This window comes from Delphinus delphis, chromosome 3, assembly GCF_949987515.2.
Source record: "Delphinus delphis chromosome 3, mDelDel1.2, whole genome shotgun sequence".
NCBI lineage: Eukaryota > Metazoa > Chordata > Mammalia > Artiodactyla > Delphinidae > Delphinus > Delphinus delphis.
In genome coordinates, this window is record NC_082685.1 from 6,441,425 (window position 1) to 6,576,620 (window position 135,196).

At 53.5% G+C, this 135,196-nt stretch overlaps 11 protein-coding genes and 1 non-coding gene across 22 annotated transcripts; 4 read left to right on the forward strand and 8 right to left on the reverse strand.

Moving 5' to 3' along the window:
• Positions 1-15,628: 15,628 nt before the first annotated feature.
• Positions 15,629-21,179, forward strand: CLPP (caseinolytic mitochondrial matrix peptidase proteolytic subunit). The gene is made up of 6 exons (XM_060006553.1): positions 15,629-15,896; positions 15,986-16,057; positions 16,617-16,713; positions 18,028-18,215; positions 19,126-19,231; positions 20,832-21,179. Exons 1-6 carry the CDS (start codon positions 15,711-15,713, stop codon positions 21,005-21,007), a joined length of 825 nt encoding a protein of 274 aa, XP_059862536.1. The 5' UTR covers positions 15,629-15,710; the 3' UTR covers positions 21,008-21,179.
• A 5,352-nt stretch (positions 21,180-26,531) lies between these two features.
• ALKBH7 (alkB homolog 7) lies at positions 26,532-28,446 on the forward strand. Its single transcript, XM_060006554.1, has 4 exons — positions 26,532-26,789; positions 27,645-27,818; positions 27,906-28,030; positions 28,209-28,446. Exons 1-4 carry the CDS (start codon positions 26,586-26,588, stop codon positions 28,369-28,371), a joined length of 666 nt encoding a protein of 221 aa, XP_059862537.1. The 5' UTR covers positions 26,532-26,585; the 3' UTR covers positions 28,372-28,446.
• On the reverse strand, positions 28,438-31,418 carry PSPN (persephin). Of its 2 annotated transcripts, XM_060006556.1 has the most exons (3): positions 31,283-31,418; positions 29,082-29,250; positions 28,438-28,997 (listed from the first exon to the last, which is right to left on the reverse strand). In XM_060006556.1, exons 1-3 carry the CDS (start codon positions 31,373-31,375, stop codon positions 28,690-28,692), a joined length of 570 nt encoding a protein of 189 aa, XP_059862539.1. In that variant the 5' UTR covers positions 31,376-31,418; the 3' UTR covers positions 28,438-28,689. The 2 variants fall into 2 exon arrangements, with proteins under 2 accessions (XP_059862539.1, XP_059862538.1); XM_060006555.1 differs by having other exon boundaries at positions 28,438-29,250.
• Positions 31,419-31,848: 430 nt separating this feature from the next.
• On the reverse strand, positions 31,849-42,218 carry GTF2F1 (general transcription factor IIF subunit 1). Of its 3 annotated transcripts, XM_060007558.1 has the most exons (13): positions 42,156-42,218; positions 41,749-41,908; positions 41,616-41,662; positions 41,000-41,072; positions 39,408-39,601; positions 38,416-38,586; positions 33,871-34,055; positions 33,154-33,307; positions 32,883-33,064; positions 32,708-32,781; positions 32,497-32,635; positions 32,195-32,312; positions 31,849-32,087 (listed from the first exon to the last, which is right to left on the reverse strand). In XM_060007558.1, exons 2-13 carry the CDS (start codon positions 41,758-41,760, stop codon positions 31,883-31,885), a joined length of 1,554 nt encoding a protein of 517 aa, XP_059863541.1. In that variant the 5' UTR covers positions 41,761-41,908; positions 42,156-42,218; the 3' UTR covers positions 31,849-31,882. The 3 variants fall into 3 exon arrangements, with proteins under 3 accessions (XP_059863541.1, XP_059863543.1, XP_059863542.1); XM_060007560.1 differs by lacking the exon at positions 42,156-42,218 and having other exon boundaries at positions 32,497-32,632; positions 41,749-42,090; XM_060007559.1 differs by lacking the exon at positions 42,156-42,218 and having other exon boundaries at positions 32,883-33,061; positions 41,749-42,088.
• A 5-nt stretch (positions 42,219-42,223) lies between these two features.
• LOC132421652 (adenylate kinase isoenzyme 1-like) lies at positions 42,224-58,428 on the forward strand. The gene is made up of 4 exons (XM_060006454.1): positions 42,224-42,244; positions 44,045-44,291; positions 45,182-45,297; positions 58,231-58,428. Exons 1-4 carry the CDS (start codon positions 42,224-42,226, stop codon positions 58,426-58,428), a joined length of 582 nt encoding a protein of 193 aa, XP_059862437.1.
• Positions 58,429-60,453: 2,025 nt separating this feature from the next.
• Positions 60,454-72,715, reverse strand: KHSRP (KH-type splicing regulatory protein). 2 transcript variants are annotated; one of them, XM_060007562.1, is made up of 20 exons: positions 71,705-72,715; positions 69,888-69,984; positions 69,216-69,254; positions 68,822-68,861; positions 67,838-67,887; positions 67,477-67,548; positions 66,630-66,687; positions 66,147-66,321; positions 65,868-65,966; positions 65,435-65,533; positions 65,205-65,307; positions 64,386-64,486; positions 64,146-64,290; positions 63,908-64,068; positions 63,717-63,826; positions 63,200-63,288; positions 62,915-63,115; positions 62,731-62,808; positions 62,489-62,649; positions 60,454-61,302 (listed from the first exon to the last, which is right to left on the reverse strand). In XM_060007562.1, exons 1-20 carry the CDS (start codon positions 71,960-71,962, stop codon positions 61,294-61,296), a joined length of 2,145 nt encoding a protein of 714 aa, XP_059863545.1. In that variant the 5' UTR covers positions 71,963-72,715; the 3' UTR covers positions 60,454-61,293. The 2 variants fall into 2 exon arrangements, with proteins under 2 accessions (XP_059863545.1, XP_059863544.1); XM_060007561.1 differs by having other exon boundaries at positions 60,454-62,649.
• Positions 72,716-73,681: 966 nt separating this feature from the next.
• SLC25A41 (solute carrier family 25 member 41) lies at positions 73,682-80,561 on the reverse strand. Its single transcript, XM_060006557.1, is given in 10 exon segments — positions 73,682-74,281; positions 74,283-74,374; positions 75,406-75,553; positions 75,777-75,938; positions 79,067-79,174; positions 79,368-79,457; positions 79,459-79,539; positions 79,989-80,161; positions 80,376-80,477; positions 80,480-80,561. Coding segments are annotated over 10 exon segments (1,119 nt in total). The 3' UTR covers positions 73,682-74,200.
• Positions 80,562-85,270: 4,709 nt separating this feature from the next.
• On the reverse strand, positions 85,271-98,706 carry SLC25A23 (solute carrier family 25 member 23). 5 transcript variants are annotated; one of them, XM_060007566.1, is made up of 11 exons: positions 98,378-98,689; positions 97,173-97,299; positions 96,507-96,594; positions 96,120-96,231; positions 94,588-94,746; positions 94,350-94,502; positions 94,039-94,146; positions 92,747-92,914; positions 88,220-88,370; positions 87,038-87,218; positions 85,271-86,661 (listed from the first exon to the last, which is right to left on the reverse strand). In XM_060007566.1, the coding sequence occupies exons 1-11, from the start codon at positions 98,531-98,533 to the stop codon at positions 86,643-86,645; spliced, it is 1,422 nt and encodes a 473-aa protein (XP_059863549.1). In that variant the 5' UTR covers positions 98,534-98,689; the 3' UTR covers positions 85,271-86,642. The 5 variants fall into 5 exon arrangements, with proteins under 5 accessions (XP_059863549.1, XP_059863546.1, XP_059863547.1 ...); XM_060007563.1 differs by having other exon boundaries at positions 85,271-86,716; XM_060007564.1 differs by lacking the exons at positions 85,271-86,661; positions 87,038-87,218; positions 88,220-88,370 and adding an exon at positions 89,916-92,510 and having other exon boundaries at positions 97,173-97,227; positions 98,378-98,700.
• A 656-nt stretch (positions 98,707-99,362) lies between these two features.
• Positions 99,363-103,735, forward strand: CRB3 (crumbs cell polarity complex component 3). The gene is made up of 8 exons (XM_060007572.1): positions 99,363-99,670; positions 100,004-100,214; positions 100,428-100,535; positions 100,646-101,088; positions 101,315-101,507; positions 102,229-102,302; positions 102,931-103,074; positions 103,418-103,735. The coding sequence occupies exons 5-8, from the start codon at positions 101,426-101,428 to the stop codon at positions 103,487-103,489; spliced, it is 372 nt and encodes a 123-aa protein (XP_059863555.1). The 5' UTR covers positions 99,363-99,670; positions 100,004-100,214; positions 100,428-100,535; positions 100,646-101,088; positions 101,315-101,425; the 3' UTR covers positions 103,490-103,735.
• A 247-nt stretch (positions 103,736-103,982) lies between these two features.
• DENND1C (DENN domain containing 1C) lies at positions 103,983-112,623 on the reverse strand. 3 transcript variants are annotated; one of them, XM_060007569.1, is made up of 23 exons: positions 112,521-112,623; positions 111,537-111,601; positions 111,408-111,451; positions 111,217-111,266; positions 110,732-110,851; positions 110,582-110,651; positions 110,331-110,411; positions 110,174-110,239; positions 110,032-110,085; positions 109,809-109,919; positions 108,953-109,053; positions 108,803-108,848; positions 108,577-108,678; positions 108,363-108,488; positions 107,374-107,478; positions 106,523-106,613; positions 106,385-106,425; positions 106,105-106,176; positions 105,445-105,489; positions 105,268-105,375; positions 105,021-105,088; positions 104,699-104,882; positions 103,983-104,597 (listed from the first exon to the last, which is right to left on the reverse strand). In XM_060007569.1, the coding sequence occupies exons 1-23, from the start codon at positions 112,535-112,537 to the stop codon at positions 103,983-103,985; spliced, it is 2,382 nt and encodes a 793-aa protein (XP_059863552.1). In that variant the 5' UTR covers positions 112,538-112,623. The 3 variants fall into 3 exon arrangements, with proteins under 3 accessions (XP_059863552.1, XP_059863553.1, XP_059863554.1); XM_060007570.1 differs by lacking the exons at positions 111,217-111,266; positions 112,521-112,623 and having other exon boundaries at positions 111,537-111,578; XM_060007571.1 differs by lacking the exons at positions 103,983-104,597; positions 106,385-106,425 and having other exon boundaries at positions 104,747-104,882.
• A 1,668-nt stretch (positions 112,624-114,291) lies between these two features.
• Positions 114,292-114,364, reverse strand: TRNAS-UGA (transfer RNA serine (anticodon UGA)). Its single transcript has one exon. It is a non-coding gene; the product is annotated as a tRNA-Ser (tRNA).
• Positions 114,365-120,493: 6,129 nt separating this feature from the next.
• TUBB4A (tubulin beta 4A class IVa) lies at positions 120,494-125,504 on the reverse strand. Its single transcript, XM_060007573.2, has 4 exons — positions 125,322-125,504; positions 124,679-124,787; positions 124,460-124,570; positions 120,494-122,148 (listed from the first exon to the last, which is right to left on the reverse strand). The coding sequence occupies exons 1-4, from the start codon at positions 125,376-125,378 to the stop codon at positions 121,091-121,093; spliced, it is 1,335 nt and encodes a 444-aa protein (XP_059863556.1). The 5' UTR covers positions 125,379-125,504; the 3' UTR covers positions 120,494-121,090.
• Between the last annotated feature and the right edge of the window lie 9,692 nt (positions 125,505-135,196).

The window sequence follows — 135,196 nt, forward strand, 5'->3', positions numbered from 1 at the left end:
CAAGGGAGGCTGGGAAATGTAGTCTCTGGCAAGGCAGCTGCTCCCCAGGAACAACCTTGCCCCGTGGAAAGGGAGCTTGACTCTTTGTGACAGGTCCAGTAAAGCTGAAAATGAACGGATCCTGCGATTGGGAACTCCCTTTCCAGATTTACGTCCCCCTGAGAAACTCTGACACGTGGATCCAGATTTCATGTACAAGATTATTCAGAGCAGCCCTGCTAGCCATAGCAAAACCTTGGAATATTCCTGAACTGTAGACTAGATGAATAAATGGTGGGGTAGTCATTCAATGCATGACACATAAAATAATGAACAGCAGAGACATACATTAATGAGAATGACTCCCAACAAGATCGTGCTGGGCCAAAACAAAAACAAAAGAAAGAAATTAAACCATGTCATAAAACAGTATATCTGTTTATAGAATGATTAAAAGAAAATAAGGCTACACTCAACAAATAGTATTTAGGGCAGGGCTGCTACCCAGCAGGCACACCTCTGTATGAATGTACCAGTTGATAAAATATGGCAAAACTGGTTGGTAGGTAGCTGCTGCTCCCAGCCTCCCTCACTCCAGCACGTTCCTGAGCACCCTGGCTTTGCCCCTGTGACCCTACGGACTTCTTCACGACCCAGCAGCTAAAGGGTTAAGACCTGGCCAATATTTTTAATATTGCCTTAGGTTTAGGGGGACATGCATATGTGATAAAATGCTTTTTAAAAAAAAAAAAAGCAAAGGAATGGTGAACACCAAATCCAGAGAAGTGGTCACCTCAGAGGGGGGAAGGGGGGGTTGCACCTTGTAAGAGTCACACTGGGTTTTCACTGGGGTCAGTGTGTGTTGTGAACTGTTTCTGCTTCACCCACACCCTGAAGTGGCCTCAAAGTTTCAAAAACTCCATCACAATAGCCTTCTAACGTGGATTAACTCCATTAGTCATTTGGAAACGGGTTGCCAGAAAAAATGCAGGATGCCCAATTAAATTTGAATTTCAGATAAACAGTGAATAATATTTAGTATGAGTGTGTCCTCTATATTGCGTGGGATGGACTTACACTAAAACATGATTTCTTGTGTATCTGAAATTCACATCGAAATGGGCATTCTGCATTTTTCTTTGCTCAATCTGACAACTGACTTGCAAGTATCTCCTTAAGCAAACCTCTGTCCTGTTCCTACCTGGAGTGAGAAAGTTCTGTGACATGTATCTTTCAGTGCCTTCTCTTCCGAAATCCATTAACCCCCAATGGTTATTCTGAGATTAACCTTTTTTGCACACCTTCTGTTATTCATCTGCAGGGGAATGGTGACAAAACTGAGGAGACATATTGCCAGCTGGGATTTCTCCCAGATTTTAAGGTTCAAAAGATTCAGACTTGTAAATCTAGCCCCAAAGGCCAACGTTTCTCTTCAACATCAAAGCTGAGATCACTGTGGTCCGCAGGGGGAGACTCTGCCTGTCCCTTCCCAGCCCCCTCTCAAAGGCTGGGTTATGGGTTAAACTGTGCCCCTCCCCCCAGAATGTAAGTTGGTTCAGCCACTATGGAGAACAGTATGGAGGTTCCTCAGAAAACTAAAAATAGAGCTACCATATGATCCAGCCATCCCACTCCTGGGCATATATCCAGACAAAACTCTAATTCAAAAAGATCCATGCACCCCAGTGTTCACGGCAGCACTATTTACAACAGCCAAGATGTGGACGCAACCTAAGTGTCCACAGAGAAGTGGATAGAGAAGTGGATAGAGGAGTGGATAGAGAAGATGTGAAATATATATCTATATATCTATATATAGATATATATCTCACAGAAATTATCACATGTCTATAAGATAATGGCAATAATGGAGAAGAGAGGGGATGTCTGCTGTTATGAGAGAAAGCAGAGACTTGTTAGAGCGATGGCCTCGAGTGGAGTGGAATCCAGGGTGTAGGTGGAAAGTTGACCTTGGCTGGAAGCACAGACAGCTCCGTCACAACAACAAAGAAGGCAACGCTGACAGCCCAGATGAAGGGACATGGGTAGGTGTTCTGAGATGCTGTGGAAGTTCTCTTCTGTGGCTTGGTTTTTGCAGAAGGTAGGAGGTGAGGTCCAGAGCTGAGAGTCAGGAGGAAGGGGGAGGCTTGAGGGGAGACGGAAGGTAGGACATCAACCTATGACAGAGTTGGCGAGTGAAGGGACTGGGGGATGTGGTAGGAGTGCTGAGCAGCGGGCTAGAGGTCTAGAGTCTCAAGGGAGACCAGTCGGCACGGCTGTGTGCGAGACTGCCCAGGTACAGGTGAGGAGGGGATGGAGTGTTGGTTTTAATTAAGTCCAGCCAGGTCAATGGGATGAAGGAAGAGATAGAGGAGGGAGTTGAGGGTATATGTCAAGGAGGGATTGTAATAACAGACCATGGCTCTAAACTGGGTGAGGGCACAGGGGAAGGGGGCAATGATCCATGGATGACAGCTTCTAGCAGAGCTAAAGGATTGTTTGAACAGGAACACCAAAAGGAGTGAGATGGAAAGAAAAGAAGTGTGGGTCAATGAGTGGAGTGTTTGAGAATACGGAAAGGGATGCAATTCCTGTACACGTCAAGGTCTAAAATAAGACCATGAGAGCTGGAGGCTGAGGTAGAGGGGAGGACGAGGTCATTGGGAGAGAAGAGTTAAAGGATTTGAAAGTCACACACCTGGAAGGCTCATCAAGTTCCATGGTTCTCCATGAAGGGCGAGTCTGCCCTCCGGGGGACACTTGGTCACATCTAGAGACATTTTGGTTGCCACACTTAGGGGTGGTGGGTTCTCTACTGGCGTTGGGTGGGTAGGGGTCAGGGGCGTTGTTGAACATCCCACAATGCACAGGGCAGACCCCACAAGCAAGAATGACGTGGATGTCAACACTGTTAATCTCCAAAGGTCAACAGTGCCAATGTTGGGAAACCCTGGCCCACGTGGATCCTGAAATCACTAAGAATTATGCCCAGGGGAGTTTTCAAGAAAAGAACCAGGAGGGAAAATAGTAAAGGAGGGGGTGACCTGAGGGTTGACGGACAAAGCAGCAAGGACAGGTAGTAGAGAGAATTGTTTGACGGCCTGAGATTCGAAGCTGCAGAGTTTGAGGGGAGAGTTAGGAGCAATGATGGGGCAAAGACACCCACTTCATCACAAGAGGCACAAAAGTGCAAAGAGCTGGAGAAAACACAGCCACAACTTAAGAGCTTCCAGTCCTTGGGAAAGAGCCAGGCATCTGTTATGGCGAGAAGGTAAAGACAGTGATCTCTGAAGATGTTGAGAATACAGGGAATTTTGCTTATGAAGGACCATGACTTCTGGCACAACGGAAGCATCTCAAGATTTGAGGAGGCCCATTTAAGAAATGAAAAGGCACGCCATTAACTGGAAGAAGGTATTTGGAATACATATATCTGACGGAGGGCTTATTGCCAGAACACATAAAGAACACTTATAACTCAATAAGAAGAAGACAAGGGAATTCCCTGGGGGTCCAGTGGTTAGGACTCCACACTTCCACTGCAGGGGGCACGGGTTTGATCCCTGATCAGGGAACTACGATCCCACAAGCCACCTGGCGCGGCCAAAAAAAAAAAAAAAAAGACAAACAAAATGGCAAAGGGTTTGGAACAGACACTTTGCAAAAGAAGACACAGAGATGGCCACAAGGCACATGAAAAGATGCTCAAAAGCATTAGTCATTGGGGAAAGGAACAGGAAAACCACGATGAGATATCACTACACCACCTGCTGGAAGAACTAAGATTTTAAAACAGTAACTCGTCCATACAAAACGATATTGAGGACGTGGAGCAACTGGAACACTCAGACGTTGCTGCTAGGCATGGAAAAGGGTGCAGCTGCTTTGGAAAATGATGTGGCAGTTTCTTCCCAAGTTAAATACACTTTCCATATGATCTAGCCATTCCACATTTGGTATTTACCCAAGAGAAGCAAAAATGTATGCTCATACAAAATCTTTTTTTTTTTTTTTTTTTTTTGGTAAAGTTCAGTTCTCTTTTCTTTTTCTTTTTTGGCCACGCCATGGCTTGTGGGATCTTAGTTCCCTGACCAGGGATTGAACCTGGGCCCTTGGCAGTGAGAGTGCAGAGTCCTAACCACTGGACTGCCAGGGAATTCCCTCTTTTCTTTTTTTCCCCCACACAGTCTTATACACTAATGTTCAGAACAGAACATTGTTTCCCCCACACAGTCTTATACACTAATGTTCAGAACAGGCTATTATTTGTAATAGCCCCAAACTGTAAACAACCCAGGTGTCCAGAACAGATCAACTCTGGTACATCCATATAATGGAATATTATTCAGCCACGAAGGGGAATGAATGAATCAATGAATATACACAAAGGCGCGAGTTAATCTCAAAAACATCATGCTGAATGAAAGAAGCCAGTCACAAAAGACTACATACTATATGGTTCCATTTATATGAAATTCTAGTAAAGAGAAATCTAATCTAGAGGGACAGAAAATTGCATCAATGGTTGTTTGGGGATGAGGATGGGATGGGGGTAGACTGCAAAGGGACCCAGGGGATTCTTTTGGGGGTGATGGAAATATTCTCTGTATTGATTGGGGTAATGGTGACGCCATGGATTTGTCAAAACCCATCAAACTGTACACTTAAAATGGATACATTTTATTAAATGGATATTATACTTCAATAGAGTTGACTTCAAACCAACTTGGACAGGGAAGGGAGAACGTAAAAAATAGGGATGTACAGAGTTCTGGTCTTTGGGTGATGGAGTCGTGGCCTCATTGAGAAACTGGCAGAAATGGGTCAGGGGTCCGATGTGCTCAGCTGATGGTTCTACGGGCATTTTGAGGCAGTCAGCTGTGAATATCTAGGCCAGCTTACCAGGAGCATATGGAGAAGTGGGGCCCCTCTCCCCCCACTTAAAAACAGTGTTTTGCTTTCACTGTACTTTCTTGTTCAATTTCTGGTATGTCATTCCATTTTTCCATGTACGGCAGTCATTTAAATTTTCTATTTTAAAATAAATGTATTTAAATGTTTTAAATGAGGGGATTTAGAATAAAATTATTCATGATTGTGTAGCTGGCGCACATTTGAATGACTTAAGTTTAGAAACCCTCATGGTTTCCCACCATTTTTTTATTGTGTTCCTGTCACGAATACCGAATTTTAAAGGCCTGGTCTACCAGATGGACTGCATTTTTGAGCCTGTGTGTGTGTGTGTGTGTGTGTGTGTGCGCATGCGTGTGTGTGTGTGTGTATAGGGGGTAAAGGAACAGAGAGAGACTTTTATGATGTACCTAATCACCTGACCAGAAGAGGATTCTCCCCATTTGTCGGGTGAGGAGAATGCAGTTATGAAACGTTCAGATCCTCACCCAAGGCCCCAGGAAATAAGTAGTGGGGTAGAGATTGAACCCAGGACTCTCTCCCCTTACTCCACCACCCCTTAACTATTTGTTATTAATTAATTAATTTTATTTTTGGCTGCGTTGGGTCTTCATTGCTGCGCGCAGGCTTTCTCTAGTTGCGGCGAGCGGGGGTTACTCTTCGTTGCGGTGCGTGGACTTCTCATTGCGGTGGCTTCTCTTGCTGCGGAGCACGGGCTCTAGGCACGCGGGCTCAGTAGTTGTGGCTTGCGGGCTCTAGAGTGCAGGCTCAGTAGTTGTGGTGCAAGGGCTTAGTTGCTCCCCGGCATGTGGGATCTTCCCAGACCAGGACTCGAACCCGAGTCCCCTCCATTGGCAGGAGGATTCTTAACCACTGCGCCACCAGGGAAGTCCTTCACCTCGATTTTTAAAAAAGCACAACATGCTCATGATATGACCCACAAATGAATAAAAAGAAGAAAATAAAAATTACCTGAACCCCTGCACTCACAGACTCTTAGCATCTAGTCTAGGGGTGTGTGGTCCCACCCACATACATTTGCAACAATGAGATTGTGGTGTCAGCATTGTCTTATTACCTGCTTGTTTTCCCCCTCACAAATTACATCAAGGGAATCAAATGGTGCTATCTTGGGATGTCCAGGATGTATTGACTGAGAAGGGACATGGAGGAACTTTCTAGATCTTGGACGGGGTGATGGTTACTCGGGTATACACCCATCTAAAAAAAAATTCACTGGGCTGTACAGTTAAGATGTTTGCACTTTACTGAGTGTATGTTTCACTCCAATAATTTTAAAAAATACATCATGGGACTCTTTCCATGTCAATAAAAATGAACGCACGACATCATTTTCATTGCCGACACCCCATTTAAATGCCCCTCCCCCTCACAATAGCTTCCCAAAGCAGCTGATGCTTCTAAAACTGATGGCTGGGAATTCCCTGGCGGTCCAGTGGTTAGGACTCTTTGCTCTCACTGCCGAGGGCCCAGGTTCGATCCCTGGTCGGGGAACTAAGATCCCGAAAGCCAGCCAAAAAAACAAAACAACAAAACAAAACAAAAAATGGAGCTGGGGCTTCCCTGGTGGCGCAGTGGTTGAGAGTCCGCCTGCCAATGCAGGGGACACGGGTTCGTGCCCCGGTCCGGGAAGATCCCACATGCCGCGGAGCGGCTGGGCCTGTGAGCCATGGCCGCTGAGCCTGCGCATCCGGAGCCTGTGCTCCACAACGGGAGAGGCCACAACAGTGAGAGGCCCGCGTACTGCAAAAAAAAAAAAAAAAAAAAAAAGGAGCTGATGGCTGATCTCAACAGCTTGTGCACCTGCCAGTCTCGTTCTTCTGCTTGATCCATTCTCTTCCTTGGACCTGTGACTGCCCCCACCCCCAGTCCTGGTTCCCTCTTCTCACTCCAACCTGGTCCTGGGGCAGGGTGGAGGAGAGGAGATCTCACCTTCTCCCACGCTCCCTGAATGCCAGAATTACAGAACCATCGGCTTCCTGGAAATCTCCACTTGGATATCCACAGGCTGCCCTAACTCACCAGATCCTAACCCAGTGGTTCTCAACCGGGGATACTGGGCAATGCCTAGAGACCTTTATGGTCGACATGATTGGGGGGATGCTACCGACACCTAGTGGAAGGAGGCCAGGCGCATGGGATTTCCAGCCCCGACAGCAAAGAACTAATCAACCCCAAATGTCAGTAGTGCCAAGGTTGACAGACCCTGCCCTAAACTAACTCATCATCTTCCCCCAAACCTACATCCCCATCTCAGTAAAATGCACCTCCATGCATCCAGTGGCCCCAGCCAGAAAGATCTGAAGCTTCCCTCCCCTCCTCCACCATATTCAATCCACTCCTGAATTAATTACGTAATAGTAGCTGCTACAACGAACAAATCCCAAAATGTTTAATGACTCCGATATGATGGAAGTTTGTTGCTCGGTCATCTAAAATACAAAATGTATGTTCCTGATTGGCAGGTGGCTCCCTCCCCAGGCTCCTTCTGCAGTTCTGCCATCTTTATCAGGCCACTGCATTCAGCTGCAAGAGCTGGTGGAAGGGGAAGAGAGGGGAGAAGTCATAGCTGCTTCTAAAGCTCCTTGGCTTGGAAGGGTCATACATCATCTCCTTGCAGGGTCCACGGGTGAACTCATCACATGACTCTCCAGATGCAAGGAATGCTGAGAAATGCAGTCCCAGGATGGAAAGGTGTGGCAACCACCCTTTGAGATGATCTCCAATGATGCCCACCTCTTGGTATTCACCCCTGGCATAGTCCCCGGCCTCACACTGAATTGTGGCTAGCCTGTGTAACCACTAGAATACTGTGGAAGTAACAATGTCTGACTCCCAAAGCTAGGTTGTTAAGATATTACAGCTTCCACTGTGCTCTTTTGGATCGATTGCTCTAGGGGGAAGCTGGCCACCATGTTGTGAGGACACTCAATTAACCAAGAGGTCTACATGGGGAAGAACTGAAGCCTCCTGACAGTAGCTAGCCATCCAACCTGTCTGGCATCCAACTTGCTAGCCATGTGAGTGAGCCATCTTGGAAGTAAATCCTTCAACTAGTTGACACTTTATTTATTTATTTAGTTTTGGTCGTGCCTCGAGGCATGCAGGATCTTAGTTCCCTGACCAGGGATTGAACCTGGACCACCACGGTGATAGTGCCAAGTCTTAACCACTGGACTGCCAGGGAATTCCCAAGTTGAGCCTTTAGCTATGACTACAGCCCTGGCTGATAGTTCGACCCCAACTTTAGGAAAGCTCCCAAGTCAGAACACCTAGCTAAGCTGCCTGTAGGTTCCTGACTGACAGAAATTATGAGATAATGTTTATTTTTAATGATAATGTTTAATGTAGTGTTATTATTTTAAGTCACTAAATTATGGGGTAATATGTTACACAGCAATAGGTAACTGCTAGAGGAGAAATATGACTTTTGGAGAATAATTGATCCCACAATCTGCAAGCCCTGTCTGTTCTCCCTAAACGTTTCACAAATCCATCCCCCTTCCCCTATAGATTGTACCTCCACCATATTTCTCTTTTGAATGGCTACACCTGCCCTGTCACTGATCTCCCTTTGTAGAAGATGTCTGTCATGTCTTTTTATTTTTTGTGGTTTTTTTTTTTCTTTTTTGGCTTTCCAACATCCAATTATTTCTTTTGGGAGGGGGGACTTCATTCCTTGTAGCAGTGTCCATCATGGTGGCTGTGACCTCCTAGCCAACTTGCCCCTAATGCTCAGCCTCTGGAAACTTCTGCCTATTTTTTTCCAAGGTGGAGATTCCAGACTGACACAGATGCTGGGAAACCTCTGGTGTCTACAAGATTCCCCCGTTTTTTTTTTGGTCAGACACTTTGCACATATGATATCTTTTAATAAAAAAAAACCAACCCAAGCAGAGAAGGTAAGAGAAAGGGGGGCTCAAAAGTGAGGGGTGCAAGCTAGAGAAGTACATGAACACCCACAGAGGCCTTTGTAGCAACTAGGTCATAATAATAACAACAGCTCGCCCTTAACAATTTAAAAGGGTTTTCACCTATAATTCTCACAGCACCTCTGGGAAGGGCATGATTATCCCAGTTTTGCTGTGAGAACCCTCCAAATACAGGTCCATTTCCACAGAGTCAGCCATGCTTCTCTGGTCCTGCTTTAAATATCTCCTATTTTCCCACCTCTTTAAATTTACACGGCTCCAAGTGTTACTGCCTTGATATCTGTGTAGTTTAAGACAGAAAAAAAGATGCCTCTGCTTCAGAGCATTAACTTGCACTGTTTCAGTAGATAGGTCTTTGGTAGGATTGAAAGGGCCCTTGGAAGGATTTCCCCCTTTCCCTTGTAATCGACATTAGATTATGATGTCGTAATGGGAGGAGGAGGTGACTGCAGTTGTCCAGGTAGGAGATGATGGTGGCTTGGATCAGGGAAGCAGCATGGACTGGTGAGGGGGCTGGGTTCTGGGTAAACTTGGGACGTTGAACCAACTGGATTAGCCAACAGATCTGGGGAGAGAAATCAAGGATGACTCTGGGTTTTTTAGTATGAGTGTAAGGCTGAAGGAACAATGCACAGGGGCAAGGAATAAGATTAGTAACCCATCTCAAACATTTTGAGGGGCCTGATTAGACCTCCCTGGTAGATGCAGGGAGGAAGGTCTGGGAGAGAGAGAGTTATCTGGGCAGGAGAGAGAAACACAGGACGCATCTGGTACGCAGGTATTTAGAGCCAGGAGACTAGATGAGATTACAGAGCAGATCGGATGGAGATAAAGAAGATCAAGCCCAGGGGCTCTCTTCAAAAGACAAATCTGATAAGGGAAAAGAATCTGAAAAAGAATATATATATATATATATATATATATATATATATATATATACACACACACACACACACACACACAGACACACATATACACATAGAAAATATGTATAACTGAATCACTGTGCTGTACACCTGAAACTAACACAACATTGTAAATCAACTATACTTCAACTTTTTTAAATATATTAAAAAAAAAAGACAAATCTAGGAGTTCCCTGGCGGTCCAGTGGTTACGATTCAGTGCTTTCACTGTCGGAGCCCGGGTTCGATCCCTGGTCGAGGAACTAAGATCCCACAAGCCGTGCAACATGGCCAAAGAAATAAGACAAATCTGATGATCGGTAAGATTAAAAACAAATCACCACAAGAAGATACCCACGAACAAAGGACTGATTCAATAAATTAAAGGTCTTCTTCATACAGATGGCTAACAAACACATGAAAGGATGCTCAACATCACTAATCATTAGAGAAATGTCAATCAGAACTGCAGTGAGGTATCTCACACCGATCAGAATGGCCATCATCAAAAAATCTACAAACAATAAATGCTGGAGAGGGTGTGGAGAAAAGGGAACCGTCATGCACTGTTGGTGGGAATGTAAACTGATACAGCCTCTATGGAGAACAGTATGGAGGTTCCTTAAAAAACTAAAAATAGAACTATCATATAACCCAGCAATCCCACTACTGGGCATATATCCAGAGAAAACCATAATTCAAAAAGACACACGCCCCCCAATGTTCATAGCAGCACTATTTACAATAGCCAGGACATGGAAGCAACCTAAATGTCCATCAGCAGAGGAATGGATAAAGAAGTTGTGGTACATATATACAATGGAATATTACTCAGCCATAAAAAGGAACGAAATTGGGTCATTTGTAGAGACATGGATGGACCTAGAGACTGCCATACAGAGTGAAGGCAGACAGAGAAAAACAAATACCGTATATTAACGCATATATGTGGAATCTAGAAAAATGGTATAGATGACCTTATTTGCAAAGCAGAAATAGAGACACAGACATAGAGAACAAACGTATGGATACCAAGGGTGGAAGGGGGAGGGTGGGAGGAATTGGGAGATTGGAATTGACACATATACACTGTTGATACTATGTAAAAAATAGATAACTAATGAGAACATACTGTATAGTACAGGGATCTCTACTTATGCTCTATGGTGACCTAACTGGGAAGGAAATCCAAAAAAGAGGGGATATATATATATATATGTATAGCTGATTCATTTTACTGTGCAGTAGAAACTAACACAACATTGTAAAGCAACTATACTCCAATAAAAATTAATTTTTAAAAATAAATTAATTAATTGAGGGTCTTCTATAGAATGGAATGCTATGCAACCCAAAAAAAGTGGAGGGGTGAGGGGCAGCCTTCTTTCAAGATTGGCTGGCATGCATCCTTGCCTGTTCTTTCCTCCCTTGCTCCATCCAGCTTCTTGGAATGGGAATTCAGTGCTAGCTGAAGCTGTACTTTGGACCTTGAAGACAGGAGGGGCCCAGCCCAGGGATGGCTGAGGTGTGAGCTGGAAGGAGGAGGTGTCTGGAGACTTCGTGGTCCACAATCCCCCTACCCACCCTGCATGCCAACCTCCAGACTGTCAGGGAGACTGAATGGTTGTCTGGGTACAGAATGGTTGTAAGCGTGTGGTTGTCTAGCCTCACGATCATGCGGCTGGCTGGAAGCTGTGGTTCCCTACTGTTGCTCAGCATCAAGAGACAGTATCGGGAGAACTCCCTGGTGGTCCAGTGGTTAGCTCCCGGCGCTTTCACTGTGGTGGCCCAGGTTCAATCCCTGGTCGGGGAACTAAGATCCCACAAGCCGTGTGGGGCTCGGCCAAAAAAAAAAAAAGAGAGAAAGAGAGAGAGAGAGAGAGAGAGAGATATAGTATCGGACCTACCTCTAGCCTGGGAAAAGATCAAAATTCAAAATTCGAAATGCTGAATGCATGTCAGTTTCGTACCACTGTAAAGTCAAAAGCTTGTAAGTTGAACTACTGTAAATCAGGGACCAACTGTATTCAACAAATTACTTGAGATATTCAACACTTTATTATGAAATAGTCTGTGTTAGATGGTTTTGCCCAACTACAGGCTACTACAGGTGCTCTGAGCACATTTAAGGTAAGCTGGGCTAAGCTACGATGTTTGTAATGCATTTAGCAGGGGGGTGGGCTGCGTGGCATGTGGGATCTTAGTTCCCCGACCAGGGATTGAACCCAGGCCCCGGCAGTGAAAGCGCCGAGTCCTAACCACTGGACCGCCAGGGAGTTCCCCATAATGCACTTTCGACTTACCATGTTTTCAACCTACAATGGGTTTATCAGATGTAACACCATCATTAGCCAAGGAAGATCTGTTCTACCATAAACAGCCCTGTGGCTAAATCTTACCTTTGATCCTTTCCTAAAAATGAGTCATTAGAAGTAGATTATGAGAATTTGAAATTTGGGGTCAACTTTGTTTCCAGAGAAGCTGTAGCAATGTCTCGGTGAGCCTTTGAATGGGAGAATCCATTTACCCACAGCCTCTTCAGCCCTCAGGGCTTCTGTTTCTTTTTTAAATTTTCAATTCCTATCAATTCAACAGGCCTGTTTTGCGTTCACCCCAGAAAAGGTAGCAGTGATCGGAGTTTCTCTCTGATCACGGAGTGATAACCAAATCCGGATTGGTTGATTTGCAGCCAAGAGTCAGAATCGATCCTTCCTCTCCCCCACCCCATTCATTCATTCACTGGGAATATTCAGAGCAAACAAAGTTTGGAGAAATCAGGCACTCATTAAATATTTGGGTGCCTACAACATGCCAGGTACTGTTCAAAGTTGCTTTTTTTTCATTTCAGGTCACCACCTACTTTAATTAATTAATTAATTATTTGGTTGTGCCGGGTCTTAGTTGTGGCAGGCGGGCTCCTTAGTTGTGGCATGTGAACTCTTAGTTGCGGCATGCATGTGGGACCTAGTTCCCTGACCAGGGATCAAACCCGGGCCCCCTGCATTGGGAGCGTGGAGTCTTATCCACTGTGCCACCAGGGAAGTCCCCACCCACTTTAATTTAAATCAGTGATTTTCAACTGGAAGCAATTTTGCCCCGGGGGTGGGGGGGAGGGCAGCGACTTGGCAATGTCGGAGACAGGTTTTGGTTGTTATGATGGGGACGGTGTTACTGGCATCTAATGGGTGGAGGCCAGGGATGCTGCTCCACATCTTACAGTGCCCAGGACGGCCCCACTCCAACAAAGAACCATGCAACCCAGAATGTCAATAGTCCCGAGGCAGAGAAACCCCAGTTTAAAAGAAATGGAATAGCAGAGGATAAAATAGAATATATCAGAAGGCGTTGCCCAAAGTACGGATAAGTATCATTTCATAAGGCTTCTCCAAGGAGGTGGCGTTTGAGTGGAGACTTTTGGGAACTAACAAGATTCAGGCAGAGGACACGAGCAGAGTTCAGGTGGCTGGACGGCAGAAAGCTGGCCAGCGTGGTCCCTGGAGCCAAGCGGGAAAGGGAGGGTGGAAGGAAAGGAGGGCAGAGGTCAGCAGGGGTGATGGGGAACCAAGGGGAGGGTTTTAGGTAAGGGAGGGATATGGTTTAATTAGCTTCTGGGGAGTTCTCTGGTGCTCTAGTGGTTAGGACTCCACGCTTTCACTGCTGAGGGCCTGGGTTCAATCCCTGGTCAGGGAACTGAGCTCCTACAAGCTGTGCGGCGAGGATCACTCAGGCTGCTGAATGAAACGACAGCAAGGCCGGGGCAGGGGTGAAGTTGCGACACTTACGAAGGCCTTATTGAGGGTAGTTACGAGGACGGTGGTGGCAGATACGAAATGTATAATAGTTGAACTGTGCCTAGATAGAGCAGGTGAAACCACAGCAGTGAGGGCGGGGGTGTGGAGCAGTGTCAGTGCAGGGTGACTGTTGGGGCTGCAGCAACTGACGGCACAGCCCTTCTCCCCGGAGGCACGGCGGGAGCTCAGGCCTCAGGGGAACTGGCTGGGCAGGGCCCCCACCTCACTCACAGCAGAAACTGCGACGGCCCATGCTGCCCACCCACCTCTTCAGTCACTGCTGAGGAAACACCACTCCCAGCACCAGGGGTGCCTCCAAGGCCTCCTCCAAACTCTTCCACTTCCATATCCTTCCCTCTATCCTGCCCCTGATTCCATAAGGCGGGGAGTGTCTTTGTCCTGCTCTATCCCCCCATGAGGGTGGGATCCCCTGTGGGCACGGAGGGCACAAAACTACCCTTATCTAGGGCACCCAGCATCAAGTTTGGAGTCCAGCAATCAGGAATGGTCTGCCTGTGAACTCCTACATATGCATCAAAACCCACCTCAAATGGACTCTCATTTGGGAGGACTTCTTGGATGCCCATGGTTGCTGATCTAACACAGTAATACACATCAGTAGCTAATACAAATCGAACACTTGCTACATTCCAGGTCCCATTCTGAGGACCTTACGCTCAACGACCCTAGGATGTAGGTTATTATCATTATGTCCACTTCATAGAGAGGAAACTAAGGCTCAGGGACACACAACTAGTAAGTAGTGGAGCCAAGATTTAAACTCAGGGGATGTCAATATGCTGCCTCAGCAGCAGGTATCCTTAAATCCTTCCTTGTGAGATTGGTTTGACCATCACCATCTTCCAAATGAGAAACTTCAGGCTCAGAGGGGTTAAGCAATGCGCCTAAGATCACACAGCAAGTCAGTGGTTGAGCCAGGCTTGCCAGGTGGGGCAGCTGCCTCCAAAGCCCTAAACTTTTTTTTTTTAAGTTTTGAAATATTTAATTTACCCCCAAAAGTTACCTTAAATGGAATAACTTTTTATTTTTTTAATTTATTTTTTATTGAAGTATAGTTGAATTCAAAGCCCTCAGCTCTTAACCTTCCTCCTTTATCACTGCTTCATCTCTGGGTTCAAAGTGTAGTTTATGAGCACCTACTGTGTGCCAGGCAAGGTTCTAGGCTCTGGGGACAAAATAAGGGACAACTCTGAGGTGACATTTGAACTGAAAGATGAAAAAGAATCCACCTTGAGAAGATGTGGAGGCAAAGAGAGGTCCCAACCGTAACCAGGAGCCTTCTTTCTCCCCCACACCTTTGTCCATTGTCTTCTCTCTTGCCAGGAATGCCTTTCCCTACCTAACAAACTCCTATACATCCTTCAAAGCCCAGCTCCAATGCCTGCTCCTCCTAGGAAGCCTTCCCAGACTGACCTTCCAGGCCAATTTCGCAACTCCCTCCCTTGGGCTTCTGCATCCTGGGGTCCCTCCCTCTGTCCCACGCGTAACCAGAGACTGATGGGAAGGTCTCAGGAGGAGTCGGTCCCACCAGGCTAGAAGATCATTGCTGAGGCCCAGGCCCAGTGAGAGCACAGAGTTGATATTTTTGTTGTCGATGTTTGCATTGGGTCTTTGTTGCAGCGTGCAGGCTTTCTCTAGTTGCGGCGAGCAGGGGCTACTCTTCGTTGCGGTGCACGGGCTTCTCACTGCAGTGGCTTCTCTTATTGTGGTGCACGGTCTCAGTAGTTGTGGCTCACGGGCTCTAGAGCGCTGGCTCAGTAGGTGTGGCGCACTGGATTAGTTGCTCCGCGGCATGCGGGATCTTCTCGGACCAGGGCTCGAACCCGTGTGCCCTGCACTGTCAGGCGGATTCTTAACCACTGCGCCACCAGGGAAGCCCCGGAATTGATTTTTGAAATAAGCAAGGAAGAGCAGAAAACTATGACGATTCTTTGGGAAAGAGACACAAACTGCGGCTTTAAAGTAGTTCCCGACTCCGCTCCAGCGTCCCGTCTCTGGCCACACCCTTTCAGGTTCCGCCCCGCCCTCGCCCCACCCCTAAACGTGCCCCCACGCTTCCCGGAAGTGGGCGGCCTCCTGAGCAAGCGCCGTGGGCGCAGAGCACGCCGAGAGTTGTAGTTCCGGCATCTTACAGAGGAACGTGCGCTGCGATGTGGCCCCAAATATTGGTGGGGGGGGTCCGGGTTGCAGCAGGTCTGTGCCCCGCGCTGGGGTCTCGCCTCGCCGCCCGCTTTCCCCCGCAGCGGACACCCGAGAACAGCCTGGCCCTGCAGCGGAGCCTACACGCGACGGCGGCCCGGGCGCTCCCGCTCGTTCCCATCGTGGTGGAGCAGACGGTACAGTGGCCAGGCGCGGACACGGCCCGGGGGTGAGAGGGCTGGGGCACGGAGGGTCCCTGACCCTCACCCCCATCTTTCTCCTCCAGGGTCGCGGCGAGCGCGCCTATGACATCTACTCTCGGCTGCTGCGGGAGCGCATCGTGTGCGTCATGGGCCCGGTGAGTGCCCCGTGCGCGGATCCTCCCCTGCGCCTGCCCAGACCCCCTGCTCCCCTCCCCCTCACACGTCCTTGATATCCGGACTTACCCCCCTTGACGTTCCTCCCTAGGCTCCGCTCTTGTCCCAATCTGACACCCACACCCACCCCCCTTCCAGGGCACATAAACCCTCTGATCCTCCTTCCAGGCCCTTAGTACCCTTTCTACACCTTCCTTAAATCCTCTGCATCTCCCTTCCTAATCTCTGACTCGCTCCCTCACCAATGACCCTCCTCCCCAATCCTGGGCTCCAGTCACTCTCCCCAGCCTCCTTACCCCTTCCCTTCCTGGGCCCAGTGTGTACTGACCCCACCCTTCCTGTAAGCCGAACCACCTGGGTCTGGATCCCCCAGCCCCACCCCGCACCACATCACCTCCTGGGTTCTGAAGTCTTCCTGATCCATCTTCCTTGGGCTCTGACCCCCATTCTGGTGCCCTGACTCATCCTCAGCCGACCCATAACTGCCTCCCTTATGCCTTCACCCCTATCTGGGGACACCCCTCCCCGCCCCACTTGCAGATCGACGACAGTGTCGCCAGTCTGGTCATCGCGCAGCTGCTGTTCCTGCAATCGGAGAGCAACAAGAAGCCCATCCACATGTATATCAACAGCCCCGGTGAGCAGGAACTTCCCCCGGTGCCAGGGTCCTCCGGGGGACTGAGACCCCAATCAGGGATGTCCTCTCTCTGGAGCAAGAAAGGGTGCAGAGCTTCCTTCAGAATCCCCCCAAAATGCCTTGAAACCTCCAAAAGCTGCCTCTTCCCTTGCTTTTAAACAGGCACCTGAACCTGCCTGTTTGATCTCACAGGTAACGTGTTTTGTTTGTTTTGTTTTGTTTTTAATAAATTTATTTATTTATTTTTGGCTGCGTTCGGTCTTCGTTGTTGCGCGCGGACGTTCTCTAGCTGCGGCGAGCAGGGGCTACTCTTCGTTGCGGTGCGCGGGCTTCTCATTACGGTAGCTCCTCTCTGTTGTGGAGCACGGGCTCTAGGCGTGTGGGCTTCACTAGTTGTGGCACGCAGGCTCAGTAGTTGTGGCTCGCGGGCTCTAGAGCGCAGGCTCAATAGTTGTGGCCCATGGGCTTAGTTGCTTCGTGGCATGTGGGATCTTCCCAGACCAGGGCTCGAACCCGTGTCCCCTGCATTGGCAGGCGGGTTCTTAACCACTGCGCCACCAGGGAAGTCCACAAATAACGTTTTTACCGACCTGACTTGGTTGTCGAGATTTTTAAATTGGTAGATTCCATCCTGCCCCCACAAGAAAAGGGAGAATAGCCAAACTTTTTGTTTTGTTTTGTTTGGCCGTGCCCTGCAACTTGCGGGATCTTAGCTCCTGACCAGGGATCAAACCCAGGCCCATGGCAGTGAAAGTGCTGAATCCTAACCACCGGACCGCCAGGGAGTTCCCTGAATAGCCAATCCTGATTGATCGTTTACTGTGCCAGGCACTTTTCTAAGCACTTTATAGGCATTTAATTCATTTTATCTTCACACAGCCTGACGTGATCGATACTATTTAGTTATTTGCAATCTAGAAGGAGGCACTGTAGCTCCAAAAGTCTGAGTAACTTGCCCCAGGTCACACATGAGAAACTGCCCAGCAAGGGGGGTCAAACCCAGGCAGGCTGGCTCCAGAGCCTTCACTCTTAGCCACTACGCTCCCAATTTCTAGTTTCTCTTGAAAATTTGGCAGATCTGGCCCCCGCCCTGGGCCCACATGCACGTGTGGCAACTGTCAGCTCACTCTGGAGCAAGTCCTCATTTTTTGCTCCCACCTGGCCTGTGTCACCTGCTTCTGTCACCTTCCTATCCCTGGTAGTACTTGTGTTTGGGACCCCGGCTTTAAAGGGCTTCACCAGCCCTCCCCAGGGCCAGAGGCTGCCCTAGGGAAAGGAGGGCACAGCCCCTCACTTGCCCCCCTCCACCCACAGGTGGCGTGGTGACCTCGGGCCTGGCCATCTACGACACGATGCAGTACATCCTGAACCCCATCTGCACGTGGTGCGTGGGCCAGGCGGCCAGCATGGGCTCCCTGCTTCTGGCCGCTGGCACCCCGGGCATGCGCCACTCACTCCCCAACTCCCGCATCATGATCCATCAGCCCTCCGGGGGCGCCCGGGTGAGTGCCGGGCCCCGTGAGCTGCTTTGGGGATGGGGGTGGGGGGTCTAGACAGAAGGACCAGCCGGACAGACGGAAGTCACGTGGGGGTGTGAATGTTTTAAAATGTAGGTTTTGGGGACTTCCCTGGCGGTCCAGTGGTTAGGACTCCACGCTTTCACTGCCGAGGGCGCGGGTTCAATCCCTGGTCGGGGAACTAAGATGCCGCAAGCCACGTGGCTTGGCCAACAACGAAAAAAGAAGTAGGTTTTATTAATGTGCAGGTATAGTGAGGCCAAGAGGTCAGGAGAGGGCTGCCATTGAAAAGACAGTTTGTTACTCACAGATCCCAAGAGGAGGGAGTGTGCCAGGCCACGGGGGCCACGCAGAGAGAGAGGCATCAGGGTTGGTCGGGAGGAGAGTGCAGGCAAGAGCCTTCATTGTGGTTTGTGCGGGCAGGAATGAGCGAGGCTTAAGACTGGCTAGCCTAAGTAGTTGCAGTGGGCTCTGGGGTGTAGGGACTGTCCCTAGTTGTCTGGTACCCTGGGGCGATGGGGCAGGGGGATGGTGACCCAGGGTGTGAGAATAGAGGAGGTGTTGGGGATGTGAGCTTGGATTGGCTGCTTTGCATGTGAAAAGTGTACTCTGGACAGCGGTTGAAAATCTTTAGGAATTAGCTGCCCTGGGAGGAGCTGTTCCTCCTGGTCAGGGAGGCCCCAGCTGCAGAAAATAAGAATATAGAGTTAATACTGGAAGCCTTCCTGGAGGCGGTGAGGTTGAAGCAGGCTGTGGAGGGACTCACAAAGCCCTGTCCCACCTGCTTGAAAACTGGCAGCCGACACCCAGGGCAGGCTCCCGAGTCCCATCTCCAGTCTCCCCGTGAGTGGCACATGCTGATCCCAACCTTCTCCCTCTTGGGACGACCCCCCAGGGCCAAGCCACAGACATCGCCATCCAGGCGGAGGAAATCATTAAACTCAAGAAGCAGCTCTATAGCATCTACGCCAAGCACACCAAACAGAGCCTGCACGTGATCGGTGAGCACCCTCCTGCCCCACACAGGCCCCCCGCTGCTCCCTTCTATTGTAACCAACACATATGTACGGGTCAGGCCTCTGGACCTCTGTGCTGCTGACACCAGGGCTGGATCATTCTGTGATGGAGGCCTTCCTGGGCACTGTAGGAGGTGTGGCACATCCCCGGGCACTGCCCACTAGATGCCAGCAGCACCTCCAGTTGTGACGGCCAAAACCGTCTCCAGACATCGCCCAGCATCCCCTGGGGATCAGAACCCACCCCCGTTGAGAACCCCTGTTCTGAGCACCCTGTTCTGAGAACCCCTGTTCTGAGACTCATTTACAGGAGCCTCCCCAAAACTTCATTGAACTAGGTCCAGGGGGATTCCCGGGCTTTCCAGTGGTTGGGACTCCGTGCTTTCATGGCCGAGGGCTCGGCTTCAATCCCTGGTCGGGGAAACTAAGATTCCGCAAGCCATGCGGCGCGGCCAAAACAAAAAAAAAGAAATAGGTGCAAAGGTCTCCCACAAAGAATATTCCAAATGGTCAAGAAACAGAAGTCAGGAAGCTCATCACTTCTAGTGATGATGTTTAATAATGACATCATCAAGAAAGGCAAATCAAGGCCACGATGAGATACCATTTCAATCCACTGGAACGGCTCAAATAGAAAATACTGACACCCCCAAGTGCTGAGGGGAGCGTGGAGCCACTGGAACGTTTATCCACTGCAGGCGGCAGTGAAAACCATACAGCCACTTCCGAAAGCTGTCAGGCACTGAGGCTGAACACGCAGAAAGATGCGTGGTGGTTCTGCTCGGCGTATAACCGAGGGAATTGAGTGCTTCTGTCCAAAGATGTAGTCAGGAATGCAGCCCCATTCCTATGGTCCCAAACGGGAAAATACCGAAACGCCTGACAGCAGGGGAATGAGTGGTCAGTGGTGGTGCTTAGTCACGAGGTGGGATGCTGTACCGCCACGAGGACCGGTCCACAGCCTGGATGAATCTCAGAAACACAGTGCTGAGTGGAAAAAGGAGTAAATGCTCAGTGGTTATGTGTTTCTTTATTTACTTTTTAAATTAATTAATTAATTTTTTTGGCTGTGCCACGCAGCATGCGGGGATCTTAGTTCCCCAACCAGGGATTGAACCTGCACCCCCTGCAGTAGAAGCGCAGAGTCTTAACCACTGGACCACCAGGGAAGTCCCTGTGGTTATGTGTTTAAGGGGCAAAAACTGGCATAACGGATCCATGCCATTAGGCCACTGTTAGGGTAGTGGGTGGGGACAGTTAGTGACTAGACATGGCCCCGACGGGGTTTCGGGGGGCTCTGATCTAGGTGCCAGCCACGTGGGTGGGTTCAGTCTGAAAATCACCACACTGTCCACTTCCATGATCCACACCTTTTCCTGGACGTGCATTTACACATCAATAAGTTAACACACACACACACACACACACACACAACTGAAACAGGTATTTTATCGATGGGGAAACTGAGGCACAGAGACAGGGAGGCCAAGATCACACAGGAAGGACTTGGGTGGATCGGGGACCCAAACGTGGCCCCAGGTCTCCACTCTTAACCACCCTCATCCCACTTCTGCTTCCCCCGCAGAGTCAGCCATGGAGAGGGACCGCTACATGAGCCCCATGGAGGCCCAGGAGTTTGGCATCTTGGACAAGGTTCTGGTCCACCCTCCCCAGGACGGTGAGGACGAGCCTGAGCTGGTGCAGAAGGAGCCGGTGGCGGCGGCGGCAGCAGTGGCAGAACCTGCCCCAGCGAAAGCCTGAGAGCTGCCCCTCACCCTCGCCCTCCGGAGGAAAGTGGAGGCGCCAGGCCTGCCCAGCCCTCGACACTGAGCCTAGAGGGGACCCTTGAGGAACTCTGGATTTGGGGGTGCCCGTCTGGGTGGGTATCCCAGCTGAGACACTGTGATTTTAAATTAAATCTTTGTAGACTTTGCTCCCGGCTGTGGTGGCTTCCCTCCATCCTCCACCACGGCACACGTGTGCCTACACCCTGACCTTCAGCTTCCTAACTTCAGCAAAGCTACTGAGCCTACATTCCAGGCACTGCTCCAGAGGCCGCAACTTACTGGGAAGAAAACACAGAAATCCCTGTCTGGAAGAAACTTACATTCTTGTGGGAGTAGACAGTTTTTTAAAAAGTCAGGGCAAGAGATATGCAACGTGTGTGTGTGTGTGTGTGTGTGTGTGTGTGCGCGCGTGTGTGACAGTTTTAGATGGGGTGGCCTGCAAAGGCCTTGCTGAGAGGCTGACATTTGAGCAAAGACCTGAAGGAGGTCTTTGCAGAGGGTGGGGGGAGCAAGCTTGCTATCTTGGGAGACAGCAGTCTAGGCAGAGGGCATGGCAAGTGCAAAGGCCCTGTGGCAGGACTGTGGCTGGCACATGGGCGGAAGCACGAGGAGGCTGGGGTGGCTGGAGAGAGTGAGGGGGAGAGAGGAGAAGATGAGAGCAGGAAGGGGAGGAATACAGGTCGTAAAAGGCCTGGTAGGTCTGAGCAAGGAGGGAGATGCCCCATAGAGGGTTTCAAGAAGAAGAACAAAAAGGAACCACAGAGTGGTGGGTGGCGAGCGGCAAGCACAGAAACCAGGAGACCAGTGAGGAAACTTGTAATCACCCAGAGGAAGGCTGACGGCTCCGGACACGTGGTGAGAGAGGTCAGATTCTAGCCAGCTTTTAAAGGCAGGGCTGGGACTTCCCCTGTGGCGCAGCGGTTTCGAATCCTTATGCCAATGCAGGGGACACAGGTTCCATCCCTGGTCTGGGAAGATCCCACATGCCGAGGAGCAACTAAGTCCGTGCGCCACAACTACTGAGCCCACGTGCCTAGAGCCTGTGCTCTGTAACAAGAGAAGCCACCGCAATGCGAAGCCCACACACTGCAACGAAGACCCAACGCAGTCAAAAATAATAATAATAATAAATTTTTCAAATAAATAAAAACTAAAGGCAAGGGGCTTCCCTGGTGGCGCAGTGGTTGAGAGTCCGCCTGCCGATGCAGGGGACACGGGTTCGTGCCCTGGTCCGGGAGGATCCCACGTGCCGCGGAGCAGCTGGGCCCGTGAGCCATGGCCGCTGAGCCTGCGCGTCCGGAGCCTGTGCTCCGCAACGGGAGAGGCCACAGCAGTGAGAGGCCTGTGTACCGCCAAAAACAAAACAAAACAAAAACTACAGGCGTGGCTGTCAGCTGCAATGTGAAATTTGAGAGAGAAAGTCATCTCCCAAAACTCCAAGGCGTTGGCCCAAAGCAGCTAGAAAGATGGAAGGAAAGATAAGACGTTCCTGGGAAAGTTCAGGAGGAGCAGGATTGGGGGCCACGATCAGGAGCCGGTTTTGGACGTTTGATGTCCAAGTGCCCCAGACATCCCAGGGGATGGGTAAGTCTGGGGTCAGGGTTGGAAATAAAAATGTAGGAGACTTCAGCATGTCTATGACTTAGTGGTCAGGCTGAGAACTGGCTATGGCGTTTGGACCTCGGAAATCACGAGTGGCCTTAGATAAATAAGAACACTTTCGGTGCTTTGGGGGGCAAAAACCAGATTGGAGTGGAGCCAGAGAGAAGGGGCTGGAAAATATTGGAGCTAAACAAGTCTTTTAAGGAATTTTGCTGTCAAGGAGAACAGAGAACTTGGGGCTGTCGCTGGAGGGTGTGTTGAGGTCAATTTCTTTTTTTTTTTTTAATTCAGGGGGCTTTTAAAAAAATTTATTTGTTTTATTTATTTATTTTTGGTTGCATTGGGTCTTCGTTGCTACGCATGGGCTACTCTTCGTTGTGGTACGCGGGCTTCTCACTGCGGTGGCTTCTCTTGTTGCGGAGCACGGGCTCTAGGCGTGCGGGAGTTGTGGCACACGGGCTCAGTAGTTGTGGCTCACGGGCTCTAGGCACACAGGCTCAGTAGTTGTGGCTCACGGGTTTAGTTGCTCTGTGACATGTGGGATCTTCCTGGACCAGGGCTCGAACCCGTGTCCCCTGCATTGGCAGGCAGATTCTTAACCACTGCACCACCAGGGAAGCCCCAGAGGACTTTTTAATTTGGCTTCATTCATCGGATACATTTAGCTGAACTTTTCATTGTGCACACCTTATAATGTATACAAAAGTTGAGAAATTAGGATAATGAGGTCTCACGTACCCATCACACCAACTCAAGAATTACCCATTCACGGCCAATTGTGATTCGTCCCTCCCCCCCACCCCCCATGGCACTGTATTACTTTGAAGAAAATCCCAGCTTTTCATTTCATCTGTAAATATTTCGGTATGTATTTCTAAAAGGATAAGGAATCTTTATGTCTCAAAAAACTAAAAATAGAACTACCACATGACCCAGCAATTCCACTCCTGGGTATATATCCCCAAAAAACAAAAACTCCAATTAGAAAAGGTACATGCACCCCAATGTTCATAGCGTTATTTACAATAGCCAAGATATGGAAGCAACCAGAGTGTCCATCAACAGAGGAATGGATAAAGAAGATGTGGTGTATATATACACGGTGGAATACTACTCAGCCATGAAAAAGAACGAGGTTTTTGCCATTTGCAGCACCGTGGATGGACTTGGAGGGTATTAAGCTAAGTGAATTAAGTCAGACAGAAAGACAAATTCTGTATGGTATCACTAATATGTGGAATCTAAAGAAGTACAACAAACTAGTCAATTGTGAAAGACAACTTTTCCAAGGACATTGGGGGTGGTAACGCGAGTGATGGGGAGCGATGCGGAGCAGCAGATGAAGCTTCGCTTGCTTGCCTGCCACTCACCTCCTGCTGTGCAGCCCGGTTCCAAAAAGGCCAGTCCGCGGCCCAGGGGTTGGGGACCCCTGATACAGAGAACAAACTAGTGGTTACCAGTGGGAAGAGGGAAGGGGAGAGGGGCAATATAGGCGTAGGGGATTTAAAAAAGGGTTATTATGGGATTATATGAAATCGTGTGTGTAAAACTTTTGAAAATTATAAAGCACTACGGAATTTAAAGAATCTTTCATTCAAAAAAGAAAGTTAATGAAAAATAAATACGGGGGGACTTCCCTGGTGGTACAGTGGTTAAGAATCCACCTGCCAATGCAGGGGACACGGGTTCAAGCCCTGGTCCGGGAAGATCCCACATGCCGCGGAGCAAGGAAGCCCGTGCGCTACACCTACTGAGCCTGCACTCTAGAGCCTGTGAGCCACAACTACTGAAGCCTGCGCCCCTAGAGCCTGTGCTCTGCAACAAGAGAAGCCACCGCAGTGAGAAGCCTGCGCACCACACAAAGAGTAGCCCGTTTGCCACAGCTAGAGAAAGCCCACGCACAGCAACGAAGACCCAACGCAGCCAAAAACAAATTTAAAAAATAAAAAAAATAAAAATAAATAGAGGGGGCTTCCCTGGTGGCTCAGTGGTTAAGAATCCGTCTGCCAATGCAGGGGACACGGGTTCGAGCCCTGGTCCGGGAAGATCCCACATGCCACGGAGCAACTAAGCCCGTGCGCCACAACTACTGAGCCTGCGCTCTAGAGCCCGCGAGCCACAACTACGGAGCCCGTGTGCCACAACTACTGAAGCCCATGTGCCTAGAGCCCATGCTCCGCAACAAGAGAAGCCACTGCAATGAGAAGCCAGCGCACCGCAACCAAGAGTAAGCCCTGCTCGCTGAAATTAGAGAAAGCCCGCGTGCAGCAACGAAGACCCAACGCAGCCAATAAATAAATAAATAAATATGGGGACTTCCCTGGTGGCTCAGTGGTTAAGAATCTGCCTGCCAATGCCGGGGACATGGGTTTTCGAGCCCTGGTCCGGGAAGATCCCACATGCCGTGAAGCAACTCAGCCTGTGCTCCACAACTACTGAGCCTGCGCTCTAGAGCCCATGAGCCACAACTACTGAGCCCACATGCCACAAGTACTGAAGCCCAAGTGCCTAGAGCCCGTGCTCCGCAACAAGAGAAGCCACCACAATGAGAAGCCTGTGCACCGCAATGAAGGGTAGCTCCCGCTCGCCAAAACTGGAGAAAGCCGGCCCCCAAAACGAAGACCCAACGCAGCTAAAACTAAATAAATAAATAAGTAAATAGGGACTTCCCTGGTGGTCCCGTGGTTAAGAATCCATGCTTCCACTGCAGGGGGTACAGGTTCAACCCCTGGTCAGGGAACCAAGATCCTACATGCCAAGCAGTGTCGCAAAAAAAAAAAAAAAAAAACCTGTAAAAATTTAAAAAATAAATAAATAGACAAAAGGATAAGGAATCTTTAAAAAGACAACCACAATATCATTTTCAAACTTTAAAAAAATAACAACACTTACCATGGTCGAATATTCAACCCATGTCAAAATTTCCCTGGCTGTCGCTACTTCTTTTTTTTAGTTTGTTCCAATCAGGATCCCAATAAGGTGCAGGCATTGCCGCTGGTTGATAAATCTTTAAGTGTCTTATTACTGCAGGTTTCCCCTTAATCTCTCAATCTCTCCCTCTTTTTCTTCTCTTTCCTTGAAATTCACCGGTTGGAGAAACATCGTTGTTTGTCTTGTGGACTTTCCCTCTGTCTGAATTTTGATGATGTGATTCTGTCCTTGGTATTTCCGGTAACCTGGTGTATGAATCTAGACAAATCTGATCGGATTCACGTTCCGCTTTTTGGCAAATGACCTCTCAGTTGAGGGTGCCTCCTAGCAGGAGGCACATTAAATCCAGTTGTCCCTCTTTCATGACGTTAGGAGGGAATGAGAGTCCTTGTCTAGAACCACCAATATTCCAATAAGGCCTGCAAAATGGTGACATGACAATTCTACCATTAAAGGAAGAGGATCTTTTGTTTATGTCCTGTTTTTAAGCTGGGAGCCAGCCTGTTTGTATGGGGGTGGGAATGACCCAGTAAAGAGAGGGGGAACGGGAGGCGCCTCGCTTTGACCTTTGACTGAATCCCCTAACTCCACAAACCTGGCCCCAGCCCATAATCACAGCCTTGACGTCACTCCCTTGACCCCTAGATCTCAGCCTAGCTGTACTCTGCCCTTAACCTCTAGCCTTGGCCCAATCCTTCTATGACCCCTGACCTCTGACCCCCGGCCCTATCAAGCCTTCGCCCACCGCCGCCCCGCCCTCTGGAAGACGGACTTTAGGCACAGCCATTAGTCTGAGTCACTGCGGTCGATGGCGCCCAATACCGCGGGAGAGGAGGCGGATTATGGGGAGAGCCAATAGCTCGAGAGGGCGAGCCGAGTAACAACCAGTAGCCTTGAGCGAGAGGCGGGACTCTGAGAAACGCCAATCGCTGGAAGGACTCGGCGTAACCACAGCCAATGGCTCTGGGGCGGGGGCGTGCTCCTGACCCCGGCAGCTTCCACGACCCGGCTCCGGGGCTATGGCCGGGAGTGGGCGGCTAGCGCTGCGGAGCGTGGCCGGGCAGGGCTGGGTGCGGGGCTCGGGGCCGGCCGTGCTAAGCCGCCTACGGGACGCGGCCGTGGTACGGCCCGGCTTCCTGAGCGCGGCCGAGGAGGAGACACTGAGCAGCGAGCTGGAACCCCAGCTGCGCCGCCGTCGATACGAGTACGATCACTGGGACGCGGTGAGGCTGCTGGCGCTGGGGGCGGAGCCACAGCGGGGCGGGACCTGGGACGTTAGGGGCGGGACGGGGAGTGGAGCCCTGGGGTGGGCGAGGCTACATCTCGGGGCGGGACCTGGGAATGGGGGCAGTGTCTTGAAGCTGAGGGGCCTTGCGGGCAGGGAGAGCGCTTTGGACATGAGGGCAGGGTCGTAACAGGAGGCAGAACCTGGAACTGAGGGGTGTTTGGGGAACAGGACCAAAGTTAGGGGCGGAAACGGTGTGGAGGGAGTGAGGGAGGGTCACGGGTTGGGGGTGGACCTGGTGTTGGGTGGGATCATGTTGTGAATATTGAAGCTGGGCCAGCATTAGGGACGGCATCTGGGACTGAATTGGAGCCTGATGGTGGGTAGAAAGGACTGAGGCCAGGGGTTCGATCCCTGGTCCAGGAAGATCCCACACGCCACGGAGCAACTAAGCCCATGTGCCACAACTCCTGAGCCCAGACGCCACAGCTACTGAAGCCCGTGCTCCGCAACAAGAGAAGCCACCGCAATGAGAAGCCCGCTCGCCGCAACTAGAGAAAGCCTGCGCGCAGCAACGGAGACCCAACACAGCCAAAAATAAATAATATTTTTTAAAAAACGACTAAGGCCAGACCCAGATGGGTCAGGGTTGGGGTCTGAGACCCAGCATCATGGGGTAGATAGGACCAAGGTTGTGAGTTGAGGGTGGGGTCAAGGGTCATGCTGGAAAAACCAGGCCTTTGCTTTGCACTTCCACCACCCTCTCCCCCAACCCACCCTAGCCCCACAATGTGCCTTAGTTTCCCTTTTCCCCCCTGGGAGCTTCCAGGCTTGACCTGAGCTCTCTGGGCAGGCCATCCACGGCTTCCGAGAGACAGAGAAGTCGCGCTGGTCAGAGGCAAGCCGGTCGATCCTGCAGCGTGTGCAGGCAGCCGCCTTTGGCCCCGGCCAGACCCTGCTCTCCTCGGTGCACGTGCTGGACCTGGAACCTCGGGGGTACATCAAGCCACACGTGGACAGCATCAAGGTGTGCAGAGGCCAGTGCCTTGGAGTTCCCGGCTGGGGGTGAGCCGGCCAGGCCAAAGCCCACCTGCCAGTGTGTCCCCTCTTCCAGTTCTGTGGATCCACGATTGCTGGCCTGTCCCTGCTCTCTCCCAGCGTCATGCGGCTGGTGCACACCCAGGAGCCAGGGGAGTGGCTGGAACTCTTGCTGGAGCCGGGCTCCCTCTACATCCTTAGGTACTGGCAGCCAGGGAGCCCCCACCCCACCAGTAACTCCTGAGATGCCCACCCAGCACTTTGAGCACCTTCTCTCCTTCAGCCCTGACAGCAGACTCTACCCCCCACCGCAGGCGCTCTGCCTGGAACAGGGGCTGCCCTCACCCCACCCGGCCACAGCCTCTATTTTCTCTTGCAGGGGTTCAGCCCGTTATGACTTCTCTCACGAGATCCTTCGGGATGAAGAGTCCTTTTTTGGGGAGCGTCGGGTTCCCCGGGGCCGACGCATCTCTGTAATCTGCCGCTCCCTCCCTGAGGGGATGGGGCCTGGGGAGCCCGGGCAGCTGCCCCCACCCTGCTGACCCCGGGGCCCTCCCCCCCAGCTGCTCAAGACACCGTGTTTGTGAATAAAGTTGGAGAGTGGACAAGCTGGCCTTCCTGGCACCGGCTGTTCTGGGGGGCTGGAATCTGCAGGGGAAGCCCGGGACCCCACCTGCCCACCCGTCGGGAGCATCCCCGGCAGGACACACACTCACGAGGCTGGAGGAGCAGTTTCCTTTATTGCGCCCCTTGCTGGCGGCCCAAACCACCTCCCCTTCTCTTCGCCTCAGCATCCAAGCCTCCAATAAATAAGTCAGCTGAGCTCCTCCAGCGGCTGCAGGGCCCCAGGCCGGGCATTCTCAGCCGCCGCAGCCACAGGCTGCCGCCGAGAGCTGGGGCAGCCGCTGCCAGCGGTGGCGATCGTCGAGGAAGGCCACATCGGCGTAGCGGGTGGGGCGGCAGCAGGGCCCACCGTGGGCTCGGCCCTGACCCCGCAGCCGGGCCAGCGTCAGGCCGTGCTGGGTGCGGGCGCCGCGGGGACAGCTGCCGGCACAGTAGCGGAAGATGACCGTCTCCTCCGACGTGTAGCCCAAGCCCAGCTCGGCCACGGGCAAGGGTAGGCTCCACAGCTGGCACGGACCGGCCAGGGCTCGGCGCGGGCGGGTGCCTGCGGGGACAGGGGGCAGCTGACAGCGGGCAGGGTCTGGGCGGGAAGGAGTCGGGGAGCGCACGGGGTTCTGGGGGTCCTTACCCAGCTGCGGCCTCCAGGTCCCTCTGTCCACCACTGGCTCAGACAAGAGCTCCTCCTCTGCCACCGAAGCCCCCCAGGCCCCAGGGCCCCCGCGGAGGTCCAAGTGCAGGGTCAGGAGCAGCAGAGAGCCTAGCAGGACTCGTCCTGTGGCCATGGTGACGGGCAGGTCCTGAGGGTGGAGATGCCCTGCGTCCTCAATTTATCCCCCGCCTGAGCTGCGGAGATAACCTCTTCACTGCCGGCCGCTGCCCTGTCACAAAGGCCTCCGCGTCCCACACCTGGGGCCCAGGCAGTCCCTTTCCTCCTGCCCCACACCGCACATCCTTCTAAGAGTTAAGGGCGCACACCCCCCGCATACCCCATCCAGACATTCCACAGACCTATTTCCGACACCCCCTCCGCCCCCTGATTTACGAGTGTCGTGGCGGCAGCCAGGGCCGAGCCCAGGGCGGGCAACCAGGGTCCCCACCCGACCTGCCATCTGGAGGGAGAGGTGGGGGGCCCCGTGGGTCCCCCACTGGGGGCTCTCCCCACTTGGGCAGGGTGCTGGGGCTCAGTAGCCCCTGTGTCACGCACCAGGTAGAGCAGATGTGGGTAGGGGGAAGAGGTGGGTTGGCAGGTGGGTGAGCTGATGGGGAATCCATCGTGGCTCCTGCCTGGAGGATTAAGACATCATGCCCCTGTCTCCGGGCCTGGCGGGGCCAGCATCAAAACAGGAAAGGGGAGAGGCCCGGGGACAGCCAAGAGCTGGGACACCAGGGGCAGGAAGCTCACCCCGCAGGGACTCCTGTCTCTAGAAGGCCAACCTGAGCCCCCTGGGACCTCAGTCCTGCCCTAGGGTCAGAGGGCATCAGAGCAGAGGGGCGGTTAGGCCCCACCCTGGTCCCAGCGACCTCCCTGCCCTTCCCATCACCCCAGGGAAGTGAGCCTCCATCCCCAGCCGTGAAAGGGGGCTAAACCAGAGTCCCTCCCACGTGGGGAGGACAGACAGAAGACGCATTTAGTGTGTAACGTGGTGCCTGGCACTGTGCAGTTGCGAGAGCTTCTGAGGCAAGGGAAATACGAACAGCTTGTGGAGGTTTGACGAGGTGCTCAATCTCACGCAGGTGAGACTGGCTTAAAACTCGGATGAGACTGTGCACCCAAGATTGGCAGACATCAAAGTGTGCTTACACCCGGCTGGGTGTGTGTGTGTGTGTGTGTGTGTGACACGGGCACGCCTGTTGGTAGCACTGTAAATCGGTAGCCGCTGAGCATTTGCTGCAGAAGGTGCAAATCACATCCCTGATCCAGGACACCTGCTCAGGAACTCATCCTCCTCAGGTGAGGCAAGATGCAAGCTCAGGGTTATTCGCTGCCTTTTGTATCAGCAAGAGACTGGAGAGGACCTCAACTCCACCCACAGGGGACCGCCTCAATGGTTTTGGTGTGGTTTTTCTTGCGCTGTTTATTGAGACTACTTTCAGATGGGGGGTGGGAATGTCACTTATCCAAAGTCACCCAGAATTAAGAAACACCGGTGGGATTTGGACCCAAGTCAAGCTGAATGGAAGACCCCTGCTCTGAACCACCGGGGCACATGGCCCGGCCTGGTGGGGAGGCCTTAGACCTCGGTCCACGTGGCAGGCAGAGCAGGGGTGAAATTGCCAGGGCAAGGGGCCATTGCTTCTCTCCCAAAAGGCCTGGCGGAAGGATGGGGAGGGAGGGTGGAATGACCTGGGACATTCCTAGGAATTAACCTGGCGTCTCAGGCATTCCCACTCGGCAGCCAAGGGCCTGTGGAACTGGATGGGAAAGTTTTCCACCCGCAGTCTCCAGCTTGGGCAAGACGGAAGGCCAGCATCCTGCCCCCAGCTGGATCCCTCCAACGGGGGTTCAGAAGTACTCCTGCTGCCAAATTCCGCTTCCAGCAACGTGACTATCCACGAACTCAAAAAGCCCTCCTGCTACAGCACTCCTAGCAATGCTAGATAAAATAAACGCCTAACCAACTTGTAAGCATCTAACGGAAGCCCCAGAAACATCACTGGGAAGTTGAAAAATAGGGGCCAGATGCCAAGATCAGCAAGAAGGGGGTTTGGGATTTTGTCGCCGTGTAGGGACAGAGCCACAAGCTGAGAACCACACCTAAAATGGGCTCAGGACAGGACTTCTGGGGCACCTGCTGGGAGCATAGGCAAAAACCATCTGGAAGGACTTGCCTGCAAAGCAGACCATGCGGGAGTCTCACAGATAGAGGCCCGAGCTGGCCATGAGTCCGCCATCCCAGATCCCAAAACACGAGAACAGATCATGAAAAGGAGTCAGGATACAGCAGGATGCCCGTGAGCTTCAGGTCCTAGGTGAGTGTGATGGAGACTGTAAGTCAAGGATGCTTAAAACTAAAAATGTGAAAGAAGGGATCAAAAACAGAAGGGGCCAGACACTCAAAGCAGACCTGCTGCACTGAGAAAGAAACAAAGATAACTTGGAGAATTGGAAAACAGACAGTGAAACTAAGTACTGAATGGTTTAGGTGGTGGCTAAGCCACAGCTGAAGAGAGAACTGGTCAAAGGAAGACCTGAAAGAGATCACCCAGCAGAAGCCCAGTGGAGGAGGCTGAGGGGTAAGGAGAGGATTAAGTTCTAGAGGTTTCAGAAGCAGGGGACTGGAGACTGAGAGAAGTAAACTGTGGAGAAAACACTGGGGTCCTCAGACTCAGAGGGTGGGGTGACAGACGGGCAGCGGGACAGGAGGTGGTGAGTGTGGGAATCAAGAGCCCGAGGATTCTAGAAAACAGAGCCTGTTTATTGGGGGAGCCTCACTCCTTGAGGGAGAAGTGCATCTTGTCGTTGATCATCTTGCGCTCGGGGTTCAGGCGCTTGAGGATCTGGGCCAGCACGTTCACCGTCTGCTCACTGCTCAGCCCCGTCTTCTTGGTCTGGAACTTCTTCAGCAGGTCCTTGGTGGTCATGGGCTTCCGTGTCAGGTAGCGGCGCACGGCATCCTCGGTCACCTGCACGTCGCTGGAGGTGGGCAGGTGGGTGTCAGCAGGCGGCCCTCCGTCCCCAAGGCCCCCTCCGAGGCCCCCCCCCAAGCCCCCTCCCTGCTCCTGCCATCCTCGCCAACTTACCCGCTGCTGGGAGTGGACTTCCCGGACTGGGGCTGAGGGGTGGACTTCCCCGACAGGCTCTGGGGCCCGGTGTCCAGCCGCAGCCGCTTGGCCGCCGGCGTCTCGCTGGTCCGCTTCCCTGTGGGAGCAGAGGCGGGGCTGAGCCTTGGGGCGGGGAGCCTGGACCCCTGGGGGAACCCCGGGCCAGCGATGCCAGGATTACATGTGCAAGGGGTTCAGGGGCAGGCAGACAGGATGCTGAAAGGGAGGGCAAGTACGGGGTCAAGAGGTTGAGGCGGGCAGGGCGGGATGGGGCGACTCACCCTGCTCCAGCTTGTTGGCGGCCGCCCGCAGGGTGGAGGAAGTGCTGCCCGTCTCCGTGCTGGGTGTGCCGGGCCGGCTGTTGCCCCGGGAGCTGCCACCCGACTGCTTCCGCTCCCTCTTGGGGGGCGTCTTCTTCTTCTGGGACACCGGAGTTGGGGATGTGAGTCTGGAGAGGGACACGCCGTACCCCCGCCCCGGGCTGGGCCTTACCGCCATGAAGAGCGCCGAGGAGGCCTCGCTGTCGATGTCACTCTCCTCTGAGCTGTCCGACTCCTCGCTGCTGTCTGCGCAGGGCCAGAGGAGGGGCGTCAGGAGCGGAGGCCCCGCCCCCCCCGCCCCATCCCAGATCAGGGGCCTGGGCCGCGGCCGGGGGAGGCGCACCCACCTTTCCTCCGCTTCTTGTCCTGCGGCGTGGGCGCCTTCTTCTCCTCCTCGTCCTCCTTGTCCTCCTCAGGTGGCTTCTCCTCCTCGCTCTCCTCGCTGCTCTCACTCTGCTCATCCACGCCCTTGGGGCCCTCCTCCTGCTGGGTGACCTTGGGCTTGCCCTCCAGCTCGTCCTGGGAGCTGCTGCAAGACAAGCACAGAGCAGGCAGAGGGTGAGGGAATGCGTGTGCAGGCCGGCCCAGGGTCTCACATCCGCCTCCTGCCTGCCTCACCTGGAGCCGTCGGACATGTAGTCCACCTCCTGGCCCTCAAAGTCCCCATCGTCACTGTCCTCAAAGGCCTCGTCGTCTGACCCCTTCTTCTTCTTCTTCTTCCTGCCCCCCTTGCTGGGCGGCGCCTTCTTCTTGGCTTTGAGGGCTCGGCCGCCTGGGGAAGGGGAGACAAGGGGAGGGGCTTGGATGGGCACACTTCACGCTTTGTGTATCCGATGACACCTGATGTCTCTGGGGCCTTTCCCCTCTGGGGAGAGACACCAGAACCGGCCCCAATTCCTCCAAGAGGCAAAGAGCTGGCCCAGGGGCGCACCTCTCACCCACAGGCCAACCCGACTCCACACCCCCACCACCCCCTTCTCTCTCACACGCAGGGCCACCATCCCTGCCCTGTATCACCTGGGCAGCCAGAGACCAGGCCTTGGCCCAGAGCCCACTGGCATGACTCAAACTGGCCAGTCCTAAGCCATTTCCTTGGAAACCCCAGTTGAGGCTGTGGCCGAGGCCTTCCTATGGCTCCCTGCTGCCTCCTACCAACCCTGGCGCTTCCCCAAGCAGACAATCTCCCGGGCCCAGGGGCCCATGAGTAACCAAGTTTTCCTTTCAGGGGCATTAACCTCTCTGAGTCATCACACAGCCACCTTGATAAATTATGACCGGGCACTAATCAGGCAGCTGTGCCGACCACCCCAGCCACGGAAGCTCTGCCAGCCTCACCCTCCTCGCCACTGGCCTCGCTGTCATCAGAGGACATCTCCAGGTCATCCTCCAGGTCGTGGATGCGCAGCTCACTGGCCTTCTTGCGCCCACGCTTCTCCTTCTCCTCGTCCTCCTCGTCCTGGTCCTGATCCTTGAGCCGCCGCTGCTGCATGATGCTGAAGTGGTTCAGGACTTTGTTTCTCCTGTGGGTGGGGGGCACAGCAGGGGCTGACAAGGGGCCTGGCTCCAGAGCCCGCCTCCAGCAGCTGGGCCTTGTCCCGGGTGCCACCCTGCACTTCCACCAGGCATTCCCCAGAGGGGAACCACAGACACATGTAGGTGAGAAGAGGGACAAGCTGACCCCACACATGGGGACGCACAGGTGTGGCAGCAACAGCCTGAGATCACACAGGGAGAGCTGGCCCTCCTTCAGTTCCCGCTCTACCCGGAGTCCCTCAGGAGAAGGCCTCACGCGACGCTGATGCCCCAGCACCTCACTTGGGCTCAGGGCCTCTCTCGGGCAACAGAATCAGGCCATATGATACAGTCACATCCGTCGCTTTTGTTGTAAGTTCATGGGTGCCTTCTTTTTAATGGCAGGGGGTACTGGTGTTTCCATTTAGAGTGGTGATGAAAGTTTTTAAAAACGTGATTGCATTTAAAGACAGTCTTAGGGGACTTCCCTGGTGGTGCAGTGGTTAAGAATCTGCCTGCCAATGCTGGGGACATGGGTTTGAGCCCTGGTCCGGGAAGATCCCACATGCCACGGAGCAACTAAGCCCGTGCGCCACAATTACTAAGCCTGTGCTCTAGAGCCCACAAGCCACAACTACTGAGCCTGTGTGCCATAACTACTGAAGCGTGTGCCTACAGCCCGTGCTCTGCAACAAGAGAAGCCACTGCAGTGAGAAGCCTGTGCACTGCAACGAAGAGCAGCCCCCGCTTGCCACAACTACAGAAAGCCTGTGTGCAGCAACGAAGACCCAACACAGCCAAAAATAAATAAATTTATAAAAAATTTTAAAAATAATAAAAATAAAGAGAGTCTTAGGATTGTATATAACAACAGGAGCAGAATTCATGGGTAGTATATAAATAAAAAAGAATGAAGCTGTATTCAACATGGTACTGGAAGTCCTAGCCACAGCCATCAGATAAGAAAAAATAAGGAATCCGAATTGGAATGGAAGAAGTAAAACTGTCTGCAGATGACATGATACTATATACGGAAAATCCTGAACACACCACCAAAAAAACAATTAGAACTGATAAATGATACTGCAGGATATAAAACTAATATATAAAAATCTGTTGTGTTTCTACACACTAATAACAAACTATCAGAAAGAGAAATTAAGAAAACAATCCCATTTACAATCGCATCCAAAAGAACAAAATACCTAGGTATAAATCTAACCGAGGAGGTGAAAGACTTGTACTCAGAAAACTATAAGAAAGAAATTGAAGATGACACGAACAAATGGAAAGATACACCATGCTCATGGATTGGGAGGATGAATATTGTTAAAGCGACCATTCTACCCAAGGCAATCTAGAGAGTCAATGCAATCCCTATCAAAACACCAATGGCATTTTTCACAGAACCAAAAAAATAATTCTGAAATTTCTATGAAAAAACAAAAGACCCCAAGTAGCCAAAACAACTTTGAGAAAGAACAACAAAGCTGGAGGTATCATGCTCCCTGCTCTCAAACTATACTACAAACCTACAGTCATCAAAACAGTATGGTACTGGCACAAAAACACATAGACCGATGGAACAGAATAGACAGTTTAGGAATGAACGCACATTATATAGTCAATAAATCTATGACAAAGGAGGCAAGAATATATAATGAAGAGAAAACAGTCTCTTCAATAAACGGTATTGAGAAAATGGGACTATTCTCTCACACCACACACAAAAATAAACTCAAAATGGATTAAAGACTTAAATGTAAGACCTCAAAGCATAAAAATTCTAGAAGAAAACATAAGCAGTATACTCTTTGACATTGGTCTTAGCAGTATTTTTTTGGATATGTCTCCCCAGACAAGGGAAACAAGAGCAAAAATAAATAGGGCAACACCAAACTAAAAAGCTTTTGCACAATGAAGGAAACCATCAGCAAACCAAAAAGGTTGCCCACTGAATGGGAGAAGGTATTTGCAAATGATATATCTGATAAGGGGTTAATATCCAAAATACAAAGAACTCATACAACTCAACATGAAAAAAGCAAACAACCTGATTAAAAAATGGGCAGAAGGGCTTCCCTGGTGGCGCAGCGGTTGAGAGTCCGCCTGCCGATGCAGGGGACACGGGTTCGTGCCCCGGTCTGGGAAGATCCCACATGCCACAGAGCGGCTGGGCCCATGAGCCATGGCCACTGAGCCTGCGCGTCTGGAGCCTGTGCTCCGCAACGGGAGAGGCCACAACAGTGAGAGGCCCACGTACCGAGAAAAAAAAAAAAAAAATGGGCAGAAGACCTGAATAGACATTTTTCCAAAAAAGACATACAGATGCCAACAAACACATGAAGAGATGCTCAACATCACAAATGATCAGGGAAATGCAAATCCAAACTGTAATAAGAGGGCTTCCCTGGTGGCACAGTGGTTGGGAGTCCACCTGCCGATGCAGGGGATGCGGGTTCGTGTCCCGGTCCGGGAGGATCCCGCATACCGCGGAGCGGCTGGGCCCATGGGCCACGGCTGCTGAGCCTGCGCGTCCGGAGCCTGTGCTCTGCGGTGGGAGAGGCCACAGCAGTGAGAGGCCCGCGTACCGCAAAAAAAAAAAAAAAAAAACTGTAATAAGATATCACCTCACACCAGTCAGAACTGGTTATTTTCAAAAGACAACAAATAACAAGGGTTGGTGAGGGTGTGGAGAAAAGGGAACCCTCGTGCACTGTTGGTGGGAATGTAAATTGGTGCAGCCACTGTGGAAAACAGTATGGAGATTAAATTAAAACTACCGTAGAATCCCAAATTCCACTTCTGGGTGTCTTTCCGAAGAAAAGAAAAACACTAACTCAAAAAGATATATGCACCCCTATGTTCATTACAGCACTATTTACAATAACCAAGATGTGGAAGATAAATACTGTACTTATACGTGGAATTAAAAAAAAAAGAACAAACATAACAAAACAGAAACAGAGTCATAGATACAGGGAACAAACAGGTGGTCGCCAGAGGGAAGAGGAGTGAGGGGATGAGTGAAATAGGTGAGGGAGATTACGAGGTACAAACTTTCAGTTGCAAAATAAATGTCACGGGGATAAAATGTACAGGATAGGAACAGAGTCAACGATGACACAGTATCTTTATATGGTGATGATGCAACTCGACTCATCGTGGTGATCATTTTGAAATATATAGAAATATCGAATCAATAGGTTGTACACTAGGAACATAGTGATGTAGGTCAATGATACTTCAACCAACAAACTCACAGAGAAAGGAATCAGATTTGTGGTTACCAGAAGTGGCAAGAGGGGGAATTGGATGAAGGTGGTTAAAAGGTACAAACTTCCAGTTATAAGATAAATAAGTACTAGCGATGTACAGTGTATGACATGATTATGATTAATTACCACTGCTGTATGTTATATATGAAAGTTTTGAGAGTAAACCCTAAGAGATCGCATCACAAGGAAAAAATTTTTTTTCTTTCTCTTTTATTTTATACGTATATGAGATGATGGGTGTTCACTAAAAGTTACTGTGGTAAACATTTCATGGTGTATGTAAGTCAACTCATTATGCTGTACACCTAGAACTTAGTGCTGGATGTCAATTACACCTCCATTAAACTGGAAGGAAGAAAAAAAAAAAAACAGGAATGAAACTCCATTACACAAGAATGTAAATGTACTTAACACCACTGAATGGTACGCTTAAAAATGGTTAAGATGATAAATTTTACATATTTTTTTACTACAATTAAAATTTTTAAAAAATGAAGCAGCGATACACACTACAATGTGGATAAAGCTTGAGGACACCATGCTCAGTGATATAAACCAGACATAAAAGGCCAAACACTGTCTGATTCCACTCCCTAGAGGGAGGACTCAGATCCAGAGACAGGAAGTAGATGGTGGGGGCCGGGGGCTGGGGGAGGGGCTGGGGAGTCAGTGTTTCATGGGGACAGAGTTTCAGTTTGGGAAGATGAGAAAGTTCTGGAGGTGGAGGGGGCGGATGGCTGCGTACTTAATGCCACTGAGCTGTGCATTTAAAACTGGTAAATGTTACTTTATGTGTATCCTACCAGCAGTTGATCCAGCTGTGAGACCTGCCTGGGGGAAGCCATGTAGGCCGGGAGACCCCACCCTGCTTGCCGATTCCTGCTCCAGGGCTCAGCTCAGCCACTCCCCCATCCCTGGCTCTTGCACCGCCCTGTGCATCCCTGATGGTCCCATGTCCATTCCCCCACTGGACTGGGAGCTCCCTGAGGGGCTGGTGAGATCTGGCTTGGTCACCGCTGAGTCCCCAGCTCCCAACCGGGAACGATGTTCGGGGGATGCACCTCATTTCCAGTCGTGACCCCTCACTCACCTCTCCCACTCCTCCTCGGCCTCCTCGGCCGTGAGCGTGCGGTGCTTGGCCAGCGGCGTGAAGTTGTACCAGTTGTGCACGGGGAAGGCCTCAAAAGCCCCATCAGGGCACTGGGTAAAGATGTAGTAGGATGTGTTCTCTGTCACACCTCCCTTCTTTATGCCCTTGAACCTGCATGGAGTTCAAGGTTACTGTCAGCCAGAGGAAAAGGCACCAGCCCCACCCTCATACACCCCCCTGCAACCCCAGGCCTACCCCCTCTCCAGAGCCACCTGAGTCCTCCCAGCACAATCTGAGGCTGGAAGGCCTTGGGCTGGCCCTTCGACTGTCTGAGCCTGGATTTCCACATCTGGAAAGCACGGCTCCCCACCTTGCAGAGCGGGCTTAGGGTTCCTTTGCATTATACATGTCATGGTCCTTTCTGGCCATGAAGAGCACAGGGCCCTACAGTCAGACCCCTCCGGATTTGCCTCCAGAATCTTCCTGGGGGCTGAACCACTGCCAGCCCCCTCCTGGCCTCTGGCATCACCCGCAAGTGGAGGCAGTCTTACAGCGTGCCCCCTCCCTGCCTACAGCCTTCAGGCTCCCCTGGGCCCCAGCCCACCCACAGTCCAGCTGCAGCCTGGCGCCCACCGCCCTATCCATCTGCCCACCCTGTCACTGTCATGCGCTGTGACAGTCCCTAGGGCTCGGCGCTTCGTGCCTTCGTGCTCGCTCTTCTGCCGGAGTGCCCTTCATCCCCCTAACCTCTGTCCTCCCCACCCCCCGAACCCCAGGTGGCCCCTCGCTGGGTACCACAGTACCAGAGCCCGGGCTTCGGGCATCCCGGCCCTCAGAGCTCCTGCCCGGGCATCCCGTCAGCTCATCTACCCTAGTAAAACCCTTCGCAGGAGGATGAGCTGTCACTCCTGGGCTGTTACCCCCGCCGTACAGCAGGCACATGAGAGTTCAGCCCAGGGCACCCACGGAGTGGGGTCGAGAGCGGCACTTACTTCCGGCCTGATTTGCCATTGACTCGGAGCAGCCAAGGCTGGTCCTCGGGCCGGAACTCCTTGAGGACTATGCCGTACTTCTTCCTCCGCGCCTCCTCTCGGAGCCTGCGGTTGAACTCGCTGCCGGCGCCCGACTCGGGCATCTCCTCCTCTTGGTAAATCTTCTTGTTGCTCAGGTCGCGTTCCAGCCGGGCCTGGGAGGACAAGAAGCAACACCTCTCATCCGGGGGCCTGATCCCACCACCAACACCCTTTCCTCCCCCAAAGCTGCGCGGTGGGCACTCAAAGCCACCTGGTTGGCGAAAAGGCGCTCGGTGAAATGTGGGTGAAGGGATCTGGGCAAGCCCTGTACTATGTCAATTTTTGCAGCTTTTTGAAAGTTTGAAATTATTTCCCAGTGAAAAGTTAGAAAGAAAAAGATTGGCACTGACATATATACACTAATATGTATAAAACAGATAATTAATAAGAACCTGCTGTATAAAAAATAAATAAGTAAAATTCAAAAAAAAAAGAGAAAAGAAAAAGAAAGAAACCCCAGAACCCAGCCACTTCTCAAAACCTGTTTGCTCCAAACCCCATCATGGTTCACCTGGACCATAGCCTTCACCTCCGCCCCGTCCCCTTCACCTGCCCTCGACCCCACAGTGGCAAAATCACTTTACAATTCTCTGTTTCTAAGCCTTTAATGGCTTCTGCTATGGATGGATGTTTGTGTCCCCCCAAAATGCCTTTGCTTTTTTTTGCTGCGCAGCTTGTGGGATCTTAGTTCCCCAACCAGGGATTGAACCCCGGCCCTCGGCAGTGAAAGCGTGGAGTCCTAACCACTGGACCACCAGGGAATTCCCCCAAAATGCATTTGTTGAAGCCTAATCTCCAGTGTGATGGTATCTGGGGTGGGGCCTTTGGGAGATGATTAGGTTATGAGGGTGGAGCCTTATGAGTGGGATGTGCGCCCTTATAAAGGATTCCAGAGAGCTCCGTCCCCCTTCTGCCAGGTGAGGACACAGTGAAAAGGTACCAGCTATGAAACAGGAAGCACACCCTCACCAGACACCAAGTCTTGTTGGCACCTTGATCTTGGACTTCCAACCTCTGGAACTGTGATAAATACGTGTCTGTTGTTTATAAGCCACCCAGTCTCTGGTATGCTGCTATAGCAACCTCTACAAACTAAGACAGTTTCCAAAGACCTTTCTACAGGGGACGCGGGCTTGTGCCCTGGTCCGGGAAGATCCCACGTGCCGCGGAGCAGCTAGGCCCGTGAGCCGTGGCCGCTGGGCCTGCGCGTCCGGAGCCTGTGCTCCGCGACAGGAGAGGCCACGACAGTGAGAGGCCCACATACTGCAGAAAAAAAAAAAAAAATGCCCATCAGTGGACACAATTTCTCCTTTCAGGAGAAACCTCCTGCAGGGCCAGACATATCTCACCCCCAGGGATGCCCAGCAGCTCAGCCTGGGCCTTAGTCATCGCTGATCTCCACCCAGGGACAGCTGAGGATACTAAGCCTTAGTCACTATCACAACTAAGCAACTATTACAACCACCAAGGCCAGGAGCAGGTTCTCTCACGCCCTCAGAAACGGGACTTACCTGATTCCAAGTAGCGAGGTTGACCTTATCGGCTGCATTGAAAGCCATGATATTATATTTTTTGGTGGTATTTCTGGAATGGACAAGAAAAGGCAGTGCTCAATCATTCATTCATTCAGTAAACCCTCCCTGGCTCAGCCCTTTGTGCCTGCGCTCATGCTGGGGGCCCATAAAAGAACCCAGAGGTTCCCAGTCTGTCAGGGAAGTGGGATCCATACTCCCAAGCCCATTCAGAGAAAAGGGACAAAGATTTCTAGGAACCCAAGATGTGGGGATAATTGGGAGCTCAGCCCTGGGCCGGGGGGTGGGCAGGCAGGGAATGCCTCCTGAAGGAGGAAAATCCCGGAAGTGAATTTTGCAGGATCAACAAGAATCCACCCAGCAGAGTCACAGTTGGCATTCCTGCCAGAGGGAATGCTAGGCAGGGGGCTGCGTCGTACTGTATATTAATGTACTCGTTCATTCATTCACTCCATTCAAAAAAGTGATGCCCCAGAGGCCTCAGCTCAACCCCAGCCCTGGAAGGAGAATCAGGAGGTGCCAGGCACGTCTAGAGGCTCGTGAAATTTTAATCCCTTTTTGAGGGAAGAGGGGGAGGTGAGGGTCAGGGACTTACTTGGGAACTCGGACGACATACTCAGTGACATTCTGGCTGCTGGGGCCCTGAGGGGAGAGAAAGCAGGACGGTGAGTGGAGGGGCTACAGAACCCACCACCTGGACCCCCCGAACCGCCTCGCCGCACACTTACGAGGGCCGCCATGGGCGATGGGCGATGGTCGGGGACCGGTCCGAACCTCGTCCTTTTCGCCTTCCCCGGGGTCCGCGTCCCTCGGTCCCGCGGAAGCCACCCTCAAGGTGTCGGGCCTCTGGCTCCGATAGAAGACCCCAAGCCCGGGGTACAGCAGATCCTGGGAAAATCAATCCGGAGGCGGCACTGGGTCAGCGGTCAACCTCGGAGGCCTCTAGTGCCACACCTGCGCCTGCGCGGCCGCCTATACCGGAAGCGAAGCTCTCCAGCAGGCCGAGTCGCGGAAGCCGACTCTGAGCTAAAGACAAATATTTCTACACCTGGAGCGCTGGCTGACCGCAATATATAGCGCCGATAACCCCCATCACGCCGCGTGGGAACGCCCCCCCACGTGACGTCCCACTTACCACCGCGGGCATCTTGGGAGGGGAGGGAGAAACTCGCCCAGCTCGTGGGCTCTTGGACGCGTTTGCGCATGCGCTACTCCGCTCCGGAAGTGAGTCAGAGGAGGCTGCGTTACCACAGCAACCGAGGCCTTCTTCGCACCCAACTGCTGCGGCACTTACCTGAGCCACTTTCGGGTTCATTTCTTACCCCTAACCCCGGGGGTAACCCTATCGTCTCGCCAAATGATCGGGCCAGGGGCCCTTGGGACGTTGAACCGAGCCAGGAGGGGTCAGGGCCTAGGTGGGGATGGGGCGCGATCACCCCATGGGCTGCTGGCAGGATGGGTCTGTGCAAGTCCAAGCTGCCCCAAATGGGCAGGCCCCTGAGGCCCCAGGAGAAGGGTAATATCGCGGGGGTGGCTGGCTTACTGGGGGGAAGGGAAGGAGACTGTGTAGGGCAGGAAAATACAGGTACCCCACCCCCCCAAGTCCACCCCCCCACGCCCCTCCTCCCCCACCGTGGTAGTCACAGAACTGCGCATGCTCAGGGTCAGTCATTCAGCGATCCAGTTTAGCGGTTGCTGTGCAGGGTTCTGGGCAGTCCACGGTGAATGTGGCAAACCAGCTCCCTGTCCTCTTGGAGATTACAGTGTGGTGGAGACAGTCTCCGCAAATGCTATCTACAACCCAGGAGGAACAGGGCTGCCACAGGGAAAGAGCAGGTGGCCCTGAGGGCTCAGGGAAGAGGGAAGGTTTAAACTAGGAGTTGGCTAAGAAAAAGGGGAGGGAAGCAAGACAACAAAACTGCATCATAGACTACAGCACTCCATAGATGTGTCTGATAGTTACGGACATTCATCTATTCCTCATCCACTACGATATGTCAGAAACCATGCCAACTACTAGAAATATAGGGACGAGAAAGACAGATAGACCCTGTCCTCATGGAGTACAGTCTGGCTGGGGAGACAAGAACAAGTAAACAGGCAGAGTCATTACTGATCGTGGCCATTGCTGGAGGGAATGGGATTCTAAGACTGGGAATGAGGGACTTCCCTGGTGGCGCAGTGGTTAAGAATCTGCCTGCCAATGCAAGGGACACCGGTTCGTGCCCTGGTCCGGGAAGATCCCACATGCCGTGGAGCAACTAAGTCCGTGCGCCACAGCTACTGAGGCTGCGCTCTGGAGCCCGCGAGCCACAACTACTGAGCCCGCGTTCCTAGAGCCCATGCTCCACAACAAAGAGTAGCCACCACAATGAGAAGCCCGCGCACCACAACAAAGAGTAGCCACCCCTCTCTGCAACTAGAGAAAGCCTGCGCACAGCAACAAAGACCCAGCGTAGCCAAAAATAAATAAATAAATTTATTAAAAAAGACTGGGAATGATGGAGTGGGAGGCTCTTTGGGCAGAGCTTAGAGAAGACCTGATGGGTGAGCTGTGTCCTGAAGGGAACTAGGGTAGGGAATTCCAGGGGTGGGGAGCGGTGAGCGGGGGTGGGTACGACAGCAGCAGGGTGATGAGTTCAAGGGACAGCCAATTCCACTGGGCTGGAATGCAGTAAAAGTAGACGGGAAACGGGTGAGACGGGAGGGATGGTCAAGTCCCTGCCCCTCTCTGAGCCTCAGTTTCCTCAGCTGTAAAATGGGATGATGGGGCCGTTGTGACGCTTCAAGGATATGCTGCGTGCAAAGGGCCTGGACTGCTTGGGTTCCCATCCTCATCCACACAACCCGCAGCAGCACTAATGTGCGCCATGCCTGGATATACCACTGGGCGTGGACCCACACCCCCAGATGCCACCCTAGGGCAGAAGTAGTTCTGCCAGCAGACCTGTGTCCGGTGTCACCAAGTACACACACTGAGCTGTGGACACAGTCACCGTGGTGCCCGCTTGCTGGCCCCTACAGGCACCAACCCCTCTCCCTCCTTCCTGCCTGGGCACTGCAGACATCCTCAAGTCCTCCCTGATCATCTTCGTGATGGGCGGCCCAGGCTGCGGCAAAGAGACACAGTGCAAGAACATGGCGAACAAGTACGGCTTCTGCCACATGGGGCTGGGCCAGCTGCTGTGGCAGAAGGCCCAACAAGGCACCCGGCAGGGCCCGAAGATTCATGACGTCATGCTGCAGGGGCTCCTGGTGCCCACAGTGAGAGGTCCCGGGTGCGGGGGCAGAGGGATGAAGGGCATACATCGGGAGGAGCTTCCCGGGAAGGCCCTGTGGGAGCCAAGGGGCCTCAAAGTCTGGGGCCACTGGCTGCTGCTTTGCTGCCCTGAGCCTCTGTGTCCTCAACTGTAAAATGTGAGAGCAGCTGGACCCCCAGCAGAAGGCTGGGGTGTGGGTCAGGTGATGTCGTTCCTATAAAGCGCTTGGCAGAGTTCCTGGCCCTTAAGAAATGCTCAGTAAACTTAGCTAGTATTTATTCCCTTTGTGACCCCGGGCCTGTATGTCAGTGGCCCCTTCTGCCCCCGATTCCTCACTGTAAGATGGAGGTCACCCCAGTTCCTCTTGACAGTGATGAGCAAACGAGCCCAGCAAGCCTGGCATGTGGCAGACACCCGCCCAGAGGACCGTGGCCGAGCCCCGTTCTCAGAAGTGCTTCCAGGGCTTCCCTGGTGGCGCAGTGGTTAAGAATCCGCCTGCCAATGCACGGGACACGGGTTCAAGCCCTGGTCCGGGAAGATCCCACATGCTGCAGAGCAGCTAAGCCCGTGCGCCACAACTACTGAGCCTGTGCTTAAGGGCCAGCGAGCCACAACTACTGAAGCCCGCACGCCTAGAGCCCGTGCTCCGCAACAAGAGAAGCCACTGCAATGAGAAGCCCGCGCACCACAACGAAGAGTAGCCCCCGCTCCCCGCAACTAGAGAAAGCCCGCGCGCAGCAACGAAGACCCAACACAGCCAAAAATAAATAAAAATTTTTAAAAAAAGTGCTTCCAGAGACCCCAGCAGTGGGTGTTCCCCCAAATACACCAGAACTTGCCAAGGTGACCTTGCAGGTGAGGGGCCCTGAGCCCCGAATGCAGCCTCCCCTTCCCTCCCCAGGGTGTCATATCCTTGATATGATCAGTGACCACATGCTGTCCTGCCTGGACAGCCGGGGCTTCCTCATTGACGGCTTCCCCCGGGAGCTGAGGCAAGCCAAGGAGTTTGAGCACATTGTGAGTGACCCCAACACCTGCGAGGGTGCGAAGCCGGGTCTCCTCCCCACCTTGGATGGAGATCTGAAGGGGCAAGACCCCGGGGGAGAGGAGTTGTTGACAGGGAAATGGAGTTTTGCGTTATCTAGGGGACAGTGAGGAGATTGTTGGAAGCATCTAGAACCCGGGTGAAGAGCTGGTGAGTTCTCCGAGGGTGGGGACAAAGTCATTTTGTTTGGTTTGGGTTTGGTGTTTTTGGCTGCACCGCACAGCATGCGGGATCTTAGTTCTCCAACCAGGGATCGAACTTGTGCCCCCTGCAGTGGAAGCGCAGAGTCCTAACCACTGGACCGCCGGGGAAGTCGTGGACAAAGTCATTTTAACATCTCCCCGCACAGTCCCTGGCGCCCGGTAAACAAACTATTTGCCCACTGAGTGGCAGGTGGATTTAGCATCATTTCTGAGCCGTAAAGATGGAATGTAACTCTCCGTTCATCTATTTATTTAACCTCCTGTGCCCGAAATAGTTCTTGAGGACAAGCTAAGTCCTCTGGACTTCACCAGACACATGGGGTCCCTGCTGTTAGGATGCAGCAGACAGGGACCAGCAACACGTTCCGTACAAAACACATTTCTGGTAGCGGTAAGTGCAGCGAAGAACAGGACACAGAATGGCATCTGGAGACGTGCGAGTGGGCTACTTCAGTTTGGGGGGTCCAGGGGGGACCCCTGTGCAGAGCTGAGCGGTGGAGCCAGCCAGACGCGCAAGACCAACATCATGAAAAGTCATCCATCCGGACACCTGAGTAGGAAGAGAGAAACTGCGGCAGGCTGGGGGCCTCCGGGCTTTCCTGGGACTTGCTGGACGCCAGCAGAAACACATTCAGGCACGGGGGAGGGAATCAGACAAAGGTCGTGGCGTAGCGGGGCGCCGACAGGGGCTGGGAGGGGCCGTCGGTGGGGCCCCGCCCTCTGTGCGCACCTCCACTAAAGCAATTCTGTCGGGCTCCCTGGGACGAAGGTAAACGGCAAATACTGGGCTCCCTCTCCTGGTCTGGGAGCCGGGCGGGCAAAGACCAGGCTAATGACTGGCTCAGTGCCAGGCCAGCGCCTGGCCTAAAGTAGGCACCCAGTCACCCATGCCAGCTGGATGGGCTCCCCAAGTGGCTGCAAAGCATCAGGGCAGAGGCTACAAACTCCTGGCGCTCGGGCCCCATGGAATCCACCGATATGTTCAGTTTGGACTCTTCGGCGTTTGACACTTTTTTTGTTTTAAATTTCAAAAATCCAGAGATGCCACATCAAAACTCCCAGCTTCTGTTGAAAAACATCTGACTTGGCAACACAGGGGCCTGCACATCCCCATGGCAACAGCAGTGTGAACTCCTCCAGAGCTTTTTACCAGCCCGGAGCTGGTCTCGACCCTCTGCACAGATGAACTCTGATCTTCTGGAACGTTCCAGGCGCCCGCACAGTCAGCACCCTGCTTTTTTCACTGAGGGATCCGGGAGCTTGCCCGGGTCACACCATTTAGGTGGCCAAGCCAGGATAGAGGCCACGATTTTCACCATGTGGACGGGATGTGCCCTCTGTGCCCTCCGCCATCCCCCCTATACCCACCCTCTCCCTCTCCTTCACAGAGGCCCATTTAGGGTCCTGCTTGCATGGTGGCTTCACACTAAGAGGAACAGGAGACATGCTTTTCTTTGGTAACTGTGTGGCTCTCAGAAGTGACAAAATGAAGATAAATGGGGCTCTGGCTTAAAAGAGTGTTTTTTGTTTTTTTTGGCCACTCTGTGCAGCTTATGGGATTTTAGTTCCCCAACCAGGGATCGAACCCGGGCCCTCAGCAGTGAAAGCGCAGTCTTAACCACTGGACCTCCAGGGAAGTCCCACATGATCATGGTTTGGCCACACTTACTTTATCGGTGCCAAACGTCAAGATTGCCAATTATGTGTTCTGAAGCCCATCCCGAATCCCATTATGAGCGTTTCCTCACCCAACAGCATCTCAGATGATTAATGTGAATCCCTTGAGACTACCCGATGCCCCCATCCACAGCTGCATTTCCCCCACAGCTGAAAAATGTCTCTTTGATTCCCAGCTGGTCAGAGTTATGAGTAAAACGAGGTCCTCACGGGGCGTCTCCTACTCCAAGGCGGACAGTCCTCCCTCCCTGCTTCCCTCCTGCCCTTGACTCGTTGAAGACTCTGGGTCATTTGTCTTGTACAAACTCTCATCCTTGGGACTGTCCCACAGGCATTATTTGTCTCCTTCCATTCCTCATTGGCGCTGTACACTGAAAGTTAACGACAGGCGTTCTTACAATAGATTCAGGTTCCATCCATTTTGTGCTTTTTTTTAATACAGCAGGTTCTTATTAGTTATCTATTTTATACATATTAGTGTATATACGTCAATCCCATGTGCTTTTCTTTTTAATCCATGAATATTCTAGTATATATTTCCTAAAAGATAAAGACTTTTGTAAAATGGTATCACGCTTCTGTTATTACACCTTAATATCCTTCGTGTCATCAAATAACCAATCATTATGCAAATTCCCGTGAACACCTCAAAATCTTTTTCTTTTCACATCTTGTTTTAATCGGGATTTAAGTAAGGTTGGCCCAATGCGATGGGTTGCTTTGTCTCTGTCCTTTTCATCTACAGGCAGACCTCAGTTTGACGCTCTTTGCTTTATTACATTTTTTCACAGATCGAAGGTCTGTGGCAACCCTGCGTTGGGCAAGTCTATCGGCACCATTTTCACAACAACTTTTGCTCAGTTCGTATCTCTGTGTCACGTTTTGGTAATTCTCGCAATATTTCAAACTTTTTCATAATGATTATATTTGTTATGATGAGCTGTGATCAGTGATCTTTGATGTTACTATTGTAGTAATTGCTTTGGGGTGCCGTGAACTGCACCCATATAAGACGGCGAACTTAATCAATGAACGTTGTGTGTGTTCTGACTGCTCCACTGACCGGCTGTTCCCCCATCTCTCTCCCTCTCCTCTGGTCTCCCTATTCCCTGAGACACAACAGTATTGAAATCAGATCGGTTAGTAACCTTACAACGGCCTCCAAGTGTTCAAGTGAAGGGAAGAGTTGTATGTCCTTTACTTTAAATCAAAAGCTAGAAATGATGAAGCTTGGTGAGGAAGGCATGTCAAAGGCTGAGATAAGCTGAAAGCTGGGTCTCTCGTGCCGAACAGTTAGCCAAGTTGTGAATGCAAAGAACAAGTCCTTGAAGGAGGTTAAGAATGCTACTCCAGTGAATACGTGAATGATACGAAGGTGAAACAGCCTCATTGCTAATATGGAGGAAGTTTTCGTGGTCTGGATAGAAGATCAAACCAGCCAGAACATTCCGTTAAGTCAAAGCCTCATCCAGCGCAAGGCCCTAACTCTCTTCAGTCCTTTGAAGGCTGAGAGAGGTGAGGAAGCTGCAGAAGAAAAGTGTGAGGCCAGCCGAGCTGTGTTCATGAGGTTTAAGGAAAGAAGCCGTTTCCATGACATCAAAGTGCAAGGGGAAGCAGCAAGTGCTGGTGTAGAAGCTGCAGCAAGTTCTCCAGGAGATCTAGTTAAGACCATTCAGGAAGGTGGCTACACTAAGCAGATGTTCAGTGTGGGTAAAACAGCCTTCTATTATTGGAAGAAGATGTCATCTAGGACTTTCATAGCTAGACAGGCGAGGTCAATGCCTGGCTTCCAAGCTTCAAAGGTCAGGCTGGCTCTCTTGTTAGGGATGTCAGCTAACAAGATGCAGCTGGTGACTTTCAGTGGAAGCCAATGCTCATTTACCATTCCCCAAATCCTAGGGCCCTTTAGAATTATGCCCAATCTACTCTACCTGTGCTCTGTAAATAGAACAACAAAGCCTGGATGACAGCACATCTGCTGACAACATGGTTTACTGAGTATTTTAAGCCCACTGTTGAGACCTACTGCTGAGAAAAAAAGGTTCCTTTCAAAATATTACTGCTCGTTGACAATACACCTGGTCACCCAAGAGCTCTGATGGCGATGGTCAAGGAGATTCCTGTTGTTTCCATGCCTGCTAACATAACATCCATTTTGCAGCCCATGGATCAAGGAATCCTTTCAACTTTCAAGTCTCATTCTTTAAGAAACACATTTTGTAAGGCTATAGCTGCCATAGATAGTGATTCCTCTGAAGTCAGTTGGAAACATTCTGGAAAGGATTCACCATTCTACATGCCATTAAGAACATTCATGAGGACTTCCCTGGTGGTCCAGTGGTTAAGACTCCATGCTTCCACTGCAGGGGGCATGGGTTCGATCCGCGGTTGGGGAAGTTCCACATACCTCAAGACACAGCCAAAAAAGAAAAGAAAAGAAAAGAAAATTCATGATTTGTGGGAAGAGGTCAAATATCAACACTAACAGGAATTTGGGAGAAGTTGATTCCAACCCTCATGGATGACTTTGAGGGGTTCAAAACTTCAGTGGAGGAAGTCACTGCAGATGCTGTGGAAACAGCAAGAGAACTAGAATTAGAAGTGGAGTCTGAAGATGGGACAACTGCTGAAATCTCAGGATAAAACTTTCACAGGTGAGGAGTTGCTTCTTATGGATGAGCAAAGAGAGTGGTTTCTGGAGATGGAAGCTACCCCTGGTGAAGACGCTGTGACGATTGTTGCAATGACAACAAAGGATTTAGGATATGACAGAAACTTAGTTGATAAAGCAGCGGCAGGGTTTGAGGGGATTGACTTCAGTTTTGAAAGAAGTTCTGCTGCAGGTAAAATGCTATCAAATAGCACAGCACGCTACAGAGAAATGGTTCATAAAAGGAAGGGTCAGGGGCTTCCCTGGTGGCGCAGTGGTTGGGAGTCTGCCTGCCGATGCAGGGGACCCGGGTTCGTGCCCCGGTCCGGGAAGATCCCCCATGCCGCGGAGCGGCTGGGCCCGTGAGCCATGGCCGCTGAGCCTGCGCGTCCGGAGCCTGTTGCTCCGCAACGGGAGAGGCCACAATAGTGAGAGGCCCGCGTACCGCAAAAAAAAAAGGAAGAGTCAATTGATGCAGCAGAGTTCACTGTTGTCTTATTTTAAGAAATCGCGGCAGCCACCCCAGCCGTCAGCAACCATCACCCTGATCAGTCAGCAGCCATAGAGGCCAGACCCTCCACCAGCAAAAAGATTACGACTCGCTGAAGGCGCAATGATTAGCATTTTTTAGCAAGAACGTATTTTTAAATGAAGGTATGTACATTTTTAAGACATGATGCTATGGCACACCTAACAGACTACAGCGTAGTGTAAACGTGCTTCATACTCCTTCCATCCCTCTTATTTTTTTAAACTTATTTTCAAAAATATTGATTAATAGACTACAGTGTAGCGTAAACGTGCTTTATGCTCCTTCCATCTGTCTATTTTTAAAACCTATTTTCAAAAATAAATTTTATTTATTTGTTTGTTTGGCTGTGTCAGGTCTTAGCTGCAGCATGTGGGATCTTTTTCTTTAGTTGTGGCAGGCGTGCAGGATCTAGTTCCCTGACCAGGGTTGGAAGCTGGGTCCCCTGCAATGGGAGCGTGGAATCTCAACCGCTGGACCACCAGGGAAGTCCCGTCTCTTTTTATTTATTGAAGAAACCTAGTCTTTGGTTCTCTTTATTTTGCACAGCAGGGATTTTGCTGATTGCAGAGTGTTTTTTTGTTTTCTTATCATGCTCCCCTCTCCTCTATGTGGCCTGTGAATTGGTAGCATGTCTAGAGTCTGGCTCGGAACTTAGATTCCATTTTTTCAAGTGCGCTTCATAGGTGGTGATGTGAACTCCTATCGGATAGCACACAATGTTTAGTTGTCTCTTTGCCATAGTTGGTTTTTTTCCATGTGTTTCAATGTGTTATTTAAGAGGACCCAGGTGTTTGAATGTTCACCAGGGCCCAGGCAGTGAACTTGGGAAAGTGGGGAAAACAGAATGCGTGTTGTGCTTGCAGTTCTTTTCTGTCCAATTCAGTGTGAGTTTGGTGTAGAGCACTGTGGTTCAATACCTTGCTTGTACTGCATCATTCAGGAAGGAGGCTCCTTCATGCCCGGTTGCCCTGCTCTTAGTAAGTGATCTGTTATGGGCTGAACTGTGTCCCCCGCCCCCAAATCCATATGTTGAGGCCCTAACTCCCAGGACCTCAGAATGTGACTGGATTTGGAGATGGGTCTTTAAAGAGGTGATTACATTAAAAGGTCCTCAAGATCAGTCCTAACCCAATATGACTGGTGTCCTTATAAGAAGAGGAGATTAGGACACAGACAAAGGAGTGACTGTGTGAGGACACAGGGAGAAAACGGCCATCTACAAGCCAAGGAGAGGCGGCCGGAGGAATCCACCCTGCCAGCACCTCCATCTCAGATGTCCAATCTCCAGGACTGTGAGGACATGGAATTTCTGTGGTTGGAGTCACCTGGTCTCTGGTCCTTGGTGTGGCAGCCCTCACAAACTGGTACAGGGTCAGCTAGGCGCTGCTGTAACATGTCCTGTCGGCCTCTTATCTTACAGTTTCATTCGTTGTTGGCATCAATTAATTCATATTCTGAATCAATTCGAAAGCTGTACGTTTCTCTTTTAGTCATTTTCCCCCCACGTCAATTAGCTGGAATTCTTCCCTAAAGAAGAAATGTCCTTCCTCAACCAGGGCTGTCTGGTTATCCTGAAATATAGTTCCTACCAGACAGGTGGGATACATGCTTATCTTCTCCCCTACCAGGGCCCATTTTCAGACTGAGGTTGGGTGTACTACTCATTTCCGATGGTGACCGTGAGGTTCGTTATTTGGTCTTCCTTCGTTTTGTTCTCTCTCATCCTTACCAACTCAAGCATCTCTGTGTATTTAAAGTGCTTCAATTAGTCTTTGTAAAAAATTTTTTATTGAAGTATAGTTGATTTAAAATGTTGTGTTAGTTTCAGGTGTACAGCAAAGTGATTCAGTTATACCCATACATATATTCATTTTTTTTCAGATTCTTCTCTCATATAGGTTATCACAGAATATTGAGTAGAGTTCCCTGTGCTACACGGTAGGTGCTTGTTGGTTATCTATCTTATATATAGTAGTGTGTGTGTGTTCATCCCAAGCTCCTGATTTATCCCTCCCTGCCACATTTCCCCTTTGGTACCATAAGTTTGTTTTCGACATCTGTAAGTCTGTTTCTGTTTTGTAAGCAAGTTCATTTGTGTCATTTTTAAAAAATTAGATTCCACATATGAGTGGTATCATATATTTGTCTTTCTCTGTCTGACTTATTTCACTTAGTATGATAATCTCTAGATCCATCCATGTTGCTGCAAATGGCATTATTTTGTTCTTTTTTATGGCTGAGTAATATTCTATTGTGTATATATATAGGTACCACATTGTCTTTCTTTTTTTTTTTTTTTGCGGTACGCGGGCCTCTCACTGTTGTGGCCTCTCCCGTTGTGGAGCACAGGCTCTGGACACGCAGGCTCAGCGGCCATGGCTCACGGGCCCAGCCGCTCCGCGGCATGTGGGATCTTCCAGGACCGGGGCACGAACCCGCATCCCCTGCATCAGCAGGCAGACTCTCAACCACTGCGCCACCAGGGAAGCCCCACATTTTCTTCATCTATTCCTCTGTTGATGGACACTTAGGTTGCTTCCATGTCTTGGTTGCTATGTAACAGTCCTGCTATGAACATTGGGGTGCATTTATCAGAGTTTTCTCCAGGTATATGCCCAGGAGTGGGATTGCTAGATCATATGGTAGTTCTATTTTTAGTTTTTTAAGGAACCTCCATACTGTTTTCCATACCGGCTGCACCAATTTACGTTCCCACTAATGGTGTAGGAGGGTTCATTTTTCTCCATACCTTCTCTAGCATTTATTGTTTGTAGTCTTTTTTTTTTAATGTATTAAGCCCTTTAAAAAATATATTTATTTATTTTTGGCTGTGCTGGGTCTTTGTTTCTGTGCGAGGGCTTTCTCTAGTTGCGGCAAGCAGGGGCCACTCTTCATCGCGGTGTGCAGGCCTCTCACTATCGTGGCCTCTCTTGTTGCCGAGCACAGGCTCCAGACGCGCAGGCTCAGTAGTTGTGGCTCACGGGCCCAGCTGCTCCGCGGCATGTGGGATCTTCCCAGACCAGGGCTCGAACCCATGTCCCCTGCTTTGGCAGGCATATTCTCAACCACTGCGCCACCAGGGAAGCCCCATGTAGTCTTTCTGATGATGGCGATAATCACTCTTTTTTTGTAATAGATTTATTTATTGATTGATTGATTGATTGCTGCATTGGGTCTTCATTGCTGCACCCAGGCTTTCTCTAGTTGTGGTGAGCGGGGGATACTCTTCATTGCGGTACACGGGCTTCTCATTTCAGTGGCTTCTCTTGTTGTGGAGCACAGGCTCTAGACATGTGGGCTTCAGTAGTTGTGGCACGCGGGCTTAGTAGCTGTGGCTCATGGGCTCTAGAGCGCAGGCTCAGTAGTTGTGGCGCATGGCTTAGTTGCTCCGTGGCATGTGGGATCTTCCTGGACCAGGGCTCGAACCCATGTCCTCTGCGTTGGCAGGCAGATTCTTAACCACTGTGCCATCAGGGAAGCCCCAGTCTTCTTTTTTGTTGTTGCTCAAGCTGTCCCATCTCTGGCCAAAAGTAGCCCTCTCACATTGCATAGCATCCTCTGGACACAGCCCCATTTCACACTCACCCTCTTGCTTTCTTACTGCACAAGACTTCACACCCGCCCCCCGCCCCTTCACATTTCCGGTCCAGCTCTGGAATCGGCCATTTCTCCATGAAGGCCCTTTTTCAGTGGTGTCCCATCTGGGTGCCAGGGGTACTCATTGCTGCCGGGTGGTCATCATTTCCAGGCCTTTCCAGTGGACAGAGCTAGGAAACACAGACTTTTGAAAGGAAAAAAAAAATCACAAGTTCTACTGTTATTTCCAGCTCACACTTAATGTCACAGTGTTTTACTTCTCTTTTCCCTAAAAAATCTGGTTCCTAAAACCACTGACATTGTCATTTGCATTATTCCATTAGATGTAAAATAGTTTCCAAATAACATACCGATTTTAACTACTGAGAATAAAACTACCAAAGGAAGATCTGTTTGCAGCTCTGGTTTTCCTTTACAATAGGTCCCACTGTGGACATACCACAAAAACACTGGGTCCCTTGAGATAATTATTTTCTGTGTGTAGTTGCAGCGTGACATTGACACATGGGTTCGTTCATTTCACCTTGGCTTTCGATGTTTAGGGATTGCTTTTTTTTAAATTAATTAATTAATTGTGGCTATGTTGGGTCTTCGTTGCTGCGCGCGGGCTTTCTCTAGTAGTGGTGAGTGGGGGGCTACTCTTCGTTGCGGTGCGCGGGCTTCTCATCGTGGTGGCTTCTCTTGTTGCAGAGCACTGGCTATAGGTGCGCGGGCTTCAGTAGTTGCAGCACGCAGGCTCAGTAGCTGTGGCGCACGGGCTTAGTTGCTCCACGGCAATGTGGGATCTTCCTGGAGCAGGGATCGAACCCATGTACCCTGCACTGGCAGGTGAATTCTTAAACACTGCGCCACCAGGGAAGTCCCGGGGATTGCTTTTTTAAATTAAAAATTTGAATTTGCACCACATGTAATGATTCCAAAGTCAAAGTCACATAAAAAGGTAGATCCACCCCCACCCCAAACTGTGCTCTCCTTTCCCTGCAGGCAACCGTTTTAATTTTTGGATTGTCCTTTTTGCAAATATAAACCGTGTGCGTGCTTGTGTGTGTCCCTCTGCACACAGAAAGTAGCATTCCACATATAGCAGGCTTCCTTTTTTTAATGTTCAGATATACCCTGAAGATGTCACATCAGTGTCAAGAAGTCCTCCTCTTCCTTGCCCCATTTTACAACCAGAATTCCGCTGTGTGGCAGCGCCACTGTTTACTCCTCTGACGGCCCACAGACAGCAAGCCGTTCACAATCTTTTCCCACTATCAACGATGCCCCACTCAATCACCTTCATGTAGCGCTTATTTTTGCTAGCGTCTTTAGGATGGGTTCTCAGGAGTGGAATTGCGGGGTTGAAGAGAAATGTGTCAATAATTTTGATTGATGGCATCACTCTCCTCTTTGTTCCGCATTGCCACTAGCCATTTGTCAACCTGCTTAGGTGTGAAATGGTATTTCGGTGGTTTTAAATGGGCATTTCTCTTATGATGAATGAGGTTGGGCATCTTTTCCAAAGTTCTAGGGCCATTTTCACTTCTTCTTTGGTGCAGTCTTTACATCTTTTGCTCCCTTTTTCTCCCCCCTAGTGGACTGTTGGTCTTTTTCTTCTTGATTTTTAGAAACTCTTTGTATATTAGCTGTTTGTGATATGGTTTGCAAATTTTCCCCCCAGTTCAGTTTGTCAATTTTTTTTTGACCTTGATTTATTGTGCCTTTTTTTTTTTTTTTCTTTTTTGCCACGTGGCACAGCTTGTGAGATCTTAGTTCTCTGACCAGGGATTTAACCCAGGGCCATGGCAGTGAAAGCTCTGAGTCCTAACCTCTGGACTGCCAGGGACTCCCTATTGTGCCTCTTTCACATGCAGAAATTATTTTTAAAACTTTCATCCAACTTATCAATATTTTCTGTTATTTCTCCTGAATTTTGAGACATCATGGTTGTTGTTTTTCTCAATCCCAGGTTATAAGGTAATTAATTCATCCATGGTTTCTTTAGTACTTGTATAGTTTTATTTCTTACATTTATGTCTGTGATCCATTGGAACACATCCTAGTTGGGGAAATTTGGTAAGGATTCCAAATGGTGAATACAGTTGTCCCCACACCATTTATTTAAAAGTCTGTCCTTTCTCCATTGACTTGAGGTGGCACCCCAGCCACATACCAACTTTCCATATTCACCCGAGTCTGGACTTGCCATTCTGTTCCAGGGGTCTGTCTGTCCACCTGTGCACTGGTTTAAGGATGGCGGCTTTACCATGTTTTGATATCTGGTAGGTTGGATGCCCCCATCCCCACCTCCAACGCCCATTGCTTTTCTTTGCCTTGTTTTTCCTGGATAGTCCTGCTTATTTTTGTAGACGAATGTTAGAATCAATCCATCTCCACTAAAAAAAATCACATTTGGATCACATCAAGATTATAAACTCATTTAGAAACATCCTGACTGCTTTGTAACCTTGAGTCTTCCTACCCAAGAACATGTATCTCTTCCTTTTGTTCCAGTCTCCTTTTGAGTCACTTAGGAATATTTTACCTAAGTTTTCCTTAAAGATCTTCCTTTAAAGGCAGTGCACAGTTTTGGGAAAAGTTTTGCCTGAGTGTTTTATACATATATTTTTTTTGTTGCTTGTAATGTTACTGTAAACGGGGCCTTCTTTCTTATTTCTAACTGGTGATTTTCATATACGTGTAGGCTTCTGTATGTTAATACTACATCCGGTTACTTTATCAAATTCTCTGAAGTCTGTACTAGTTTGTTGATTTTCGTGAGTTTTCCAGAAATAGAATCACACCATCTGCAAACAGACATGATTTTATCTCCTCCTTTCCAATTCGGATTTCTCCCATTGTTTTCTTTTATCTCGTTGCTTTAGCTAATCCTCTCATATCTTACTAAGTCATAACGTCAAGAGTGAGCAATTATTTTTAAATTAATTAATTAATTAATTTTTGGCTGCACTGGGTCTTCATTGCTGCATGCAGACTTTCTCTAGTTGCGGCGAGTGGGGGCTATTCTTCGTTGTGGTGCACGGGCTTCTTTTTGCGGTGGCTTCTCTTGTTGCGGAGCAGGGCTCTAGTTACGTGGGCTTCAGTAGTTGTGGCTCACAGGCTCTAGAGCACAGGCTCAGTAGTTGTGGTGCACGGGCTTAGTTGTTCCACAGCATGTGGGATCTTCCCAGACAAGGGCTCAAACCCATGTCCCCTGCATTGGCGGGTGGATTCTTAACCACTGTGCCGCCAGGCAAATAAGAGTGGGCAATTTTATCTTATTCCCAACTTCAGCAGGAGAGCAAGTTTCCATTAAATAAGATGCTGGCTGAGGATATATTTACCAATTTCGAGTGTTGTGTTGTTTTTTTTTCAAATCACGAATGCGTGAATTTTGTCTTTTAAATTGTTCTGTGTTTCTGAGAATTCTCATATGACTTTTTCTTTACTTAAGGTATTAACACAACTGTATCGAACCATCCTTGCTTTCCTGGAGTGAATCCCACTTGGTTGTGTTTTTGTTTTAAAGTGCTGACAGATTCTATTTTGCAAGGAAATTCTGGAGGAAGTAGGAGGAGATGGGGCTCACAGTGGGCGGCCTCGGAGACCCAGGGAGGTCTCCCTGCAGTGGGAGGCAGCGCAGTGGTGAGCTGGCAACTCTTGTACTTTCCCCAATGAAAGTGTCTAGGCAAGAGGAAGGCAAGGAGAAACTGCTTAAATCCATCTTAAAAGGGATATTTCAATCTAAATACCCATCGAGGAACCAGTTAAGTAAACCATAACACATCCACACAACAGCATACTATATAGTGATTAAAAAGGATCGGGAACTTCCTCGTGTGCCAATGGGCAACCACCTCCAGCTTACTAAGTGAATAAAATCAAGGGCAAATCAATGTCTTTGCCATCTGTATGAAAAAGGAGGAAAAAGAACATCAGAACCAGATCTGCCTGGCAAGTGCGTAAAATACTTCCGGAAGGAGACGCAAGAAATAGAGAACTTGGTTGCTTCCAGGGAGGGTGAAACTGGGTGCCTGGGAACAGCAAGGAGACTCTTCGCCCTTTCCCAGTGGTGTTGTTTTGCCCTACCTGTCCAAAACATAAACACATAAAAACTTGGAACTCCAAAAGTAAAACGGACCCAGGGGCCTGGTTATTCTTTACTGGGCCGCACCACCCTAGATTCCTATCTCTGGGGCGGGGGTGCACAGGGGGCCAGTGCGCCCTGCCTCTTCCTCACCCAGCCCCCTTCACGGGTGCCTAGGTGGGCCAGGCCCCCAGCTTCGTCATCGTGTTTGACTGCTCCATGGAGGCAATGGTCCGGAGAGCGCTGCACCGGGGCCAGGTGGAGTGCCGGGCCTCTGACTGCAAGTCGGCCATCTGCCAGCGCCTGGAGATGCATTACACCCTGTGTGAGCCCACCCTGGCCTTTTACCAGCAGAAGAACCTGCTCCGAAACTAAGTACTCCCTGCTTGCTGCTCACTCCCCTGGCCCTCCAGGGGAGCAAGTCCAGCTGAAACAGCACAGGGGTTATACTGCAGCCCTGAATCCCAGAACTCTGAGCCTCAGTTTCCCCAGCATGTACACTGGAGAGTTCCATTTCTTCCATTAGGCAGAATGGGTGCAGGCTGTGGCCTCCCAGGTATGACACGGAAGGTCTAAACAGAATGGCTCCAAAACTGCAAAATTAAACACACACACACACACACACACACACACACACACACACACACACACACACACACACACACACACACACACACACACACACACACACACACACACACACACACACACACACACGTTAAGATTAGGACAACTGGTCAACCACAGCTCAAATCAAAGCCAGCCATGTGTTTTCAAGGTAGAAAGCAGGGATATCTTAATCCTAAAGTGACCCATGCAACTCCTGTACTTTCACTGCTGTGAGGACAGAGAACTCTGGTGTCATTCCTGTTCCCCTCCCGCAACCAAAGGTAAGAGCAAGAGAGAAACTAGCCTCAACCACCAAGGATGGGATGGGAAGGGGGTGAGCTAGCCTGGCACAACCCTGGTCCTATGGCCTGTTCCCAGGGACAGCATCCCACACAGTTTGTGCCCAGCTGTTAGTAACGCATAGCCTTGCAAGGCAGCCCTCCTGACCATTTCCGTCTCCTCATCCACACGGCCCTGGGGTGCACCTCTCAGTCCTTTACCAGCAACTGAAAGGGGCCTGCGAACCTGTCACCCCCTCCGTCAGGGGGTGGAGGGCAGTGACCCTGCGATACTCAGAACTGACCCCCCTTTGCTCCCCTTCTCTAGATCTTGGCAGAAGCAGCTCCAGAAAACATTTTTGCCAAGTGCTGCTCTGTCATCAAGTCTACAGTGAGTCAGGAGAGGGCCGGGGGCTCCGACTTTCCCCTTGCCCCAGAGCTCAGAGAGGGTGCACTGGCCTGAAGTGAGACGCCTGGTGAGGGGAGCCTGGGGTTCCAATCTAAGCTGACTCCCCCACGTGACCCCAAATCGACAACCTCCCTCTTTCCTAGTCCCACTGCCCCACAGGTGGTCTGACTGGGGGCCACCAAGGGGCACTCCTGCTAGGACAGGTCCCTAATTAATCTGGAAGGTCATGGGGGCCATGAGCAGCCCCACCTGGAGGCGGCAGCTGTTGCTGCTCCTGCTACTGAAGCCTGCGGGCCCAGACATCCAGATTCTGAGTGTGACTGCCGAGCTTCTCAGTGCTGGGATTTCAACCCTAAATCCCAGAGGAACACCCCAGGCAAACAGCATGCCTCCGCACACTCACCCCTGGGCCCAGCAGCTCAAGTGGCCTCTCAGACCACCGTCCCATCTCCTGTCCTCGTCCTTAGACTGCCACAAACCACTGGAAAGGACGCCCTTCCTTTCAACAGGCCAGGTTTCCACCTCAGGGCTCGCTAGCAAACAGGCCACAGCTAGACATGCCATCAGGGCCAGGCCGAGTCCCGCAAGGCACGGCCGGCCATGGGTTTGCTGTGGTGGCAGGCTGTATCCATGGGAACACCTGTCCCTGGGGACCCTCCTGGGGGCCTTGCTCCCCACGTTCCCAGAGGCTGGAACGCTGGGGGAGGACTGCACTGCTGGGGCTCTGCCTGCTTCTCCCTTCCTACAAGACCAGGCGGCCAGTCTTTGGGGGGCCAACACCCCACTCTCATGGGCCAAGCTCCTCTTCAGCTTGTTTCCTCTGCAAACACAACTGCGGCCAGCACGCCGTTTTAGACAAAAAGCACTTTATTTAACCAAAAAAGGGGTGGGGGGCAGAGTTAGGAAAGCACAATGCGCCTGCAGAAAACTATCTTTTCTTATAATTCTGGTTAAAAAAAAAAAAACAACAAAAAACCAACACAACACAAAGCTTGTAATTTCCAATCACCGTCATCAGGCTTTTACAACATCTATAAAGAACAAACATCTGCTTCAAAAGTCTACGGGGAGAGAGAGAGAGAGACGGCACCCGGCAGACACGGGGAGGTTTTGTTATCATTTATTTGTGAAGTTAAAAACGAGCGATAAAAAGTAAAAACTGCCATACAATTTTTTGTTTGTTTTGTTCTCAACTGTTTTCAGTTTCAATGTCCTCTTGAACCGATGAAACACGACAGACCAGTCCTGGGGGTGGGGGGGCGGGAGGGGTGGGCGGCGGGGGAGCTGGGCTGGGGTGGAAGGAAGAGCAAGAGGAGGAGCAGAGAGGCTGAGTGCGGGGCTGCCTGACGCGGGGCGGGGTTCCTGCAATACCAATACCTGGTCCATGGAATGTTCCAACTCTAACTAAAAAAAAGAAATAGCAAGAGTGACTTTTTTTTCCTTTTTAAAAGTTTATTTTAAAAACATGAAGAGGGCCAAGGGTGGTAGTAGGGAGTGAATGAATTGCTTTCTCCTGAAGGAGGCAGTGTCAGGAACGCTGGGGTGGGGCGTGGGGGGGATGATAGAGATTTTTTAATATATATATATATAATTTTATAGGTTTTGTTTTGCTTTTTAATTTTTTTTTTTTTTTTTTTTTGCAGAGATTTAGTTCTCGCTATCTTCTATGGCTGGCTCAACATGAAAGATCCCAATTTTGAAAGAAAAAAAGCATGTGAGACACACAGAATGAGCGAGAGAGCGAGAGAGCGAGAGCCCGGCACCGCCTGTGCTGCAACCTCCAAGCCACTCACAGCGAGGGCTCCCCAAGCACACCCCCTTGGCAGCCATCGCTCTCTCGACAAACAAACGGAAGAAAAACAAACAAAAAGCCCCCAAACAGAACAAAATGGAAAAAAAATAATAATAGATTTTCACAGATGAAGAAGTTCACATTCATTCGATTCATTGAGCCTGCGGAGAGGGAAGAGATAGGAATTGGTCACTACAGGAGGGGAGGCGGGAGACTGGGGGACGGGGGCGAGGAGGGGGCCAGGAAGCCCCTCTCCCGAGCCTGTGGCGAGCGCAGGCCGAAGGATGTGTCTGTAGCTGTCTAGTCAGTGCTCCGGGGCTCGGCTGAAGTCAGACTGGCTCCCTGATGGAGGAGAGAGTGACACAAAGGAAGGAGAAGAAGCAGGGAGAGAGGGAGGGAGGGGGAGAGAGAGGGAGGGAGAGGGAGGGAGGAGGGGGGAGAGAGAGAGAGAGAGAAAAAGAGAGAGAGAGAGAAAGAGAGAGAGAGAGAGGGAGGGCGGGAGAGAAGCGCTCAGGGCTGGGAGTGAGGGAGGGGAGGGGAGGGGGGAGGGGCCCTGTCTTCAGGAAGGAGGGCTGGCGGCCCGGCGCATCACAACATGACAGTCAGAGATCACGGTGTCCCCACAACACCCCTGTGAGGTAGGTTGGAAGGTGGCAGCGATCGTCATGCCCACTTCACAGACAAGACCAGGACACAAGGCAGGCACGGGAGCAGAGAGGCCGAGCCTGGGCGGAGCGGGAGGGCCCAGGCCCCTCGGCACCTCCCCACAGCCCACGGGAGGAGCCACAGGAGGAGCCACGGCCAGGCCACGGCCGAACCGCACGGGGCCGCTTGCAGTACACACAGTCACTTGGACACGCGGGGAGAGATCGTGGTTTCAAAAATAAAAGAATCAAAAGAACAAAAACCATGAAAGTAATGCAGAGCGGGGAAAAAATATCCGTTTTCTTCCCAAGTGGCCAGATTTTGAGTGAGTGAGTTAGCAGCCAGGATGGCGACCAGCATCTGAGCGGACGGCCTGCCCCCCACCCCCAGGACTACCCACCAGTTCAACAGTTCCTCCTTTTATTTGTTTCGCGCGGTCTCCCCCAGCATCATGACAGCGTTACACAGGAACAAGCGGGCCGGCGGAGGGAGGCCTCTTCGTTTAACCTCTGGACCCAGCACACACTTCCCCCGGCGCGTGGGGACTCCCGGAGACCTCTGGCCACGCGGCCCCCGCTGCAGGCATCAAGGACACACCCCGCAGGGGAAGGGATTTCCGGCGCTACCCACTAAGGCAGGATGGACGGTAGCCGGGGGTTGGAAGGAGAAAGGAGGAGGAGGAGGGTGGCAATTCCCACTTGCCTGCTGCTGTCCCTGCTGTGTGGGTGGAGGCTGGGGGCCGCCAGGACCTGGAGTCTGTCCGTAGTAAGCGGCTTGCTGTCTGTAATATTCGGCCCAGGCGGCACTGTAGTCTGGCTGGGAGCCTGGGGGTGCTCCTGGACCCCCTCCCGTGGCCACTTGAGCTGTGGAGGGGCAGAGGGCGGGTGAGTGTGGCCGGCACGAGGGCGAGCCCGGTCCTGCCCCCCGCGGCCCCGCCGGCTCACCCTGCTTCTTGTAGTACTCCTCCCAGGCCTTCGTGTAGTCCTGCTGCGGGGGCGCGCCGGGCTGCTGGGGCTGCTGGCCTGTGGACACAGGCTCCGAGGTCAGAGCCCAGCCTGGGGACACGGCCACCCACCCGCCCACCGCTCGCTGGCTGACCCAAGCCCCCGCCGTGGCCCAGGCACTCACCGATCTTCTTGTAGTACTCCTCCCAGGCCTTAGTGTAGTCCGACTGGCCGGCAGGTGGAGGCTGAGGGGGCTCGCCCTGGGTGGGCGGGGCCGCGGGGGCCGGTGCTGGGCCTGGCACGGGGCCTGGGGGCTGCTGGTAGTAGTGTGAGTAGTAGGCGGCCCAGGCGGCGTTGGGGTCTGCAGCGGCAGCTGCGGCTTTATCTGCGGGAGGAGGACGTGTGGGCTGAGCGGTGGCCCAGAAAGCTGGCCCCTCTCCGCCTGCCCGGGTCAGGTCCTTCCACTTACTCGGGTCGTGAGGAGCAGGCGGCTGCCACTGAGGGTAGGTATTGCCCCAGCCCTGGGGTGGGTACTGGTGAGGAGGGGGGCCTCCAGCACTGCAGGACGAGAATGGGGAACACATGAGCCAGGTTGCTCCTGGGTCCCCACAGAGGATGGCCACAGCTTGGACGGGGACCCAGAGCACCCCTTGAGTGGCGCTGCGGGTTCCTGGCCCAGGGAAGGGCATGAGATGACTGATGCAAACGCCACAGGCTGTGCTGACTCAAGGAAGTGCAAGTCCCCGAGCGCACCATGCATTGATATACACGTGGGTGGAGACCAGGGGCAACACCTGTGGCATCTTTTAAGAATGTGTCTGTAAACAGGGGGCCAGCAGGGATCATGTCTGGGGCCAAACGCTCAGCACTTCCACGAGGCGGGGCTGGCCATCTCAGCGGAGGGAACGGACACAGGGTCTTCCAGTCTCCCTGCCAGCACAGCCCTACCCCACCCCAAACCCCAGGGAGCCGGCAGGGATACTCACTGAGGGGGAGCCCCGGGTGGCCCCTGATTGAAGGGCCCGGGGTTGAAGGGTCCCATGGGGCCGGCAGGGCCTGGGCCCCCGGGGCCTGGGCCCACTGGGCAGAGGGGACCCTGGAGGAAAGAGAATCGGACAAGTCAGTGGAGGGGGAGAAGGAGCCGGGCCCAGGCTCCCAGAGCCCCTCCCCAGCCCACCTCGATCTTCTCCTCGATGAGCTGCTTGGCGTGGTCGATCTGCTGGGGCGAGCCCCGGATGATGAACAATTTGAAGTTGGGGTCCCCGTTGGGTGGCAGCTGCCGGGAGATCTCTACAAAGGCGCCCGTCTGCTGGTTTATGGCTTTCACGTTCTCGCCACCTGCGGGAGCCACAGGCCATGAAGGGAGGGTGGGAGGAGAGCGGGGGAGGGATGGGGCCCGTGGAAGGGCTCCTCACCTCGGCCGATGACCAGCCCACACTTGTGAGTGGGAATGGAGAAGGTCATCTCCCCACCGGGAGGGCCCCAGTTGCCTTGGCCTCTTCCTCGACCTCGGCCCCCTGGGGGCATGCCAGGACCCCCTGGAGGGCCCGGGGGACCACTCTGCAGGGGAGGGAGGAGATGGAGGATTAACACAGGAATCCAGCCTGGCCCCTCTGTCCCCACCAGCCCTTCTCAGCACAGCCGACGCCACCCACCCTGAGGCTCTGGAGGAGATCATTGATGATCCTCGCGGCGTGCTCACACCGGTCTGGGGGCCCCATTATGTGAGCTATCTTCTCAGGACCCGTCCCATCATCTGAGGCAGCACCCAGAGAACAGAAACGCAATTATAAGAGAAGCACAACTCCAAACCCCCGTAACACCGCCTCTTCAGGGCAGAAGCTGGGCCAGGCTAGGTGTCTGAAATATCTCAGCCTCAAAGTGCTGCTCGCCGCCCTCCACGTATTCAGGGGCCGAGAAAGGCCGGCGGGCCCACGTTGCCAGAGAAGGAAACCAACCAGCTAAGGCAGGGTGGTGGATGAGGCTTCTTTCTGCATCGGGTATCCCCCAGAACTAACGGATGCACTTGACAGAACTCAGAACTGACAACATATCTCTCAAAAGCACAGAGGAGTCCCTCCTCCCCACAGACCAGCCACTCAGACACCCTCACTGCGGTTGGCAGGAGCCCAGAGCCGGGGCCGTGCAAGCTAACCCAGCCCAGGGGCCCCAGGGGCTTGGTCAGGAGAGCCCTCGGGCGGGGGAGAGGAAAGAGAGAGTTTGAAAGGAGAGAAAAACACACTCCCCCCTTCGACTTGGAAAGCCTGCCTGTCACCCACTTTCTCACGTGGCTGTCCCACCGGGGGGAGGTGATGAGGCATGTCCTGCTGGTCTAGGAGTAATGAGGCACCGCAGAGGCTCAACAGGCTAACCCTGGTGCCAAGCTGCCCTCAGTGGACCCCAAGAGTGCTCCTCAGCGGACAGACCTGGTCAACATGTCCACATGCCCAGCGGACGCCCGGCTGGCCCCTGACCTTGTTTAAACTGTATCCGAACACCCGCGTCATTCTGGATCTTCTTGATCATCTCTCCACTCCGGCCGATGACCACCCCCACAGAATGCCTGGGCACTGGCACCTGAGGGTGGGTGGGACGCAGGAGAGTCAGCTGGGCTCTGTCCCCAGCCTGCGGCCCTCTGCTGCCCAACACCCCCCACCCCCTGCCCACCCTGGCACTCCATCCACCTGGGGAAGCCTGCACTCACATCGATGCCCCCGCCGATCCGGGATCCATACTCGTTCCGGTCCCCGAAGCCACCCTGGTCACGCTCCCGAAGGATGTCCATCACCATCTCACAGGCTTGCTGCAAACACACGAAGCACAGCGCTCACATAAGCACCACCGCCCCACCGCGTGCCCAGGGGTCACGGGCCTAAGCTAAGGACCAGCGCACGTGTGCCGAGCTCTTTATCCGCCGCCCTAAGAGGCACATGTGGTGAGCACCCCCATCTTCTGGAGTTTAGGCCACCTGCTCACGTACAAACGGCCAGGAGGCAGAGTTCAGCAGAGAACAAGTCCTGGGCTGACTTCAAAGCCAGCGCTCTCGAAAACCTCTCCACTTGCATATGAATCTCCAGCTCACCTGCCTGCCCTCTCTCTGCCCCAGAACCCCTCGCCAGCCCCCAGGGTGCGCTCACCTGTACTTTGTAAGGGTCTCCAATGATCCGGAGCGGTTTGTCCACGTTTGTGTTCTGGGATCCATCTTGGATCAAAATCATCTTCACTCCAGCCCGTTCCTTTACAGCCAAGGTTGAGAGTCAGTGCTGAGCTCTCAAAGGACTTTCTGGGGCGTGTGGGGGGCCAGGTGTGATAAAAAAGGATGAAGGACCCTGGCAAAGCGGCTGGGGGCAGTGGTGTGCAGACGCACAGCCCCAGGGAGGAAACTTTCTTGGGAGGGGAGGGGCCCACTCCCTTACCTGCAGCTGCTTAATCGTCTCTCCACCTTTGCCGATAACCAGGCCGGCCTTCCCCGCAGGGATCATGATCTCCTGCACTGTGCCGTTCTGGCCCCCGTTGGCGTTGTCGTGGAACTGTCCTGGGGGGCCCCCACGACCCCGAGAGACGATGTCATCCAGCATCATCTTTGCTTTCCTGGGAAGGGGAAGAATGGGTATCATCACCTGAGAGAGGACTGGCCTGGAAGCTCCACCCAGGTCCCAGGGAAGGCGATTCCAACCCACATGGTCTGACAGATGACAAATGGTCCTGTCCTCAGGGGTGGGGCTATTCAGGCCCAGGTTCCCCAGATCTCAGGATTCATGGGAATCATAGTGTCAGGACAGCCCCCTGGAGAGGGCAAGGCTTGAGAGACATGGTGTGGGAGTCACCCTCAACTTCAAAGGGATCCAGAGGGCTTCTGCCACTCTCCTCGTCAGTGGCAGGCCCAGCCAGGGACTTACTGCACAGACTCTGGGGCTCCTGTCAAGGACACGCTGCGCTCGGGTAGGCCACCGCTGTCTGGAGAGAAAAGAAGACAGGGTCAATGCCTTCTTGGGTCTGCAGACACCAAGAGGACTTTCCATGGAGATGAGGAGACCTCCAGAACAATCAGTGGCTACTTCTGCCACCGTGCGGTGGCCTGACAGATCAATTTACCTCCCCAAACACTTGGGAGGCTGCTCTACACGAGGCCAAGGTCAGAAAGCTTACAATCCAGTAAGGGAGGCAAAACTTTTAGAAAAAAGATGAGATGGAAAGCAAGGCAGATTCCAGAAAGTCCCAAACCTGGGCCCTGTCCATCACCACTGATGATGAGCAGCTTCCAGTCAATGAAGGGCACGGGTTAGGCAGGGCGAGCCCTCAGAAAGCCCTGCAAAGCAGGCACTTGCCAAGGAGCAGGCAGAACTGGACTTGAACCCAGGCCTGACCTCAGCTCTTCTTCCTAATGAGCTCCCCTGCCTCACACATTCCCGCCTGTTTTCCACCAGGTGTTTAGCTCAGGTGGCAACATGGTCAGAGCAGGGTCTGGGGTGCAGCTCCCTGCACTGCATTCCAGCCCTCCCCACTCACCAGAAAACTGAAGAGAATAAGAGTTGCAGCTACACCTTGAGGCGCCAGAGCCTAGCACATAAAACGTGCTCAATGAACACCAGCCCGTTTCACCTCTATCCAATCACGGCAGTCAGAGGATTATGACAGAAAGCCCAAGAGCGCCCCCCCTCCCCCGCCCACACCCCAGCCCCGCTCAGCTCAGCTCAGCTCACCCCAGCCCAGCGCCTGTCCTGGCCCAGATCTGGCTTCCCATACCTGGAGAGATCTGCACTTTGCAGCCCGAATCCTGCTGGATTTTGTTAATCTGTTCGCCTCCTCTGCCAATGACTAGGTGGAGAAAAAGAACAAAAGCAGAGATTGAGGCGGGGAGCCTGGCGCTGAAAAGACTGTGTGGAGGGGGTCCCGGTCCCGCTGATGTTCGGGGGGTGAGGGTGGGGGGTTGGAGCAGCCAACTTGAGAGCTCCGCCGTCCCCCCGGCCAGAGAGGATGGGGACAGAGAGAGCATGAAATGGGCTCTTTCAGACCAGAGGTTCCTGGGCTGCCGGGGGCGCCTGGGAGACTGTCCCAGAGACAGGGGGATAACGGGCATCCCTGATCACGGCTGACCCACACTCACTTAGTCCCACCATGCCATCTGGGACTCTGTACTCTTCTGTCATTGAAGTCCTGCAAAGAGAGATGACGAGAGTCAGCCTCAAGTAGGAGCGAAGTAGGGGGGATGGAAGAGCCAGAGGGCCTCCTGGAGAAAGACCCCCAAAGCCACAGGCCCTGCCTTATATGACATGGGGACCAAGCCCCTACAGGCCCGAGCAGAGTCTGACAATGGCTTGGGGGCTCCCTCGGCCCACAGAAGATCACCCAACCTCTTGGGGCCTCAGTTCCCCTTCTGGGCCACAAGAGGCTTGGTCTGGGGTGGCGTGAACCCCTGGGCCAGTGCCGCTCCACCGACTCAGGGCAAGGAGGAGAACTTGGGCCACTTTCACAAGAAATCTGATGGTGTCATCTGATGTCTATAGATTTTAATTAAAAAAAAAAAACTGGTTTTGTATCTTTTTCATTTCATTCTCCTAGTAAGTTGTTTTTAATGCATTTCACAAAACTTCAACCAATTGAAAAAAAAAAAGAACAACAGGGTCCTTCACAAAGGATTCTACGCCAGATTCACAGAGGTCATTCTGGGGCAAAAAGGTAAGAAAGACCCTCCTCCCACCCCAACCCCCCAGCTCCTCCAGCTCTCAGGGAACAAGAAATCTACGGAAGACAGACGAGAAGGCCAAGGTCAGTCCCCAGCCTTTTCTAGGAGGAAGGAGAGCTGTGCTTCTGACTGTCCCCACTCCAAACAAAGGAAGCAAGAGGATGCAGAGATCCCCCTTCCTCGTTACAGCTAACAGCCACAGCCCTGTGCTCTCTACAGCCCCAGAGACAGTAAGTACAAGGGACAAATGAAGCTCCTTCTGCTTTTCATTCCTTTCCCTGGTCGACCAGCAAGGGAGACAAAGCCCTAAATGATGTGGCCTCAGACAGAGCCCTCCCTCAAGTCAGTACAAAAGGCCAGGGATAGCGAGGAAAGAAATGACATGTTCTCCAAATCACAACTTACCTGGGGGGAGGATGGATGGGTCCGAGCTGAGAACTGATGGCTGCAGAGAGAAAATCCAAAGGAAAGATTGGCCTGGCTCCTCTTTGGGACCCCAAACACTGCCGGCCCCAGGCATTCCTGCCTGCACGAGGGGCAACTAGCACTTATCACAGTGCTTCCGAGCCCTCCCGAGTGAAAGCAATGGAGCCCGCCTCAAAACCACACACACTCTGAGGTTTCTGCCTCAATTCCCAGGCTCTGGGTTCTCTAAAGCTCGTGGACCCCACGAAACACCACGAAACACCAAGAGCCTCCATGAAGGAGAGGTGTTGTCTGCTCAGTACTTCCAGCTCCCCAATGCTAGAAACCTAAAATCCAGAAGCTGCCCTCTGCCTGTGTCACCCAGTGGACTTACAGTCTCCCTGGGAAGCCAGTTTCTTGCTCTCCGGTTGGTCTGTGAAAAGAAGAGGATGTCAGATGCAGCACCCACCCACCCACCCACAGCTGCCTCAAATCTGATGCTGGTGCCGCATGTCCTGGCAGACAATCGTCCTGTCCCCCAGCCCCCACGGCAGAGCCAGGACAGGGGAGTAGCAGAGATGAACCCCTGAGGGAGGCCAGACTTCATCAATCCCCCGCCCTGGCACTCAGGGATAAGAAGCTCTTTGTAACAGGGGGAAAATTACGGTGGCACCCGAGTCCTTCCGGCTTAGGACCAAACCTGCCTTGGGGAAGTCAGGCTGATCACTGACTTGATACTCTGGGCTGCTCTGGATCACACTGCACGCCCCGGGGCCAGCCACACTGCACTGATGTGGGGCCTCGAGAGAACTGCCAACACTTCCCTAGCTTGGCAGGAGGGGAGGAACAGTCTTGAGAACTCACAACTTGGACCTGGTCACAATCAATCTGCCCTCCACTCAGCCACCTGATACCTCAGGATAGCAGCGCGAACAAAAAGAGACAACAAAGCTGGGATCGCTGAGGTTTTAAAAGACCAAAATGGCAGCGGGCTCCCCCCACTTTGAACCACATTCAAACAAAGGCACCTCACTCTCTCCCCGCTGCCCCTCCAGCAGGTAGTTACCTCCATCTTCTAACTGTCTCTTTTGGCCTCCAAAACCAAAATCAGGAGTGCTGTTATTCACTGTTGTAGCGGCATCACCTCCTATTTTGGCTGCGATCTAGAAATAAAGTTGTAAGCAGAGAAAAATTACCACCCAAAACCTCCCTCCGTGGTGCTTAGATCGACTTCTCTGGTTCATTAAACCCAACAGGTCTTGCTGTCTGGCCTGGGAGTGACTTCCCCCAGATTTTGGTAAGAGCCTGTGGGTTAAGACCTTCTAGAAAAAGTTTTTACCCAAGGCCTCAGAGTTTAAGAGTTATTCAGGAATTTCAAAACTCCTTTTTCTCTATGAGATTTGTGCCTAAACTGTTCGTGGCCAGAGTGTAATCCACACTGACTTGTTCTAGGGGTGAAAGGAACAGAAGTTCAGGTGCCAGGGAAGGTCCTCAGGGCCCCTCCTCCAGGGAGAGCTTTCAGACATTCACTTGCCCAAGCTCCTGGTCCTCTGGGATGCTGAAGAGCACAATTTTCCTTTATCTCCCTCACCCTCATAATCTTTGCATTTGTTCAACAAATCTTAGGAAAGTTTTTGTTTCAAGGCATCTGAACCCCTCATTTTGACCAAAACAGACCTTTCTCGGAACACGTTACATTTTAGACACACGAACAGCAACATCAAGTAAACTCCAACCCAACAAATTTAAGACCAGAGTCGGCTGACAGAATTATTACAAGTTTTCCAAAGAAACACAGCCGTGAGCTGAGGACCTATCTTTTCACCTCTAATACTTTAATAAAAACAAAACAAAAAAAACACTTTGAGCCAAAGCTCTTGGGATGCCTAGATGAGGCCTTATCCCACCCCAAATGACAGCACCAACTCCCCTTGTTATAGTTGCTTCTCTATCAAGACAGTTTGGGGACAACCAGATCAAATGCAGCTTAGAACCCTATCCCACCCCAGGGGTGAAAGCCACAGACAACGCTGGGAGGAGAAGAGGGCATTCCCCTAACGGGACCTCCCACTGTGTCCTGGAGGTTTGGGGACAATCCTGAGTGAGAAAGCACTCAATGGCCTGAGCCCGGTCAGCTTCCTTTTGAAAGGGCAACAAAGTCCTCACTTTCTATGGGCCTCCTCCCCTCAGGCCATGGGGAGGCCGAGAATGGAGCCGGGGAGGTCACACACCAGCATGTGACACCTCCATGGAGTCATCATGCCCCAAAACACAGTGGTGGGACCCTTCCCTTCTGTCCCCAAAAGAGACAGACCACGCTTTCAAGTCACCAGAAGCATCAAAAAGTGCCAGTCCCTAGGCCCACCCTCCCCATTTCAACTAAGTGCTTGGCCACTGCCTGGCAGCCAAAGAGTCCCCTTTCCACTTTCCAGGCTCAAGAGGACTTTTCTCCCCCCCCCCACCCCGAAGTCCCTCCTTCCTAGGGAGCAAGCAGAAATGGGACCGGGGTGGGGGCAAACAGTGCTTTTTGCCCTGATGGGGAAGTGGAGGCACACAAGACCTCCCTGGGAAGGCGAGCCCCCTGCTTCCAGGAGTGGAGCATGTCCTAACGGGGGAGGGAAGTCCCCAAAGTGAGTCCCCGCGCTCCAGGTACCCTGCATACCCAGGGGCCGCTCTTGGGTGAACCCCGGACGACCCTTCCCCCTGCAGGGGGTCACCCCCGGAGGGGGCCCCACTCCAGGTGTCTGGGGAGGCCCAGGCCCCCGCCCACCGCCCCACGTGACCCTGCGGCGGCCCCGCCCCCCCCCGCGACCCCGCGCGCGCACGTGACCCCGCCCCCTCCCCCGCCCGCGCGCGCGCCCCTCAGGCCCGCGGCCTCCTCACCTGGCGGGCCCGCTGCACTGCGTCTGCGAAGGCGTCCTTGCGGATTCCCGGGCCACCCCCGCCGGGCGGCTGCGAGGGGCCCCCGGCTGACCCTCCGCCCGGGCCGCCGCCGCCTGGACCGCCGCCGCCCCGGTCCCCCGCGCCCGGCGGGCCCGGCGGCGGGCCTCCCCCGGCACCCCCGGCTCCTCCGGAGCCCCCGCCCCCGCCGGCGGGTGGCGGCGGCCCGGGCGGGGGTCCTCCCGTGCTGTAGTCCGACATGGCGCGGCGGGGCCGGGCCTGGCGCGGAGGCTGAAGCTGAGGAGGCGGCGGCGGCAGCAGCGGCTCAACGCGGGAACAAGGCCTCGCTCCACACGGCCGCGGAGCACTCTGGGAACCCAGCGGCTGGAAAGACGACGAGGGGGGAGAGGGACGCCCCCTCCCGACACCGGCTTGACGGACGGCGCCGCCGGGCCAATGGAAGGCGGCTGCTGCTCCCGGGACGCCAATCACGGGCTCTGGAGGCGAGCGGCCAATCGGAGTGCCGCAAGGGGCAGTGGGCGGGAGGCGCCGCGAGATCGACAGCTTTCCGAGGCAGTGGGCTGCGGGCTGCTGGCGCTGGGAGGGCAAATCGAGGAGATCCGAGAAGACCCGAGGCCCAATGAAGCGGGAGTTCCAGAATCGGTGGGCGGCTTCAGAACCGGATTGATGGCTCGGAAGAGTCAAGTGGACAGGAAGGAGGGATCTGGCGAAAGGCTTCTTTGAACGGCTGGGCGGGCATCCGGCGAGATAGTCGTCTACGCAAGCCAATGAGTACACATGGAAGGAGGTTTTTATAGAGATTGGCAATCAACGTATCCAGTCTCTGACGAGATCTGTGTGACGCGCTTGCGTTTGGACTGAATTACTTTCGCTCTTAACCAGAATCCTTTTCTAGTCCTGTCTTCTAAGCCAATGGTTGAGTGGCGGGGGCGGGCGCAAGGTGACTGACACCTCCCCGGACAAATGGCAATGAAGGAAATAAAGGTGCTTCGTTTTGGTGGGAGCCAGTGGAAGCGCAGCTGCATTGGGGCGGAGCCGGCCACCAGACGGCGGGAGGGGATTAGCCGTAGCCGGAGTGAATGGCAGGCGACGTGGGCATTGGCGACCGGCTGCCGGAATTCAGGCCTGACGTCTGGGTTAGCGCCCCAGGAACCTGGCTGGGTAGGCCATGCACGTGGCCTGCTTGAGGCCTTGGAGACGGGTGCTTCCGGGGGTGGGGTGGCCCCAAAGCAAGAGGAAATCGAGGGATCCACTGTACCCCCTCTCTTCTCTCCACCCAGGGATCTAGAGCCCCCACTTCTCTTCCAGCACTCACGGAACCAGCTCTCCTCCCGAACTCAAGGGTCTAGGGCCTTTGGTTTCCTCCCAGGACCGAGGGATCCCAGCCTCTTAATTCCACACCCCACATCCGCTTCACATACGGTCTTTGGATCCGAGCTCCAAGCTCTGATCCTAGGCCCTCATTTTCTCTCCTAGACCTAGGCTTCTTCCAGGCTTCCAATTCCCATTCAGGACTGAGGGGCTCAAGGTACCCATCCCTGCTCCAGGACCCAGGGATCCAGATACCCAGCTCCTTCTTAGACCCAGGGTATTCCAGGTTCCCAGCTTACCCACTGGACCCAGGTATACCGGGTCCCCAGCTCTTATCCTAGACCCAGGATTCCAGGTCCCTAGCTCACTTCCTGGAACCAAGGATTCCAGGTCCCTAGCTTTCTTGCTGGACCCAGGGAGTCCTAGTTCTGTCCTAGACCCAGAGATTCCAGATAACCAGCTCCTCTCTTGGACCCAGGTATAACAGATCCCCAGTTGCCCTCCTGGACCCGGGTATCCCAGACACGTCCAACAGAAATCATCACTTTATTCCTGGTTGTCTCCACATTCACCCTTTTGCCCTGGAACAAGGACAAGTCACAGCGAGTCAGACTGGAGTCCAGTCTAGTCCCAGGCTGCACCCTGGAGAGGAGGCTCCAGGAATCTTTTTTTTTTTTAAGTTATTTATTTAATTTATTATTATTTTTGGCTGCGTTGGGTCTTTGTTGCTGCACACAGGCTTTCTCTAGTTGCAGTGAGCGGGGGCTACTCTTCGTTGTGGTGCACGGGCTTCTCATTGCGGTGGCTTCTCTTGTTGCAGAGCACGGGCTCTAGGCACGCGGGCTTCAGTAGGTGGCACACGGGCTCAGTAGTTGTGGCTCGCGGGTTATAGAGCACAGGCTCAGTAGTTGTGGCACATGGGCTTAGTTGCTCCATGGCATGTGGGATCTTCCTGGACCAGGGATTGAACCCATGTCCCCTGCACTGGCAGGTGGATTCTTAAACTCTGAGCCACCAGGCAAGTCCCTCCAGGAATCTTCTGACCCAGGCCCCCAGCCTGCTTCTGACAAAAACCACCCTGGGTCCCAAGCCTGGAGGGGTTCTTTGGGGCCAGGGGACACTGGATCCTCCTGTCCATTTCTGTCCAGGGTATGCCTAGTTCACTGCTTAAACGCCCAGGGTCTTCTTCATGGCTTCATACACCACGTAGCTGATGCCACCTGCTGGCAACACCTTCAGTAACGTGGGGGGTCATACCTCGGTACAGCCCCGGGCAGCCCTGCTGGGCCAGGATCTGCCGGAAGACTCCACACATGGTGAGGTTCGAACCCTCCACGGTGTCTGCGGGGACAGAGGCAAACTCAGAGCCTGGGCCAGAGATGACTGGGCATTCTGGAGGGGGGCGCGGTCTGGAGAGTTGGGGGGGTCAGTGAAGCCAGGAGCAAGGGGTCTGGGTGTCAGTTGGAAAGAAGTTTGGAAGACTTTTAGAGGAAATTGGTCAGTTTGGGGAGAGTGAGGGGCAGGAATTTTCAGGATTGTTGTAGGGAACATCTTAGAAAACATTCCAATTTCTAAGATCTGCTAGAGATTTGGGGATTGTGCTAAGGGATAGTTTGGGGACATTTGCAAGATCAGGGTGCTGGGCTAAGGACCTGTTTGGATGTTTGAGGATTTGTTTAGGGGTTTGAGAGCCCCTTTGGGGGGTGGTCACATTTGGGGAGTTCCCAGGATAGTGCAGCAGGTGGTTATGAGTTTGGGCATGTCTCAGAGTCAGATTTGGCAAATTTAGAAACGGTTTGACTTCTGGAGTCAATTGAGGGCTGGGTCCGATGTGGAGAAGTTGGGAGGTCATTTGGGGAGTACATGTCTTGAGGTCAGTATGGGGGCCTGAGTCAGATTCAAGGAGGTTTGTGGGAGTCATTTGGGAGCTGGATGTTCGGTTTTTTTTTTGTTTTGTTTTGTTTTTGCGGTACGCGGGCCTCTCACTGCTGTGGCCTCTCACGCCGCAGAGCACAGGCTCCGGACGCGCAGGCTCAGCGGCCATGGCTCACGGGCCCAGCCGCACCGTGGCATGTGGGATCCTCCCAGACCGGGGCACGAACACGTGTCCCCTGCATCGGCAGGCGGACTCCCAACCACTACGCCACCAGGGAAGCCCTGGATTTTCGTTTTAGTGATGTGCAGGGTTAATTGAAGGGCTGAGATCAGATTTGGGGGTGAGTGTGAGTTTTGGTGGATTCAGGGGTCAGCAGAGGTGGCCAGGATCAGATATGGAGAGTTTAGGAGTCAGTTTGGGGCGGGGATGAGAAAGTTCAGAGAGCAGAGGCAAGGTGGGGAGGGGCATGCGAGGTCGCCTCTAGGGCCAGGCTGACCTTGGGCTTGCATCCTGGTGCGCACCGAAGGCAGTGGGTAACTGGCCATCTGGCCACAAGTTGTGGACAGTGTCACGGACGACAGACTGACCAGGCCACTGGGGTCCTCCATGTCCCTGCCTGATTTCAGCCAGAGGCACCTGAGCATCTACAAGAGAAAAAGGACAGAAGAGGGACTTCCCTGGTGGGCCAGTGGTTAGGACCCTATACTTCCACTGCAGGGGCACGGGTTCAATCCCTGGTCGGGGAACTAAGATCCCACATGCTACGTGGCCAAAAAAAAAAAAAAAGAAGAAGAAAAGGCCAGGAGGAAGCTCTTTACAGGCCTGGGTTCACGCCGCCCCTGACACCCCCCTCTGCGGGACCCACACCTCGTAGACAGCCAGGTCGGTGCAGGCGTAGGGAATTATACCAAGCATCAGGTAGCCGCAGTAAAGGACGCGGGTGCCCTCCTGCTCCGCGATATGCCTGGCGCAGTCCAGCAGCCCCTTGTACTGGCCAGTCTGGCACAGGGTCAGCCATGTCTTCAGCACCTGGGGAGGATGAGGAGTGAGGTGGCTTGTTTGATCTAATCCTCTCAGTGACCCCCAACCATGGCCACTGTCCCCATCTACACAGGAGGAAACTGCTCAGGAACGCACACAGCTGAGTTTCAAACACAGATGCCTCGGCCTGTATGTGCTCTCAGCCCAAGAGAGTGAGGAAGGGACTTCCCTGGCGGTCCAGTGGTTAAGCTTCCGCACTTCCACAGCAGGGGACGTGGGTTCGATCCCTGGTCGGGGAACTAAGATCCCGCAGGCCGCGTGGTGTGGCCAAAAAATTAAAAAAAAAAAAAAAAAAAGGGTGAGGGAAGAGGTGTGAGCCGGGTGGGGTCTGCCGCAGCTCTGCCCTAACGCCAGCCAACTGTAGTGCCATGCAAGTGTGGACCCCAGGTAGCCAGATCTGCCAATTTTCTGAAAGAAGCCAGTTACTGGAATTTTTATGAAGTGTCCCAATATCAAAATATTGGCAGCTCTACAATTGTGCAAAAGACAGCACACCGAGTGTGGTAGGCAAAATTCTAAGGTGGTCCCCAAGATTTCCATCCCCCTGATAGCATCATCTATTTAATGCCCTCCCTCCTGCCCTTGAGCTACTGAAGCCCGCATGCCTAGAGACCTGTGAATGTGATGGGCTGTCACTCCCCTCGGCCAGGTTACATGATATGACAAAGCTGAAGGGATTTTGCAGATGTAATAAAGCCCCTAACCAGTTAAGTTAATCAAGAGAAATCGTCCTGGGTGGGCCTGACCCAATCAGGAGAGCCCTTTAAAAGAGAGTCTATTGCCAGAGACAGAAGGCGTCAGAGAGATTGGAAGCCTCAGAAACACTCTTGGGTTGTGTCTTGTCTTTTTTTTTTATGCCGTGCCACAGCTTGCGGGATCTTAGTTCCAGGGATCAAACCTGGCCCTTGGCAGTGAAAGTGCAGAGTTCTAACCACTGGACCATCAGGGAATTCCCTCAGGTTGGTCTCAAACAAGCAAACTGTTACGGAGAGGATCACATGGCAGGAAACAGTGGGTGGCCTCCAGGAGCTGAGGACCTCGGTCCTACAATCATAAGAAAATGAATCCCGCCAACAACCAGGGAGTTTCGCAGAGGACCGCAAGCCTCAGATGGGTTCATTGGTAGCCCAATTGACACCTTGATTTCCACCTGATCAAACCCTGAGCAGAGGACCCGATTAGCCAGTGCCCAGACGTGACCCACAGAAACAATGAGATAATAAATCTGTATCATTTTAAGCTACTGAGTGCAGTAATTTCTTATGCAACAATCAAAAACAAAAACGCTTCACAGATGCAAACTATTGTATACAGAATGGATAAACGGTAAGGTCCTGCTGTATATAGCGCAGGGCACTATATTCAACGTCCTGTGATAAACCATAATGGAAAAGAATATATATATAAAAAAGAATTGGGACTTCCCTGGTGGCGCAGTGGTTAAGAATCCGCCTGCCAGTGCAGGGGACACGGGTTCGATCCCTGGTCCAGGAAGATCCCACATGCTGCGGAGTAACTAAGCCCGTGCATCACAACTACTGAGCCTGCACACCACAACTACTGAAGCCCACATGCCTAGAGCCCATGCTCCGTAACGAGAAGACGGTGAGAAGCCCGTGCACCGCAACAAAGAGTAGCCCCCTCTCGCCGCAACTAGAGAAAGCCCATGCTCAGCAATGAAGACCCAAAGCAGCCAAAAAAAAAAAAAAAAAACACACAGAAAGAAACAACCAGACAAGGGCAAGAATTATGTGGAGAAAACTTTAGAAGACCATTAAAGGGCAAAAAAGGAGACTTGAACAAATGGAAATGTTCTCGGATATGTAGAACCGATATCATATGGATGGCAATAATCTCTAAACTCAACTATGAATTGAACATCATGCCAGTAAAACACAAATACCAGTAGGTGATTTTGTGTTCTGAATGAGGTGCATTGCTTCTGAAGTTTGAATGGAAAAACTCAACAGAGAATAGCTTGGAAAACTGATAAAGAAGAGAAGGGATGGAAAATAATAAGACATAATATCAAGTCTCAAAAATTAAACACGGGGCTGGGACTTCCCTTGTGGTCCAGTGGTTAAGACTCCACGCTTCCAGTGCCGTGGGTGCGGGTTCAATCCCTGGTCGGGGAACTAAGATCCCACATGCCACGTGGTGCAGCCAAAAAAAAGAAAAAATGGTGGGGCAAAACTGCATAGACAGGGCTTCCCTGGTGGCACAGTGGTTGAGAGTCCGCCTGCCGATGCAGGGGACACGGGTTCGTGCCCCGGTCCGGGAGGATCCCGCATGCCGTGGAGCGGCTGGGCCCGTGAGCCGTGGCCGCTGAGCCTGCGCGTCCGGAGCCTGTGCTCCGCAACGGGAGAGGCCACAACAGTGAGAGGCCTGTGTACCGCAAAAAAAAACAAAAACAAAAACAAAAACACCTGCATAGACAGTAACATGATCAGTGGTCCCCAAGGACCGGGGGAAGGAGGGAGGGGTTAATAGGTGTAGTACAGAGACTTTTTACAGCCGTGAAATTATTCCGTGTGATGCTATTATGGTGGCTACTTGTCAAAACCCATAGCAAGTACAACATAAAGGGTGAACCCTGATGTCAACTCTGGGCTTTGGTTAATAATAATGTATCAATATTGGCTCATCAATTGTAACCAAAATACCACCGAAATGCAAGATGTTAATGAGAGCGGAAACTGTGTACGTGCGGGAGGTATATGGGAACACTCTGTACTTTCTGCTCAATTTTTCTGTAAACCTAAAACTGTGCTACAAAATAAAGTCTAGTCATTAAAAAAAAAAATAAAAGATAGTAGTGCATGAAGAGACCCCAGAGCGACAAGAAGAGAAAGGTCAGAAATAAACCCAAATATATACAAATATAGGTAATTTACCCAATTTAGTAAATTACAATGGTGGCGTGTTGGGTCATTGCTGGGGGAAAGGAGAGGACCCATTCAGTAAATAGTGTTGAGGTCACCAGGTAGCCATCCGGAATACAAGTTTGATACATATCTTACATGAAGGAGAGGAGGAAGAGGGGGAGGGGGAGGGGGAGGAGGAAGCAGCTACCACCTCATCATGTTTCATCTTCTACGGGGCAGATATTCTCTTACCTCCATGGGGTCGATGAGCATCTGGGAAGTGGCCACAGCCAGGGAGCTGGCAAGGAGTCATTCCTGAAAGGGTGGGGACTCATGCACTCCGCAGAAGTAATTCTTACACTGGGACAGGAGAGAGGAAAATGAGAGAATAACTAACCTTCCTTCCTTCCTGAAACTCATCCAGGGGAAGAGGTCTGGCACCCGGAGGATGAACATCATATGTCTTGGATAAGGATCTGGGCTTTGGGGGTCGTGGGTACAGGAGAGGTGAGGGCTTGAGGGTGGGGCTGGGAAAAGCAGACCATCCCCCCACCTGTTCAAAGACAGAGAACTCGATGGCATACTCCGGGGCGATCTTGAGTACGTTGATACCATTGCCCCTCCATAGCAAGGAGACACCCCCACCCCCACGCCCACCCCACCTCCTGGACCATGCTCCGTATACCTCCCAGCAAATTCATGAAATTTGTCTTGGAGGAGTAGACCTGGGGATACGGAGGTCCCTGGCCCTCTGAGGAAACCTCCACCCCATCTCCATCCCCATCCCAGCCTGGAGCTCAACCTCTCCTGTCTCCAGCTGCCCAGCTCCAAACCTACCCCCTCCCATCCCCATTCCTTCTTCAATGCCTTCCTTCACTAGTTGTAGAATTCTCTAAAACGACCCAGACCCAAACCCAACACCTACTCACATTCCCATGTCATCCCTCATCTTCTCCTCCTCTCCAGTCCTATTTTGTCTTCAAAGACCCCATCCCCAGTTCTCTGATCCCCACCCCATCCTTGTCCCTGGTACCATCCTCTCAACTCCAACCCCTGTCCCCACCCCAACCTGGTACCTGTTTCCGGTTACACCCTCACCCCCATCCTGAACTCCATCAGCTCCACTTCCACCCATCCCCATCCCAGCAGCTCCAGCGCCATGTTCCCCATGCACCTGCATGTACACCTTGGCACAGTCCAGAGGGGCCGTGCCCGGGTGAGACACCGCCCCAGCCATGGCTCCCGAGAGGAGAAACTTCCACAAGGCTCCCTCATTATCTACCTCCACGATAGCCATGGGGACCATCAGCTGCTGTCCAGTGTCCAGCACCTGCAGGACAGACCCGGCTCCCACCCCTACTCAGCCAGGCTGGAGCTCCTTCCCCAGACACATCTCCAGAACCCCCTCCCAGTCCAAGGCCTACCCGGTCCCTACTGCTTCAAGGTGGCATTCCATCCAGGTCTGCTGGGAGAGGAGCGGGCCATGCAGGGGTGTGGGCAGCATAGCCTTCTCCCCCTGCAGTCCTGGCTGGAGGTTCTGGGAGGCCCATGGTGCCCAAACTCCGCTGCTGCGTTGGGAGATGCTCCAGTTTGCTTTCAGGCACGTGCCCAAACACGTACCCATATACATGGGTACAGCCCAGGTTCAAGGAGGGGGGTGGGTTTTGGTGAGTAAGGACTTGACCCTCTTAAACAGGGTCTGGACCCTCGAGCAAGCCTTCTGACCTTCCTCAGGTTGGGCTTCCATGGCAGCTGGTGGGTCAGGACACTTAGGTTCAAATCCCTGGTGAGAAGTTTGCCCATCCAGCAACCATGTGGGAGGGACGCCTTGTAAACTTGGGTCCCAGGGGATGATGAGGTTACAAAGGCCCTTGTGAGCTCACTGCATACGAGACGGAGTGAGTGTCTCCCTGCCCACGAAAGGTCCACATCCCAACCCCTCTAAACATGTGAACGTGTTACGTTACATGGCAAGGGGGAGGGGGTGGATTAAATTTGCAGATAGAATTCAGGTTCCTAATCAGCTGATGGGGAGATGGAAAGGTTGTTCTGAATTAACCACAGGGGCTCAATGTAATCTCACGAGTCCTTCAACAGGGAAGAGGGAGGCAGAACCATCAGTGTTAGAGGGACTGGTTGTGAGAAAGATTCCACTGGCCACTGCTGGCTTTGAGGATGGAGGAGGGGGCCACGAGCCATGGAATGCAGGTGGCCTTTAGAAGCTGGAAAAGACCAGTTAGCAGATTCTCCCCTGGAGCTTCCAGAAGGAGCCAGGCCTGGTGACAGCTAGATTGTAGCCCAGTGAGATCCATGTCAGGCTTCTGACCTCCACGATAATATTTTAAGCCACCAAGTTTGTGGTCCTTTGTTACAACAGCCATAGGAAACTAACAAACTATGTATTGTTGTCATGGCAAGAGGAGGTGGAAGTGGGGGAGAATGGGAAGACTCTGGAGCTCTGGGAGAGAGAGACACAGTTAGTCCCCGAAGTAAGACAGGCATAGGTTTGGAGTCAGATGGACCTGAGTTTGAATCCTATCTCAGACACTTCTTGCTGTGTGACCTTGGGGTACCTGCTTTTTTTTTTTTTTTTGTAAAGAATCATCTTCTTTTATTTATTTATTTATTTATCTTTGGCTCCGTTGGATCTTTGTTGCTGCGCGCGGACTTTCTCTAGTTGTGGGGAGCAGGGGCTACTCTTCGTTGCGGTGCGCGGGCTTCTCATTGCGGCGGCTTCTCTTGTTGCGGAGCACGGGCTCTAGGGCGCGCAGGCTTCAGTAGTTGTGGCTCGCGGGCTCTAGAGCGCAGGCTCAGTAGTTGTGGCGCACGGGCTTAGTTGCTCCGTGGCATGTGGGATCTTCCTGGACCAGGGCTCGAACCCGTGTCCCCCGCATTGGCAGGCGGACTCTTAACCACTGCGCCACCAGGGAAGTCCCGGGGTACCTGCTTTACTTCTCTGAGCTTCAGTTTCCCCAGCTGGAAATTGGAAGTAATGAGTAACTCTACCAAATAGCGTTGTCATAGGATCCAATGAGAGTCTTTGTTGGGAGCATTTCCATCCTCAAAGTTGTTTGATCAAAACCCTTGAGGTCATCCTTGATTCCTCCCTTTCTCTCTTACACACAGTCTGTCACTAAATCCTGTGGGCTTAACCTTCAAAGTATATCCAGAATTTGGCTGCTTCTTACCATGTACGTGGCCACCACCTTGGTCCAGCCCCATCGTCACTCACATGGACCAGTGCAGTGGCCATCACCCAAGTTCCCCCAGCTCCTGCCCTCGCCCTTCACAGTCTGTCCTCCCCCCAGCAGCCATCAGAGGGCGCCTGTGAGCACCTGAGTCAGGTCCCGCCCTTCTCCGCCCACAGCCCTGTAGGCTCCACCTCCCGTGGGTAAAAGCCCCAGTTCTCCCCTTGGCCCAGAAGGCCCTGCAGGACCTGCCCTGTCCTCTCTCTGTCCTCACCTCCTCCTTCTCTCCGCATCACTCACGCTGGCCTCATGGGCCTCCTTGTTGTTCCTCCAACACACCCAGGCATGGTACTACCCCAGGACCTTTACACTGGCTGTTTACTCTGTCTTGCATGCTGTTTCCCTAGACATCCCCACGACTCCTTTTTTTATTTTTGGCCATGCTGCGTGAATTGTGGGATCTTAGTTCCCCAACAAGGGATGGAACCCAGGCCATGGCAGTGAAAGCACCAAGTCCTAACCACTGGACCACCAGGGAATTCCCAAATCTTTTTTTTTTTAAACCATCTTTAAATCTTTCTTCAAGCATCACCTTCTCCCTGACGTCTTCTCTGACCACCCTACTTAAAATTTAAACTCAGCCCTGCAGTATTTCTCATCCCCCTTCCCTTCTTTGTTTTTCTCTGTAACACTTTTACTATCTACACTGCTACATATTCACTCACTTGTGTTACTTCTTCATCTCTCCCCACTGGAATATAGGGTCTATGAGAGCAGAGATCTTTGTTTGTTTCATTCACTTCTGCATCCCATGTCCAGAACTGGAGCTGGCATAAAGTAAGTGTTCAGCACATATATACATTAAGGGGGGCTTAGCACAGAGTGAGGGTACATAGTACTTGCTTAATAAATGTAAGTTCTTTTCCCTTTAAAGATGTCAGTGGACATCTTTAAAGTGTGGGTGGGGAAACGGAGGCTTAGAAAGGGGAAAGCAGCCTGTCTGATGTCACACTGCATGTCAGCAGAGCCTCCCAAATCCCAAACACAGTGTAACGGTTTAAAAGAATGTGGACAATGTATAACAGCAACTAACATAATGTTTAGGTCAATTACACTGCAAAAACAAACAAATGCATAGAAAAAGAGATCGGATTCCTCGTTACCAGAGGCAGGGGGTGGGAAGAGTGGGAATTGGATGAACGTGGTCAAAAGGTACAAACTTCCAATTATAAGATAAATAAGTATGAAGGATGTAATGTACACATGATAAATAGAGTTAACACAGCTGTATGCTATATATGAAAGAGAGTAAATCCTGAGTTCTCAAGAAACATTTTTTCTATTTCTTTAATTTTTAATGAGATAATTTTTAATATGAGATGATGGATATATTCACTAAACTTATTGTGATAATCACTTCATTATGCGTGTAAATCAAATCATTATGTGGTACACCTTAAACTTTTACAGTGCTGTATGTCAATTATATCTCAACAAAACTGGAAGAAAAAAAAGAGTGTGGACAAGAAAATGAATGTTAACAGGCACAATTAAATAAAATGAAGTGGTACTACTCAGTGCTGGCATGGCCGCATTAAAACTGGTAATGCTAATTCCTTGTTGGTGGCTGCGTATATTGCATACAATTTTTCCAGTGACATGACCCTGAGATAGTCATATCCTTTGAACCAGAAATCCCACTTCTGGGCATTGATCATTAATTCAAAGGAAGTAAAAATACAAAATAGTTAGCAAGGCTTGATCCCTTATCTGGGTGTGTGAAAAAGCATATCTATATATGTGTATATGTATCAGTTAGCTACTGCTGCATAACAAATCACCCCCCTCCCCAAACATAGCAGCTTAAAACATGAACAAGATGGTAGCTTCAATGTCTTTCTTTTCTTTTCTTTTCTTTTTTTTTTTGCGGTACGTGGGCCTCTCACTCTTGTGGCCTCTCCCATTGCGGAGCACAGGCTCCGGATGCGGAGGCTCAGCGGCCATGGCTCACGGGCCTAGCCGCTCCACAGCGTGTGGGATCTTCCTGGACCGGGGCACGAACCCGTGTACCCTGCATCGGCAGGCGGACTCTCAACCACTGCGCCACCAGGGAAGCCCTCAATGTCTTTTATAACCTAATTCTGGAAGTAATATACCATCACTTCTGCTGTATTCCCTTGGTCATACAGACCTGCCTTGGTACAATGACAGAGGAGATTACACAAGAATGTGAACACCAAGAGTCAAAGATCATAGGGGGACATCTTAGAGAATGACTCTCACAGTCCACATAGGAAAAAGTTTGATCACGTGAAGACAGGCAGAAATTGGAGTGATGGGTCTAACATCCAAGAACACCAAGGGGTGCGGGCAGCCACCAGAAGTTAGGAACAGGCACGAACAGATCCTTGCCTGGAGTCTTCAGAGGGAAAATGGCCCTGCCAACACCTTGGTTTTTGACTTCAACCCCCCATAACTGTTAGAGAATAAATTTCTGTTGTCTTTCATTTATGATAGCCAAAAGGTGGAAACAACCCCAGTGTCCGTCAACGGATGAATGGATAAACAAAATACGGTCCCTCCATAAAATAGAATATTATTCAGCCTTAAAAATGAAGGAGATCCTGACACCTGCTACAACATGGAGGAAACTTGGGGACATGATGCTCAGTGAAATAAACCAGACACAAAAGGGCAAATACTGCATGATTCCAGTTCTATGAGGTCCCTTGAGGAGTCACATCCATAGCGACAGCAGGTAGACGGTGGGGGCCAGGGGCTGGGGGAGGGGATGGGGAGTCAGTGTTTAATGGGGCAGAGTTTCAGTTTGGGGAGATGAGAAAGTCCTGGAGGTGGATGGTGGGGATGGTTGTACGACAATGTGAATATACTTAATGCCACAAAACTGTACACTTAAAATTGGTTAAAATGGTAAATCTTATGTAACGTGTATTTTACCACAATAGAAAAATATTTTTAAAATGTTTGTTGTTTTAAGCCCCTTGTTTGTGGTAACTTTTTAAGCAGCCCAAGGAAAAGGACACACTTGTGTAATTACAAAAAATACAGGACAAATTAGGAGTGCTCTTGAATGTGGACCTTCCCCCACACCCACTTTACAGATGTGGAAACTGAGGCTCACGGAGTCATTTCCTGGTCTCCCGCAACAATGTATGATGGAAGTCGGCCCATGTCCCTTCCCTGTGGGCGGTATGAGGTGGTCCCACATCCACCCACCCCCTTTCAGTAAAAAACACAATGAAAGAGCTTAGAAAACGTATTCCTTTGTTCTTTTCCTTTGAAATCACACACACAGGCAGGGAGGTGGGGAGTAGTGTAGGTGGGGGAGGTGGAAGCATTGTGGGGGGTCATCCCGTCACCCCCAAATCCAAGTTCTTCTTTTACAGTCCTTTAATGGGGTTCCCCAAGGACTTGGAAGGAATGGAGAGGGGTCCCCCAATAAGCATAAGCTCAGAATCCAAATATAAAGTGCAGAATATACAGGGTGGGGGTACTGGGAATTAGGGCGGATGGAATGTCTGCTCCTCTCTGGTAGAAAAATAGACCTGGAATGAATTTGGGGGGCTGGGGAGTTTGGGGTTTGTTTTGCATCCTTGCATGCTTGGGTTTAGGGAAGCTGCTTCTGGCTTCCAACTCTGAAGTCTGGGGAGGGGCTGGCAGTGCTGGGAGATGTGTGCGGTCCCCTCAATGTGTCCCCAGCCTTGGATTGCCTCCTTGCCAGCCCCTAAGAAAGAGCGACTGGATCCTCCAAAGGGACCCAGGCTCTGGGGGTTGTTATCAGCCTAGACAGTGGGAAGGGGGTGTGAGACATGGCCCTGCTGGGGGAGTATTTGAGAGAGAAGTTTCCCTGCAGTCCAGGCTTTGCTGGGGAGGTAGGGGGTCCAGTGTCTGTGCAGGGCCTGGGAGAGGCATCTCCTCCCCTTGCGGCCGGCATGAGACGTGTCAGGACAGTGGACGAGTCCCGTGGGTTTTCAAGCTGGGAGGCCAGGACCTGGGTTTCCTGGAGGCTCCGTAGACTATGGGGTTTGTGCCATGGGGGGAGGTCTCCGGGCTCTGGTGTGTGTCTGGGACGGGGGCGCGTGGGATCCAGGACACTGATTGGCCTATTGGGAGCTAGACTGGGGGTTCTGAGCGTTCAAGATCTAGTGCTTGGGAGGACTTGGGTCAGAAACCGGGAGTTAAGGGGTTGGCACCCAGTGCCTGGAGGTGGTAGGGTCTGCCTCTCATGGATGAGGTTGTAGTACCCAGTGCCTGCAGCGAAGGGATTTGGGGTCCAACAGCTGTAGTCGCCAGCACCCGCTCCTCTGCCATTGGGCTCTCGCGACTGTGGTTGGAGGAGTGAGGATCTGGTGGGTCAGGGCTTGGAAATCTGGGATCCGGTGGTGGAGGGTATAATGGTTGAGATGTGGGGATCCGGGAGTCGAAGCAGAGGGATCCAGGACCCAGTGTCGAGGTAAAGGGATTCAGGAATCCAGTGGCTGGATGGAGGGCGTCTGAGATCCAGTGGTTGGGGCCCCGGGACCTAGGCATTGCACTGTCAGGATCCGGTGCGCTGAGGTTTCTTGATATCCAGAATCCAGTGGCCAAGCTTGGAGATCCAGGACTCGAAGCATGGGGATCTAGGATCTGCCAGTGGATCTAGGATCCAGTACTGCCTGAGGACCCTGGATCTGGTGCCTGGGGCAGCTGGGGTCTGGGGGTTTAGATACACGGTATGTGCTGCTGTGGTCGGGGTATCAGGATCCATTAGCTGGGTTGCGGGGGATCCAGTGGTTACGACGTGGAGGTCCAGGACTCAGTACGTGTTGGGGGAGAGGGAAACGTGGGATCCAGGGGCTGGGATGTGGGGATTCAGGACCCAGTGGATGAAGTGTGGGGATCCTGTGGTCTGAATGCGTGGGGAGGGGGACCTGGGATCCACTGGCTGGGCCCTCGGTCTCCAGTGGCCGAGGTGTAGGGGATGTCACGATGGAGGTGAGGGATCTGGGGGAGGGGTGGGCTCTGGGTCCCTCACCTGGACGTGACCCCCAGGGCCTGCTTCATGTTCTCGTAGACCACGTAGGAGATGCTCACGGCTGGGATAACCTTCATGAAGTTGGGGGCAATGCCCCGGTAGAGGCCCCGCACGCCCTCCTGGGACAGGATGTGACGGAGCAGACCCAGCATGGACAGCTGGGGGGCTCCCTCGATGGAGGCTGGTAGGGGGTGGGGAGGCCAGGTAAGGCCAAAGGTCCCCCTCTCGCTTCCCCCTCCCCCCTCCCCCCCAGGCTGGGCCAGGTGGCAACTGCAGCAGGAGGGAGGAAGGTTAGACTAACAGTGGGACCTACCACTCAAGAGTCGGGACTTCTACTGGCCTGGGAATTGGCTGCTCATCTCTTCACCCCAATCTGGAGGCCCCAAGTTTGGGGATGACTAGAAACAGAGCAGCTATGTGTGGAGGGGGAGGTGGAAGAGGGCACAGAAATTTCCTCTTCCTGGAACTCAATTCCTTCTCCCTTTTCCCAGCTAACTCTTACTCAACCTTCCAACCTCCATTCCAAACCAGCTCTTCAGGGGAGCCCTCCTTGGCACCCCAGTCTAAGTCCAGCTTTTCCTTCTCCCCTTTATTCAACCCTAAATCCATACTTCATTGTGGAATGCTTTATTCACCATCTTCCTTCCTCTCCAGCTTGGGAGCTCTTTGAGGGTGGAGGACCACATCTGTCTTATGCACGGATGACCCCCAGCAAAAACGACAAAACACAAATGCTAAAATCCCCGAGGAAATTCTCAAAAAAGATTCAGGGATAGTAGCGGGAAAAGAAAAGAAAAAAGAACCTCAAAAGAGCAACACAGAGAAATACAGTAAAACAATCGTAGCCTGGCCCTGCTCCTCCTTTTGACCTCACTACATCCCAGCCTTGCAAATTAGAACCCAAGTTACCAGCCCGGAAAGCTGCCTCCCCGCTGAGATGGCTAGGATGCTCTTCCGGCACTGGCTGTATCTGTTCTCCTACTTAGGGTAAAGGGCTCCCATCCCAATGTCACAAAGGGGTAAACTGAGGCCCAGAGAAAAGTAGGGACTTCAGTCAAGGCCATCGAAATCCAGGAGGATCCCAGCCCAGGACCCTGCCTTCTCACGGGAAGGAGCTGGGGATGGGAAGGTGGACCCAAGTCGCGAGACCTTCCCTACCTCCTCCTCCCACCCAGGCCTCACCTTGGGCCTGCATGCGGGTCCGGACCAGGGCCAGGGGGTAACTGGCTATCTGGCCACACGTGCTGGAAATGGTGCCGCAGGCCAGGAGCACGAGGATGCCCGGGTCGGCCGAGTCGTGGCTATACCGCTGGAGCCACCGGTTCTTCAGGGTCTGGCAGGGGTGGAAAAGGGAGGAGGGTGGGTTGGAGGTGGGTGACACGAGGACCCTGGCTTCAGCGGTCCTGCTGGCTGGCTTCTGTATCCCGTGGTGGCTGGTGTTAGCCAAGCATTTTCCCTGCATGCTCTCACTCAAACCTCACCTAAACCCTCTCTGGTATGTGGAATAACAGCCCCCCCTACCGTTCCTGCCTTAATCCCTGGAATCTGTGAAGATGGTACCTTCCGTGGCAAAAGGGACTTTGCAGATGGGATTAAGGATCTGGAGATCGTAGATTATCCCAGGATATCCAGGGGGGTCCAATGTCATCACAAGTCTCCTTGTAAGAGTCAGAGAAGGAGATGTGATGACAGAAACAGAGATCAGAGAGAGACAGAGAGAGAGATCTCGGGGAGGGGGGATGGACATGCTATGCTGTTGGCCTTGAAGATGGAGAAGGGGCCATTAGCCGAGGAACATGGGCACTGCTAGAAACTGGAAAATGTAAGGAAACGGATTCTCCCATAGAGCCTGCAAAAGGAAAGCAACCTGCTGACACCTTGATTTTAGCCCAGTAAGACGCATTTTGGATTTCTGACCTTCGTAACTGTGAGATAATAAGTTTGTGATGTTTTAAACCACAGTTTGTGCTCATTTGTTACAGCAGCCATTGGAAACTCATACAGTCTCCAAGGTGGCCACCCTGCCCCTATCCCTTACCACTTCAGCTCAAACCTGCCGACTCCAATGGCCAAGCACCCATGGCTCAGCCTGAGGATTTTATCTGGTCCCAGGCAAGGCTGCTCTGAGCACATAGGAACAGGTGGGCAGTGCTGGGAAATTAGCACCCCCAGAAGCAACCTTCAAAGGATGACTGACTTGGTGTATCAATACCCCAGCTCCCTTGCCTCTCTGATGGGGGCATGTTCTACACTTTCTCCCGGAGGTCCCCACCAGGATTGAGCTCCACCTGTCTGCTGTGGTATCTTGCTTGATAATGCACTGTTATGGGTTTAAATGAATCCCCCACCAAAAAAAAAAAAAAAAAAAAAAAAAAAAAGATGTGTTGGGGTCTTAACCTTAGAATATGACCTTATTTGGAAATAGGGTCTTTGCAGACATAATGAATTAAGATGAGGTCATACTGGAGTAGGGTGGGTCCTTAACCCAATATGATTGGGGTCCATAGAAGAAGAGGAGAAGAAGAAAAAGGACCCATAGGGGAGAAGACAGTCATGGCAACAGAGGCAGAGACTGGAGTGATGCGTCCACAAGCCAAGGAATGCCAAGGACTGCTGGCAAAGGCCAGAAGCTGGGAAGAGGCAAGGAAGGATACTCCCTACAGATTTCAGAGGAAGCATGGCCCTGTTGACACCTTGATTTTGGACTTCTAACCTCCAGAACTGTGATGATAAATTTCTGTTGTTTTAAGTCACCCAGCTTGTGGCACTTTGTGAGGGCAGCCCTAGGAAACTAATACTAAAGCATGATACTTTTTGGTTGCCTTCCCTTCCCTGTCTTACTACTTCCCCCCAAAACCACTTGCCCCCCCATCCCTGCTTCTGGAAGACCTCCAACTAAGACAAGTACCACTACAATCCCCATTTTATTGATGAGAAACTGAGGCTCAACAGAAGTTACTTGCCCAAAGCCACAAGATAAAGGTGACAATCAACATTCAGAGCCACCCCCAAGTCCAGAGCTGTGCCCTTGGCCAATCCCTTCTGAAGCCTTCTGTGAGGCCTCTGTAAATCCAGGATCTTCTTTTTGGCCTTGGGACTGGAATTGCTCATAGGTTTCATTTCCTAAGTCAATTCCAGTGCATTGGTAATGGCTGCCTGGAACTGTGTTGAGAGGGACTCAGTGCTGTGATGGATTGGTGATGTCTGGCCTGGGCATGGAAGGGGCAAATGAGAATCATTTACCATTACTGCCTTTGCAATTTTAATAGCTGCCTTTTGGGGCTGGAGCTGCATTTGCCAAATAGGTGTTTTTAAGAGCAGTTCTGTTAAAAAGAGGTTCTGATGACTGGAAAAGTATGGCTAACACTGGGCTTAAAAAAAAAAGCGTAAATCACTTTTCTGCAGGACTTCTCAGAGCCTTTAAGGGGCTAATTTAGATCTTGAAATGCCAAGAGGGCACAGGGCTTTTCAAACTTCTTAGACCTCTGAAATCCCTTTTGGGGTGAAGAATGAATGAACTAAGGCTGCAGAATAAGGTCTTATTTCTGCTCATGACTCTGAATGGCTCCCTATCACATTTAGGAGAAACCCAAACTCATGATCAATTGAGTCCTTGCTGACTCTTCAGCTCCCTCCAGCCACTCAAGACTTCCACTCCTCAACAACAAAACAACCTCATCAAAAAATGGGCAGAAGACCTAAACAGACATTTCTCCAAAGAAGACATTTAAGATGGTCCACAGGCATGTAAAAAGATGCTCAGTGTCGCTAATTATTAGAGAAATGTAAATCAAAACTGTAATGAGGTATCACCTCACACTGGTCAGGATGGCCATCATTAAAAAGTCTACAAATAATAAATGCTGGAGAGGGCGTGGAGAAAAGGGAACCCCCCTACACTGTTGGTGGGAATGTAAATTGGTGCAGCCACTATGGAAAACAGTGTGGAGGTTCCTTAAAAAACTAAAAATAGAGTTGCCATATGATCCAGCAATCCCATTCCTGGGCATATATCTGGATAAAACTATGATTCGAAAAGACACATGCACCCTTATGTTCATAGCAGCACTATTTACAATAGACAAGACATGGAAACAACCTAAATGTTCATTGCCAGATGAATGGATAAAGAAGATGTGGTACATATATACAGTGGAATATTACTCAGCCATAAAAAAGCATGAAACATTGCCACTTGCAGCAATATGGATGCAACCAGAATTATCATACTAAGTGAAGTAAGTCAGAGAAAGACAAATACCGTAAGATAGCACTTATCTGTGGACTCTAAAAGGTGGTACAAATGAACTTACCTACAAAACAGAAACAGACTCACAGACCCAGAGAACAGACTTACGGTTACCAAAGGGGAAAGGTCGGGGTGGGGAGGGATAAATTGGGAGTTTGGGATCAGCTGATATATACCACTATATATAAGGTAGATAAACAACAAGGTCCTACTGTATAGCACAGGAACTATACTCAATGTCTTGTCATTAACCATAATGAAAAAAAAAAAGACTTCCACTCCTCCAATAGGCCATTTTCATTCCTGCTTCTGGACCTTGGCATTGGCTGTGCCCTCGTTCACACTCCCTCCTGATATATATTCAACTCATCACTCCAACACCACCTCTCAGAGACATTCCTAGACACGCCCCCCTCCTGCCCATGGCTACTTTTGATTGCACGTCTTGTTTATTATCTTCTGAGAACACTTCAGGGTCTGCAATTACTTACTTGCTGGTTGACTCGACTTCTTTGTTCGTTGGAGGGGTGTCCCGGGAGGACAAGGATTATGTTGTGCTCCCTGAACGCAGCAGCCAGCACAGTACCCAGAACACAGTTGCTAAGTGAACGGGTGAATGAGTGAATGCATGAATAAATAAACGAACGAATGAGTGAAGCCTTGTCTCACTTGGCTCCGTAGACACTGGGTGCTGGTAGGGCAGGTACGGGTGGCAGGTACCGGGGATCCTAGATCGGGACCAGCTACGTCATTTGCGGGGTCCAGTGCGAAATAAAGATATGTGAGGTCCCTTGTTCAAAGATTATTAAGAATTTCAAGAGGGTGACAGCAAAGCATGCAACCAAGTGTGGAGCCCTTCTGAGTTGGTGACTCTATAGGTTGCCTACCCAGGAAGCTGGGCTGGATACAACGATGGGGGGTGGGGGGATGCCTGGGAACTTCTGAGGCTGTGCTAATTGGGCGAACCTGGTGATCCCACCAGGAGAAGGGAAAGGCAATGGATGAGGTCCCTGGAAGAGAAACAGCGAAAACTCCCAGCTCCTGCTTCTCCTGATAAAGGCCCCGAGATGCTGGTCGTGGGGTAGGGATTTTATGGTGGCAGCAATGACTGAAATGGCCTTGAAGAGGATACTGGCCTGGAGATGGAGGCGTGTCTGACCCACGTTTTGGGGGGGGATGGGCATCTTTGCAGCTCATCTTCGCCTGCTCCCACGTTTCTGTGAGCTAGAGTGGTCCCCGACTTTCACATGTCCTGAGACCCGGGAAGGCCAAAGTACAGGTGGAAGGTTCTTGCGGTGGGAAGCGCAAGAGTGGCGGGGCAGGTGGGGAGGTCCAATGCCTGAAGGAGTTCCCCGGAATCCCAAGGCCCACAGTGCTTTGCTTCTCCACCCCTAGCTATGGAGGTCAACTGAGCCAGCCCCACAGGAAGGGCAGATCCCAGAGAAGGGAGGACCACAGACCTCGTAGACGGCCAGGTCGATGCCTGCGTAGGGGATGATGCCCAGCACGTTGGGCAGGTAGCCGCGGTAGAAGGCTCGGGGCCCTTCTCGCTCCAGGATCCGCCACGCACAGTCCAGCAGCCCCTTATACTGGCCCGTCCGGCGAAGGGTCAGCCGTGTCTTCAGTACCTGGGGAGAAGCCGGTTATCCCTGGAAAAGCTGCCTTCGGAATCACTACATCCAGGAATGAAGACACTTCGAAATTGTACCTCCTAGATGGAGATACCCTGAGAATAACTGAATTAAAAGAACCACTTGTGGGACTTCCCTGGTGGTCCAGTAGCTGGGACCCTGCACTTCCCTTGCAGGGGGCATGGGTTCGATCACTGGTCGGGGAATTAAGATCCTGCATGCTGCTTGGTGTGGCCAAAAAAATAAATTAAAATATAAATAAATAGAAGAACCACTTGCTCTAGAACCTTCTTCTACCCCCAAACTCTATACCTACAAACTGGTTACGCCTATCAGACTTGCACGTGGCACCCACTGTTGTCTCCCAATATCTTGTGACTTTCTCCCTTATCAACAGAAACGGCTCTTTTCAGCAAGAATACAGCCTCTAGAAATAAAGACTACGTTTCTCAGTTTCCCTAGGCGTGTAGCCATGTGACTGAGTCCTAGCTGACGAAACAGATGGTGAAGAGGTATGCAAGGCTGTCGGAAAGCATCCTTAAAGGCAGGGAGGTGTTCCTTCCTCTGTTCCTCCTTCTTAGCTGGAGTGTGGATGCTGTGACTGGAGCACAAGCAGTCATTTTAGTCCATGAGGTGGGTGCCACAGGCTGAGGTGGTGGAACAAGAGAGAGGGAAGGAACCTGGGTCTCTAACACTCTGAAGCCACCAGACCGTCCCTGAACTGCTCACCTCCGGACTTCATTTATGTGCTTTGAGTTTTCCGTCACTCAGAATCCTAAGTGACGCCGGGCACAATCTGAAACTTGAAATGACTTCTCCAAAAGTGGTTTCACCTAGAAAGGATTCCCTTGGGGACAAGCATCCTGGAAACCAGTATCCTTAGATGAGTCATATCCATAAAGGGCTGCACCCCACAACTGTTATTTAAACAGCTAAACCAACACTACTGTGATACCCAGACCAGCTACACATGAAAGAGCATTGCTCTGATGAGCTACAGTCTGAATCAAGATGAAGCAAAGTTATAATCCCAACGCTTATCCCACCTTGGAGTGAAAGGGTTATTGCAGGCCCGCCCCCAGCCCTGCAATGGAACCTCTGCTAGGGCCCCTCCTTCTCACCTCCATGGGGTAAATGATGGTTTGGGCTGTGGCACCAGCCAGGGAGCCAGCCACAAAGCGCTCCTGCACATGCAGTGTCTCCTGCTGCCCCCAGATGGCCCGCTTGATCTGAGAGGGAGACACAGAGGTGGCGGGACCTCAGGGGTTGGGCCTTCCGTGCGCTTGGACCTTCCCTCTGCTGTCCTCCTCCTGGGCGCATCCCGAAGGGGAGCAGATGCCCACTCCTGGGGACCTGCAGACATCCCCCACCCCCAGGCCAATCCTGCAAAGCCTCCTGTCTGTAGCCCACGCCTCTCCCTGCCTGCCCCCACCTGCTCATAGGCCATGAACTTGATTGCCGACTCAGGTGCAATCTTGAGCACGTTAATCCCATTGCCGCGCCACAGGGAGCGCACGCCCCCCTCTTGGATCATGCTCCGTAGGCCTCCCAGGATGTTCAGTCGGTTGGTCTTGGAGGCGTGGACCTGGGTGGGAAGACCAGGTGGCTCTGGGGACCCCTCCAGGGGTCCAGGCCTAGGGAAGGGGGTGGGTCTCTCCAGGGCCCCTCACCTGCATGAAGACCTTGAGGCGGTCCAGGGGGGCTGTGCCCGTCCGGGACACGGCACCCGCCATCGCTCCCGCCACCAGCTGTTTCCACCACGTGCCAGTCAGCTTCTCCTGCTCCGAGAACTCATCCGGGACAGTCAGGCACTCGCCAATGTCCAGGACCTGGGGATGCAGAGGCTGGGGGTGTCATGCCCCAGTGGGGCTGGGGGGATGCAACTCTGCCCTAAACTGGGGCGTCTCCCCCATGAATCCCAGGGTACCCAGCAATGAATCCCAGTCCACCAGTGAATCTCACTTGGAGAGCCCAAGAGATCTCTCTTGGACCCCTACCAGACCCAGCCCCGCAGTCTCCACAAAAGATAATAACATCCTTCCTGGGGATCTCCACCAAATCCCGTCAAAGCATGCTATTCAAGTCTCTACCCCACAGGGGACTTCCCTGGTGGTCCAGTGGTTAAGACTCCACGCTTCCACTGCAGGGGGCATGGGTTCGATCCCTGGTTGGGGAACTAAGATCCCACATGCCACGTGGTGTGGCCAAAAATAAATAAATAAAAGAGAATATCTAAGAATATATATATTAAGGGAATTCCCTGGCGGTCCAGTGGCGAGGGCTCTGCGCTTCCACTGCAGGGGGCACGGGTTCGATCCCTGATCAGGGAACTAAGATCCTGCATGCCGTGCAGCACGGCCAACAAAACAAAACAAAACAACAAAAAAAACCCAAACAACAACGACAAAACAAACAAGCCCCTGCCCCATAAAGATCCCTCCAGAGCCAATCAGATCCCTCCAAAGGATCGCACCCAAGGGTCTCCCACGTAAGAATTCCAGAAGATACCTCCAGGGCCACACAAGGTCCTACCAGGGACTCCCTATATATGGAGCCCAGCAGATCCCTCCTGGGGGTCTCTCCAGATCCCCAGGGGTCTCCCCCACAGAGATCATCCCCCCTCTAGCATCCATCACCTGCAGACTTCTTAACCAAGCCCCTCATGGGTCCCCCAGGGTGGGAATCTCTGGATCTCCCGAGAGGGTCTCAGCAGATCGCATGGATGGACCCCTCCAGATGCCATCAGATCCTACCAGATGCACCACTCAAGGATTCCCACCCTGGAAATGGCAATCCAGAGCGCTTCCTCCCTCCCAAGTTCCAGTAGATCCCGTGAGACCCTCTGAAGACAGTGGCTTCCTAACTTGTCTTTTCAGCAGCAGAATCCTTTATTGAGGGGAATAGAAACCAGCAGAAAGAGAGCCATGTGGTTGAGGGTGGGAGACCAGATGCCCCATCTGGTGAGCCCTTTCTTCCCTGAACCCCCGGAGGCCCCACAGTAAGTCTGAAGGGTCCCCATCAGCTGGCAGACACCTCCCCAAATGGGTCCCGGGAGCCCCAGATGGAGGAAGAGGAGAGCAGAGCCTCATCCCTCGGCTGCTCCCAGTGGCTCCTCCTTCTAGAGTCCTGAGCCAGCCCCTCCCCCCATGCCCTGGGGAAGAGGGCCCGACCAGCAGGCTGGGACAGCCGCCCCCCACCTCACCGTGGAATGCTTCCAGAAATACAGCACATCTTCCACATTCTCCAGCGAGTGCAACAGGAAGTGGTCACGCCATTCCTGCCAGTCAATGGTCATGGTGTCATCACGGTCCATGCTGCGGGGGGAGGGGTACAGGTGGGACAGAATCAGTGCCTGGGTCCAGGGGTGAGTTGAGTGAGGTTCTTGTGGATTTGGGGGGTAGACTGAGCTCCTTGGCACTGGGAGCTCCCCATTTTACAGAGGGGGAAACTGAGGTTCAGAGAGGGGAAGCAACTGGGCCAAGATCTCAGCTCCACTGCCTTGGGATTGGGTCTGAGGCTCAGAGGCTCAAGGTGGCTGAGGGGCTTGGGGACCTGAGTTACCTGGGATTCTGGACATCCCGCTACTCACCTGTGCAGGATTTTCTCTGCCTGCTCCAGCGAGATGGAAATGCCCAGAGCTCGGAAACTCTGCTGGATCTCAGAGACGTCGATATGACCTGGGGAGGGGGCCCAAGGTGGGGAAGTGTGTGTGTAGGGACCCCAAGATGGAGGACCAGGACAGCTTGGAATGGGGATACTGAAGAAGACCAGCGGATCGAGGAACCCAAGGTGAGGTTTGTGGCAGGGTTGGGGGGGGTGGTCCTTGACCCACTGGGATCAGAGGGGTAGAACTGGGCCATATTAGAGGGGGTCTTCTGTTCGATGAATGAATGAAGGATTGAGTCCAGGGATAATTATGGGGGTCCCTATGCCACAGGGGGTTGAGAGGCAATACTGGACACCCAGAAAAAGCGATGGGGGTGTCTCTTGTCTCATAGGGAATCCAGGAGCAATATGGGGGGATCTTCGTCCCACAGAAAAATAAGACTAATAAATAATAGTGTCCCACCCCAGAAGGAAAAGGAGGTGGGATAGGCCGGCTGGGCCCCGAACCACCTAGCTGGGGGTGAGGAGAGCTCCCAAAATAGCCTGTGAGTCATCAGGGAGAAGCGGCTCTCCCTCCTCCTCCTAGCACTGCCAGTTCTAACCCCGTTGGCATCTCCAGGGCCCCCACAGCCCCATCCCTGGGCCTTACCATCCTGATTCCGGTCCAGACTGTGGAACAGAAGTAGCAGGCGCTGTTCCCGCTCCTGCAGATAGAGGATAAACTCCTCCAGGTCAAGGCCGCCATCTGAGTCAGCATCACCCTCAGGGGAGATGCCCTGGCAGGGGGGAAGGGACAGAAGGAGTTCTGGGAAGCTGCTCCCCCAATCTGGAGGAGGCAAGACAAGCTTATGCCCCAGGAACCCAGGTCCCCCTCCCCCAGCCCTGCACCTAGAGGACCAGGGCGGGGAAGTCACCCCTTCCCTTGATCATCTCTTTCCTCAATAAGATACCCAAGGCCAAGGTAGGTCTGTGAGGTGGACAGTGGTTGTCCAGTTTTCCTGGTGAGCAAAACGAGGCTCTCCAAGGTCAAGTCACTTGTTCAAGGTTACAGAGCTGAGAAGTGAGTAGGTGGACTTGGGCTCTTGTCTCTGAAAGCCTGTCCTTCCAGGTGTCTCTTATATGAACTTGTCCACATGGCAGTTTCAAGAGCTCTCCTTGGAGACAGCACTGGGCAATGTGGGGCAATGACATCCACACTGAACATCTGCAGGGCCTCTGTTTTCCTATCTGTAAAGTGGGAGGTTGACTGGAGGTCTCAGGGTGCTATGGAGACAGTCCAGTGGCATCTGGGCCTCCAGGTGTGGGGGACACATGCAAAGGCTTGGGGTCAAGTTCCTGCTTTGATAGGTGCATCCCCAGCTGAGGGTGGCCTCGGATAGGATTGGGTCCTTGGCTGGGACAGCCTGGGGCATAGAGCCAAGCCCAGGAAAGGACAGGGAAGGGAATGTAAACACAGAGGCTGGGGAGGGTGTGTCTCCTGGAGGTGGGTGCAGGCCTTGTGTCTCGGGTTGTGCAAAGAGTTCAGAGAAGGGTGTGTCCCGGGCAGTGGGCAGGAAAGCGCACGCGGCCCCATTCCCAGGCAGACATCCCTCACCCCGAGGGAGGAGGGGGACGGGTTTGGCAGCCGAAACTGCAGGCCTGGGGCCTCGGTGGTCCTGTCTTGAGCGAGCCCGTTAGGCCCAGACACGGGCGGTCAGGGGGAAGGGGACAAGGACGCCCAAGCTAGGAACGGGTCCTGGTGTCCAGCCACAGGCAGTCCCGGGCTGCTCCCGGCGCTCCATTCAGCGGCTCGGGTTACCCTGCGCGGGCTGGGCTCCAGCGCCACGAGCCAGGAGGGGGTCCCTGCAAGGGTACCTGTTGTGCTCCGCGGTCCGGGCTGCCCCCGCCCATACGGGCCAGTCCCTGGCGCAACTCGTGGACGTCCAGGCGACCATCCTTGTTAGTGTCCAGCTCCTCGAAGAGGCGACCCCAGCGCTCACGCCGCTCCGCATCGCCCGGGCCCCCCCGCATGGCGCCCGCCCTGGGGGGAGGGGAGGCCCGGTAGCGGCGGCCTCAGCGGGGGCTTGACGGCTCCCCCTCCCCCCAGGGGCCCCGGAGGGCCAGCTCCCTGGCCACCGCCACCGCAGCCTCCGCGCTGTCTGCCCGGCTCTGGCACTTGTAGGAGGCGGTGACTGCTAGCCGTCGCCGCCCGCGCCAGAACTTGCGTCTCCTCCGCACTGGAGGGGAGGGGGATGGGGGCGGAGCTGGGGGGGGGCGTGTCAGGGATGCACTCTTATTAGCACAATCTAGGGAGCAACCACGTTCATTCTCGGAAGGGGGGTTCGAGAGATCAATGATCTCAGGTCTGGTTTCAGAGTTCCGTTTCTGCGTGCCTCAGTTTACCCTCTGCCCAAGGGGACGAGGTAGGGAGATGTCAGGGATTGGGTTACATAATCCCTTTCCACTTGACCTCCCTCCTCTACTAATCCTCCTCAGGAACTAAAGTTCTCGGTTTCCCTAGACGTACTCAGAACCAACTCTGTGCCATCTAGCCCTGCAACAGCCCGCCCGCTCATTTCACATTGCCTAAGGGGCCACAGAAGCAGAAAACCAAGCCGCCTTGCTCTCCCTCCGTGTTTTCTTCCTGCCCGCGCGCCTCCTTTCTCGGTCCCACTCAGACTGGGAAACAGAAGATCAACGCGTGGCGCGGCTGCAAAGTCGGTTTCCTATTGGCCAGAGCCTCAGGAGCTGTGCCCTGCGGTCCCGCCTTGCTCACCCATCTAGGCGGGGCCTTCCCAATGACCCCACACTGCCTTGGGCCCCGCGGCCCCCGGCTCGCCTAGCAGTCTTAAAGGGGCCTCTGCCGGATCCAGACGCCGAGCAGACTGCTTTCTCCGGACCGGCTTACGGGGGGAATCTGAGTCCCAGGAGCGGCTGGGGATAAGGACAGCGTTGCTGGAAGTGGGGCCCCAGCCTGTCGCGCTCGCTGCACCTGCCAAATGTCCCTCCCACTAGTTTAGGGCGCAGTTTCTCGATTCGCCATTAGGGGGAGGGGCGCCCAGATCTTTTGACAGCGAATAATAATAATAGCTAACGTTGATTCATTGCTTTGCACAAGCCTTGGCCTTTTACTCACCCCTCGCGTCGTCCTCGCTAAAACCCTATAAGGTAAGTGGGACTGGCTTTCCCACTTCACAGGTGACGAAACAGGAGGTTAAGCCGCTCACCGCAGTCCACATGCCCAGGAAGGGGCAAAGCAGACATTTAACTAGACCTGGGATTCTTACCCAACATCGCTCTATGCCCTAGAAGGGATTAATTTTCCCTTAACCATCACTCTTCTCTCTAGAGTCCCCAGGAGGGGGTCGTCTTATTATCTTCGTCCTTTATCCAAAGGACGATCGTGAAGGCACACATGGTTCCCACTCAGCTTCTGCCCAGACAGGTGTGCTCAAACGAGCCTCTTGTAGAGGGTCCCCTCACAGATGTTTTCATTCACAGGTCGCCCTTGCAGGTGCTGTACAGATATTTTCCCACGGAGATGCCCCAAACAAATGTTTTCTCACAGATGCATCCTTGACAGGTGGACCTCAAAACACATGAGCCCCCCCACCAAAGATGTGCTTCAATGTGAGTGTGCCCCATGCAGGCGTGCTCAGGTCTTCCTCTCGTGTGAACTCAATTCAATGCAGCTGTTTCCTTCACCTCACAGGTATGTTTCTCAACAGGTGTTCCTCCACCCAGGAATGCGTCATAGAGCCTCCCCCGCCATACGTGTGTTCCATTTAATCATTCACCCGTACGGGGCTCTTTCCATATAACTGGGTCCCCTACAAGTGTACTTAAATGCAGGTATGTCTCGTACAGGTGTTTCCAATACCTTTACACACAGGAATTCCTTCTGCAAGTCTTGTTCATTTCATAGGTGAGCCATGCAGATGCATTCCCCAAACAGATGTACCCCGCGCCAAAGTGCCTCAGCCAGGTGTTTGTAACCATGCAGGTGTGTTCTATACAGCTGTTTTCCACACAGGTAGGCTTCCATTCAGCTGTACTCCAAAGAGATGTGATTCAAAGCAGATGTCTCCCATGGGTGTTCTTACACATCCGTGCAGATTTCTTTACACGTTTGTTCCCATGCAGGTGTGTCCCACACCAGTGTTTTTTCATTAGAGGCTCCCCATCCCGGTCTGCCCCAGACAGGAGTGCCTCACACATCGGTGACTCCATGCCCCGTGTGTCTCCACACCTGGACGATTCTACAGATGTACCTGCAGTGCAGGTGAGAGGCCCCTTTTACACCTGCGCGCTTCCGCTCCTTTTCACTCCTCCCGATTATGAGATTGGGTTCCCGTTACAGGTGCGTCCACGGCGCGGACCCGCCCCCGCTTGGCCCCGCCCTTTCATCTAGGCTCAGGTGCACAAGCCGGAAGTGCGCTCACCTCCAAGGTGAGTGACTAAACTTTCCGGGTCACGTGAGCCGGCGGAGCTGGAAGAGTCCGACCGAGCCACTGACCGACGGATCGAGGGTTCGAGCGAGGGACCGGGATCGGGACCCTGAGCGGGGTCGAAGACGCCCGGGCCAGGTAGGGAGGCAGGTCACGCGGCTGGGCCTGCCACCCCTCCCCCCTTCCCTTCCCTTCCCCTTTCCCCAGCCCAGGAACGCGCCGCCCCCAGTTAATCTTTAATCTCTGACCTCTGGCGGCGGGGGGCGGGGCGGGACTCCTGGGTGGCCGGCGCGGGTCGCCCCTCCCAGGGGCCTGCGCTCGGGTCCGGCCCTCTCCCCCACGCTCCGGCCTTTCTCCTTTCCAGCCCCCAGGTGCGGGGTCGAAGGTACCCCCCCCCCCCCACCGCCCGAGATGCGGTAGGAGCGGCGCGCGCGACAATCCCTGTCCCCTGTGCCACCAGCCCGTCACCCGGCCCATGGCGAGCCCCGGCCTGGGGCTGCTCTTGGCACTCGGCCTGCCGCTGCTGCTGACCCGCTGGGGCCGGGTCTGGGGGCAAAGTAGGTACCGGTCGGGGGCACTGGGGGTCCGGGCTTAGAAGCGCTGGGTGCCTGGGACGCTGAGAGGGCAAGAACCCAGGAGCGGGCATGCGATGCCTAGGTCTGGGGTAGGGGTGGGGGCGTAGAATTTCTGTGTCCTTCCTTGGACGGTTGGAGTTGGTCTAGGAGAATTCCTGAGTTGGGCGGAATTGTGAGCTGCCGGGAGAAGAGGCCTGCGGTCCGGAGCCTCAGTAGGGTTGAGCAGTTTGGGGGAAATGGAAGCCAGGAGGAGGCCTGCCTGGGGCTCCAAGCCCAGGTGGAGCAGGTTGACCAGAGGTGGGGACGCTGCCTTTCAGGAGCCTGGGGGGAGGTGTGAGTCAGACACTCCAGGGAAAATGCAGGATCCGCCCAGATCCTGAAGGGCAGAGGGAGGGCCGGAGAGGTGAGGCTGGGGTTGGGGGGAGGGTTGGGCTTCCCCACACCATCCATTATAATAGCCCCCAACTCTGCGCAAACTGCAGACCGCTGTTGGCTGATTACTCAGCGCTGGGCTCCCCTGGGTAAGGGGTGCCCTGTGGGGCCAAATCAGCGGGGCCAGCCCCTGTGTGGAGGCCGCTCACAGAATGAAAGTCTCAAAAGGGCAGAGTTCTAACGAGGGGAAATGGCCCAGGAAGATGCACATGCTTCCAGATGGGAAGGGATAGATGGGGATTCATTTATCTTCTCTACCACCGCCCTGCAGCACCGGAGCCCACTGTAAGTGAGAACAGCACAATTACACCCTCTGGCCCCAGCCCTGGCTCCAATGGGGCCCTGGTGAGTTGGGGTATATGTGGGAGAAGAGCGGCAGGGATTTTATGCGGGAGGCCCCCGTGTAGCAGGTGGGAGGGCCTAGATGCCCAGAGGCGGCAGGCTGCACAGTGGGGGAGGCATTGGAGAACCCTAAGTGGGAGAGACCAGAATATCAACATGGCAAATGGGGAGACCGAGAACCCCAGGAAGGGGATGGGCAAGAACACCATGCCTGGCGGGAGTTCCCTGGCGGTCTAGTGGTTAAGACTCCGCGCTTCCAATGCAGGGGGCACAGGTTGGATCCCTGGTTGGGGAACTAAGACACACACACACACACACAAAAAGAATACCATGCTTGGCAAGGGGGTCCAGGAGCCCCCATGCCTCTCAGGCAGGGGGAGGAGGGATCTAGGAGCCTAGATGCGGCAGGCGCTTGGGAGAAGGACCCCAGACATGGCAGGTAGGGGAGACTGGGAACCCCAGATGTGATATGATGGGGGTCAGGAACCCTGAGTGGAGGAAGCCAGTCACCAAAAGTGGAGGGTGCGGGGGGAGGGGATTAGCGTTTCCAGATAATTCTCAGGCGGGGGTGGACGGGATGCCCAAGCTCAGGTGGGTCACACCTGTGTCCCCCCCCATCCCCCGCCAACAGTCGCAGGAGGCCACCATTGCTATCATCGTGGTCTTCTCCCTGCTGGCCGCCCTGCTCCTGGCCGTGGGCCTGGTACTTCTGGTGCGGAAGCTTCGGGAGAAGCGGCAGACGGAGGGCACCTACCGGCCCAGCAGCGAGGAGCAGGTGGGTGCCCGAGCTCCACCGCCTCCCAACCTCAAGCTGCCGCCTGAGGAGCGGCTCATCTGAATGCTGGGGCTGGCCACAGCTGCCTGCACCGCTCAGGACTGCCCGGCGCTCAGCTGCACGCAGCAGCTGCCACCGACACACCAGCCTCTGACGGCTCCGGAGGACTCGGGGGGGCCACGGGGCACCTGCCGGGCGGGCTCTGCGAAGCATGCCGCCTCTGCTTGACTCTGCCTGCAGTTGGGGTGCCGGGGCTGCGGACCTGCCTCCCCGCTTGCCGCACCATCAGCCATCTGTCTGCCTGCCACACAGGCCCGACACCCCCCCTCTCCTTTCCTTTCAGTTCTCCCATGCAGCCGAGGCCCAGGCTCCCCAGGACTCCAAGGAGACGGTGCGGGGCTGCCTGCCCATCTAGGTCCCCTTCCTCTACCCATCACCCTTCCTGGCTGTGTGACCTTGGGGGAAGGCAGAGACCTCTCTGGGCAATCAGACACACGCAGCGCTTAAGAATAGAAGGGAAGAAGGTGCTTCAAAGACTCTGCCTTTGAAGAAAAGGGAGACTGAGGCTGCTTACTTTATATATATCTATACAATGGGTAGAGTGGTGTAATAAAACCTTTTTGTGAGCTGGTGGGGGCAGGAGTTAGCCTAGATGGAGGAGACACATAGGCTGTTGAGAGATGAATTGTAAGGTCTCTAGGGTCCTTGGGGCTGGGAGGGCTTCCTGGAAGGGAAAGGCTTTTAGCTGCACTTAAGAGCCAGCCGGAGGCTGCTTTGGGAGGGAAGGTGGGGAGCGGGGTGGGTGTCTGAGCAGAAACAGGGCTCCCAGGTAAACCCACCAGGAAAAGCAAGCTTTGGGCTCTTGCAGCTTTATTGAGGGGCCAGAGTCTCCTCCAGACCCCTGATGCTTAACCTTCAAAACACTTTTTAAGCTCAGCAACCCTGGGCCGGCTCCTGGCCTGGAGCCCCCGCCAGTTCCCAGCAGGAGGATCAGGGGACCTGGGCGCTCCCGGCTCCTCGTGGGGCTGGAGGTGCGTGCGCTCTGGGAGCAGGACTTCCGAAGGCTGGGCTCTGGGGTTCTCTGGGGAACCGGGATCCGAGAAAGAATCAAGGACTTGGGATGTCCAGGTAATATCCGAGTTGGGCTTTGTGGGGGTCAGAAGTGGGGGGCTTTCTCGAGGGCTGGGTGCTGTGGAGAGCTGGGAGCAGGGACTCTCCTGGGCTGTGGGATCCTGGGTTGCCTCGTGGGGAGGGGAGAGGCGTAGAGGCTGGGGATCTGTGAGAGAGGAGCTGGGGTCCCCTTTGCTGCTTGGGTCTGCAGAAGCTGTCGAAGACTGGGACGGAGAAATGATTTCTGGGCTGGCCTCTGAGGGCAGCTGGGAAGTGGGGTGCTCCGAGGCGCTCGTGGCATCTGAAGGCTGGGGGGTGTGCAGAGGCGGCAGGCCGACAGAAAGGGACAGGGGCTGGGGCCCTGGTGGTTTCTCGTCATCCGCTTGCCATCTCCATCTCCCTGGTATGTCGGGCTGGGTGGGGATGGGGAGATGGGCACGTTGCTGGCCTTTAAATGAAGGAGGGGCCGGCAGGTTGGATGAGCAAATGGGGGAGGGCTGGGGGGGGCTCTCACCAGGCTGTGGCAGCAGTCCAAACTCTGGCTTGGCCGCAGGCTGCTGTTCCGGGTGGCCGTCACGCTCAGACTATCCAGAATCTCGCTCAGCAAATCCAGTTCTTCTCCGGACCCAAGGAAGCTGCCATCCAGAGCTTCCTCTGCCAACGGTCCCTGGGCATCCTCGGGGCTCAGAGAGGGTGTCCTGGGTGAGGATGGGCAGCCTCAGATATCTGCCCCAGACCAGCTGCTCTGAAGGGTCTGGAGTTTTGGGGCCCACTTCCCCAGGAGTCCCGGCCCCCCACTTCCAACATTGCTCCCTCCCTCTGCCTTGGAGTCTTACTCCTCCCCCAGGGACTCAGAAGGTCTCTCTTCCCGCTGGAGTCTCCTGCTGGGGCGAAGGGGCCGGTTCTGCAAAGGATAGATTTGGGGGCTGGGGCCTCAGGAGCTACAGAATCAGGGGGTTCTGTGAAGGGGGGAGTGGGCGCCCCATTTTGGGGGTAGTCGAGATGTCTGGCTGGAGACGGGATGGGAGAAGGGCTTGATGATAAGTCCAGGTACATGCGTGGGCACGGGGGCGGGGCTCTTACCTGTCCAAAGTGCTGGGTGATAGGCAAGCGCTGCTGCAGGCAATCTGAGCGGCTGGTGAGGGAAGGGGCCCTCAGGGAGCCCCCCCTCTGCAGGCCAGAGTCCCCATCCTAGGAAGAGGGTGGGTGAGCCAGGAGCCCCTCCCCCCGCTGCCCCGCGGCGTTGGCTACCGGCTTTACCTTGTACGTCAGAAGGCTCTGCACACCCTTCAAGCCACTCTTCGCCTACGGAGGAGCCGAAAGAGACTGAGAATCCGGAGCGATCTGACCCTGGACATTTGAGAGCTCAGCCCTCCATCCGCGAAGACACTTTTGTCTTGCCATCTGCTCATGTGTGTCTCAAAATATATTCAGGTTCCCCCGGTACCCCCTAAGAAGTCAATACCAACTTGCCCCTTTGACTAACACAGAAGGAATGTCACTGGAGGAGATAACCCCCAAATGAAACAGGGAATGGCAAAGCCAGAACGTCGTAAAAGTGAGTCAGTGTTCAAAAGCCAAGCAAAGAATAAAATCCAGCAGACGATTGCGAGCTGTGGAAGTTGGTCCCAGGAAAATCTGGGGCCTGGGAGAAAAACCAACCACAAGGGCAGAAGCTGGGATTGTGGTGTCTCAGGACAAAAGATGTTTGCCAAAGAAGCTTGGTTGTCATTTTTAAATAGGAAAGACCTGATGCGACAAAAATGAATGAACACAGTCAATGGAAAATAAAAGTAGGAAACATGGTAAATGATTTAACTGCTGGTTTAGTTCTGATAAATTGTGTGTGCTCTAAACGTGGGGTTAAACCGTCCTCTGCCTTTGTCACCCTGGTAAGTGGCCTGTCCAGCCCAGCCTCACCGAGCGGTACATGTTTCTGACGGCTGGTTGGGTCTTGGCCTTGACGGAATGCAGGAGGGCACCACCACCTTTCTGGGGAGAGAAAGCCGAGGAAGAGAGGCTTGGGCACGTGGGGTTATCCCAGACCCCACCTGCCCACCCGGGCTGTGTGTCACTGGAGAATCCCCTCTCCCTCTCTGAGTCTTGATTTCTTCACCTCTATCTATAAATGAGCATAGTAGGGACGGTGGTAGGTTTGATTTAATCCCACAATAAACACTAAAGTGTTCGGTGTTACTACCTTTAGGTTGTCTGCCCAGAGCTGGTAGGAGCGAAGGGTCCCTGGAGAGAGGAGAGAGGAGAGAGCATTGCCAGGGTGGGCAGGCTCAGACTGGGCCACAGGTGTGTGTGTGTGGGGGGTGCCAGGTGCAGAGCTCACCTGAGGAAGCCCCGCTACAGGTGATCTCCTGCTCAAAGAGGTCTGAGAAGCCTTCTCCCCTGTTCAGCTTCTCCAGTCGGCCTTCGATGAACTGGGGGTGGGGCAAAGGGTCAGAGAATCAGGCTACCCCAAACATCTGAATGCGAGGACTGGGGATCCGCTCGCCCTCAAGACGTAGAAGCCATCCCCGGCCCCTCCAGAAACCCAACCTTAGGTCCCAGGAGTCTGGAGCCCACCTCAGGAAGCCAGAGGTCCACCGTCTCCCCGCCCGTTCCCACCCCAAGTCAAGATCTGTCTTCAGGGACCAGACCCTGCTCCTCTCAGGGTCGGAGGAGTAGGACTCTGCCACTCCAGACAGGGCCCCCTCCTCTCAGTGACCTTGGAGGAGGTCGACCCCACCTCCAGGGACCCTGGAAGCCAGCCCGCACTGAAGGACCCTGAAGTTCATCCCACGTTCTTCCAAGAACCCAGGAGTCCGGTTCCACCTCCCCCATTACGTCCCTAGAATCCAAGAGTCCAGCCTCCTCTCCCTCCACCCTCGACCCAGGAGGTTCCCGCCTTAGGGACTCAATAATTTCGTTCCATCCCAACCTCCTCATGGACCTAGAGGTAGATCTTATCCCTGGGAACTCAGGTCAGGGGCTCCCATTTTTATGGACCCAAGAGTTCAGTCCTGTCTCTCCCACCCCGGAGACCCTGGAGTAGGGGATCCGGCCGGGCCAACTCTCGCCCCGCCCACTGGGTCCAGGCGTCCGCCCCTCCAGCCCCGGCTTCGGCCTCCGGGATCCGGGCGTCTGCGCCCCTAGCGTCGCCCCTCCGGCCCCAGCCCCGCCCTCCAGATTCTGGCGCACCTGTTTGAACAGCTGCAGGTGCACAGCCCGCCGGTGGAAGGCCTGCAGCGGCGCCCCGGGTTTCTGGGCCAGGAAGGCTTCTTCACTGAAGGTTACAGGCTGGCCCTGGAAGAAGGACTCGGATTCTAAGCTCCCCGCGGCTCTCCAGGATCCCTTATTCTGCTTCCCATATTCTACCTTACATCTGTGTAGCAAACATTGATGGAGCGCCTCTGTGTGCCTGATGTCGTGCAGGGCCTCGTGGGCTGCAGGGAGGACTTGGGCTTTTACCCCGAGGGAGGTGGGAGCCCTGGGAAGGCGGTGGGCAGAGGAGGGGGCGGGGCCTGACTCAGACGCTCCCAGGTGACCTCTGGCGGCTGCACGGAGGTCAGACTGCGGAGCGCGGAGGGTGGGAGCCCGCGAGAGGGGACTCATGGTGACGGGCGAGCGCGCTGATCCAGGCAAACAACAATGGGGATCAGGCCGTGGGGGAGACAGAGGAGGGGGAGAAATGGACAGCTTCCGGCTGTGTTCGGGGCAGAGTCGAAAGCAACATCAGATTCTCAGATAATAGAACTCCCTGACCATGTTTTTATAGAATAGTTGTGAAAAACTGGGGAGGAGGGGATGTCAAGGTTGAAAGTCAGCAGATCCGAGTCCTGGCTTCAACACTCACCCGCTGTGGGGCTTCCAAGCCTTGGTTTCCTCATAGGTAGAATGGGACCACAAGAGTATCCGTCTCATAATACTGTTGTGAGCATTAAGCGAAATAATAATCGCAGCGGTAAAACCTATCATTTATCCATTGTGATGTGCCAGGCAGTAACCGAGCATTTTGCTTATGTCCATTTACAGACTCACGCGACCCTTTTGGGTGGGTACTGTTGGGATCCCATTTTACAGATGAGCAAACAGAGGCACAGAGTAAGCACTCCATAAACGCTAGGTATTCTTATTCTGAATCCTTCAGGGACCCACGGGGTCTCTCCCTCTGCGTCCCCGAAGCTCACCGGGCCGCAGACTAGCGCATCGCGGTACCCCCCGAAGAGCAGGGCCTGGGCTTTGAGGAAGAGACGGGACACCCCTTCTCCGGGGGCCAGCGCGACCTTCCTTAGCCGCAGCCTCAGCAGAGACACCTGGAGGACAAGAGGGCAGCGCTGAGCAGGCGGGTGCGGAGCCTCGTCTCCCGGATGCGGCAGGAGGGTGGAAGGGGGTGTCACTGACCACTTCTGGGGGCAGTGCCTGCACGTCGTCGAAGGGCGTCTCCAAGGTATTGGAGTCCACGTTCATCATCACGACGTCCTCCAGCGCTTTCTCCCGCACTCTCTGTGTTAGGGAGTTGGAGTGGCGATGGCCGCTCAGAGCCCGAGGATCCCCGACAGGGGAGGATACCTGGGGGTGCAGGGGGCCACTCCACCCAACCCTGCCATCCAGGTCCGTTCCCACTTACCTCGGCGAGACTGGCGTGCACTCCGATGAGGTAGGGCATGGGCGCGCTGCGGAAGACCGAGGGGGCCGGTCATGCAGGCGCCGCCCCCGGGTGCCCAGGACCCTAGGCCTCTTCCCGAAGCCCTGCCCCTCTCCAGCCCCTGCCCCTCACCAGCAGTAGTCCAGCAGATGCGGCGGCAGCGTGGGGATCAGCACGTGCTCCCAGCGCATGGGGTACAGGAGAGCGCAGGACGCGTGGACACATGAAGTCAGCTGGGGACGGGTGGGGGACCGTGGAGTCAGGGCCTGGACCCCGAGCTTCAAGGACCCTCTCTGGACGGTGGCTCTCCCGGCTTCATATCCCGTGTCCCCAGTCTCGTGTCTCCCTCCACCTCCCTTCCCCACCCGCTACTGGGTAAGAGGTGAAAACTCAAACCCCTTTCTTGTGAAGGCCAAGAATTCCGCAAATTACAGTGCTTGGAACTGGTGGTGCCAGGACTCAGCACGTGCTAGTCCCTCTCTCTAGGGGTGGAAGCTAATATTCAACCCTCCAGAATCTCTCTCCTTAGGGGTAGGACAGAGACTCAGCCCACTGACCCCACCCCTAGAGAGGCGGAGCTAGAATTCAGTCCCCCCCCCTCCCCCAAGTCTCACCCCTAGGGATAGAGGCTGAATGCTAGCTCCACACCTACCCCGTCCTTCTCCCTTAGGGGCGGAGCTAGAATTTAGCCCTCTCTGATCTCACCCTCCAGAGGGGCGGAGCCAGTCTTGTTCTGGCCCATAGTGGGTGGAGCCTGGACTCAGCGCTCCTGAAGCCGGGGGAGGGGGTACAGCGCAGCCAGCTCTGATTTCCCCCATAAAGGTGGAGCCAGGATTCAACTCAACCCTGACCTTCAAAGGGGCTGAGCCAGGACTTTGCCCTCGGGTCTCGCCCAGTGGGGTTAGAGCTAGGAATCCGTCCCGATGGTCCCGCCCCCAGGGGCCAAGCCAGGCCTCGGCCCCTCCCCGGCCCGGCGGTCCCGCCTCACGGTGCTCAGCTTTCTGGAGGTGAGCAGGACCCTTCGCTCTGCCAGGAGCGCAGCGAATAGCCCCACGATGTTGTCGTCGGTCACCGCCACCACCAGCTCCGTTAGGTTCCTCTGAAGAACGGAGAGGAACGCTGGGCGCGAGGGGCCACAGGATCTGAGAGCCCTCTCCGGGTTTCCGGACCTCTTCCCCCCTCCCAGAGCGCCCTCTCAGGTCTCCACTCACGTTCTCAGGAATGGATGGCAGGCGGCCGGAGTCGGGGGCCACGAAGCAGGAAAGCTGGCGGGGGATTAATAGGGGGACTGATCAGTCAAGGGGTTAGCCTCACGTGGGTGCCCGACCTTCCAGCGTCTCCAGCTCTGCTCACCGGCATGCTCTTCCCGGGGCCAGGGGACGGGATGCCTTGCGCACTGGAGATCATCACTCCGCTGCCCTGGGGGAGATGTGGTGTGTGGTCCTCAGGGCCGGGGTGCAGCCTCTCCAGCCACCTGAAGTCCAACGCCCAGGGGGGAGGGGGTACTCACCAGCTCCAGCCCCACTGAGTCCTGGGTCCCGGGAAGGGGCTGCTGCAGCAGATGTAGAAGAAGTTCGTTGACCTCTGAGACCTGGGTAGGGGTGGGATGCCTGAGCCAGAATGCGGGTTGGGGACTCTGAGGGTCTTGACTCAGGCTGGGTGGTCTGGAGCCAAAGGGGCTCGGTCAGGCCTGGGAATTCAGAGCCAGGCTGGGGCCTTGGTGGGAGTGGGACGGGGAATGACGGGGAGAGCTGGTCTCACTTGATCCTGTGCCAGGAGGTCCCCAACTGTGTTCAGCAGTTTGTAGAACACTTCAAACCAAGGCAGGTGGCTGCGGAGAGTGGACACAGTTTTCATGCAGTGCCTGTAGGCAGAGGCCCTTCCCCCGGCGCAGACCCCCATATCCCACACCTGAGGATGCAGAGACAGCTGTGGGCACCAGCCCGGAGGCGGGAGAAGCCAAATCTGCGGGTGCCGGTCAGGTCCGTGAGGGCAAAGGTGAAATGCTGTACGGCGGTGCTGGGGGGCTCTCTGGGGGCAGGAAAAGCTCTCAGAGACCTGGGCATCCCACCTCCGTGAACCCCCCTCCCCTTCATGCCCCTGACAGTGCTCCTAGTATTGCGTCCACCAGTCTGGGGCCCTGGGTGTATAGGTCCCTAGTTGTCAGTGTCTTCGGTTCTCTGAGGCCCTGGGTCCCTGAGACCCTGGGTAAATGCGTCCCTTTGTGTATAGGTCGCTATTTGTCAGGGTCCCCCGGTTTCTGAGTCCCTGGGTCTCTGAATCTCAGGGGCCCTGGGTATATGGCCTCTGTTGTCTGAGTCTCTGGGTGTTGGAATCCTGGGGGTCCGTGAGAGGTCTGGGTCCCTGGGTCCTTGGGTGTCTGCTTCCTTCCATACCTTTCCACATCAAAGGGGAAGCAGAATTTGGGCACCATCTGCATAGCCTCCTGGGGGTGGAGAGAAGCACACACTGCTTGGCCACTCAGGTTGGGCTCCACCCCTAAGCTCCCAGTGGTCTGAGACATAGGGTCCCCTCCCCCAGGGGGACAGGCCCTGGCCCCTGGGGAGCAAGGAGCCAGCCTGCATACCTGGTCCCGGAAGTCTGGGGGGAACTGCCGCAGGATGGGGGGATCTGCACAGAGAGCAGGCTTCTAAGTTCAGGGTCCCGGGCCCACCCTCCATCTCGACCCCCATCCCCAATGATGCCCCTGACTCACCCTCTTGCAGGGAGGGAGGGTAGGCCGCTTCGAAGAACCAGTCAAACAGGGCAGGGAGACCCCTTCTGCAGGGCAGGAAAGGGTTCAGTGTGTCCAGGGATTTGCTTCTGTGTGTGTGTCTGCACCTGTGTGTGATTGTGTATGTGTGTGTGTGTGTGTCTGCAATTCTATTCTGTGTCTGCCTGAAAGGATGAGACTGTCCAGGGCATGTCAGGTAGGACTGTGCATATGTGTGGCTGAGCCAGTGTGAGGCTGAATGACATCCCCATTGTCTTGGGTGGCCCTGAGGGTCCCTGGGTATATGTGCGAGGCCCTGCCCAAGCGTCTCTGTGTACGCGACTTCATGGGGCCCTGGAGCCCTCAGAGTTTTTATCAGAAGAAAGAGGGCAGCGTGCCCTGGTCCTTCCGGGAACCCTGCAATCTCTGCCTTCCTGCCCTGGCCCCCAACCCTCTATCCATCTTGCAGAGGATGTCGGGACTTGGGTTCAGGGAGAGAGACAGAGGAAGAGAACAGGGAGTGAGTGCACACACATTGTCCCTGAGATTGGGACCCCCCTCACACTGAGCTTCATCCTCACGCTGACACAAGTCCCACACGATCAATCACTCCTGCACATGGACACACGGAGCACGCCCCTCCCCCCCGCTGACCCCGGAAGCCAGGCTCCCCATCCCTGAGATACATCAAAAGGCACAGGCTCAGGAGTTACAAACTTAGTCATACAGAGCCAGCGGAGAGCAGGGGAGAGAGAGAGAGAGAAAGAGAGAGAGAGAGAGAGATTGGAAGGTCCCAGAGTGGCCCGAGTGTGCCTGAGAGCAGGGTCCATACTGTAGGCCAGCTGAGTGTCCTCCCCTAATTCCAGCCACCTGCCCCTGTGGCTCGCGGTCCCTCCCGGGCCTGCCCCAGCCTCGTTCTCCTTGGCCCCAGCCCAGGCCCGGTCTGGGAATCTTGGTTCAGAAGATGGGAGAGGGGGCAGCTCTTACTCAGCTGTGGATCCCATGGTCCCTGCAGGGCTGGCCCGGCGGGGCCCTTTCCTCAGGGGCGCTGGGGGGGGGCCTGTGCTTTCTCAAGGCTGGGCCCTGAGCCGGCTCAGCTTCCTGTGTGGCTGAGAGAGGAAGTTTAACGGGTGACGTCCCCGGAGGAAGGCCCCTGCCCCCACCCACTGTGAGAGACCCAGGCGTCCCGCCTTCTAGACTTCTACAGGATGGGTGGGCAAGAGGTGTGCAAGCTCAGAGGCCAGACCCCCAGGCCCATCCTGCCAGGAGGGTTGCATCTGGTTTCTGCCATCACACCCAAGCCTTCCCTTCTCCGTGGCAGCCAAGGACTCACAGTTTGCCTAAAATGCTTCCTCTTCCCTCAACTCTTTTTCCTTTGATCCCTCTGCGCTGGTCATTCCCCCCAGTACCACCAGAGGGAGCCAGGCTGAAGAGTGGACGCGGAGGCACGAGGAAGGTAGACAGACAGCAGACAGAACACAGGCACAGACAAACAGACAGCACACACAGGGCTAGGGAGTGACCAACACAAACAGGCCAGAACAGTCACAGACAGCGGACAGACACGGAGACCTACCAAGTTATACAGGCAGCACAAAGTCACAGACACAAACCAACAAGTACAGCGGGACAGCACACGCATAAAGAAGTCCTTGTCCATCCAGATGATAGGTGCAGGGAGATAACACACAGGCACAGAGACAGCAGATACACTTGCAGGGACCACGGCTGTCAATGCAAACGGAATAACAGAGAAGCAGACCCAGACAACAGACAGAGACGCATAGAGCACAGACGTAGAGCAGTAACAAAGGGACAGACGCAGTCAGGGCCCAGCCACAAGTCAGATTCACGGCCAGACATAGTCACAACACAGAGAGAGGTACACAGCCAGACAAATCCAAGCAGTGTTGCAGACCTAGAAACAGACAGACAGCCAGGCAGACAGATGTCATGTTGAAAAACAAAGATACGTAGACACACTCACAGGCACAAAGGCGGGACGCAACACAGGTACTCACGGTCCTGGACCTACACGTAAAATCCCACAGACAGACTCAGAGAGTCAAAATACAGAGGAATCTGCAAGCCTCCTCGGGCTCCTGCAAGGTACTGAGAATATCTGTGCGGATACAGGCATGCATCTGCATGAGTCCACATGTGGCCTGCCACATCCTGGGGTATCTGGGGGTGAACGCCGTGTCTGTGTGCCTAGGAATTTGTGTCTAGGTATTGAGAATATCTGTGCGGATATAGGCATGCATCTGCATGAGTCCACATGTGGCCTGCCACGTCCTGGGGTATCTGGGGGTGAACGTCGTGTCTGTGTGCCTAGGAATTTGTGTCTAGTCCATCAGGCTGAGTGAAGATGTGGATGACTGGGGATTCTCATTCTGTGCATGTCCACATGACTGTGGGTGCGAGGGCATTTTCATGCTGAGGAGGAAGAGGTGAGCAGATGCACCAGCATGTGAACACACACACACACACACACCTCCAAACCCTCCAGCCAAGACATAGGTGCACGAGGCTGAACACAGCTCGGTGCCCCCTTTCTCTCCAAGGGGAGCTGGATCTCATCCAGGGCTGGGGATCAGGGATGCAGAGTACCCGGGGCATCCTTCTCCCCTTCTCATACTCTTGGGCCTTGCTATAGAATGAATGTTTGTGTTCTTCCCCCACCCCCGAATTTACATGCTAAGTCTTTAAAAAATTTTTTTATTTTTTGGGCTGCACTGAGGAGGTTGCAGGATCTTAGTTCCCCAACCAGTGATTGAACCTGGGACTACGGCAGTTCAAGTGCAGAGTCCTAACCACTGGACCACCAGGGAACTCCCGGTGCTATATCTTAACCCCCAAGGTCATGGTATTAGGAGGTGGGGGTCTTTGGAACATCATTACATCATGAGGGTGAAGGCCATGAATGGGATTAGTGTCCTCATAAAGGAGACGTCAGAGAGATTCCCTCATCTTTCCACCATGGGAGGACACAGCAAGAAGACGGCCATCTATGAACCAGGAAGCAGGCTCTCACCAGGTACCAAATCTTCTGGTGCCTTGATCTTGAAATTCCAGCTTCCAGAGCTGTGAGAAATAAACGTCTGTTGTTCATAAGCCACCCAGTCTATGGTATTCTGTTAGCAGCCTGAATGGGCTAAGTCAGGCACAGCATTTGCAGAGATATCCCCAATCCTTCTTCATTTCTGAAATTTACTCCAATTCAATCCAATGGCAAACCCATGGGATGAGGATAAAGGAAGAGTTCACATCCCTGAGTGAAAGTGGGACCCTCTCTGTCCCTGTTTCTGCATCTTTTTTTCTCTTTTTGGCTGTGCTGTGCAGCATGCGGGATCTTAGTTCCCCGACCAGGGATTGAACCTGAGCCCCCTGCAGTGCAAGTGTGGAGTCTTAACCACTGGACCACCAGGGAAGTCCCCCTGTTTCTGCATCTGTAACAAGTAAGTATGGTGCCTGCCTCAGAGATCCTGTGAGGGTTCAACGAGAGAATTCACATGAAATATTTAGTATGTGGTCAAGCCTGAACAGAGCTTTTGATATGTTCTCTGTATGATTATGGGAGATGGGTCAGTGAAGTGGTTAGAGAATGATTTTGGAGTCAGAGTGACTTGGGTTCAAGACCTGACTTAGGTCTTTAATGTCTGTGTGACCTTAGGCAAGTCACTTGACCTCTCTGTATTAGTTATCTATTGCTGTGTGACCTATCACCCTAACGTTAGTGGCTTAAAAGAACACACATTTATTATCTAACAGTTTCCCTGGGGGCTGGGATCCTGGACACAGCTTAGTCGGATCCTGTGCTGCAGGGTCTCTCAGCTGTAATAAGGTGTCCATTGGGCTGTGGTCTCATCTGACGGCTCAACTGAAAAAGGATCTACTTCCAAGCTCACGATCTGGCCGTTGGCAGGATTCATTTTATTGTGGACAGAGGACCTCAGCTCCTTGCTGGCTGTTGGTCAGAGGTTACCCTCAGTTTTTGCCATGTGGACCTTACCAACCTGCTTCTTGCTTCCCCCTAGCAAGCAAGCTGAGAAGTCAATAGAGAGCTCACCAAGACAGAAGTCACAGGTTTTTGTAACACAGGCTTGGAAGTAGCATCCCATCGCCTTTGCCACATTGGTGCCATATTACATCTGTTGGTCAGAAGCAACCTTCAGGTCCAGCCCACGCTCAACGGGAGGGAATCACACAAGCACATGAATGGGGGAAGACGGGCATTATGGAGGGCCGTCTTAGAAACCACCTTCCATCTCCCTGTGTCTTTGTTTTCTTGCTATAGTTAAAAAACTTTTATTTTTTAAATTTTTTGGCCACACCGCGTGGCTTGTGGGATCTTAGTTCCTCAACCAAGGATTGAACCCGGGCCCTCAGCAGTGAAAACTAGGAGTCCTAATCACTGGACCGCCAGGGAATTCCCATGTTTTCTCACTTTAAGAGGAGGAAAACAGGGACTTCCCTGGCGGTCCAGTGGTTGGGACTCCACGCTTTCACCGCCAAGGGCCTGGGTTCGATCCCTGGTCAGGGAGCTAAGATCCCACAAGCCTCACCACACAGACGATAAATAAATAAATAAATAAATAAATAAATAAATAAATAAACTTCATACATCTTTATTAAAAAAAAAAAAGGGCTTCCCTGGTGGTGCAGTGGTTGAGAGTCCACCTGCCGATGCAGGGGACACGGGTTCGTGCCCCGGTCTGGGAGGATCCCACATGCCGCGGAGCGGCTGGGCCTGTGAGCCATGGCCGCTGAGCCTGCGCATCCAGAGCCTGTGCTCCACAACGGGAGAGGCCACAACAGTGAGAGGCCCACGTACCGCAAAAAAAAAAAAAAAAAAAAAAAAGAGGAAAACAATACACCTCACAACACGTGGATTCACTTGCTTGTTCATTCAGCAAAGAATTACTGAGTATCTGTGTGGTATAAACTGTTCTACGCACGCACGTGGTGAGCAAGGTAGTTAAGTTTCCTTGAAGCTTACATTCCGGTGGGTAGGGCAGGGGACAGATAAAGAAACAAATCTACAAATAGACGAGATAATTTGAGTTACTGGTAGGTGCTCTCAGGGAAACGGAACAAGATAAAAGAGGCAGAGTGACTGGATACGATTTAGAGTTGCCAGGGAAGGCTGCTGTGAGGCGGTGTCCTTTGAACTGAAATCTGTGGATGAGAAGGGGCCAGTCATGTGCACCTCGGGGGAAAGAAGGAGCAGGAACGGCATGTGCAAAGGCCCTGAGGTTGGATTGAACTTGATATGATCAAGCGCATAAAGGCCACAGTAGTTTCAGCTTAGGGAGGGAAGGGGAGGGGGATGAGGTTGTCATCATCAGTCATCAGCGAGTGGAGACCAAGGTGAGAAGTTTAGGTTTCAGTCTGAGTAGCATGGGAACTGCGGGAGGGAGGGTTGTGATTTGCATATAAAGGTGCCTCTCTGGCTGCTGTAGGAGGACGCTGCACACTGCAGAGGGCAGGGGTGGCAGCAGGGAGCCCAGGGAAGTGATGAGGGGGAATTGCCTGGGTGAACAACAATGGTGGCTTAGACCAGAGTATAGACGGCTGGAGAGGAGGGGGTCAAATTCAGGATAGATTTTTTTTTTTAAGATTTATTTTATTATTTATTTATTTATTTAATTTAGTTTTGGCTGTATAGGGTCTTAGTTGTGGGCACGTGGGATCTTTGGTTGCTGTGCACAGGCTCTTCCTTGTGGCGCACGAGCTTCTCTCTAGTTGTGGCACGTAGGCTCCAGGGCACGTGGGCTCTGCAGTTTGCGGAACGCAGGGTCTCTTGTTGAGGTGCGCGAGCTCAATTGTTGTGGCGTGCGGGCTTAGTTGCCCTGTGGTATGTGGGATCTTAGTTCCCTTACGAGGGATTGAACCTGCGTCCCCTGCATTGGAAGGCGGATTCTTTACCACCGGACCACCAGGGAAGTCCCCAGGTTACATTTTGGAGACAGAGACAACTCGACTTGAGACAGGCTGGGACCTGGGACCCTTTGCTGCAGTGCTTGGCCCTGGATACACCTCTCTTTGAGCAACAAAATACAAGGAAACTATATGGGACTAAAAATAACTCAGTACATGTGCAGTTGGGGCAAATTCTGGACCCAAAATATGCAAAGAGACCAAGAAAACCCAACTGCCACTTTTGGAAAGCCTGGAGCAAAAGCAGGGTGTTGGGAGCAAAAGCAAGGTACTGGGCATGCCCCGTGCACTCAACACCACCAGAGGGGTGGGCAAGCCACCTAAGCCATTGCTCCGGCCCGACCCCCTGGACACACCCCGCTACCCTCACCCCATATAGAGAACCAGCTCGCCACCCTGCACCCCTGCTCAGCAAGTGAACAAGCAAAGGAAACTAATGTTTGTTCTCGCTCCCTCCTGCTGCTGCAGGTGCCCCAATAAAGCCTTGCCTGAATTTCTTGTCTGGGCTCCAGTCAATTTCTATTGATTGGGGAAGGCCAAGAACCCTGGTCGGTATCAGATTCAGCAAAAGATAAGAAGAATGTGCCGGGCCCAGAAAACAATGAGTCCAGGCTGACTTCCAGACGCAGGATTTGAGCGCACAGGAGGTGCGGTTTCTCGGCGAAGGGGATTTAGTTGGGCAGAATAGGGAGTTCTTCTGGGGCCACATTAGGTTTGGGATAATAAAGACAGCCAAGCTCACTGCCTAGTTCGTCGTCTTTCTGCCCCACGGCCCAGTGCTGGGCTGGGCCTGCCGAGATGACGGTGGCTGCAGGCTGGATTTCGCAGGTTGCCTTCCCCATGCTTCTCCTTCCTCCTGGCTGAAATGGGACCCAGGGAGGGGGCTGGGGCCCCATCTGGGGCTGGTGGTCCAGCGAAGAGCCTGGTGGAAAAAGTTAATTGGTTCTCAGCATCCCTCCTTCTCTCTCCCTCTCTCTCCCTCTCTCTCCCTCTCTCTCCCTCTCTCTCCCTCTCTCTCCCTCCCTCTCCCTCCCTCTCCCTCCCTCTCTCTCTCTCTCTCTCTCTCTCTCTCTCTCTCTCTCTCTCTCTCTCTCTCTCTCCTTGTTGGCCTTTCTCTGTACCAGAAGCTGGGGGAGGGGGGAACTACATTTCCCAGACTTCTTTGCAGCTCTGGTTCTGGATGCAGATTAGGTTCTACCAATGAGAAACGCTCATGAGAGATTTGGAAGGTAGAAGTGAGGCAGAACTCTGTGTGTGTGTTTAATTATTTAAGATTATTTTAAATTCACTTTAATTAATTTTTGTTCAGCCCTCTAGCGGACCTGTCTCTGTGGATTTGTGGGCGTTGGGCAGTGTTTCTGAACTCAACAGTTCCGGTGGCAGCCTCCTGATCTCCACCGTGCAGAGAAGCAGCTCCCAGGGTGCTGTTCCAACTTATTCCAGGGCTGCTCAAAAGGTGGGCTCACAGGCAGCATCACCTGGGAGCTTGTTAAAAATGCAAAGTCTCCCCCCCCCCCCCACCATTGAATCAGAAACTATACGGTGGAACTCAGGAAGCTGCGTTCTTTCAAAGCTGTCCTGGTGACTCTTTTGCTAAAGTTTAAGCACCGGCCTATAGCCCCCTCTCTCAGCCCCTCCAACGATGTTGTAAGCTCCTAAATCCTTGTATCCAATCCCTTTCTGCTTGATATGCCTAGAATGGTCCCTGCACTGAACCCTGGCGGATAAAATGCAATCAGAGTTCTAGACTTAAACGGCCAGCGTTTGAATACCAGGTCACCACTTCATAGCCATGGGACCATGGACAAGATACTTTGTAATTTCCATAGCTGGCCATAGCTGTATCTTCCATCCCACATGCTCTTCTAAAATCTTGCCACTCTACTCTCAAGAGGTGCGGTCTGTAGTCCATCCCCTTGAACCTAAACAGGGCTTTGTGAACACCTCAATTAGGAGTCCTCAGGACACCAAGCAACCCCTAAAGTTAAGTCAGAAAAATGCAATGAATTCTGCCTTGCTCTCTCAGGATGTTTGCTCTTGGAGAACCCAGCCACCATGCTGTGAGGAAGCCCAAGCAGACTATGCAAAGGTACTGACACCCTCCTTCTACCTGCCCCTGCTGAGCCCCGAGGCATCAACTTGGCAGTCATGTGAGTGAGCCACCTTGAAAGGAGATCCCTCAGCCTCCAGCAGGATTCTCTAGCTGATGCCACAGGGAGCACCGATAAGCTGCCTTGCCAAGCCCTGCCCAAATTGCAGAGTTGGGAGCAAAATAAATAACTGCTGTTGTTTTAAGCCCCTATATTTTTTGGGGGGTGGGTAATTTGTTACTCAGCAAGAGCTAACTTATATACTTTGTCTCTCTAAAAGCTCAGATCTTTGTTTTTTGGCCGCGCTGTGCAGATTGTGGGACCTTAGTTCCCCGACTGGGGATCGAACCTGCGCCCTCTGCAGTGAAAGCGAGGAGTCCTAACCACTGGACCGCCAGGGAATTCCCTAAAAGTTCAGATCTTACAGTGTTGGTGTGAGGTTTATGAGATAAGGCATGTGCCAGGCCATCAAAGTGCTTCACACGTATCAGTGACTCTGGCAGGACTGCCCCTCGGGCACTACCCCCAACTGCCAACTACCCAGCTTCCTTCCCTAGAGACTCCCCCCTCCAGCTTTCCATTCTTGCAAAATGCCCCACAGAGAGTGGCAGCATCTCCATCACTAAGAACCCACCCAGTGCCAGGTACTGTGCCCTTGAGTCCTTACAAACATCCTTGAGGTGGTGCATGGGGGGAAAACATATGAGCCCATTTTACAGGTGAGCCAGTCGAGGCTCAGAGTGGGCCAGCATCTTGCTCAACACCAGAGGGTGAGTTAGTGGCGTAGCCTGGTCTGTCTGACTCTGAAATCTCTGCCCTCTCCCCACCCCCAGACTAAAAGTTCCTTCAGCACCCACCTCCATCCCATAGGGAGGAGCCCTCACGTGACCTTCCCACAGGATGATGAAAAGTACACTCGGCAGAAACACGGCAGGACAACAATTAATTTATTGAGGGTGAGGCGGGGGGGAGGGTCGGGGAGCAGCCTCTCTTGCCCACATGCTCCAGGGCTTCTTTCTCCCCCAGCAGCACCCCTGGAAAACCAAGGTCGGCGGGAGCTGACGGGAGTGAATTCAGGAAGGAAATGGGGGGTCACGGAAGCCAGAAAGGTAGTCAGTTCAGAGGGCGGGTGGGACTTGTGGGGTCAAAGGTGAGGCAAGTTCAGAGATGAAGGGAGAGACTCAGAGGGAGGGGTTGAAGTAAACCAGGGCTTATAGGTCTGGGGGGTGCAATGGGGCTCGTGGGGAGGTCAAGGGTGGAGAGGTCAGGGGTGAAGGAGGGAACATGGAGTTAAAGGTGGGGCTTGTAGGGTCAGAAGTGAAGCTGGGCTCATGGGGGTGTCCAAGGTGGGAGAGTTCAAGGGGGGTCAGAGATAAAGTGGGGCTCAAGGGTCAAAGGTTGGCTGGGGAAGAGGTGCAAGGTTGTAGGGTCAGAGGGGAGTCAGGCTGGGAGGTGAAGCAGGGGGTTCTTGGGGGGTCAAAGGTTAGCATCCTAGCAGGGCGCTGATGTGAAGTGATGGAGGCGGCCCTAGGCCACCTCCTCCTCGGCCTCCTCCTCAAACTCCCCCTCCTCGGCCGTGGCGTCCTGGTACTGCTGGTACTCGGACACCAGGTCGTTCATGTTGCTCTCGGCCTCGGTGAACTCCATCTCGTCCATGCCCTCGCCCGTGTACCAGTGCAGGAAGGCCTTGCGCCGGAACATGGCCGTGAACTGCTCCGAGATGCGCTTGAACAGCTCCTGGATGGCCGTGCTGTTGCCGATGAAGGTGGCGGCCATCTTCAGGCCGCGGGGCGGGATGTCGCACACGGCCGTCTTCACGTTGTTGGGGATCCACTCCACGAAGTAGCTGCTGTTTTTGCTCTGCACGCTCAGCATCTGCTCATCCACCTCCTTCATGGACATGCGGCCCCGGAACACAGCGGCCACGGTCAGGTAGCGGCCGTGGCGCGGGTCGCAGGCGGCCATCATGTTCTTGGCGTCGAACATCTGCTGGGTGAGCTCGGGCACCGTCAGCGCCCGGTACTGCTGGCTGCCCCGGCTGGTCAGCGGCGCGAAGCCGGGCATGAAGAAGTGCAGGCGCGGGAAGGGCACCATGTTCACGGCCAGCTTGCGCAGGTCGGCGTTGAGCTGGCCCGGGAAGCGCAGGCACGTGGTGACCCCGCTCATGGTGGCCGACACCAGGTGGTTGAGGTCCCCGTAGGTGGGCGTGGTCAGCTTCAGGGTGCGAAAGCAGATGTCGTACAGCGCCTCGTTGTCGATGCAGTAAGTCTCGTCTGTGTTCTCCACCAGCTGGTGCACGGACAGGGTGGCGTTGTAGGGCTCCACCACCGTGTCCGACACCTTGGGCGAGGGCACCACGCTGAAGGTGTTCATGATGCGGTCCGGGAACTCCTCGCGGATCTTGCTGATGAGGAGGGTGCCCATCCCGGACCCCGTGCCCCCGCCCAGCGAGTGGGTCAGCTGGAAGCCCTGCAGGCAGTCACAGCTCTCGGCTTCCTTCCGGACCACGTCCAGGACCGCGTCCACCAGCTCGGCACCCTCTGTGTAGTGGCCCTTGGCCCAGTTGTTGCCGGCTCCAGACTGGCCTGAAGAGGGAAGGGGAGGGGACACCCAGGCTGATATGGGGAAAGCCCACCCTCCACCCCGCTCCCAGCCATCCTAGTAGTTGAATAATAATAACAAAATCATTATTACTATTATTATTGTTATTATTATGACTTGTTCTCTCGGGTTCCATCCTTGCTTCCCTTCACCCAGCAGCCAGAAGGATTCTGATAAAACCTAAATCATGTTCTGCCTTAGCTCAAAATCACCCCAGTTCTTTCATCTTTCAGTAAAAGCCTAAATCCTCCCTTCGGCCCACAAGGCCCTGAATGACCTGCCCCGTCCCCTCCCTGCCCTCCCCTCCTCCCTCTCTCCCCCTTGCTCACTCTGCCCCAAGCACACAGGCCTCCTTGCTGTCCCTGCCACACACCCGGCACAGTCCTGCCTCAGGGCCTTTGCATATGCTGTTCCCTCTGCCTGGAATGCTGTTCCCTCAGATACCTACATGGCTCCCTCTTTCCCCTTCTTTAGGACTTCGTTACCCTCCGCAGAAGTGATAAACCTGTTTTTTTTTAATTGGTCATGTTTATTGTCTGTAATTTCACTGGGGAATGCAAGCTCCAGAGGACAAGGATTAGGATTAGAATATTGGCTGGTATTTTTGTGAGCAGGTAACATTTCTTCTTGCCCCCTCCTCTGCTTCCATCCTGGTCTGGCCCCCTCATTGCCCATCTGGATCAGGAGAGTTGCTTCTGCCTTGGTCCTCCCACAGCCTCCCCCCAGTCTGTTCTCCTTGCAGCAGCCAGAGGGCACCAGTGAGCACCTGAGTCAGGTCCTGTTCCTTCTCTGTCCACAGCCCTCCAGGATTCCCACCTCCCCGGGATAAAAGCCCAAATCTTCCCTACAGCCTACAAGGCCCTGCACGACCTGCCCCCATCTCCTCCCTGCCCTCCCCTCCTCCCTCTCTCCCCTTCCCTCACTCTGCTCCAGCCACATGGGCCTCCTCACTGTTCCTCCAACACACCAGGCCTGGTCCTGCCCCAGGGCCTTTGCACGTGCTGTGCCCTCTGCCTGGAATGCTCTAACCCCAGGTACTCCCCTGACTGACTCTTCAGGTCTCTGTTCAATGTCACCTCCTCTGAGAGAATAGGATTTGAATTGGGTGGTCTGGCTCCTGAGTCCACACTTTTCTACCACCTCCCCTGCCTCACCTACCAGAGGCCACAGAATCTTTTTGGCCCGACTGGAGCCACCCATAATCATCCTAGAATCCCTCACATCTCTTGGTCAACCTCATTTAGTCTTTCCATAGCCACTTCCTGAGGATCTATTGTGCGTCATACCCACGCATGACCATCATTATCTTCCTGAATCTTTGCACAGACCAGAGAGGGGAAGTCACTCGTCCAAGGTCACATAGCTTGTCCCATCAATCCCTAGACTCCAGAGTAAACTACTGTGTACTAGGAGGAGGGGCCTGGGGGAGGGGGAGCCTGGGGCCTGATGTCAGGTGGGGATGTGCAGTTAGCTTGACCTAGAGGTACCAGGAAATGTTTCCTACACGGTTGTTCAGAGTGTGCAGGCCCCTTCAATCTGAGGGCTGCAAATGTGCCCACTGTCTTCACATATGCTGTTCCTTCTGTCTTACACACCTTTCCTCCCTTCATTGCCTTTTGGTCAACCCTAGTCCTATTCATCTTTTAGGCTGCAGACATTAATAGTGACAATGATAATAAAAATGACAACAGAACATCAAATGCTTAGTTATCTTTTCCTCTGTGCTAGGCATTGTTCTGAGTTCTTTACACGTGTTAGTGGCTTTAAGTCTCACCATCCTGAAAAGTAAGTTTTTGTATAATCCCTGTTTGAAAGATGAGGAGACGGGCACAGAGAGATTGAAGGGCCTGTCCAAAATCACCAAGATGCCTCAATCAGTGGCTGAGTTTGACTTATTTCTCTTCTCTTCCCAGCTCCCTCCACCAGCTTGGGGGTGGGGGCAGAGAGCTTTATCTGTTTTATTCTTGGCTATATTCCCAGGGGGCACAGTAGGGCCTGGTATGCAGTAGGTGCTAATAAGTGTTTGTCGACTGCATGATGTGGCAGAACAGGGATTTGAACACCGCAGTCTGGCTCAGGTCCATACTGTTAAATTAAAATGCTACCTTCTCCGGGAAGCCTTCCCTACCCTGCGCCTCCCCTGGATTCCCACAGTGGCCTGTGTATCCGCTTTCCCCGCTGGCCTCTGGGTTCCTGAGTCTAGATGCTAGGTGAAGAATTTTCACCAAGCATGTGGAAGTGAAAGAATCTGGGGAGTGGGGGCTTCCCTGCCTGTGTCTCATGATGGTGACTCACCAAACACAAAGTTGTCAGGACGAAAGATCTGGCCGAAGGGACCTGAGCGGACAGAGTCCATGGTGCCCGGCTCGAGGTCCACCAGCACAGCTCTGGGGACGTAATTTCCTCCTGCAGAGAAGCAGATGGAGAGCAGCTTGGTCAGCGCCAGGAGCCAGTATCCTGTCCCCTCCCAGGCCCTCGCCACCCCCACTCTGGCAGGTGCCCCCTGCCCCTTACCTGTGGCCTCATTGTAGTACACGTTGATTCTCTCCAGCTGCAGGTCACTATCCCCATGGTATGTGCCAGTGGGATCGATGCCATGCTCATCACTGATCACCTCCCAAAACTGGGGGGGGAGGGCGGTGGTAAGGACCAAGAAGGTGGAGCCGGTGGCCAGGTCTGCCCCACCTCCATCTTCTGGGCTCAGGACCCCCACTCACCTCCCTAGCTGCCACCTGTCCCCCAGGCAAGGTGAGTGTGGAACCTAGAGGCAGAGTGGGCGGACGAGGATGAGGCAGCAAGAAGGGAGCTGTGGGGGCGGGGTGGAGCAGACTCACCACCGCAGCCCAGCGGGCTGGGGTCAGCGCTCCCTGGCTGCTGCCGTGGGGAGGGGCGGGGTCTCTTTGTGCGTGTGAAGGGGACAGTGGGCCAGCTGTGAGGCCAGCTGTGGCAAGCGGACAGAAGCCTGGGCCCCACCCCCATGGGCCTCTTTGTTCCCAGCTTGGCCCTGCCCCCTGCGCCCTTCCCCACCGTCCCTGGGGTGCTGGCCTCCTGGGGGGCCCCGTTCCCCAAAAGGCCCATGGTGGAGGAGCTCTGCGGAGCTCGGTGGACCGCGCTCCGCATCTCTCGACCGCCTCCCCAGGCCCGGTCCCTCGCGTACCTTGGCTCCGATCTGGTTGCCGCACTGGCCGGCCTGCAGGTGCACGATCTCCCGCATGGCGGCGGCGCTGATGGTGGACGCGGCGGCGCTGGTGCTGATGCTGGGAACTGCGGCAGCGAGGCGGGTGGTGGACGCGGCGGCGGCGGCGAAGCACGGTCCCTGCGCTCCCGGGGCGCCTCTATATGAGCGGGCGGGGCTCGCGTCACTGCAGGTCACCGGCCCGCTCCGCCCCCCGGTCCCGCCCCGGGACGGAGGGTGCGGGGATTGACGGATACCCCTCCCCTGCCGCCGGGAGACCTCTGGGGGCAGGGGCTGGGGCGAGCCGGGGCTCCGTGCGCCCCCCACCCCGGGCCGTGGGGGGGGGGTGAGGCCTCTCGGGCACCAACAGTACCATCTTCCTCCATCCCACCCCTCCCGCCCCCAGCCAGGCCTGGCGACCCGGGTTTTGCAGGGATTGGGCGGGGGGAGGGAGAGCGCCCGGTAAACAAGCAGCCGGGAGATTCTGCCTCTCCCGGCTCTCGCCCCGAACGACCCTGCCTCAGTTTCTCCGTCCCAAGCCTCCCTCCGCATTCCGTTTAGTTCTCGTTCGCCAGACTCTCGCATTAACCGAGAGGGCTCCTAGTGGGGCCGTTCGCCAGACCCTCGCATTAACCGAGAGGGCTCCTAGTGGGGCCGAGCTGGCCGCTCCGGAGCAGCCGACAGTTTTGGGAGGAGGGGGCGGTCGGTTTCTGCAGGACTTGTCTTGAAGCTGGGTAGTAAGTAAAACCACGATTTCCCTTCCATGTTTGACTGCGGATGCTTTTGGAAGCTGATGGAGGTTTGGGGGGGACTTTTCGCTCCCCCTGGACACCTCGGTTGGGCTTTGGGTCTGTCGCAGGTGGGGTCACCCTCAGCCTTGCCTGGGGTCGAACATCAAAGATTAAGACTTAGAGCTGGATTTTACATACTGCGGGGATAGAGGGCTTCCGGCGGGCTGCCTTACTCCCCCCAGATCGGCACCTCTCTGTTCCATTGTTATAATTTATTCCAATCCATCGTCCTGCCTTTGCATTTATTACTATTATGACCTTGCACAGGCCACTTGGCTTCCCTCTGGCTGAATTTCCTGCAAGATGGGGCTGTCAGGAACCCTCTAGGTGGTTGAGAGGGTCCAAAGATGGCCCAGTTAACAAGATGGCCCCGGTTTCCCCTCGCAGAGTAAACGATAAATTGTAGCTATTAGTATTACAATTATTATTGTAATACTGGGCAAGACTTCCTGTGCTGCCCCACAAGCGAAGGCCAGACTTCTTGGGGCCACTTTCTGCTGGCAGCCTCCGGCTCTGCCATCCCTGGAAGCCTCTCTCTCCCTCCTCCTCCACAGCTTCTGGCTACTGCGGGGTGGGGGTGGGATTAGCCAGGTCGGCTGAAGGGCTGGGACCTCACGCTCTCACCAGTGGCTTCCAATTTTGTGGTTCTCAACAGGGAGCGATTCTGCCCCGTAGGGACACTTGGCAATGTCTGGAGATGTTTTTGGTTGTTATGCCTGGATGGGTGTGTGTGTGTGTTACTGGCATCTAGTGAGTGGATGTTGCTAAACATTCTAGGGTGCACAGGACAGTCTCCCCCTCCCCCCAAAGAATTATCTGGTCCAAATGTCAATAGTGCTCAAGGCTGAGAAACACTGTTATTTGAGAAAAACAAACAAACAAAAAACAACTGAGTTAGATCTTTAGGCTCACACTAGACACCAGAATAAACTCCTGATGGATCAGACAGTACAAACGAGGGTGGCCCCCCTCCCCCTCCCCCCAGCAGCTGTGAATGACTTCCTCCCTCTGTGATTTAAACGTGTACAGCATCCTGGGACTTCAGTAGGTCAGATGATTACGGAGCACAGTCTCCTGGGGGTCAGCAGAATCCCCTAAGCCAGAAATTCTCAGCTGGCGGTGATTCTCCACCCCCCGCCCCACCAACACACAGGGGAAACTTGACAATGTCTGGAGTCATTTTTGATCTTTACAACTTGGGGCTGTTATTGGCATCCAGTGGGTGGAGCCTAGGGAGGCTGCTCAGCGTCCTACAGTGCACAGGGCTGGCCTCTGCAGCAAAGGATAATCTGGCCCCAAATGCCAATGGCAATAGCCGAGGTCGAGAAACCTGATTGAGACTTCTGAGGTTATCAAATGTTCTTACGGTTGATCCCCGAGACCCGGTTCCCGGATTGAAATAGGAAGTCCATCAACGCATGTTAATATCTGTCAAAAATTCATAAACCCTGTGTTGGCATTTTATTATTTAATATATCAAGAATCATCAAAACATAAAAGTGGAAGTGGCCCTGCTGGGAGGGGCTGATTTGGGGTTCAGCCCCAGAAAAATGGGGCTTCCTGTGTCACCCCACCAGGGCAAGGCTGATTTGGGGTCAGGGCTGAGCTCCAGGGAGGTGGGGCTTCCTGGATTAGCCCACCTTGGTAGGGATAGCCCCCTGGAGAGCACAGGTTCTGGTGAGCAATGGGCGCCCTCTATCTTTCTCTGAATCGGCGCATCCCTTGGGTTCCCTGAGGGCCCTCAGGGGAGGAATACAGAGAGGGGAAATGAGGAGGAAAGTGGCGAGCAGGGGATGGGTGGTCTTCTAGCACCTGGAGCTTCTGGGACTTGACATCGCCCAAGATGTAGAAAGCCCGCAGGGATGAAGTGGGGAGGGGTTGGGGTGGGCTGACGTCACCTACACCCCAAGGCCACTCCCTCTTCAGTCTGGCCTCTCCCGGGCTCCCTTCCTGGGAGATGAGGAGTGCCAGGTGTACCCAATGGCTCTCGGGCAAGCAGAGCCTCCCTGGTACCCAGGTGCCCCACGGCATCACTCACCACCCAGAAAGCCATCAGAGCTCCCTGCAAGAATCCGAAGATGGCATCGTAGGGATGGTGCCGTGGTCCAAGACCCGGATGTAGCCAAGGACAAGAAAAGGAGCTGGATGGTGGGCCGTAAGAGCCAGATTTTCTGTCCCCAGGAACTGGCCTGTACCTAGAGCTGGAAGGCGGGTGGGCAGCGCCTTGAAACCCTGGGAGCAGGTATCCAGAGGGACTCCACCCGGCGGCTGCGTTTTTGTGCCCACCGGCCTGTCTGAGCCTGTCAATTTTATATGGAAATGGATTTCAGCCTCTAAAGAGGGTAGGGGCTGTGGCCCCCGAAACCATCATTGTAAGAGAACTTCATGCTATCAATATTGGGAGAATTGTTAGATGGTGAATAATTTCCCAAGAGTCAGATGAGGCCCTCCGGATACGCTCATACTGTGACCCGGCACTGCCACTTTCTGCCAGTGTCAGATCTCTAATCGAAGCAGGTTGGCCTCATCAGGGGGCCCTCAAAAAGCAGAGTTTGGGCTCTTGGTTTTGAAATGGAAAACAGAAAAAAAAAAGGTGGGGGAATTCCCCGAGACCCAGAACATTCTGTTCACAAAGTTGACCATTCGGTCCATAAAATCAGGGGAAGGCCCGACTTCTAGCTGTGTGTGGTCGGTCTGTGCACCTCCTGGCATTGTTGGCGTGCTCCCCTGGGACGGAGGGAGTCTGTTTTGCCTGCTATTAATGATATTAGTGACCTTTAGGGCAGATCCTGTTCTAAATACTTTGAGCGAGTCAGCTCATTTATGTGTTAACTCATGAAACCACAACCCTAGGGGGCAAGTGCTATTTCCACACCCATTTGACAGATGAGGAAATGGAGGCCCAAGGACATTGAGTGTCTCACGCAAGGTCATACACAGTTGAGGCTGGGAATAGAGCATGTACATTCCAGCTCCAAAGCCCTGCTATCACTACAGGAGGCTGTAGTTACTTTGTTACTTTGTCTTTAAAAAAAAGGGGGGCCGGCTGGCAGTCGAATGGGCTGCCTTTCAGGAAGAAAACGTTGCTGGTGTGAAGGCAGCCGTGTAGCATCACGTGCACTGTGGCCGGGGCTTCTGTGTCGTTGTGTCTGCCCACCACGGTGCCCGGGTGCTCTGGGCTGGCTCCGATGTGTGCGATCCGCTTCTGCCAGCCGAGTCTATGCCTGTGGGTCATCGGCTCCTTCCCAGGGGTTCCCCCACCCCCCGCCCTGCTCCTCCTGCCACTTTATTACCCAAAACTTAGAGCTACACCTCAGCTGGGTCTGATTTCCCTTCCCCCTGCCCTTGGTGGAGCCCAGCCCTGGGCATGGACCCAGCCTGGCATGGGTCCTCTCCAGCTGCAGGGAGGGGGAGACAGAGGGTTCTGGAAGTTGCTGTTCTGGGACAGGGATGCTGAATGAGTCTTAAGAGAAGATGGGCCCTCCCCGTTCTCGCCCTCCTGACTCTGGGGGAACACACAAGCTCTATGGAAGCTGTGTCTGGCACTGCAGGCACCAAGCATGGGGTGGGGGCGGGCGGGGGGACAATGGAGTATTTTCTGGCCTTGCCGGGTGTGCAGCCCACCTCGTGCCAACACTCACCACCAAATACACCATGGAGTACATCCCGATGGAGGCGTCCACAGAATAGAAGAATTTCCTGGGGGACGGGCAGGGGCAGGGTGGACATCAGCTGGGGCTGGGGTGGGGTGGGGATGCCTCCTGGGTTCCCCTCCTTGACCGCCCACTCGCCTGACATCGAGGACGTCTTTGGGGTGCCCTGTGCAGGTGTAGTTGGTGACGTAGCCGCTCTCGAGGTCACAGGAGGCTGGGTCGGGCAGGCACGTGGCCAGGAAGTGGGGCCGCAGGTGACCTGTGGTCATCTTGGCAATGCTGGTCGGGGAGCAGCTGGCCAGGCCGCCAAAAATGAAGGTGCCCAGCTGCTTGTAGATCATGGCCGTGTAAGTGCCGCTCATGAAGGCTGACGAGCTCAGCTGCAAGAGCTTGACACGAATCAACTCTCCCAGGCTGATCTGTGGGGCCGTGTGAGAGGGGTGAGGGGTCACTGCTGAGGGCCGAGGGCGCAACAAGAGTGGGAAAACCCCAACCCTTTGTCTCAGACAGGTTCATATGGAAGGGAGGCTGTTCTTTCCCAGTAAACCAGGCAAAAGGGTGGGGCTTCTCATTCCATCCCACACACGCACACAGATGGGTGACTTCTCCCACCCTTGTGCCTGAAATGGTCAGGACTTCCTAAGCCAATAAGGCTTCCCATATCATCAAGAAAAGGGAGGGGGGGGTCCCATAACTGAAAGGGGCGGGACTTCCTGTTATACCAGGAAAAGAGGCGGGGCATCTCCCTAGTTTATGTCAGACATAGGCAGGATTTCCCATCTCATATATGAAAGGGGTGGGGCTTCCTGTTATACCAGGAAAAAAGGATAGACTTCCTCCCAAATGCCTGAAAATGATGGAACTTCCCTTGTCACTGGGAGGAAGAGGCAGGATGTTCCATGTTTGAAAGGGGGAGATTTCCCAGATCCCCAGAAAAGGGGCAGGACTGCTTCCTGCCTTCTGCATATAAGGAATGGGGCTTCCCTGTCCACTGGGGGGCAGGGGCTGAACTTCTTGTTCCATACCTAAGGCAGAGAGGTGGGTGTTTCCTCTATATTATGTCAAAAGTGGGGGGCTAACATTTTCCTCAAGGAAAGAAGTTTTATGCCATCGAGCAGTGAGATTTCCCATTTCAGTAGGAAAAGAGGTGGTACTTCCTCCTGCCTTAGATCTATAATGGGTGGGGGTTTCCACTTTGCCAGAAAAACAGGTGAACTTTCCCATGTTGTGTCACCATGGCCTGAGGTGAAAGTGGCCACCCTCTTACCGTGAAGATGGAGATGAAGAAGCCCATCTTTATGAGTGCCGAGTCTTCGATGATGTAATGGGCCACTCGGGGGTATTGGATGGTGGTGTCATTGCAAAAGAAGCCCTGGATGTGGGGTACCAGCAAACCGGTCTCATTCAGCACGATGGGGAGACTGACTGCAGGGGGTGGAGATGACCCCACTCATGGATGGGTCAACTGAGGTTTACCCTCCTTAGGCCTTCCGGCCAGTCTGTCCTCCCGGCATCTCCACAGGCTGGACATGGGAACATGCGCAGAGAGCACAGTATGGCCAGGAGGCCAGAGGAGGCCAGAGCCCCAGGGACCCGTTCACTGGTGGGGTCCTGTGAATGAGATGGGTGAGGGGTTAATATAAGGAGGGGATAAGTGTGGAAGGGCTCGCTCTTTCTGTATGTGTGTGTGTCCTGATGTATGTGTGTATGATTGTGGCTCTGCGTGTCTGTGTGTGAATGTGTGTGTGTGTGTTGATGGGTATCTATGTCTATGACATGCGTATGTGGTGTGAATAGGTGTCTGTGGTACACATGGGTACATGTCTGTGTGTGTGTGCTCCTCTCTGCAATGTGTGTGTGTGTGTGTGAGAGAGAGCGAGAGAGAGTGATTATGCATTGTGTCCATGGATGTGTGTGTTGTGTTGGTGTATGTGTGTGCTTGTATCTGGGATTTGTGTATGTGTTCACGTCTATATCCATGGCTCTGTGGCTGATTGAGCTGGGAGGGGAGATACTGGTGGCAAAGTTGTGTGTGAGCAGTGTCCAGGGCCCCTCACCTGACACTGCCATCCTGAATTCAGACAGACCAAGGGGCTTGTCTCCAGCAGGTGCCAGGCTCTCTGTCTGGCCCACTCATCCTCAAAGCCTACACCCAGGCCTCCCTCCACTGTCTTGACCCTGTCATCCTGTCACCCACTGAAGTTTAGTGGAGCCAGGCAGCTGGAACCCAGCCTCCCACAGTCCCCAGCTCCCTTACTGGGCTGGGAGGGCAAAGCTAGTATCCCAGCCTGGCCTCTCCTCCCCAGTGAGGAGGTTTTGGTCACTAGCTCTGCCCACCGGGGAATGGGGGGGGGCCGCCCTGCTATATGCCAGCCACACATCTAGACCCCAAGCAAGCTCAGGCCACGCAGATTCCCAAACACACAGGGCCTGACATGCACAATTATACAATACAACCACACAGTCTGACCCAGACACCCAGATTCAGATGTACACACACAGACATATAATGCAACAATATACCCACAATACACATAGGCCCATATAGACCCACACACACACCTGGCTACACAAATACCATTGGATCTGCCCCCAGCCCAGATGCACAGTCACGGGCTCCCATAGATCAAGTGCATGCATAGGAGTCACCCACAATGAACACACCCCCCGAAAACCAATGCAACACCCCCGAAAACCAATGCAACACACAACACAGCAACACAACATGCAACCCAGAGACCCGAAGGGACACACACATACCCACGCACACACACGTGTGCATGAGCATACACACACAGAATCATACTCATTCACATGGATATAAGTTCAACACAGACCAGCCCCAGACATACGGACAGACCCAGGGGCTTGCACACAACATACACAGTCAAACATACACAGAGATACACAATACAAACATACCTCCCCCACTATAGACACATAGACTCAGATCCACAACTCAAAGAGACATGCAGCAAATAAAATCATATGAAAGACTGAAAAAAAAAAAAAAGATGCACAGCCAGATGCTCACCCAGCACCCAGACCCAGGAAGACAGGTAAACACACAAAGCCACGCTTGTGGAGAGTCCCTATCGTCCCCATTCACACGGACACACATTGACCCAGACATCCCAGAAACATGTTGATGAACACACCGATGTGAAGACACACAGCCCAAGTACACACACCAGGGCAGGCAGCCAGCCCCCAATCTAGCGACCCTCAGATAAAGACAGGAAGACAGACCCCTCCGCTGCCCCTTGGGTGTCCGCATGGTGGTGGTGCGGGGCGCTCAAGGACGCTGGGGAGGGGGCTCACCCGGCAGCAGACAGAACACATCCAAAGCCACCAACAGCTTGGCGGTCCAGCAGTGTGGCAGCAGATGGCACGGGGGTGGTTCTCCGCGGGTCCCCCGGCCACAGGCACTGGTACCGGACCACCAGCTCGGGCAAGGCCAATACAGTATGTGGTAAGCTTATCGACTGTGGGGGGCGAAGGGGTGGGCACGCCCACTCAGACTGAGATTAGAGCTCGAGAGTCGGGCCGGAGACAGCGGGGAGAGTCTGGCCTGAATGGTGAAGACCAAGGTGGGCAGGGGCGGGGTCCCATTGTAGGGCAGTAATTAGATGACCAAGGGGGCGTGGCCTTCCCGAGGACGGCCCTGGGGCCGGGGAAACTGAGGCTTGTCTGACTCCGTTAGCTAGGAGCCCCCATCCCATACAGGGACTTGACTGATTTGGGGTAAGGTCTTGAAAGCGTGGGTGAGGTCTGGAAGAAGGTAGAGAGAGGAACAAAATGGGCGGGGCCTAAATGCTCAGACAAAATGCTCAGAGACCCGCAGGCTGTGGTGTCCCCAGGGAAGATCATTCTAAGGATGGGGATGGTTCGAAGGCCTGGACCGGGAAGGGGGCAGGGAGTTCTGGAAAAGTGTAACCCAGGGCAGGGCCGAGGATTTCAGATAGGAGACAATAGAAGGGCAGAGACGGGGGAGAGGATGGTGCAGGACGAAGAAAAGTAGAAAAGTGGGTGGGGTAGGAAGGTGGGCAAGGCCTGGAAGGTTGCTGTCTGAGAAGTGGGCGGAGCCTAGGGAGAATGATGAGAAAGTGGGCGAGACTGGGGGTGGGCAGGGCTTGAGACAATGATGGCTAGGAAGTGGGAGGGGCCTGGGAGAATGACATAGAAGTGGGAGGGGCTGATGAGAGGGCAGGGCTTAGGAGATTGGGATCAACTCTGGGAGGGGCAAGCCCACCTTTTTCAGGGTTCCGCGGGTCAAAGTCATATCGGAGTTGACGAGAGTCCTCCTGGGCCAGCGGTCTCCGTGCTGGGCATTGCAGACCTTGGGCGATTCCCTGGTGGTCATTTTCGGGCTGAGAGCCAAGCTGGGTAGGCGGGTCCCTTCCATCTCTATCAACGGTTGCCCTGTCTTGCCCCGCCCCGCCGAGAGTCCTCGCCGTTCCTCATTGGTCGGGCGCGGACCAATGGGAATTCGCCGCCGGGCTTATCGCGTCTTCCACTGTCCCCGGAGCAGCACCCTCCCCTCGGGGACCCTGGATCGCACCGAGTGGGGACGGGTGAGGGTCTTCCATCCCACTCCTGCTTCCCACGCTCTGTTCCCTTGTCCAAGGCCGTCTGATCCCGCTCCGGCCGCCCGTGTCCCCGCTCCCCCGTTGCCACGCACCTTCCTCCGGGCTTTGCAGTCGATGCCGAAGCACCTTTCCTTCCTTTCAGCCTAGACGCCCCCCTCCCAACGACCCATTCAGTGCAGCCCTGGACTGAGGCGCCCGGTCCACCAGGGGTCGCCCGCGGCCTACACTGGGTGTTGCTTCCAAGGAAAGGGACCCAGAGGTTCCTTAAGGGAGGGAGGGATAGGCCCCCAAAAGGAGGGCCTGGGTCCCCTCTGTAGGGGGTGGATCTTGGATGGCTCGAAGGGTGGGACCTGCATCTTCACTGGGGGCGGGGCCTGGGTTTCTTGTACTTTGTGTCTCTGCCAGTCTGTCCAGGTCAGCCTGTGTCAGTGCGTGACTTGAGTGCCTTTGGTGGTCTCTGGGCATGTGATATTGTCTGTCTCTGAATGCATATCCCAGAGCCTTTGAGACCCTTCCAGGCTATGCGTTAGTGGGTATGTGTGATCATGGGCACGGATGTGTCCTTTTGTGTGCTTGTGGCCAGCTGATCTCGTGTATCTATGATTGCACCTCTGGGCGTGTCTTAGCATGTGCCTGTGTGGTGTATGTCCACCACTGTTTTGGTATGTGTGTGATTGTGGGTCTGCGATTGTGTGTCCTGTATCCCTTGTGTCTCTGTGTGTGTCTGTGGCCAGCTTTGGTGGCTACTCTTGCGTATCTATGCTTATGTGTCTCAGTGTGTGTGTGAGTGTGTGTATGTCTGTGTGGTGTATTTGTGTGTCTGT

Coding starts and splice junctions, on each gene's coding strand:
- SLC25A23 (XM_060007563.1), bottom strand. CDS start 98,533: ATGCGGGGGGGCCCGGGCGATGCGGAGCGGCGTGAGCGCTGGGGTCGC. Junction 92,915..94,038: donor CCATCATTTACCCCATGGAG/GTGAGAAGGAGG, acceptor GCTTCTCCCCAG/GTACTGAAGACACGGCTGAC. Junction 88,371..92,746: donor TCGACCTGGCCGTCTACGAG/GTCTGTGGTCCT, acceptor CACCCCTGCCAG/ACCCTGAAGAACCGGTGGCT.
- LOC132421652 (XM_060006454.1), top strand. CDS start 42,224: ATGCGCTACTCCGCTCCGGAA. Junction 42,245..44,044: donor TGCGCTACTCCGCTCCGGAA/GTGAGTCAGAGG, acceptor TGGCCCCTACAG/GCACCAACCCCTCTCCCTCC. Junction 45,298..58,230: donor CCAAGGAGTTTGAGCACATT/GTGAGTGACCCC, acceptor ACGGGTGCCTAG/GTGGGCCAGGCCCCCAGCTT.
- DENND1C (XM_060007569.1), bottom strand. Junction 110,852..111,216: donor TTCCCCTTTGATGTGGAAAG/GTATGGAAGGAA, acceptor TCCTGCCCCCAG/AGAGCCCCCCAGCACCGCCG. Junction 105,376..105,444: donor AGAGCCTTCTGACGTACAAG/GTAAAGCCGGTA, acceptor CCCTCTTCCTAG/GATGGGGACTCTGGCCTGCA.
- GTF2F1 (XM_060007558.1), bottom strand. Junction 32,636..32,707: donor CCTCGGCGCTCTTCATGGCG/GTAAGGCCCAGC, acceptor CCGGTGTCCCAG/AAGAAGAAGACGCCCCCCAA. Junction 32,313..32,496: donor CGCCAACAAGCTGGAGCAGG/GTGAGTCGCCCC, acceptor CTGCTCCCACAG/GGAAGCGGACCAGCGAGACG.
- TUBB4A (XM_060007573.2), bottom strand. CDS start 125,378: ATGCGGGAGATCGTGCACCTGCAGGCCGGCCAGTGCGGCAACCAGATC. Junction 124,788..125,321: donor GCAACCAGATCGGAGCCAAG/GTACGCGAGGGA, acceptor CTCCCCCCCCAG/TTTTGGGAGGTGATCAGTGA. Junction 122,149..124,459: donor TCCTGACAACTTTGTGTTTG/GTGAGTCACCAT, acceptor TTCCCTCTTCAG/GCCAGTCTGGAGCCGGCAAC.
- KHSRP (XM_060007561.1), bottom strand. CDS start 71,962: ATGTCGGACTACAGCACGGGAGGACCCCCGCCCGGGCCGCCGCCACCC. Junction 68,862..69,215: donor ACTGGCTTCCCAGGGAGACT/GTAAGTCCACTG, acceptor TTCTCTCTGCAG/CCATCAGTTCTCAGCTCGGA. Junction 63,827..63,907: donor TCATCGAGGAGAAGATCGAG/GTGGGCTGGGGA, acceptor TCTTTCCTCCAG/GGTCCCCTCTGCCCAGTGGG.
- ALKBH7 (XM_060006554.1), top strand. CDS start 26,586: ATGGCCGGGAGTGGGCGGCTAGCGCTGCGGAGCGTGGCCGGGCAGGGC. Junction 26,790..27,644: donor AGTACGATCACTGGGACGCG/GTGAGGCTGCTG, acceptor CTCTCTGGGCAG/GCCATCCACGGCTTCCGAGA. Junction 27,819..27,905: donor CACACGTGGACAGCATCAAG/GTGTGCAGAGGC, acceptor CCCCTCTTCCAG/TTCTGTGGATCCACGATTGC.
- CLPP (XM_060006553.1), top strand. CDS start 15,711: ATGTGGCCCCAAATATTGGTGGGGGGGGTCCGGGTTGCAGCAGGTCTG. Junction 15,897..15,985: donor CCATCGTGGTGGAGCAGACG/GTACAGTGGCCA, acceptor TTTCTCCTCCAG/GGTCGCGGCGAGCGCGCCTA. Junction 16,714..18,027: donor CATGTATATCAACAGCCCCG/GTGAGCAGGAAC, acceptor CTCCACCCACAG/GTGGCGTGGTGACCTCGGGC.
- PSPN (XM_060006555.1), bottom strand. CDS start 31,375: ATGATCTGTTCTCGTGTTTTGGGATCTGGGATGGCGGACTCATGGCCA. Junction 29,251..31,282: donor CCGCATGGTCTGCTTTGCAG/GCAAGTCCTTCC, acceptor CTCCACCCTCAG/GACCTGCCCGTCACCATGGC.
- CRB3 (XM_060007572.1), top strand. CDS start 101,426: ATGGCGAGCCCCGGCCTGGGGCTGCTCTTGGCACTCGGCCTGCCGCTG. Junction 101,508..102,228: donor GGGCCGGGTCTGGGGGCAAA/GTAGGTACCGGT, acceptor ACCGCCCTGCAG/CACCGGAGCCCACTGTAAGT. Junction 103,075..103,417: donor GGCCCAGCAGCGAGGAGCAG/GTGGGTGCCCGA, acceptor CTTTCCTTTCAG/TTCTCCCATGCAGCCGAGGC.